The following is a 144,179-nucleotide window of genomic DNA, read 5'->3' on the forward strand; positions in this document are numbered from 1 at the left end:
AGAGAGCTTTATTGAAGTAAATAAGAACAAAAGGTACAACTTACAACAGCGATTATGAGAGAACAACAAAAATAAATATGTATGTCCATAGTAAAATAAAAGCCTGTTATAATTACTATTATCAAACAAAAAAACTAGGAGCAGTAATACAGGATTAGGTACCTTAGTGAAACAGCATTTTACGTTTTATAAATAAAGAGAGAAAAGAAAAAGAGAGGAGAAACGAAAGAAAGAAAAATCAACATCCGTATCAAATATAATCAATAGGAAAATCCGATAACTGGAACCATAAATGTTCAGACAACAACGTGGTAATAGTATAATATCCTGATATGAGCAATATAAAAAGAGTAAATCACAATAATATTAATTAATTTTGATACAGAGCTTTTGCTTTTTGTAAGCATTGTAAATAATAGATGTTTCCATCAACCAACTCTCAATTTAACAACTTTGGAATAATATAAGATTTAGTGGATCCTGTTTCAAGGATTTGAACCTTTGACTTATTGGTCAGACAGATATTAGTGATGGGGTCTTAAAACGCTGAGCCGTTTGCCAGCTTTACTCTATTTTCCTTCACTGGTTGTTGTATGAGCAACAACATATCTTGCTCTACCCTGCTACAACCCGAAACAACAAATGGGCCAGTTAATGACATTCAGCTTGAAAGGTACACACATATAATTAACTTCATGAAAGTATGAAAATAAACCCTAAAATCCACTTTTCACTAAACAATTCGAGTGATATCAAAGGAGGCGAACAAATATAGCCTTCTGTGCAGGTAAATATGGAACTCTGTTACTGCCTAATGAGGTTTAAAAATTGCATTGGGGAAGTTTAAAATTAGGAATCTGTAATGACGGTATGGGAACGAGGGACATGAGCATGTTTTTAGAAATAAAGGAAGGACAATATTGGGACATTGGAAAGTGAGAAATGTCAAGCTAGGAGATCTGCATACTATAAGAGACAAACTGCCCCACTTTGTGCCTAGTTATGGAAGAACTTCCTCTCCTTGGCAAAGCTGTGACAAGGTTAGCCAAGGAGTGGAGCGGGTGGGGACTTACATTCCCAGCTTCCCGTCGAAGCCTCGAGCTCTCTACTGAGCCGTCAAGTTTTTTCCTTCCTCCAATCACTGGTGCTGACACCACAGTTGCCTCCGGTAAGTGGCTTATTGTATGTTTGGGGGCACGTGTGTATGCATTTATGTATGCATATTTTCACGTGTGTGCTGTCAATAGGTTTATGCAGGTGTGTGCGTGCATGTGAATGGAAGGGTAGGTGTGAGTGCATGTGCATGTAGGTGCTTGTGAAAAGATGCATCTAAGTATGTGTTCATGTCTGCTTGTGAATGGATAGGTGTTGAGTATGTGTGGGAGTCTTTGTGAATGAAATGGTGTGAGTGTATGTAATATCCTGTATATGTATTTATGCTTATCCCCTGTAGCTTTGGCCTCAGCTGCGCAGCCAGTGTGCATGTGTTGCGTGAAATGTTGGAGTGATGGTTATGAATGGAATGTTTCAATGCCTGTGAGGTGAGGTGTGACAGTTGGAGTATGGGCTGAGCAGCAGACAGGCTGCTCCTGGTGGGGCTGCTCTCCATGGATTTACCAACCTGCAACAAATACTAAGGGCCCGATTCACAGAACCAGCGGCGGTTGGTCCATGGGGGCGTTTGGGCGCCGCCCCCCCCGTTTTCTCGCCGTGCGAGAAGGCAAACAAAGGTAGTTATTATTACCAATGATAATACCTACCATTTGTTTCTGCCTTGCCTTCTCGCACGGCGAGAAAGCAGAAGTTCCTGTGTGGGCGGTGTTACTCGAGGGCAGGGGGGAGCGGCTTGCCCACTGTTGGTAATACTGTCTGTTTGGGCAGCCTGAGAGGCTACCCAAACAGACAGTATTAACACAGTAGGCAAGCCGCTCCCCCCTGCCCTCGAGTAACCCCTCCCACTCTCCCTGTCTCTCTGTATTCTGCTGTGCTGCAGCATACAGAGAGAAATGACGTCAGTAGGGCAGCCGGCCGAACCAATCACAGCGCTGGTTGCTGTGGAGGGGAGGGAGGCTGCCTGCTGCCTTCTGATGATGTCGGAATTCTACAGCGACGGCGGGAGTCGGAAGTCTGGATCCTGGATCCTCAGTCAGGAAAGAAAAGCGGGAAGCCATTAACTAAGGTAAGTTTCGGAGTCCCGAGCCAGCATTAATACTGCAGTGTAGTGTCAGCTTCTTCTGCAGACCTGTAGGCGCTCGGACTTTAGGCCTCTGGGCTGCTCCGACGGGGCCCCAGTGCTGCAGAAATGAAGCTGCCGCGGTCTTGTTTGTAGTGAAATGCACCAGGCTCACTGCAAGAACAGGTATGTGTGTAGGTGGGATTTGTGTAGTATGAACCTAGCCAGAAACAGAAGAGCTGCACAGGGTCGACGGAAAGGACACACTCCGTGTCAGCAGAGGTAGCTTGGTTCTGGCAGCGAGAGTGGACTGTGACTGCACTGTGATGTGTGTCCTCAACTCTTTTCTGAATTGGAGCAGCATAAGGGGATGCTGTTCTTTCTGACCCTGGGTACATAGGAAGATGAAGCCCGCTGCCTTGTTTTTTCTTCTTTAAATTCCTGGTCTCCAGTCTGATGGTGTCTGGGCTCTGGGTGTGCCAGGAGCCGCCATTGATAAGCAGGTTTGCTGGTTGTCACGGCTTTTGCTGCTTTGAAGATGGTGCGGCCGGTAAGGGAGTCAGTGGAGTTCCACCAGGATGGGAGAGGTGTGGTCCTACTTCTTCAGGCCCTGGGTGAGATGCAGCGGCAGATAAGAAAGCTGGCCGTCCTCTGCGGGTGACTGATGTGGTGTGTGTTAACAGTGCCCTCCCCTCTGTACTCTCTCCCTGCATTAACTTGCAAATTGTGTGTGTGTGGGGGGGGGGAGAGACAATCAGGCTTGCTCGCGAACAGGTCCCAAACATTTGCGGCACACCACTTTCAAATGTCACCAGCCGCCACTGCACAGAACTAACTTAAGACAAAATCCTAAACTTACTAACATTTTGGTATTCACATAAGGCACTTTCTCATTTTGGTATTCACAGAAGGCACTTTCTCATTTTGGTATTCACAGAAGGCACTTACTCATTTCGGTATTCACAGAAGTTAGGAGTCCTAACTTTAGGACTCCTAAATGCCTTCTGTGAATACCAAAAGTCTTAAAGTAAGGATTTTTCTCAGTTTAGGAGAAGTAAAGTTAGTACTCCTAACTTTAGGATTCTAAATGCCTTCTGTGAATACCAAAAGTCTTAAAGTTAGGATTTTTCTCAGTTTAGGAGTCCTAAAGATAGGAGTCCTAACTGTACGACTCCTAAACTGAGAAAAAGCCTAACTTTAAGCCATTAAGTATTCACAGAAGGCATTTAGGAGCCCTAAAGTTAGGAGTCCTAACTTTACTACTCCTAAACTGAGAAAAATCCTAACTTTAGGACTTTCGGTATTCACAGAAGGCATTTAGGAGTCCTAAAGTTAGGAGTCCTAACTTCTGTGAATACCGAAATGAGTAAGTGCCTTCTGTGAATACCAAAATGAGTAAGTGCCTTCTGTGAATACCAAAATGGTAGTAAGTTTAGGATTTTGTCTTAAGTTAGTTCTGTGAATCTGGCCCTATGTAAATCATCTTAAACTACATCACAGCTACCAGACATTTATTCATTACAGTGTGTGAATGTGCATGTGTGCTTGCAAATTAATGGGTGTGAGTGAGTGTGTGTGCTTGTGTGAAAGTGATTGTGTGAGTGTTTGTCTGCTAGAGGTGGGCCACTCAGCAAATTTGCATGGAAAGCCAAGTCAGAGCCAAGCCAAGGGTCTGTCTTAGATCTTAGAGCCAGTGCACGAGTCGAGCCCCGAAAACATTTGCTATGAAAATCGTACAGCTAACAACGTAAAATATAATAAAGTCTTACAAAAATTCTAAAGTATATTCCTTTAAAATGTAGAAGCTTTGACCTTAATAGGGCACCTTTTAGTATTGCACAGAGAAGTACCTATTGAAAGTGATAGTTTAGTATAACTGCTGAACTGAACTCTGCTATTTGAAAAGTGGTTTCATACATGATAGTGAAGAAAAAAGTTTTGGTGGAATGAAATATTTGCCTAAGATCACACAACAAATAGCAGGGAAGCTGCTATTTATCCAGGTTTTCTGGTTTCACTTTATGTAAGTCAACCAGTAAATGGGTTTCTATTTGACTTTTCTTATGTTAAGGCTTTGTTTTTACCTTTCAGGGCATTTTTCTGCAGTTCTTAAAATACAGCACGAACTCGACGAACCTAGTGATGCATTTTAGATGAGTACCAGTTATATTACACAAGTTGTCGTTCATTTTTTTTATAGCCATGGAGAGATTAAGGGCCAGATGTAGGAAGGCTACTACCAGTCCGTAACGGCCGAAATTAACGAATTTCGGCCGTTACCGACTGGTAATAGGCTTTTCTGATGTAGGGGCCGAAATTAAGGATTCGGTAATTTACCGAATCGGTAATTTAAGGAATCGGTAAAGTACTGATTTCTTAAATACAGATTCGGTAAATTACCGAATTTCTAATATAGGGAGCACGTAAATGAGTGCTTATCCCATGTTAGGATTCGTTATTTACCACCAACTACAAGTTGGTGGTGAATAACGAAAAAAAAACAAAAAGCAATTTTATGCAAATTGCTTCAGTGTCATGTTGCGGACGTACATGCCCTTAGGGCATGTATGTCTGCAACATGTGCACCCATACACAATTGAGGGGTGCAACAGGGTGTCAAAGTGACACCCTGCCACCCTTCAATGTTTTCCCCCTTTTACTGAATCGGAATTTACTGATTCGGTAATTGACATTCATTCCTATGGGCCTCCAGGCCCATAGGAATGAATGGCAATTACTGAATCAGTAAATACCGATTCGGTAAATACCGAATCTTAACGATTCGGTAATTTTTACCGATTTTTTAGCTACATAGCATTTACCGATTCGAAAATACAGAATCAGTAAAATTCTGTATTTTTGAATCGGTAAATTTCAATTACCTACATCTAGCCCTAATTGATTTGCCCGTAATCACAGGATGTTGAGCCCACACAGAAACTCAAACCTGTTTCTCCAGTCGTCTGCTCTGACCGTATTGCCACATTGTGAGTAGAGGAAGGCACATAAAAGCCAGATGAGAGTTCGGCTTGTTATGGACTCGATGTTCCAAAAGTACCTCGAGGTGAGCCTGAGCCATGCTTTAGGTTCAAGATTTCACTGGCTCTGACTACCTCTATTGCCTGCCACACCACTCCTCAAAGTTACCAACCGCCACTTGTAAAATCAAAAGGTGAGGCTAACGCCAGACATAAAAAACACTTGGCTGTCATAGGGCTCTCTATCAAAAGCGATTTTTCAAAGACAGTTTTTACATTTTTGTAAAATGGCACAAGCAAGTTGACGCTTGCCTTTGTCAATACATATACACACTTTAGAAATAATATGGTGACAGCTCCTTGTATCTGATGGGAGGTATTTAGCTAGTGTGCTTCCAGCGGGCTCAGCCCAGAACTGACATCAGGTGAAGGCCAGACAAGCTGTTGTTACCTCCAGCGTACTACCATCCCTTTCCATCAGCTCGCAGATTACCCTTTTTAGGTTTCGCTGGGGGACGGAGCTGTAAGCTCCGCCTCCAGAGAAATCTCTTGATTTCAGTATAGTGACTCTGGAATACGCCCCCCTGTCCCATTGGCTAGCTCCACAAATGGAGGCTAGCCATTGGAACAGAGAGGCGTCCGTCATGGCTGGACCAGATTCGGGGGCGTTCCCGAGAATCTTTGGCTTTTGGCTACGTCATGATACGTCAGCCAAAAGCCGGGAACGCCCCCGAATCTGGTCCGGCCGGGCCGTGCTTGCTGCTGTCCTGCCTTACTCTGTGTCCCTCCTCCCGCCGTCCCCCCTCCCCCCTCCTCGCTGTCCTGTGCACGTTTCCCGTTCCCGCCGGCCGTCCGTGTCCCCTTCCCCTCCCACAGAAGCAAAACAACCCTTGTGTCCCATTGTCTTTGCAGCATTCCCTCCCCTCCCACAGCAGATCCCCGCCTCCCGAGCCGCAGCTGATCCCGCTCTCCCCGCCTCCCTCTCCCCTCACACAGCAGATTCCCGCCTCCCTCTCCCCTCCCACAGCAGATCCCCGCCTCCCTCTCCCCTCCCACAGCAGATCCCCGCCTCCCGAGCCGCAGCCGGTTCTGATGCCGTTGTAACACGGCCTCCGCTCTCCCCCTCCCCTCCAACAGCAGATCCCCGCCTCCCCCTCCCCTCCCACAGCAGATCTGTTTTCTGACCGACATGGGAACTGCGGCCCATCAATAGCACTGCTGCACCACTGAAGGCACTTTACTAATGGGAGGTCGGTGGGGACGTCTTGCCTTGTGGAGAGGACGGGGCCAGCGATGCCTCTCTTGTCCCCATCAGCCAATGGTCACAGGGGGGTGTAGCCGGACCCCGTGCTTGCAGCGCTGGCTGCCTGCTGGACGTGCTTCTTGGCAGCATCTGCCGGCGCGCTGCAGCTTCTGCCACAGCTCTGCAGGAGAGAGCTGTTGAGCAGTCTCTGCTCGGATCCGTCCCCACCAGCTGCCCCTCTGCACCACAGCTTTCCGCGCACGGTTGTTTTGGTCCGGTTGCACGTGCAAGAAGAACAGGGGAGTAAATAAAGCAAACATAACAACAGAAAGAAGTCTCTTCCAAGCACTTGCTCACAATGCTACTTCGTGTTCCAATGAAATCCTATTTCTGTCTCTGGATCTTGGTGATGCGCCTAGAAGCAGCACACAGTCAGCAAGGTAAGAGGAGGGCGCTGCAGGAGCCGTGGGCAGGCTAATTATTTCGCAGCCCTTCCAAAGAACCACTGCCGAAACTTTTTCTTTGATGGTTGATTTTTCCTCCGATGGATTGCATTGGGTGATTGTTATTGATTAATTGACAGGGAGAGTTTGCAGAGAGCTGCCAGATTGCTTTGTGCCTGTTTAGTGGATTGGAGGCTGTAAACGAAAGTTCCTTTATACTGACAGGATGAAGTTCACCATGCCCCCAGCTTAAACTGTTTTATCTCGTACACCACCTCTCATCAGGATCTATTGCACGCATCAGGGGAGTAATGCAAGCCCCTGGGCCAAGGAGGGGCCAACGACCCATGAAGGGTCGCGGCATTGAGGCCAAGGTCAACGAATAGCTGTGAGATATGGGTGACTCGGGGGTGGGCTCATCACCTTGGCGGTGAGAGGGTATTTTTATTGTGCCACTAGCATGTGTTCAAAGCTGAATGCGTGTTGTCTGTTGTTCTAGTAGTGTTTAAGTGCCTATTCCATTTTTCCATGTATGCTCGTCAAATGCAGGTGTACGAGTGACGCCACTAAGCACTACAGCCTGTCTTTTGAAGTGCACGCTTATTCAGTACATTTCACGGCACTCTCCACAAAATAAGACTGGGCTTACTCTGGGTGACCTGTGCTTTCAAGCAGCCTGACCTGCAATTAGAGAGATATACACAGGCACCCCCTTATTTCCTTTATATTTATTTATAAAGGCAACGCCTTAATTCTAAAGAATACATAAAAGTCTGGGCGGCTGGAAAATGTCCCCATCGTGTGCAAAGCTGAACTATGCCGAGAAGTACTTTACGACAAGACGCTCTTAAACGAAACACGCAGAAGCGGGTCTCCTTCCGTGGAAACAAGCACAGCTGGCGACCACTTGAGTGCACAGCCCGGTCAATTAGCGCTGGCAACTAACAATTAGAAAGGCAGGGCTACTCCTTTTAAAAGCTTGTCCTAGCCCCCGTTTGCTTATATACTTCAGATGTGTTTGTTTACCCTGTATATGTACATTCTCAGTGATAGATAACTAAGATACAGACTGTGTTCTTTAGTAAAATCTCTAAAGGGTATTTTCTATTGGTAGGTACCGCGACATCGTGCGTTTTTAACTTTTTAGTGTCCGATCTCCCTTCTGATTGGTTAATCTCTTTACCCTTCAGAAAGACAACCTGGACTGCATTGCATTCGTGTACTCGTCCTCACGAACATCCATGTTGTGTGCTCCTGACAACATTCCGCGCGCGCGGATTGGCTTTCATGTTCATTTAGGAAGCATTCCAGCGCGCAAGCGTTCCGGCATTCAGCATAGTTGTCAATCCATAAAACGTGTCATGGGTCTGCAACAGGGCCTCTCCTCTTGATACTCTTCTGCAGGAGTAAATGCACAAGCCAGTTTTCATTGTAGTGCAAAATGATAAGTGAAATAGTTGCAATACAAATCGCATTTGCGAGAGATTAAGCTATTGCCATTGTAAATGACAATGCCATTTATTTATCTGTTTTCAAAACTAACACATAAATAAAAAGTTTGTCATTCATAATGCCAATAGCTCAAACTTTTCCAAAGGCGAAACCGTTGCATTGTAAATGCTTGTTCAGAGTTCTGGCTCCATGCTGGCCAGCATCCTTAGAGTGGCCACTTAAGCTGAAGCCGTGCCACACAGCTATTCAAACGGCCATACTTTGTATATCATTGCGCTGGAGTGTTGCATTTCTCAAGTGTATTGATTATACTAAGTCCAGCGACGCTTTCTTATTGGCAAGTTACCTGACGGCTCCTCAGGTTTGCAGAGAGAAAACAAGGCGGGACTGCAAACTATCATCAGAAGCGGGAGCGCTAGGGGTGTTCATCTCTCGCAAAAGATCATTTTAGAGCCTCAGAACAAAGCTGTGTAGGCTGATGACAAAGGTTAGCACAAAGATTGGCTCACTAGTCTCACAGGCAGGCAAAACAAACTCACTTTTAGTTAGCAAGGCCGGGGAATGGGTCAGTCGTGTGTGCTTGCAGTCCAGTGAATTGGTAGCAGTAGCAAAGATCTTCACATGAAGTATAACACCTGAAAATGATGGCTCTTTTAATGGTTTCGACTTTTACCCCTTTCACGAGAGCAGCCCAACTTGTTTTTTTATTTTCTAAGCAAAATGGACTTGTGTCTGAAGAAACAAAAGACAGGAATGCTGACTATGTTATGTGGGACCATCAATGCCCTGTTCAAAAAATTCTCACAGCCCCTCGCACTCCTCTCACAGCATGAGGACATCCCACTGGCTGGCTTTAAACAGAGGAGTACAGGAAAGAAGAGATAAACACGAAGTTGTTCCTTAGCAGCTGCCAACAATGGATGACTTATGAACTCCTTTCAAGAGATCTGAAGAAATAAAAACCTTTTTAGGGGTTCACTGATACACCTGGTCCTTAAACCAACAAAGAAAAAATTGGCACGGAAGCTGCGATATCAAAAAAGAAGTATTTATTAACCTCACATGAGGGAGACTGCGTCATACAGTACCCTCAGGCAGCTGTATGAGACAGTCTAAGGAGTACAGAGAACAGGGGCCTTTTATGACCAGTTTATTGCTGAGTTAGCATGAAGACCCCAAAAGAAGCAGTACAAGTGTGCAAACAAATACATATAGGGATACATAAGAATTGCTCAGTCAACAGAGTGGGAGGATAGACTAAACTGCTTACGTCAGACAGTTATACACTAGGAGAAGGTGCATTCTGGCAGCTACAGGTCTTTCTGAGTATGTGCAAGGCTCTGGAGGAGGGAGAAAGCACATGGCGAGCACATCGCTAACTAAAATGGCTGCCAAGAACAAAATGGCTTTAACTCATGCTAACAGCGATTCCTGCAAACTTTAACAGATGTTAGAACATAAATAGTGTTTCCAGGAACACTGGACTGAAAAATAATTAAAAAAAAGGTTTAAGAGAGTGAGGGGTGAGCCTTTTGACCACTTTGGGGCAGATTTACAAGCCCCTTGCGCCACTTTTACATCACTTTTAACATTGGAAAAGTGACGCGAAAGTGGTGCAAGGGGTCTGTAAATCTGTCCTTTTGTGTCTAGCTATGGAGTCTGCTGCACTAATGGTAAGAGACAACCTGTGAATTCCTTTAATTTCCTTTGGTTACCAGCCTGCCCATCTCTCCGGGCCTTTGCAGCACAACTGCCCAACCTCTGCTCCCGTGATACCTCTATTGTCCAGGTCGGGTTCCTCCATTCCCTCCACAGGCACAGAATCTGCCCTTTCCAGTACCACTAGCCTTCTGTTGCCAGAAAACGCCAATCTCCCACTGTGAGCCTGTGATGCTGTGTCGTAATCATGAAAAGAGGACAAGAAGACAAACAAGTTACATCCCGGGAGGGGTGAGGGATGGGGACGGGAGCACCAGATACATGGGGGAGTGGGTGGGACTGAAATGCCTCATGCACTCCATGGAAACCTGGCAGCACAGCATTGTAATTAAGATTTGAATGAAAAAGGCATCCAAAAAGGATACGGTCATCAAACAAGTTTGCTTTTCAAGTAAGCAATGTAACATACAGAGCTGCTGACTTTTTTGGGAACTGGGTTTGAGGGTCGTCAGCTTTGGCTCTCCTCGTGCCTACAAAACACAAACAAATCTTAACACATAAAATTAAACATTAGCGAATTGAAACCAAATATGTCATGGAAACAAAATTACAAATACCAATCCCACTACAGCAATGGTTGAACTCCCTTCATGAACTTGTACAGGATCAGGAGAACAAATGGCAAAGGAACAATTCAGCTAAAAAAAGAGTGCACGGACCAAACCATAAATAAACAAAAGAGTAGGGGGACATGTAATCGGGACAGTCGCATGAAAGTGAAAAACAAACTCAAAGGTGTGACAACTAGCAACATTTCACCAATGAAAAGAAAGGAACTTAGAAAGGCAAATGAAGGATTGAATGAAAAGCGATGGGCGTCATGAAAGCCCAGAGAGTAAATATAGCATATCTCGAGAGACAGCGCATGCACTGACTGGGCTCAACCTAAAACAAGGGAAAAAGAGAGTTGACAGAGAGATAGAGAGCCAGGTTACGGGAAAGTGTAGAGAGAGAAAGGGATTAAGGGATCCAAAGGAGCAGTACTGACAAATAAGAGAAACGTTATTCTGAGTCATTCAGTTGTAAAACTCGATTATTAAAAGACACCTTAACTAATGTTCACTTTATAACTATTAACAATATAAAAAGCAGTTGGTTTGCTATTTTAGAGGTTACAAATTCCTTAGAGCGGTGGATGCAAAGGCAAATGAAAGAGCTTTCTTTATGCATGTGCAGTGAGATTAGTTTTTTTGCAAATTATCTGAAGCTGGTCAAAAAAATCCCAGTCATACTTTGGTATTTCCTAAATTCCAGACAAACTGGTTCGGGCAGACGCCCATCCACTGGGTCTGATTACCAGTGAGATGGATTTAGGTTCAGGGTGTGGTGGAATTACCGTTTCCAACCAGCATCCCTCCACTAAATGCCGGTATTTCAAGTTATTTATCCCTGAATAACATGCAGACTGGAATACCAGGTCCAATTTGGCATGTTTTCCCCTCCTTCTAGGTCTAATACCTGCCTCAAATCTGCAACTGTTTACCACCTGCTTGGAGTAGTTGGTAAATTGTTGCAGGGGTTGCAGAGAGACTTATCATCATCATCTTTATTTGATCTAAAATATTAGACCATAAAAGCACAATACAAATGTACAGTATGAGTATGAAGATGAAATACTCTCAGATATGTTACATATCATATGAACTCATATATCTAAATAAACAGTGTGTAAAATACACATAAAATGTCCTTTGTACATAAAAGTATTCCTTACCATAATTACTTAAAACTCATCTACAAGTAATATTAAATTGTTTTGATTTAAAAGTTCTAGATGCAAGGTCTTAGAGCAACATACAAGATGGTAAGTACCTCAAAACTGGGCCCGCCATATCATCCTGATGTGCCCCCGATCCATGACCTGTACAATACAGTAAATTAATAGCCAACATATCACAGAGTTGTTAAAACAGACTTCCTAGGACAGAGAACACTCCAAAGAAAAGATGATATTCTTACACAGATATTAATTGTTGATAGTGACTATAGAAATAAATATACTGAGCGACATTGATGGAAGTCTAGATGCTTTAGATAGCTTAATATGTAGCGCAGAGAGACTCACAGGGAGAGAGTAAACAAGATGATGGGCAATGCTTAATTGAAGGAGCGTTACAAGTGTAAGATGCTGAGAATGTGGCCTGCTGTACGCGTTTGTGTCAGTGGCGTCACTAGGGTTGGTGTCACACAGTGCGGGTAAAGGTGTCACCCCCTCACTTGTTATAATAAAAAAAAAAATCCTGCGCTGCCGCGCTTTTGCGAAGCAGGCTTCAAGCATCCTCCCTCCCTCCCCTGCACCAACCACAACGCTGCAATGGCAGCTTTGTGATTGGCTAGAGCAGGGATACTACTACCTGCCCATTGGAGACCGGGGGTTGCTGCATGAAGCAACCCTCGGTCTCAGCCCAGAAAACGGAACATGCGCACTATTTGCTGCTGCACTTCCCTGGGCCTGCCTGCAGGCTGTCATCCAACTCTTGACTGCTGCTGCAGCACCACCCACCCGTCCCTTAGCTTCGTCCGGGCTCGCAGCGTCAGTGAGCCGCAGCCCCGTTGCCCCACTGACCACGATCACCTGGGGTGACACCAATCACCTGGTGCGGGATTGGTGTCACCCCAGGTGATGGTGTCACCCGGTGCGGTCCGCACCCCCTGCACCCCCCTAGTGATGCCACTGGTTTGTGTGCCAAACATGGCTTGGATGATTGGCTCTGTAATTCTCAATGCGTTACTTCAGACCTTATCATAGGATATTCGTTTTTCAAACTTTGATGTACACAAACTAATTTCTAAAAATGTGCACACAGAAAAATTGGTTGTCCCTTGGGGCTTTGTTTACACAGTTTGGCTGATGTTAGCAAAGCTGCCCTGAGAAAGCCATTGCTAAGGCACAATATGTTGGCTGCGCTTGTGCTTTTTGAAGACGAACATGAATAAAAGACAAGTACAAACAAGAAGGACCAGCTATTATTATCCTTGTTGTTTCTTGTACAAACTTTCTTTGTGTATACTTTGTTTTGTTGTCTTTCGCTCGTGTTGTTATTGTCTTTAATGTCTTTAATGTATGACTAATGAGCAGCTGGTCATTGAAGGTGGGAAACGTGTACGTTGCATATATAACTTCAGGTGGTGCAGCACTAGTTTCCCTAGCTGCCAAAATTGGTTCAAATTCCAATCTAAATCCCGGTTCATAACCGCACCCATTTACTACCTGCTTGGAGAAGTTGGTAAATGGTTGCAGGGGCTGCAGAGAGACTCACAGGGTGAGAGTAACTGAGATGAAGGGCAACGCTCCATTGAAGGAGGTTTGTCTGCACCACCTGTCCTACTTGCGGGAGGACTCCCTGTATGCCTTGCACCTTTGTGCATGGCCTCGGGCTTTTCCTACTCATGGAATGGGGATGGGTACAATGGGGTGAATGGGCAAAGTGACCTGGTATTGCCAATGTCCAGTCTTAGTGATCCAAAAGACAGGTGGGGGTCAAGCTGTGCTCCTGCATACTTCCATCAAATGCCCTCAGGTTTCACCAGGACCAGATTTACACCAGATGAAACCGGATCTGGGCCCAGTTTTACCATAATTTTGTGTTTGGGTTGCGTCACTTTTATGGTGCAGTCCCAATGCAAAATCATTTTGGGCAGTCATCAAGGCACATAAAGCCACTTTGCGTGCCTTTGCATGGTTTAGTGCATACAAAGTAATGCAGAATAGCACATAGCATTGCCTTGTGTTCCTTTGAGTCGGGTAGGAGTTTCGTGGGTGAAGCATGGGGATTCTCTTGCATCAAATCATGTTTTTTTTTCCAAACAGAGATTTATAAAGACTTGTAAATCTGGGTTTGCTTCCAAAATGGTGCTCCTACCAGACAGGGGCAAAACATAGAGAAATATCTTTTTTTCTCCTTCTTTTTCTTCTTCCTATGTGTAATGCAATCTGCAGCATACAGAGAAAGAGGAATATGCCTCTAAGGACTGTTTTTGTGCAGGAAGGTGCTCCTTCTTGCACAAAAGCAATCTTTCCAGTAAGGATGTTGCAAGGGTACCTGCGATGGCGCTAGGAAGCACACAATGCCCTAATGCAAGTAGAAAGCAGAAATGCTCCATATCTTTGTAAATATCGAACATTTCCGCTCTCTCCCTTTCACGCAATACAGGCACAGCAAGTTCGCTTTCTGCTCCACATGAAATAATATTAAATGTGCCCCTAGGTGTCTCCAGGACCAAAAATGACACATCTGGAGTCTGTAAACCCTGTAATTTGACATCTGGAAACACCAGACAACTCAAAGTCTGACAGAACAATATGGCCCTCCTCCCCCATGGAGATTCCGTTTAGTCATACTCTTAACTGGTCCCTAAGTGTCACTGATATCGTCCTACTGAAGACCATCTTGATCCCTAGGAAGGCTTGAAACGACTACTTATGTAATTGTGGACTGTACAAAAGGAATGGCAATTGCATAGAAGTATGAGGATCGATTTCTCTTCTGCATCCGACTATCTGCCTATAATGCAGTTAAACCTTTATATTTCCTGTTTTGTGCGCTTCTCACTTACTTTTTAAGTTATCCACATGTTTATGCACATGAGAACAATTTTTACACAAATTCCTGTTGCACCCTGCTGTTATCTGGCTCTTACTTTGACCTGAAGAATGTGTTAAATTCTAGCTGTGTACCCACATAAAAACTGCCCTTTCATTTGTTCTTCCAGTCTCTGTTTTAATGAACTTGTAAACTGTGTAATAGCAAATTAGTGCCTGTTTAAAGTTAGGAGCTCTGATTGTTATATGTGAACATTTGTCAGGCCACCTTTAAGTAATGAAATTTTACTGCTAAACGGCTCCAAAGGAACCTCTCTGATTGTTCCTTATTAGATGAAAATGTTCCTATGAGCATCATCCACTGTACTTCACATGGAAGGAGAAATACGCTGAGACAAATCATACAAAATAAAGCAATATTGATCTTACAGATGGCAGGAGAAGGCAGAAAACAATAGCAGATGGAACAAGATGATCATATGGCTATTTAGAGTATCTTAAAGTATGTTTTATAGGAAGATGACTATTGGTATAGTGCGGATGCCGATCAGATGAGTTTTATAATTCTCTCTGAACTGGCAGGTAGAGCGGTGTAGAACAGTCACATTGCTTACTGGTAATCCTCATTACTCAGAGTCTTTCCCCAGTCTTCGTTGACCCCCCTCCCTTGGCTTTGCCTCCCTGCCAGCTTGGCTTCTCAGGGTCTAGTGTGGGTAGGCTGGAGGTTATAGTCTGGGGGGAGTTTTTTTAAAAGAGAGGAGGCAGTGGCATAACGAAACTTGAGGGGCCCCCTGCAAAGTATTTGGAAGGGACGCCCGACCCAACGGGTCCACTCAGGAGCTCTTGGTTGTTGACATTGCACAGGGCTAGCGAGGGCCCCCTGGTGCTCGGGGGCCCTACTGCACCGCAGGGGCTGCAGTGGCTTTTGTAACACCACTGGGAGGAGGGGCAGCAAGTGACTTGCCTACATCCAGGTGAAGGCATTTCTCCTTCCTTGCACCTACTCCAAAAGGGTGCAGTTTTCTGATGCTAAACCCTGTCTACTTTATTTAGTAATTTGGGGTTTGCTAAGTAATGCAAAGCAGAGCTATGCGCTGCTTTGCGTTACTTTCATGCTATTTTCAGTGCTAAAGAAAAGATTGTACATTGATTTACATCACTGTTGTGACACAAACACAGCATAAAATCTTAGCAAATCCCCCCCTTAGAGTCTGGTCCACAAAATAATAGATGTAATTTTGGGTCTGCTGCCCCATTTAAAGGATTGGCCCCACCAGTAAAAACACTTCATCCAGTGCTTCATCTCTACAGGATCACTGGATCACAGTGGTGATCTCAACACCCTATTTAGGATAAGGCATCCAGTACTCATGTTCCCTCCCTGGAACCACCACGAGAGACATGGCAGTCCCGGGTACAGAACTGGCACAATGCCCTCAACACAAATGGAGAAAATTCCTCATGTGTTGGGACCATTGTTATTTTGTTCTACAAAAACAACCCCTTCTTTTGGAGTACGCTGCCAAAGAACAAAGTATTTTGCTGAGCCGCCCCGTCAAAAATGAGGCCTCCTCCGCAAAGGAACAATGCCATGAAGGATTACCAGTCTAACAGCAGAGGCACTGAAAGAACAGGGATCTCCTTCGGGAAGTGAGGATTGTCTAAATTTGGCAGCCACACCTTCGCCAAAAGAGCAGAGGCCAGATCCTCTGATGAATTGGCGACTATCGGCAAGACTCTAAAGGAGGCTGCCTTTCTCTACTGCCAGAAAACAGTTGTCATCAACATCAAAAGCCTTGCTGCAGAGTCTAGCTGCTTCTGGAGAAATGACATTCTAGGACAGTCTTCATTTTAGGAAGCATCACCTCTGATAGCTCTAAACAAGAATGGCTGATCATGCCCCATTCATAGACAGACAGTCAGTGCCTGTAAGACTCTGATAAAAATATTCTGATAGTAATTGGATTTATAAAGCACTTACTACCACAGACAAGGTGTTGAAATGCTTTACGGAGAGTAGCACACCCAAGGTTAGTAGTTATTCTAGTGGGTATTGTTGGTTATTGTGATTAATCATGTGCTTTTAAGAAAAATTGGATGCAGTCACTCCAGTTACTTTTTGTTAGTAGGGGCTATGTTGTTTCAGGTGAATGGTTGGTGAGAAAGATAGGCTGGTGGAGATTAGGTCATGTTAGATTATAGGGATAGGGTTTTTAAAGAGGAGAGGTTGTGATCAATGAAATGAGGTCTCATATATTTGCAGAATTTTCAATAAGAAGGATTGAAGCAGGCAAGCATGAGACTGAAAGAAGTCTATTTTCAGAAATAGAAGTTATACAGAGAATGGAAGGTAAGAAGAAGGTCACTCTGTAGAAAGGAGACGAATCAAGCGGGAATCGCAATTAAGGAATACTTTCCCATTCATTCTTATGGGCCAGGAGGCCCATAGGAATGAATGGGAAGTTATTCTCAATTTGCGATTCGCAATTTGCTAATCGCACATTGAGAATAATTTCAAGGGTGCAGAGGTGTCCAAAGGACACCCTGTTGCACCCCTGAAATATGCATGGGTGCACATGTGGCGCATGTATGTGCATCACATGGCACTTTGGCAAAAAAGTGCATTTTTCAAGGAATTCGCAACTTCACAAAATTTCGGCTTTTGCAAATGCAAATTTGCTTGATACATATGGCTCTAAGTCATAAGAATGAAGATAGCAAGGTTCCAACAGATGACCAAGAAAACAGGTTCCAACAGCACTGCATTCTGTTTCCTGTTTCTCCTTTGAAGCAGCAGTGTGTGTTCCAGATATGATGAAGAAGAGACTATGAAAGCAGCAGCGTCACAAGCGTGGTAGGTTGCACAACAACAAAGTCAGATTGTGGAGGTTTACCACAGTCGGTTCAGCAAGCCAGGCATTGTGTTGCTCTGCATATCATGGAGACGACATTCTCAGTGTTGCAAGGAATGAGGTCTGCAAAGAAGACGAGCCACTGCAGGCCATGCGGACGATGATGAGGTACGTTCCAGGTAGTTCCAGCAGCACGCAGAATGGCGACGCCTGCATAGAACATGCAGAACTTACGTTAGACAGGCAAGGGCGCACTCCTGGAGGTAAGATTATTTTCAAATGACTCCACAGGTAATCAGTGTGAAAGAATGAATAGCTTTCAGTACATCTTGAAAGTAAAGGCTGCACTTTGCCAATATTACCGTACTGATAATGGCATAGACCAAACTGTTTAAACGTTCGCAAATGGCCTGTTTGAAACAGAAATAAAATAAAAGTTTCAGGAACACTACATTGTGCTTGCAGAAGAATCTAAACCAGGCAAAACTCACCAGTTTTAACAAATCCGCAATGTCCATCTCACAACCGCCTCAGCTCCGGACCACCACCTCCTCCCAGGCCTTCAAAACGGACCTCAAAGTTCTCCTCCTCCAAAGACACCTCCAAAGGTAATTCACACCCTCTCTATTATCCAAAGGAAGACCTCCCATTACTGAAAACTCTATTCTCCATGACTATGGAAGTGCCTTCCAAGTGTGTTCTTGTGGTTGGATTGTTTGCCATTTATTGCAGTATTATCCTTACACCTGTGTTTGGTACTCTTTTGTAACATGCACACGCCACTTTTCTCTTGTAACACTCTGTTTGCTACCTCTCACATTTTGCTTGCTTTTGATACTTGCACAAGTGCCACCATTGCCTACGTAACGTTTGTTCTTGTGCCTGAGTGTCTAGCATACATTGCAGTATATTACCTCTAATGGTACTTTGTTTTCTCTTGTAACCTGCACACTTGTCACTTTTTCCTCCAGTAATGCACTGTTTGCTACCTCATGTATTTTGTTTGCTCACAATTGTCACTTTTACCTCACGTAACTTAACGTCTGCTTTTGTAATTTGTTCACTTGTAATTTTCTGTTCCTATTGTGAAGCGCTCTGACGCCTTCAGGTAAAGTCTGCGCTATATAAAAACGCATAAATAAAATAAAATAAAATAAAGAAGACATTGTGAAAAAGTGCTGTCTTTCTGCATGGTTGCTCCCACTTTTTGCTGAACTGCTGTTGTGCTTTAACTGAGTGTGCCCTGGGCTTCTGCCAATAAGGTGCAGAGGGCCTATGTTCTTTCCCTAAAACTGCATTGAAAACAAAACCCAATTGGCATCTCTGACCACAGGAAAGCCCCTGGTAAATGGTACCACAGGTACCCAGGGCACTGTGACAAGGGAAGACCTCTAAGGGCTGCAGAACTTCTTGTGCGACCCTTAGATGCCCTGTACCATTACACTCACACACTACCTTTGCAGGCTGCGTGTTTTGGTGCAGAACAAAGTGAAGATTTGACATGGCACACATCCCTTTGTGCCATGCCTACAAACCACGGCCCTGGCATAGATCAGTCACCCCTCTAGCTGGGTGCACTATACCAGTGGTGAGGGTACGGGTAAATGAGACCTGTACCCCTACAGGGTCTAAGTCCATTCTTAGACATTGTAAGTGCTGTGCTGCCAGTAAGAGTATTTGGTGCTGGGGGCTCTGTCATTATGAACTCCACAGCCCCAGAATGGCTACACTGAAAACTGAGAAGTTTGGTATCAAACTTCACAGCACATTAAACCCTCACTGATGCCAGTAAGAAGAAGGACCAAAAAGCCATGCCAAAGCTAACAAGAGGAGGATGCCCACTGACTTGGCCCCATCCCTACCAGCCTGTCCCCACCTCGAACCTGCTCCATCAAAATCCCAGTGTTTCCTGTAGTCAGCAATCTTGAGAAACCTAGAGGACCGTCCTGCCTTCCATCCCAAAGACTCTGTCTCTCGTGAACACCAGATTTGTTCAGCAACAGATTCCAGCTCCGCAAGGATCCGTGAGTCTGCACCACTCTGCACCTGACACCCATGGGCAAAGTTCAAGTGGTCCAACACCAAGAGGAGGTCTCCCCGGTGATCCTGACCCAAGATCCGGTGACCCTGATCTGCCTCAAGTCTCCAGTTGACGCCTGCCTCAACCCGGAAGGTCCCCCATCCGAAATCAAGAGCTGGTAAGAACATCCGACCCTAAAAGGCACCCTTGCACCATATGCCTAACCAACCCCCAGCATCCCAACTCACCTCTCCAAGTGGTGGTCGCACTAAGAAGACCTTCATCCCTGAGCCTGCTATGTGTTTGCAAACCGGAGACTCCCCATTGAAAGCTAAAGGCCGCCCCAGTGCAGCTGAGGGTGCATCTTTTGTGCTGGGCTAAGCCCCCATGTGCCCTGAGCTTAAGTCCAGGAGCTTTGCTCCCACAACCCATTGGCCTGCTCGTCAGCAACCACCAACTGGAGGCCTCCTATCCCCCATTGGATTACATTGGGCCTCAGCACTTTGCACCCAGCCGTCCTAGTGCCGCTGAGGGGGTAACAACAAGAGTGCAACCTTGACCCTGGGGGACCACTGAGTCTAACCCCAGAATACCAACTCCCACAACAAAGTACTTACCTGTTAATCAATAGCACTATTTTCCTCCATAATATAACATTGACTGTTTTTCTATGAAAAGTTTTTAAGTGTGGAGTTGGAAAATCTAAGAAATCCTTTCAAAATTGTACTAAATAACAAAACGCTTTTACTCACCTGTTTACAGGAAATGTATCCAGGTATACAATACTTTGTAAGAAAAGTAATCTGCAAAGTCATCTACTGGTCATTTTACTAAAAAGCCTATACAAATGATATGTACTGTATTTCCAAAGCATTGAACTTTCAGTAACAATACTGTAATCAAAGTGCATGTACAATTGTAATCCAATCTGTGTTACAACTGTATTACTACTGTAAAGTATGTATTGCTTAACTGTGCCAGGCTTTCTTGGTTCTAGAAAATAAAATAACAAAACAAATATTTTTATACAAAAACAATTGGTCTGAAGTTCAGTCTTTGAGTGTGTGAATTTATTTGCTAACTGAGTGTGTACAACAAATTCTTAACACTGACCTCTGATAAAACCTTACTGCTCGACCACACTACCACAAATTGAGAGTGAGATGCTATCTACTTTACCTCTGCCCACCTTTTGGGTTCTACTGGACTCTGTACACACTATACCTCCCTTTGGTATAGTATATACAGAGCCAGCTTCCTACAGACATCAATGCCTGTTCTCCTCAAATGGATTCCCTTCATCAGCAGGAGTGTCAGTTTCATTACACATGTCTAGCACATAAATTAAAGTAGATTAAACACTGACAATGCCATCTGCTGGTCTGCTTGTTAGCAAAATTGATGGAAAGAAGGATAAACACCCAAAAAAGCAGAACGTCAGCTGTTAGAGACACCAGTGGGGCATTGGGGCATTTCATTTCCTTTAGGTTGCAATTATTAAAAGTATACGGTATAGTTTCACTTAGTTTCTTGTAAAGGTACAGTTTCAATCTCCTGTCCTCTCCCGTTCAAGCAGTATCCTTTCAACCACGTATGGTTCTTTTTCCACTCGTCAACATTCTGGTAAATGAATATGCAGGGTAGCCAGTAGTATAGGTGAAACAGGATAATGTTTATTCTCAAAGTAGGAGTTTCAGGTTACAGGTAAAGATGGTAAGCAGGTATAAGGAAAGCCCCAACGGGAGCAGCATCCTTGCTGCTCAGCCCACGCACTTTAACTGACATTCACTCCACCAGGCACACATCAGCATTCTATTACCCCCCACTCACACTGGCTGTGCAGCAGGTGGACATAAAAATATGGAGAGAATGCATGGCATAGACATGAAGATGCCACACTGTCCCAAGCCTGCCACTGCAGTGCCCGTGCGTGCACATTTACTGCCACTTTAACATGGCATTTAAATCTACATGCCAAGCCTTAAACTCCTCTTTTATTACATTTGAGTCACTACTAAGGTAGGCTTTAAGTATCCCTAATGGAAGGGTACTATTTAAGTAAAAGGTGGGACATGTACTTTTATACTTTACATGTCCTGGTAGTGACAAACAGCCTATTCTATTTCATGTTTCACTACTGTGAGGCATACTCCTCTCATAGGTTACCATTGGGAATTCCCTGGTACCTTTTAACCCCTTCGATGCTCATGACGGAACCGTTCCGTCATGAGGCACAGTGGAGCTGTGCTCATGACGGAACCGTTCCGTCATAACCACACCCATTATCATTGACCCTCAGCACAGGAGGGGAATATGTCAAGCAGTGATGGGGTTAAAGAGGTAATTCCTGATCAGAGAGGAATAGCTTTTTGATGTTTCATATGTTTGGAATGGTATTGATAAATCTTACTTACTGGTGAGGTTGAATTTATCTTTACTATTTTAGAAATGCCACTTTTAGAAAGTGAACAGTTCCCTGCACTTACTGCTCTATGTGCCTGACAGCCTGTCTCCAATACACGTCTGGGTTGGGCCGGATGACAGCTTCATTTGTACATTTCCCTCTAGATAGCCACAGCAGGGGTCACTCAAAGGCATTTGCATTCATCTGCATTCTGATGGGTCTTTCTGGGCTGGGAGGGGCTCGCCCTTTCCTTTGAAAGGTAGTGCCCTGCCTACACACACGGTACTGATAATCACCCACCAATAGCCTGGTAGACAGGACTGAGTTGAAAGGGATCCTTGTGCACTTTTGAGAACTCCTTTGAATTCACAAACTACATCAAATGCATTTTTGGATATAACTACTGGGTCTCTGGCCCCCTAAAAACAGACACTTTTGCTGGCACTACATCTGCACATTGCCAGAAGGACTGCCTTGCTGGCAGGAGGGACTTTCACTTGGTTAACTGCTTTGCTGTGTTGGCCTTCTGCTTGTTGAGCTGCAGGAGGGACTTCCACTGTGCTACCGTCCTTGTTGTGCTGACCTGCTTCCTGCTACCTCTGCATTGTGACTTTGAAAGTTCTCCAAGGGCTTGTTGGCTTGCCCCTATTCCCTGAGGTTTTTGTGCTATCACGGAACATCATTTTTTTTATTCTGCAGCAAAAGGCGCTCTCCCAGCCTTGGCGCATACCCATTGCTCTGCTCTACATCAGGAAGGACATTGCCACAAAGAAACGAGCACCATTCTTCACCCGCACACAGTGCTCTCTTTGTGCTGCATGTATCCATTTTAGTGCCACACACTGAGTAAAAGCACTGCCTTGGGCCTGAGCTGACACTGCAGAGTCAGGAGAAGCCTGTTCAGGTCAGCCCCCGCATTGCTATAACATCCAAGTGTCCCTGGAAAATACGCTTCCGATGAGGCCACACAACGCACCACAGAGGAGACCAGCATGAGTTTGCCAAGTCTGCCGCAACTGCCTGAGAGCAGCCATACCTGGCCCGACACTGCACCACTTTTCCCACAAGAGGGACCTTAGTGTTGTGAGGACTGCTCCTTCCTGCACTGAGAGGTACTGTGTCCACCCAGTGCTTCACTGCCGCAAAATAACTTGTGCACCCTGGTCCCAAGAAACCTGTGGCTAATTTGTGGTTTGGGGGCATCTGAGAGCCTCTATGGCACAAGACACATACCTGTTGATCCCTTGATGAGATCCATGTTCTTTCTCCGGTGTAGCGTGGCCACAACGAGCATTGATCACAAGTGCTTTGCCAGCCCTCTCAATGGAATACTAATGGAGCAAGGACTTGTAGAAAAGAGACTTGCTCGAAAGCAATCCACTCCTTTAACTTGCTAACAAGTTATTAAAATTATTTTGTGTAAAACTAATGCGCACCACACAAACATGCGGGTTAGTGAAGCTTGCTTATGTGTTTATTAACATGAATAACATGAATGAAGGACTAAAATAGCTTTAAACAGGAAATCTTTATTGTGCATGTGTCAACTGCATCTACGCAGTATGACGAGCTATCGCTTGGAGGGAAATTCTTGCGCATGAGCAGAAGACACCAAAATGGAGTCTTGAAGACTCGCATGCATGGCATCTGCTTGTTTGAAATAAATTGAGTGTTTTTTACTAACGCTAATGCAGGAAACGTATTAATAAGTAAAGGGGAATAGAGTAGAGATGGGTAGTATACAGTGAAACCATTTATTCGTAAAAGTAATATTTGTCTTTCTGACTTTATCACTAGTGCACATTTGGGCCTCTCATGTTTAATTGAATGAAGCTGAGTCATGTGACGACTGTGCATGCACACTGAAAGCTAACCTGGAATGATGACTTGGATGTTGAACGGAAGCCAAGGTCGCAAAGTATTCTACCCTGGGAACGGATGGTGAAAAGTTCAACAAAGGTGACTTACATTATAAAACGTTGCAAATAAATATGAATGCGTGTGTGAAATAAAAAAAATTATAAAAATTAAGGGGATGGCTTTATAAACAATGGTCGAAATGTAAGCATGGTGTGATGATCTTCCACCCTTTCCTGACTAATTAGATTTCGTATTTTTACGATATTGAAATTTTAGTGGGTGGTACATGAGGAACTATAGGTATAATTAAGATACTTTTAGTTAGTTAGTGAACACAGCTCGGGATGCTGTCTGTGTAGCGGGAGATGCTGCTGCGAGAAATGCTGTGAGATGCTCATGAAGAAGCAGAATACAGAACTTTCTATCCTAATTTTATTGGGTTAGATAAGAAGATCTTGGAAGAATCTCAAGGAGGAAGAGAGTGTCAGAGAGGGGTGCAACACAATCGTCGTTATTTAGAGAGGTCATCTACTCTGTTGTGATTCCTGTCCTGAAGTCTTTGTCTCCTGCCCTATCCCCGGGCACCCTTACCAGCCCTTTGGCCAGGGGGTTGGTCTTCACACCATTCTTGTTAATTATATTTTTACGCTATTTGCAGATGTTCTCTTCTCTCTGTCCTCTCCCTTTCTGAGCATTGATCATTGCATGAGTCCAAAGTATGTGTTTGATGATTAATTAATTGCATTTTCTCTCCTAAGAATGATGGTGACTGCACTGTGTATTTAAGATGGTTTACATGATTTGGAAATTTAGATAAAGGTTTAAAACTTACCCGAGTCTGTGGTTATTTACATTAAACAAAGAACAGTTAGTTTATGTCATTTTTCACCATCAACTAGTTCAACTAATGGTCCATTGACCATAGGAAAGAACTTTTTAATCAGTGAAAGGTTAGTTAGCAGTATTAAATAACTGATCTTGAAAACTGTGGAAAATTATAAACTTTGACTTATCTGTTGTTTTTGGTAGGCCGCTGGATCAATACTACTGTATTTAGCCTAAAAGGAACGTTCATATTACTGCCAGCACAGTGATTTTACATGCATACTTGAAAACACTTTAACTTGAAAACACACTGCTTATTGTTATCATTTTGGTGTTATTTGGATCCTAATACAAACCGCTATTTTTTATCAACTTGTGTGTAGTCGTTTTGTAAAGTATTCATTGCATCACTGTGTGTGTGTGTGTGTTGCACAAATACTTTACATTTTGCCTCATTAGAGAAGACTGTCTGTTCTGCGCCAAGCTACCAGAGTGATAACACAGGGTATCTCAGTGGTGTATCTTGCTCAACCTAACTAGATTGGTGGATTCTGCCTGGCTTGGGTGTATACCGTAGGCAACCAGAAAACCCAATTTCTAACAGGGACTATCCCAGCAAATCTGGGACGTCGATCACCCTAAGAAGGTGGCTCTTTTTCACAGTTTATAATGCCTGGATAATGGGACAGACTATGTTTTATTTCTTCTGGGTGAGCTTATGTAGCACGAGAATCTTGTTTCAATCCCATACAGCCATGCTGGTTGGTAGCATGTTTTCTCCACTTAACCCTTTTTATGTTAACCAGTGGACAATTTAGCAGTCTTGCACAACTAATGCATGCACAAGAATATGAGAAGGACTGCTGAACTGTGAAGCATATCAGGCCTTTCATTGGTACATAGCATTATGGCTTTTGGTAAATGGCATTTAATGTTACTCAGTGTGTGAACCCACAGAATAGACCCCCATCAAATGTGTTGGTCATGTTAAAGTCAGCTTCAGCAAGAGATAACAATGTGGAGTATATTTTATGGTTCTTCCATGTGCCTGATCCCAACATGACTGACAGACATCATGTCATCATGGCTGAAAGACATAGGACCATCGCACTATGACTGTCCAACACTGCATTATATTCGCCAATAATGCACTACCACCTCAGAACATCACAGTGCTGCACACCACCGCCACACTAACACTCCCTACCACTACATTATCACCTCCACCACCACACTACAGTGTACTATCAATGTACTACCACTGCAATACTGTTACCTCACTGCACCACACTGCCAGTCTTCACTACTGCACTACCACATACCCCATCTACACAGCTCACTCTTACCGTTTTTCTAGCTCATAGAACTGGTATATTACCTCAAACCCCTAATAACACTTAAAATGGCACTTCAACCCATCACCATCTGACTACTATTGCACTAGAATCAACCTAGCACCAATCGCCTACCTTAAAGCCCCCATGCCACCACCACCAGTACAGCAGTACCACTACACAGCAGAATTATATAATCTACTCAATGGAATCTCCACACTACTACAATATTGAATCAGCAGCATATTACCACCAACCACTACAATCACACTCTCACCACCACTACCACACTACTTCCTCACAGTTAAGAAATTTCCTCTATTTCAGTACCGCCACCGAGAACCACAGTGCCACCCCATCTCTGTTCTAACTCTCTCTTGTACCACACTGCACATCCCCCCAGAACCGTAAAATAATACCTTGCCACTGCAGTAGCACTTCTCAACACTGCATAGCCATCTATACAGCAGCGGACTAACACCTCCTATTAGTGTGATACCAACCCTACATCTCACTATCTGTTTACAACACTGCACTGCACTGCAGGGCCGGACTGGAAATCACAACCGGCCCTGGTAAAGTGATCGGCCGGCCCCCCCTCCCCACTTGGGGGGGTTGGAGGTGCCCCGAGCTCTTTGCCGGCGCCGGTTTTCGGCCGATTTTGATACAGGGTCGATTTTGCAGCTATGCTGCAAAAACGGCCCTGTACCAAAAACGGCCCCCACGGCCCCAAAACCGTCCCCCATCCGTGCGGCGCACTAGGGGATTGCACGGTGCCCGCTATGGCCAGCCCGGCCTTGCTGCACTGCCACCTCATACTTCAGAAGTAGGCTCCCAATAATCACACTCAGGACTCTACTATCAGTGCTGATCTCCCTCCCTCAGGTCCTGTAGCAAATTCACCTTTTTTTACATTGACATTCCAGGGTATTTTTCCTTTTCCGAGCCCTATTTTTTGCAGGCTTTAGGACTGTGTATTTTACCACTGCTAAGCAGTAGTAGAATTACTGTGATTCCCCTCTAAAACATGTGCTGTACATTGAAACTCCCTAGCTAGTCTATTTAACTTTACTCTAAGGCCTTTATGAATGGTGCCTGAAGTGCACTTATATAATTAACAAAAAGGGGGAGAGAGAGAGTTACCGTCTGGATTCGTTCTCCCTGAGCGTATAGGTATAAACAAAGAGAATCCAACTGTGGAAAGAGGGTTTTTTGTGTTCCTTACATTGGTGGGGAGCACACAGTGTTTGTAAAATACACCTCACACACCAAAAGGACCCTTGGTATCATGCTTCATCATGGGGGTCTTCGCACCCATCTACAGGATGTGGCGTGCTATGACCTACGACTACGCGGGAGCACTTAGTTTTAGTAACTATGTGTGGTGTATGTGAGGGTTTCTCAGAGGAAGTTATGAGCGTGAGTGGTGGGGTTATGAAAGTGAGTGAGAATTAAAAAGGACCTGGCTCGTGGGGTAAACACAAAAAATTTAATGGGCCCCCGGGCTGGTACTATTAAAAATTGTGAGATTTGGAGGTGTTTATGCAGTACTACGTGCAAAACCTCCTGTGTGCGTCAACATGTTTCAGGGTCTGGGCACCTTCTTCAGGACAGGGTGCAAAAATCCCCTACCTTACTCACGTATTTCTATTTCAAAAATCTGTAAATATCTTAGAAAAGTGAAGTGCAGTGCAGGCTATAATGTACCTACAGCTTCTTAATTGATGGTTTCTGCTAATTGCAAAACTTGGTCATTCCATCTGTTATGCCTCATGAGCCTCTTAACGTGGGGACAGTCGTGCCTTGCTGCTACGATCTGCTGGAGGGAATAGCTCCTACTTGTCCCCACGCGGCTCCGCTGAGCACTTATAGCACCTGAAAGCTGAATGTTATATGTAGACTTCCGCAAATATTTACTCCAACCACATATGTTACAAAAACATATTTCTGTGAGCAGCACTACTGTGTTCTGGTTAGGCTGCAGTTTAAATGCTCTGCAGTGAGAAACTGTCTTTACCATGTAGAAAAAACCTACTTTTATATATTCTTAAGTTGCCCTGAAAATCAATGTGCAAGCGCACAGGACAGGATGCTAATATATAAAAACAGAGCACACTACATATTGAAGTCAGTGTGGCCTTGTGCTCTCACAGTTAAATAAAATCCAAATACTAATTCACTATGAATCCATTTTAGACTTTTTAGGCACCTATGGAATTAAAATGTATATTTTTCCCCTCCACTTGGGAAAGGGACAGAAAAAGGCTTTGTAATTATTGTCTGCTTCGTTTTTAAAATCAGGCTTAATTATGAAGTCATAATTTTAATAATTGAAACAGAAAAGTACCTTTCATCACATAAACCCCCCTAGGCGCAGACACTAGACACTAGACATCCATCAGAAAAGTAACTTTCTAATAACATACTTTAGGCTGAGCTACAAGTGGCTAAAAATGTGTTCTCCAGAGGTGGAATACATATCTTTAGCAGGAAGAGGTAACGTCTCTAGGTAGCGTGCAACAGCTTTCCTTTGGGCCCAGAAAAGTCCAATGGGTATTAGCTCTTGTTGTGTCCTGAGGCGGAAAGCGGGACTGTTGTGCTTCATTTTAAAAATTGAAAACTCGCGTTTAGATTGATTTGTGTGCTTTTTAAAATCACTCTCACTCTCACCTGGGCACTGTAGAGCGGCACTTGGCACGGGCAGCAGCCCCCAGCGCTACCACGCTGCCTCGACCCCATCCTACGCCCCCAACGATCTCGGCACCGCGTGGACGGTGGCCACGCCCACTTTAGGCCACGCCCCCTTCAAGCGCCAGCTATAAACGCTGAATACAAGCGACTGGCATTTAGCTCTTGTTGTGTCCTGAGGCGGAAAGCCGGGACTGTTGTGCTTCATTTTAAAAACTGAAAACTCGCGTTTAGATTGATTTGTGTGCTTTTTAAAATCACTCTCACTCTCACCTGGGCACTGTAGAGCGGCACTTGGCACTGGCAGCAGCCCCCAGCGCTACCACGCTGCCTCGACCCCCTCCTACGCCCCCAACGATCTTGGCACCGCGTGGACGGTGGCCTCGCCCACTTTAGGCCACGCCCCCTTCAAGCGCCAGCTATAAACGCTGAATAGAAGCGACTGGCATTTAGCTCTTGTTGTGTCCTGAGGCGGAAAGCCGGGACTGTTGTGCTTCATTTTAAAAATTGAAAACTCGCGTTTAGATTGATTTGTGTGCTTTTTAAAATCACTCTCACTCTCACCTGGGCACTGTAGAGCGGCACTTGGCACGGGCAGCAGCCCCCAGTGCTACCACGCTGCCTCGACCCCCTCCTACGCCCCCAATGATCTCGGCACAGCGTGGACGGTGGCCACGCCCACTTAGGCCACGCCCCCTTCAAGCACCAGCTATAAACGCTGAATACAAGCGACTGGCATTTAGCTCTTGTTGTGTCCTGAGGCGGAAAGCCGGGACTGTTGTGCTTCATTTTAAAAATTGAAAACTCGCGTTTAGATTGATTTGTGTGCTTTTTAAAATCACTCTCACTCTCACCTGGGCACTGTAGAGCGGCACTTGGCATGGGCAGCAGCCCCCAGCGCTACCACGCTGCCTCGACCCCCTCCTACGCCCCCAACGATCTCGGCACCACGTGGACGGTGGCCACGCCCACTTTAGGCCACGCCCCCTGGTCGCCCTCTCCAGCAAACGCCATTAAAATGTGTCTGGCCAGGAAGTGCAGCGGACGAGCGCAGCGGGAGCGCCGTTTGCGCGCCGAAGGCACGCCTAAGGCAAGCCCGTCTGCGCCCGTCCGCGCTCGAACGGGCTCAGGGCCAGAACCTATGCCGGGGTCAACTTCCAATAGGGTGAGTTACTCGCGCCAGGCCCTCCTAAGTCTCAGACCTACCCCCAACACAATGTGTAATTATGTTCATGACTTAGACGGATCTTTCACTAGTTTTGCACTTTGTCACCCAGTCCATCTACAACTTACCGATCCACCTACTTCACACCCGGGCCTAAAACATATGCACTGAATTGCAGGTCACTCCCCATGCATGCTGTGCTCATCAATCACCTGCTTGTGGACCACGACCTAGACATTCTGTTCCTTACGGAAACGTGGCTCACCACTCATTCGGATTCGGATGTGGTTTTAGCCTTACCCCCGGGCTTCCTCATCCAGTCCCAATTACGCCCTTCTGGCAGAGGAGGCGGACTAGCCATCCTGCACCGGGATCATTTCTCCTGCAGAATTAGCGATTCCCACATCTCAGACTCTGAAAGTTGCCATTTTACCATCCAGCTGGCCCCGACAACATCGCTGTCAGGCCTCCTAGTGTATCGCCCCCCCGGCCACTTTGGCCCCTTCGCTAGCGCCCTTCTAGAATCGATATCATCACTGGCCCATTCAACGTCTAACTTCACTGTACTAGGAGACCTTAATATCCATTTCGATGACCCCCTAGACACAAGGGCCGCCGACTTGATCCTAGACCTGGCTGCCTATGGTCTCCAACTGGCCAACTCTGGAGCCACCCATATCAAGGGTCACCTGCTATACCCAGTCTTTACTAATATCCACACCCTCCAGGCCAAAGCGTCCCTCCCCCTCCCTTGGACGGACCATTTTCTGGTCCCTCTCTTTTTGCCAGGAGAATTCAGGAAGCCCCACAAGCCCGTCACCTACATCCGGGACAGGGCATGGTCCAGACTCTCTACAGAGGACTGGGCCAGAGCCTTGGACTCTACGACCCCTACCCCCTCAAAGGACCCTGTCACAGCGGACAGAAATTTCAGGGAGTGGATTTCCAACTCCCTTGACTCTATCCTCCCCATAAAAACTCGCGAAGATAAAAACGGAAAGACAGGATCAGCCCCATGGTTCAGCCCTGAACTCAGAACCCTCCGCAAGGAATGCAAAAAAGCGGAGCGACTGTGGAGAAAGGACTGGCTCCACTCCAGTAAGGACGCCTACCGAATGTCGGTGAGAACCTATAAATCCACCCTGAAACTCACTAAAGCCTCATACTACGATGCAAGAATAAAAAATGCCACCAATTCGGCGAGAGAGTCTTACCTCATCGCCAAAGAGCTTCTGAAAATACCACTACCTCCCTCCTCCAACAGGTCCCCTCCGGGCAAGAGCGATGAACTTGCAACCTACTTCAACTCCAAAATCTCCCACATCTTAGCCTCACTCCCACCACCCAGTCAGCCAAACTACAGGGACAATGATGTGCGCTGTCACCCGCACAGGAAACACCCCTCACCCACAGCTGACTGCGTTTAGGGCGGTTTCTCTGGACGAAGTGGGAAAGACTCTGGCCAAGATGAAAAGCGGCTCCCCCCGTGACCCCGCTCCCATGAGATTCCTGAAAACAGTTGCCCCTGCTATCGTGTCCCCTATTATGGAGCTGATCAACATCTCGCTATCCCAAGGCTCAGTTCCTCCGAGCTGGAAGGGGCAGTGGTTAAAGCTCTTCTTAAAAAACCCCAACTGGACCTCGCCGACCTGGCAAACTACAGGCCGATCTCGCTCCTCCCGGGTATTAGCAAAATGGCCGAAAAACTGGTCAATGTCCAACTGTCCCAGTTCCTCGAATCCAACAACTTACTGTGTCGGTCCCAAACTGGATTCCGTCCTGGCCACGGCACGGACACTGCCCTCCTCGCAGTCATCGAGGAGGCAAGGTGCATTTTGGATTCAGGGGGGTCAGTGGCAGTGATCCTCCTGGACCTTAGTGCAGCCTTTGACACAGTGAACCACTGCGTCTTGCTCCACCGGCTGGCCAGGGCAGGACTCGGGGGCACCGCATTGGCCTGGATAGAGTCTTTTCTGTCTGGCCGCACGTTCCAGGTCTGGGACGGCAACTCCCGCTCAGCATCCCTCCCTCTGTCTAGCAGGGTCCCCCAGGGGTCCTCGCTAAGTCCCACCTTGTTTAACGCCTACATGGCCCCTCTGGAGGACGTAGTTGCCCCATTCGGTATCAAGATTGTGAGCTATGCGGACGACACGCAACTGGTCGTCTCGCTCTCACATCTTGACCACTGCCCAGACAACCTGTTGAACTGCCTCCAGGAAATACACCTCTGGATGTGCGAGTCATCACTTAAGCTCAACGGATCTAAAACCGAAGTCATTCTGATGGGCAAGAAATGGTCAGCAATTCCTCCATCGGTCTGGCCCGATGTTTTTGGTGAGGTGCCCGCCCCGAAGAAGGAAATCAAGACCTTGGGAGTCTGGCTCGAACCTGATCTATCCATGAAGACCCAGACAGCCAAAACAGCAGGAACCTGTTTCGGACTCATGAGATCAATCCGCAAGATCCTTCCGCTGCTCCCTCCTCCATCTAGGAAACTTCTAGTTCAAGGCCTGATCCTTGCACGATTGGACTACAGTAACGCCGTCTATCTAGGAGCCCCCGAAACTACTCTGGCAAAACTTCAACGCACCCAAAATGCGGCTGCTCGGATGCTGATGAGTCTTCCCTCCAGAGCCTCCGCCATACCAGCGCTCAAGGCCCTCCACTGGCTTCCAGTGCGAGAGAGGATAGAGTTTAAGGCAATGTGCACCGCCCATAAACTCCTCAACGGTCTAGGCCCTTCGATCCTGAGAGACATGGTCACCCCGTATAAAGCACTGAGACTCCTGCGCTCGGACAATGAGCGCCTGGCCAATGTCCCAAGATTCAGGAGGGCTCGCACTGGTGGTCGACGCTTCTCGGTAAAAGCGTCCTCAGGCTGGAACGCGCTCCCACGCTGTTTGCGGCTGGAACCCTGCCACCTACGCTTCCGCAAACAGCTAAAAACTCTCCTCTTTCCCAAAAAGGACCTCCTTTTCACTCTTGGTCATCGCAAGTTCTTACAGCGCGGGGATGCCTCCGGGTCACCAGGCGCTCTACAAATCGTTAAATAAAATAAATAAAATAAAATAATTAACTGCTGAGCACTAAGCAGGGATTCGCTATCTGGGAGTCGACAGGAACAGTTGGCAGAATATAGAGTAGCTTTACCACAAAAGCTTTTGACTTGTAAATGTCTTGGAGGTCTTCCTCTATTTAAACCTAGGACCTTCCTAGACAGTAACCCTTCAGCCACAGTAGAAAGAAAAACCAGTTTAGACCCTGTCCGATAGGGGAGTAGCCGAGAAGCCACTGGTGGTGGCAACTGGTTAATTTTACATCAAGGCAAAGAGGAAGTCCTGAAAAAGGAGGTTGGATGACGTAGAAACAATTGTTAGGAGTGGGAAGTAGAATTTTTCCAAACAGTGGCTAGTACACAGAGCAAAACTTGTACCTCCAACGCTAGTTCCTCAGAGCAATCTGACTCCTTCTAGAAGAAGATGACTCACATATGGCCTCAAGGACTCCTGAATCCTGCTGACACCCAGGACCTAGAAATGCTATCCTAGGGTTAAGTGGGTGGCTTCCTGTTTACCTGCTTCAGGAATACAAAAAAAAGATAGACTCCTTACTCCAAGAGGGCCCAATTGATTAAAGAGGACTAGACCCTGCATGAGAACTTACTGGAAAGAGACATTGTGCCCAGAAACCCACTTTGAGGAGATAGAGACTGCCAGACCAGAAGAAAGCTTCCCAGTAGTTGGAGACTAAGTCTAAAGGTACAACTTTGACCAGAACAACCCGATTGGTGTACTCAACCACAGATCCATTGGGGTCAGCCTGAAATTGTCCCTAGGTCCTGGTCCACTGTGTACTCTTGTGTTTTTAGTAGTGCTTTACTGTTTCTAGGCCATAACATATTTAAAAATATTATCTCTGGTCCTCCTTAACCTATTTTGATGATCTTGGTGTTGTTACTTGTGTTTGTTACTTTAGAATTGTTAAGACTGTGTGGAAAATGACCATGAATATGTACATAAGCGGCGTTCATTTGTGTTCACCATACCCCTCTCTGTAAGCAGAACGAGTACCGCGAAGCATTGACTGCATCATCCCGCCAGCGTAGGCCCATGCACGCACGTACGCGACAGCCATTTTAGGCACCATGGCCTCTCTGCCCGTTTGTTAAATCCCCAGCACGCCCCCCGCGCATTGAACACCCCCGCTCTCTCATGCATAGACCATAAAACCCTCTTCCTCTGCGCGACCCTACTCTGGAAATGACACCCCCGCCTGGCCCACACCCCCTGCATTTCCCCTCAGGAACACCCTTCCCCTCTTCTGATGATCCCCCCTCCCGGCCACGCCAGGCCCCTCGACACGGTCCCAAGTCATAAGACCAAGCCTCATGGATGTACCACCCCCTCCCCCCCCTTTAGCCCCGCATAGCAAAACGTGATACATCAACTGAAGTGCCCGATCTTATCGCCTGCCCAACCTTAGATCTGACCGCCCCCCCCTGCCCTCGTGTCCTTTTGGAATGTCCGGCGGCAAGATTACAGTCACTTGTTACATTTAGGAGGGGGAACGACATCCGAGGAAGGGTATGGGAACAGGCCTGAAGCTGGGATTCCAAACATGCCTTTTCGTACTTCAAAGTGTCTTTATTGCAATAAGGAATGTTTGTGCATCATAAGCCTGTGTATAAAAGACGAAGCCTCAGTGAAACTTGTTAGAGCACCTCCTGAAGACACTGTGTGCGTGTCCGAAATGACAGGCTCTCCTCATGAGAAATAAAACTCTGTTCTTGCGTTCCTGCTTCCAGCGCCTGTCTCTTTATTTTGTAATCGTTCAAGATGGGAACTAAGAGGCGTCTTGCGCCAGCAGTCTGGGCATCGGTTGTAATCTGGACTGCTTTCCCTCAATTGGCGTAACAACGCGGGGTCCATCAGCAACATAAGGTCCGGTAAGAGAGGTCCAGACGATGGGGTGAACATCTAAACGATTGGAGTATACCTGCCTTGAGAGGGCCCTCGTCCGGCTGCCGATTGAATGAACTTCACCGATTCCGAACGGACCTCTCTCAAGCGACCTACTGTCCTGACTGGAATCCCACAGGAATGCTGCGGTAAAAACATGGAGTAAGAGAACGATCGGGCGCTGGAAAGGGAAGGCGAAGAACTGTCCACACGGTCCGGTCCGGGTAAGGTTAAGTAGGACGTCTTTTACGTCTGATTGGTAGGATGGCTTTATCCATCTGATTGATTGATTGATTGATTGTTCATATTGGAATCGGTATTTAAATACTGGTATTTTTCATTGATTGGTTCATTTAGCCTTGGTTGCTACTTGAAGTATTGGTTCTCTTTGAGACATTCTCTGTTTGCAAACAGCGACGAATAGGAACGTTCCTCTCTCTTTGCAAATAGGGAAGGATAGGTAATGCAGACTTTTGTCCCCCATTGTAATCCGTCATGCCTATCTTTCTCCCCACTGATTGTTTGTTATCGATTTTCATCGATTATCGCTCTTTTGAGATATTCCCTGTCTACAAATGGAGAAGAATAGGAATATTCTGTCTCCCTTTGCAGATAGCGAAGGATAGGTAATGCAGACTTTTGTCCCCCATTGTAATCCGTCATACCTGTTTTTCCCCCCACTGATTGATTGATTGTCTGGACATTTATTGTTCAAGGAATAGTTCTTTTGAGGTATTCTCTGTCTGCAAATAACGTGGAATAGAAATATTCTGTCTAGTCTTTGCAAGTAGTGAAGGGTAGGTAATGCGGACCTTTGTCCCCCGTTGTAATCTGTCATGCCTATCTACTCCCCACTGATTGGTAAACTAGTTCCACCCGGACCATTTATTAGAGGTAGATCATCTGGCTCAACCGGAGGGCACCCCTAATAAAAAGGACATATGTAAAATACGAAGTAATCACCGTATCCTGTTAACAGAAACTTTAGCATGAAACACACTAGAAAAGGAAGGAAAAAGAAATCAAGCAAAATCAGTAGGCCACTGATGAGTTTTTGACTTCGCTAGAAATAAGAAACGTTAGAAACAGCCCGCAATAAGAAACATGAAAGTGGTGAGAGAAGCCAAGCTTGACATCACGGCAGCCACGAGGTAGCTAGGCTCCGCCGCCCCTCACTGCTCCAAACATGTCTGTCCCACCGCCTGCCACGCCCAATAACGGTAACATGAGATAGATACAAGTCAGCAGATACCTACCCCCATTCCGGAAACTCCCGAAGTGCAACAGGTCCACGGTTACGCCCATCCGGAAGACGAGGCCTCGACACGTGCAGGGGGGGGCCCGGCTGGCCGCCATCGGCCGGAGAAGTCGTGGGATGGTCGGCCCGGAATGTACTGGTCCTCCCATCCTCTTCTGGCGCCTTGCAGGCCACGGGGGGGGATGTCTTGCTTATACCTCCGACCCCCCCCCTCTTATCGCCTGGTCCGGCCATCACGAATTTCCGCGCCGGGAGACGGCGTGGGGTGCGCTGGGAGGGAGAGGCGGCACGGACGAGCCTCTCCCACCTCCCCAGGTGGAGGCCCCCAGCTGCACCCCCAACGCTCCACTCACCCGACAAGGGTTCGTCCACTCTTGCGATGCAGCGGCGCTCCACTCACCCAGCGGGGTCTCGTCCACTGTTGCGGTGCAACGATGCTTCGCCCGAACCAGCCGAGTTCATGAAGTGGGCGGTCGACTCTGCAGGATTGGGCCCGGCGTGAGGGGATGGCCCGGTCGCTTGTCAGCTAGAAAATGAGTCCCACGTCCAGAAGCGTTCCCCTCGACTTTGAAGATTCTATGAGAACCGCGGGGGCCCCCGACCCTCCCCGCGGGCCCCCCGATGGGGAATGACTGCCATGATCACCCACGGAACGACCAAGACGTAGCCACGAGACGTTGGCGCTCCCATGCTGGCGCCAGCCTCAGTTCAAATGACCAAAATCCTGCGGACTACCAATTTGATCAAGTTCCGGTGGGACACCAGTATGACCCGGTAGGAAAGATTGTTGCCTCCCTCCCCCCTTTTGACTGATGGTTCATGTCGCCAGTCCCTTTTGCTACCCTTTAACGAAAACTTTGGGACTGCCGAAAGAGGTTCTGGTCCAACCACGAGTTGGTGGAGACATTTTGACTATACTTGGACCTGCCTGACCTCACCCAAAATGGCGCCGGTACAAATGAAACTCGCAGCTCCTTGTTGTGGTCCGGTTGCTCAGCCTTGATATCATGAGATATGTATGCAGTTTTTGAAGCACATGGCGGGAGGGGATGGGTACTGATTAAACGTTCGGACAATGAATTGATATTAAGTTCTGATGCATCATTGATTACTGTATTATTGAAAGTTCGAATTTTCGACACTTATGGTACTTGCCCACAATGAATTTTCGATACGATTTTATTGCACTTGTCGCACTTTTATTATGAAATCAACGACCGCCGACTCCGTTATGTTTTCCACAAATAAATATCCCCTCATGTACAGTTCCAGTCTGCTCCGAGGCCGGCCCACGTGGTTGTAGGCCCTTATTTGTGCGCCAACATTTTTAAATAAAGATTGTTTGAAAAGCAAACATAGTTATAGCGCTTAGATTAGCAAGTTTCGAATAAATGGCCACTGTCTCCGATATAAGTAAAATACAGGTGAAATGAAACAGCTCGATTAGTTAAAGGTTAAAAAGTATAGTACACAGAGATATTACAAATGTGAATGGTCCAGGTTTGTTGTATGTGTTTTTCATTTTTGTGCAATGTAAAGCAATCGATAAAGATCCCGGTATTTAGCCTTTACTTTATATGCCACATGTATCACGGAAGTCGTATTAGATGCCCTAAGCCACTCCGAAGGAATGCCACCTAGCCCTCTAGTTTCCGTGCCTGACAAACGAAAATGACCCTGTACCACTGTAGACCATCCCTCTTCCTCAAATGAGAGCACGAGCTCACCCCCCCCCCACTTTACACCGACTGCCCTTTGTTTTGACCCTCCCCTACACACGATCCGTAATGCCACACTTGGACGATCTATGCTATACACAGGCCATCAATCATTATCTCTCCCGCACTACCGGTACCTCTGGGCTTAAACGCCGAGATGGTAGGGACTGCATCCCGCGGAGACAGGTCGAGTATGTGGTAAGTAAAAGCATTTTCGGGTTTATGCGCGCTGATGTGTTTTAAAACGCTGCCCCGACCCCTTCTTTTTCCCCTCTTTCTGCAGGTCACATCGGAACGTCGACTAAAGTATGGAGAAGACCTAAGCAGCACGCCATGGTCCCGCGCGGAAGTCAGGCTAGCACTGTGGAAATTATATATTACCTATGGGGACTGCCCCTGAGATCGTGACGAATTTGCGCGATATGAATGCACGCGTGCATGCCCTGATGTGTATAGCTCGACTGAATACACGTTGCACATGTTTGGATTGATAAAAGAAATGTTTTGTGTATGACTTAAGTGATGATCGAACGACCGATGGAATGGGGAAAAAGGGGTCTGAGCATGGTGCCTATACACGATGAACAAACAAAGATATATAGCACTCCCTTACTTAGAAATGACTGTCTCTCTCTCTCTCTCTCTGAACACAGCGACTGGGAGGGTGAAGCAGAAACTTGACGGGTTATTACAGTATGACAAAATATGACTCCAACCGGCACCCCAAATAATGCAACCAAGAATGACGTGCACCAATGAGTAAATTCAAACTTTAACTAAGTAGGGAAAGGTTAAGGAATATTCCGGGGTGAGGTCTACCCAAGTACCCTCCGCCTGAAAGACTAGGAATGTTGTCAATGTTTAAGATTTACCACCTCCTTCTTGCACCCTCATAGGCATAAAACTCAAATCTGCCCCATTGTTCTCCCGACTGATACCCTCTGTTGCCTCAGCCTGGAAACCCAGTCACTAAAAACGATTCGAAGATCCCACCGTGAGTATTAGCCCGACCAGGTTAGTTCCCGACCAATTGACAAAAGTGTAAGTATTTGCAACCGAGGCCACCAGCAAAGGCAGCCAACGAAAAGAAAGAAGAAAAAGGTAAAAAGCTCAGCCCCCAGACGAATTAAGTAGGGTACTAAGGATGCGCAGCATGCAGGAAGAAATCTTTGTGGCCAGAAACTGTTCTATGTTTTGTCTTGGATTTTTGTATGTAATACATGTACTATCTCCCCCGCCTGAATTCGTGTGTACGTAATGTATGGATCTACGTCGTCCCTCAGCCTGTGTTTCTATATAACTTGACCCCTGCTGTTCTGTGTTGTGTGCACACTAAATGGCCTATTATTGTACACGTCTCTCTCTCTCTCTCTCTCTCTCTCTCTCTCTCTCTCTCCATGTCGTACGTGTACCGAATAGTTCGTTTAAAATGCGGATGACTCTCGCTCTCTCTCTGAGGGTCCCCCCTGTTCCCTCTTCCTTTGTGTGGTAATGTTGTGCCCCGCCGGCACAAGCCTAATTGGTTTGTGAACACAAAGGTGTTCGGGAAAAATTGACAGAACCTAAAACGATTGTAAATTGCCATATTACTACCTCTCCTTTCTGCAAAATGAAGGAACTTGAATTGGCAAAGAAGGAAAGGACAGGTAAGACGACTGATGTCCCCTAATCTGGCCTTTTTATAGGGGGGACTATATGTCAGTGGCCTTCTGTTTTTCAGTTCGTTAGAAACACAATCCCCAATGCCCAGATTGCCCCACCCCTCCGCATCCAAGCACGAATGTCCAAAGCGTCCTCGCTTCTCCCGATTGACCCCAGCTCCATATCTGCTGTCCCCAAAGTATAGCTGATGACCCTGATTAACCGTTGCTCTCCGAGAAAAGAATGTTTAGCCTCTGTCCCTCTCTCATGATGTTAGCACTCCCCCCTGTTCGCAAGAGTTAGCCGACTCTGAAGGAAAACGTAAGACTGTCAGGACTCGGGTTAGAAAGACGAGTCTCTACCGAAGGATCCGATTTTAAGTTTGATAGAATACGCAGTTGATAGGAGTCTGACCACTCTCCATATACGTCATGAATGAACGCCAAATAGACTTAGTCTCACATACATACTCCATAGTGATAACTTCTGACCGTGACCGATGAACGTATCCCCAACTACTTAAGGATTGGGGGCGGAATTGAAATGTATAAATGTCTTCTCCTACCAGTTCTCTAAAAGCTTGTTTTGTACCCATTCAAAGATACACAATCACCGGAGGAGAGGGGCCGGACGTGACGCACAGCCTGGCCACAGATCACGAAGTACATGTGACCTCGACCAAAGGTGGAGCCGCAGAGCAACGAGACGCGGGACGAGGCACCACTCACAAACACGGAAAATGAAAGGATGAAGGGCTGCCTTGAAGCCCTCTGTTTGCTGACCCACTCGTGCCAAAAGTCCCCGCCCCTTTGGGCCTGCCTGCTCGTTATCCTTTGCTCCCTTGGTTGGTTTCAAGGATCTGATCCCACTCCGCCCTCTCTTCCCTCGGTTATCCAGCAACACCCCTCTTTTTCCACATGGATTTTGACTCAGAAAAGAAGAACAGCATTTAGGTAGAATAGGGTTTTGCCACGGAAGGAGAAAGAAATGCAGGTGCCCAGCATGAGGCACCCCTAAAAAGATTAGTTAGGAAACAGGACTGTGGTCTAACAGCAGAGGACAGATCGCACCCTGCGACGCGTAAGGTTGGATCCGAGCTGGACCTATAGCTCCACCGCCGGTGCTCAACAGCGCCAACGGAAGAAGACGGACTACTAGAGCCTACCAGTGATGGCTCGCTGCTAAAAAGACACTGTGGCGAAGACCCCCCCCCTTTTTTTTAACATTCTACCCCCCCCCCCCTTGACTAATTGCTTGTATAGAACTGAATTCCTCCCTCAACCACTTTGTATTGCTTTCAAAATGTTTTGTCGGTCACTTTTAACTGTACATTGATACCACCGGAGAGAGAGTCAGAACATGGTTCTATAATATGTCGGAACATTTCCTTGATTGACCCCGACTGAGTAGTACACCGATCTCTAGACTCGTATGTATAACACAACAAATGTAAATTCATATGTACTGCACCTCGTCTATCGCTTCGACTGCACATGGTTATATGCAATCCGCCAGTATTGACAAACGCTATTTCATTGACCACACATGGCTATATGTACACCCCGTCAGTTATGATAATCACGGAAATGAAGTAACTTATGTTAAAAAGCGGCGACTGTGGAAAATGACCATGAATATGTACATAAGCGGCGTTCATTTGTGTTCACCATACCCCTCTCTGTAAGCAGAACGAGTACCGCGAAGCATTGACTGCATCATCCCGCCAGCGTAGGCCCATGCACGCACGTACGCGACAGCCATTTTAGGCACCATGGCCTCTCTGCCCGTTTGTTAAATCCCCAGCACACCCCCCGCGCATTGAACACCCCCGCTCTCTCATGCATAGACCATAAAACCCTCTTCCTCTGCGCGACCCTACTCTGGAAATGACACCCCCGCCTGGCCCATACCCCCTGCTTTTCCCCTCAGGAACACCCTTCCCCTCTTCTGATGATCCCCCCTCCCGGCCAAGCCTGGCCCCTCGACCCGGTCCCAAGTCATAAGACCAAGCCTCATGGATATACAACCCCCCCCCCCCTTTAGCCCCGCATAGCAAAACGTGATACACCAACTGAAGTGCCCGATCTTATCGCCTGCCCAACCTTAGATCTGACCTCCCCCTCCTGCCCTCCTGTCCTGTTGGAATGTCCGGCGGCAAGATTACAATCACTTGTTACATTTAGGAGGGGGAACGACATCCGAGGAAGGGTATGGGAACAGGCCTGAAGCTGGGATTCCAAACATGCCTTTTCGTACTTCAAAGTGTCTTTATTGCAATAAGGAATGTTTGTGCATCATAAACCTGTGTATAAAAGATGAAGCCTCAGTGAAACTTGTTAGAGCACCTCCTGAAGACACTGTGTGCGTGTCCGAAATGACAGGCTCTCCTCATGAGAAATAAAACTCTGTTCTTGCATTCCTGCTCCCAGCGCCCGTCTCTTTATTTTGTAATCGTTCAAGATGGGAACTAAGAGGCGCCTTGCGCCAGCAGTCTGGGCATCGGTTGTAATCTGGACTGCTTTTCCTCAACTGCTTGAAAATAGCAAACATGTCTCTATAGAGTGCCTAAAGCTTCTGCAGTACATACCAGGGGTTGAGCAGAGATTATCACAACTGTATTTTGACCTACCTAGATTAGATTTATTGAGATTGCATGGTGCCTCACTCCCTAATTAACAACTGCATTTCTGTTAGGGCCACACCATCATCACTACAGTACCACTTCAAAGCACCACATTACCTCTTACCGCTGTACCATTAGCCACATCCATCCTCTTGTATTCTTATCACTAAACTACTACCTCTAACATACTAGGACTAACTAGTAATACAATGCTAGCTCTGATCACCGTACTACCTCCAACCACCTCCACAAACCATACCCTTTACAGACCTACCACCTGACAGAACTGTACTACAACCAAATTCACTGCACCACCAACCACCTCCCAAACCAGTTTTTACTTTAAATCTACCACTTCACAGCAAAGTCACTCTGAATCCTCATTTTTTTTTTAACGTCATTTTTATTGCATCACCAATATGAATGTACAGACAGCATATTCAGCAGAAATAATATAACATGTACAGACTTAATTTGAGACATTCGGTCTCAGTCCGGAGGGACCACCTCGCTCTCGATGCGGGTAGCCTCATCTCTGTCTTGGTCTCGTACTTCTTACAATGTCCGACCGCTTCATCATGCACATAACCCTGGAATGCTTTTGTGATTTACGCCCCTCCCCCTCCCCAAATTTCGGTACCCCAACATCCCTCCAAACTAGCTTCCTACCCGCCCTCCCCCGTGGTCGCGCTGCGCTTGAGTAACCATATAATAGTGCCCGGTGTGATGCAGGAGGAAGTAATCATTCGCTAAAGTGTGCACTCCTGGGTAGTGTTAGGGTCTTCTCCATCTAGTTCGCTCTCATCATCCCGCCCCTCATCGTCCACATCCCGGAGCGCCTGCACCATCACCTCCCATGCAGTCGCCCTTTCCAGTGCTTTCTCGTCATTCGACCTCCAGGCCATCTGGTATCGTAGGGTACTTTCACACGCGGCCCATCTCAGACACTCCCCATACCATCTTTTATACGTGGGCCCCACTCTGGACTTCCAATTTCGTGTGATCTCCCGCTTGGCCAAGATAAGCCCTAAATCTATAAACTTACTAGACATCTTATTTCTAGGTGTGTGTGGGAACCAATGAAGGATGCCAACTGCTTTAGTAAACTGGATATCCCTGTCCGTCGCGCCGTTAAGGGCCCGCCCAACTTCCTGCCAATAGTCGCCCAAAGAGGGGCAATCCCACAGCATATGACACAGATCCGCCCCCGCTGTATTACATCTGGGGCAAGCAGCGTCGGTCGCCCCAAAATACTGTTGGATTTTCCCGGGCGTGAGGTATGCCCTGTGAATAACATAAAAATGGATTAATTGGAACCTGGCATTCCTCGAGCTCTTCCGTGCCCGCCCCAGCAGTTGGCCCCAGGTCGTGTCTGGTATCTCCATCTGGAGGTCCAGCTCCCACTTGGCCTTCAAGGCTGCCAAAGGTTGCAAGGCCTCCCGCTGCATCCTCGAGTACAGGCACGTGACGGCCTTAAAGGTTCCCGCCGCCATCATGGCGTACTGGCAAGCCATCGAGGTGCCCGGTTCTTGCAGCCCTTCCCCCCAGTGGGCTCGCATGGCACCCGTGATTGCCGCGTGCAGCAGGTAGTCACCCCTCGGTAGGTCAAATCTCTCCTGCAGGTCCCGAAACGGCAGTAACACCCCATCTTCGTAGAGGTCACCCAGCATGTGTATTCCCGCCTCCTCCCACCCTAGCAAGCGTGACCAATCACCTCCATGTGGGAGGGCAGTGACCATTCCCAGCGGTATTTCGGGGGCATACATAAGGCGGACTCCTGCCCGCTTACGGGCCCGGTCCCAGCATAGCCGGAATGTCTGCTCCTCGACCGTCAGGTCTCCCACTCGGAGTCTCTGGTGCAGCGTAATATAGGCCAGAACGTGTCGCGGGGTGCCTTCATCTCTCGCGTCCTCGGGGCCTCTATATACTCTTGCCACCTCCTGAGTAAAAGTCTGCAGCTGCGCGGCTAGGTAATATCCTTCGAAGTCCGGCACTGCCATACCACCCTCATCTTTGGGGCGCAACAGCGTGTCGAGCGCTATGCGCCTCCTACCCGTGCCCCATAGGAACGCTATGATCAGTGACCTCAGGCGTTTGAAAACAGAGCTCGGGACCCATACCGGCAGTGTCCTAAAATAATACAAAAGCCTGGGCAGGGCTATCATTTTAAGCAGGGAGATTCTACCAGCCAGGGAGAGCGGCAGAGTCGCCCAGAAGTCCATGGATCCACGCAGGGCGTTAATACAGCGAGTGATGTTGCCATCCAGCAGGTCGGACGGGGCGTGGTAAACATAGACCCCTAGATAATGTAGGCAGCGCGGCTCCCACCGGAGTTCTTGAGCAGTGAGTGGGCACGGTTCCCCCGGCCTCAGGGGAAACAAACAGGATTTAGGCCAGTTGACCCTCAGGCCCGACAACCTACCGAACTGCTCCAGTAGCCTCCGTGCCCCCTGAAGGTCGGAGCCCGCATCGGCCAAAAACATCAACAAGTCATCTGCGTACAGGGAGATGAAGTGTGGCCTCCCCCTAAAAGACAAGCCCGCGTAGTGGCGGCCCAGTCTGGCTACCGCAGCGAAGGGTTCCATTGCCAATGCAAACAGTAGCGGGGACAGGGAACAACCCTGTCTAGTGCCACGCCTAATCGGATATTGTCTCGAGATCAGTGCGCCCACCCGGATCCTCGCCACCGCCTCAGTGTAGAGGACCTTGGTCCATTGTATATATCCGTCCCCCAACCCGAAGCGACGCATCACCTCATACAGGTATCCCCATTCGAGACTGTCAAATGCCTTCTCAATGTCAATGGACAGGACAAATGGGGAGACGGAGTCTGGCCAGTTCGCACCCATCAGTCTCGTGAGTCTACGGATGTTATAAGTGGTGTTGCGTGTCGGTATGAAACCGCACTGATCACCGTGAACCAGCCCCGTCATGTGCACTAGCAATCTGTTGGCCAGAATTTTACTGAGGATCTTGTAGTCCGTCGTCAACATCGACAACGGGCGATACGAGGACAGCGCCGCACCCTCTCTGCCCGGCTTCAAGAGCGGGATCATAAGGGCCTCGCACATAGAGCCCGGGAGCCGGCCCTTCTCCTGCGCCTCATTGTATACCTCGCGCAGCCGCGGAGCAAGGTGCTCTAGATATTTGCCATAAAATTCGATCGGTAGACCGTCAAGGCCCGGGGTCTTGTTTCTAGCCATCTGTTTTACAGCACAGCCTATTTCTCCGAGGGAGATGGGCCGCCCTAACTCTTCCGCCTCCGAGTCCTCCACTCGCGGCAACTGTAGCCCGTCTAAGAACTCCTCAAGCTCCTCCGTCCCTCCCGTGTCACCACTCAGATAGAGCCCCTCATAGTACGCACGAAACTTGTTCAGGATCCCGGGTTGGGAGTGGCAGGGCTCCTCCCCTGGCTCCTGGATTCTCATGATCGGCCCTCCCCCCCGGATAGGATTAGCAAGCCAGGCCAACATCGCCCCCGCCTTATCACCTTCCGCATGCGCCCTCGTCACGTACGCCTTATGGTCGAAGCTACGCAGCCGCTCTAGCTCTACCGCCAGCCCCTCCCGTGCCCCGCTAAGCCCCTCCTGCAGTTCAGGGTGATTCGGGCGCCTCTTCTCGAGATCCCTCAGCCTTGTCTCAGCCTTATCTAAGTCATCCAACAGAGTCTTCCGTGCCCCTGCCGTATGTCCAATACAGTGTCCCCGCACCACCACCTTGAAAGCATCCCATTCAACCGCCCTCGTGGAGGCCGAGCCACTGTTCTCCTCAAAATACCTCTCAATACGTTCACTCAGGGCCTCCCTGAACAACAAGTCGTCCAGGGTGTCAGGTTGCAGGCGCCATGTTGGCACGCAATTAACAGTCACCATCCATTCCAGAGACATCAACAAGGGGTTGTGGTCCGATATCGTCCTGGCCAAGTATTCCGCCCCTCCCACCGCGGGGAGCACACATTCCGAACAAAGAAACGCATCCAGCCTCACATGCAAATCATGCAGGTGTGAGTGAAAGGAGTAGTCCCTAGTGGTGGGGTGCAACGCCCTCCATGCATCCGTGAGGGCCCAGCTCTCCTGCCATTCTAACCTACGCTTGGCGATCCTGTGTACTGGGGACGCGCGCAGCGGGGGATGGGACCTATCTAGTAGCACATCCTCAACTGAGTTGAAGTCCCCCCCCAGGAGGACCGGCCCTGCCAAATATCCCGCCAATTTGCCCGAGATGTTAGACAAGAAAGCGGGCAGGTCCACATTAGGAGCATACACATTACAGAGAGAAATCATCCTGCCTCTCAGCCTTCCTTCCACCGCCACATACCTGCCCTCAGGGTCTATCGATGACTTCGAGACTTGGAAGGGGACCCCCGCCCGTATCCAAATCAATGCCCCCCTTGCGAATGCTGAAAATGTCGTGTAGAATAACTGCCCCCTCCAGCGCCTTTGCAGAGCCGCCCCTTCCTGCTTATTTAGGTGCGTCTCCTGCAGGAACGCTATATGAACCCCCCTACGCTTAAGGTACGCCTGAACCTTATGTCTGCGCGTCATGGACTGCATACCCCGCACATTCCAGGTCACACATTTCAAAGCCCCAGTACTAGCCATTCCCCCCTACACAACCGGCCCATACAGCAAAGAGCAATGTTCGCATGAGTCCCGCGACCACGGACCCCCCTACCCACCCTCTCCAAACAGGAAGCCGAACCCCCCCAACAACTACAACCCCCCGAGCAACCCCAACCGCTCGCAACTCCCACCCCCCCAGGACAGGCCCCCCCGCAACTGGAAGTACCCCCATCCAAACCAACACTCCCGACCACCCCTCCCACTCTGAATCCTCATGACCATATTTAAATCACATTTTCAGAAATAGCAGCTTTTTTATTTTTTTTCTATTTTTCTGCTTTATGGGTCGTTTTCTATGAAACTGCTTATGAGGCAAGTACATCAACTCACTTTGTTCAATTTAAACCCCCACCAGCTAAAACAAAAACTCATGGGGCCTCATTTATGAAAAGTGACGCATCGCTGCGTGAAAACAGCGATGCGTCACTTTTCACTGCGCACTCCTTGCGACACCAATGATGCGTCATATTTAATGTATGACGCATCATGTCGCAAGGACTTACAGATACGTCAGTATTTCTGACGTATCTGTAAGCGCAAAAGTGACGCATTGCTGGAGTGTGTCACTTTTACGCAACTCCAGCAATGCGTCCTTTCACATGGGGAAAGCCCCATGTGAAAGGGCTTGCGTCAGTCTTACGCCTGCTGTGAGGCAGGCGCAAGATTTTGACATAACAGCATCCTAAAAGTGACGCAGTGAAATCTCATAGATTTCACTGCGTCACTATTACGAGGCTTTTTGCCGCAGGGGTTTAAAAATTGACGCATATACCTAGATGCGTCACTTTTTAAATACGGCGCAACAAGGCGCATATTTTACGCCGCTGGTGCGTCACAAAAAGTGACGCACCGGCGGCGCAAAACTGACGCAAGGCCTCATAAATAAGGGCCATGGTTTTCCTGCTTTATCGTGTACTCCGTCCCTCCTGCAATGTTCCTTCCATCAGCTCAAATGTCTTTTACTACATGAGCTCTCAACATTGAATTTAAGGATAAAACTTCACTCCACTGTATTCTCCAAATTGACACTTTCCTTTATATATTGGACCCACCTCTGCCTGCACATACATTTGCTTCTTTCTGGAATCCACACATGACCACAAAAGTACACTAAGAAACTTGTGCCAGGAACAGGTTTCTAGAGGCAATTAAAAGAAGGGCATAATATATTCCCATCAGGATTCGATTCCCACTGTTCGGATACTTCCCTGTTTGATAACTTTGCGGATAGGGACCGCCTGTGCAAATGCACATCATTTTGTTCTCAATGGGTAAACATTTCCCCCCAAGGAGAAAGCCTTACTTCTACACCATCTCCAAGCCTGGAGGTGATCATTCCCCTCCCAACCTTGGTAAGGTATTTATGTCACATAGCTGGAGCAGAAATCATACAGTTTTTAGAGGGAATGGGAACGAGAGGTGTTTAATACACACAAAGGTATAAGTAAATGAGTATTCACAAACGTCCAAGGCAAATCGTACTGTGAAATATGCATTTTACCTGATATTGAGATGGGTTTACAAAGTGCAGAGAGTTATCGATAAACTTATATTCACAAGTGGATTTACATTCGTGAGTATGATCCAATATTTGTCAAATATGATCAATTCTTCCTTTTGTTTGAAACTGCTGCTTTAAACCTTGTTCTGTCTCTTCTTATTTATTTTGTATCTCTTTCCCTTAGTCTCCCCAGGTACAACGTCTCCACTCGATTATTCAAAACTAGTGTTCTTCTCTTAATCTGGTTTACGTATCATATGCACATCTCCCGTGTACAACTTTGTTGGCTTCTTGAACTTCTTCAATGTACGTTTCACTTCCTGTATCTTGCATTTAAACGTGCTCACTCACTGGCTCCACTTTATTTATGTTCTCTGGTTCTCTAAGCGCACTCTCGAACTCTTCGCTGTGCCACTTTATTTCATTTTATGTGTTCCAAAATCTCCATTTTGACTTCCTTTCATTGGTTTGTTCTAGTAACACGTAAACTGTGGAATGAACTGCCTGTTCACATCAGGAGCACTTCAACCGTGTGTCCAGGTTCCAACATTGCTGAAAGCTGATCTATTTCAAGTTTCTAACCAACATTGACTTCCAGGTTTTGTTCTGTCATGGGTTTCTCTTTGCTTTGCACAGCGCTTTAGGTAAAAGCACCGTAGAAAATAAATTCAAATACCTATCATTTATATTTTATATTACTTCATGTTTCATTGTCTAAAGGAGGAGACATTTGTGCTGAGCTGCACAACTCGCATCCTGAGCACATCAGTGCTTCAGTTGTGAAATGTGTCAACACATCTAAAATAAGACCTATTAGGGCAGGTTGGAAAAATAAAATGCACAAACTGCAATGATTGTATTATGTTACTCAGAAAATGCTAACTTGGCTTACATTCAACTAAAATCCAAGGGGAATTTTTGTAGAAAACAATTGAATTAAGAGAAAGCAGAAAGATAGAGAAAGATGAAGCCTGGATTCATCAATTCATAGAAAGAGACGTCAGAAAATCCCAGGGGAGAGAGAAAAGAGGCGGGCGGTGAGAATAAATAAAACATTTACATTGACTGAGTGTACAGCACACACTACAAACTAAACGCGCTGTGGCTCTCAATATTGTGTTTGGTTATTATTATATAATCCTGATTTAATGAATTTCCCAGAGATTAAAGGAACAGCCAGACTGCCTAGCTTTGCACCTGCAAAAAAGTGGGTTTTCATCTCACTTCCTTTGAGCAGGAGATCCCTCCGACTGATTAATTAAGGTTTAGACAGCGAGAGCAAGGAATGAATCATACATAGGTAAAATTGATGTATTGGGAGGGGTAAGGCAGAGGAAGATAAAACTTGTGTTGTTTTTGTGGGTTTCAGGTAATGTACAGCGCCCACTAAAAGTAGCTGAAATTCCCAAAAGCCCCTAGCACCAAGAAAAGAGTGAACGAGGGGGAAAAAGCAGGACATGTACATCAAGAGCAAAGGAGATGCTGGAGAAAAGGAAGAGGCAGCAGCCTGGTAACTTTGTCCCCAGCAATAGCAGGGGTACCGATAACTCTATAAATTTGATGTTAATGGGGATTACATGTAAGACCCTTAGGGCACTCCGACAATTGAGGAATTACCAAGGAAAGTATGCAAATTTGGTCCCAATTCGCCAGGTATTTCACCCGCAGAATCGACTTGCTTTAAACTAGAGAAATCTCTGGGTAATGGAAGCGAGCTTCACTGTCACTGCAGCTCTCTTAATTGGGCTGCGGCCAGTGACTCTCATTACCAGGCCCATTGGATGTGGGGGGTAGTGCGCGTACATATTTGGTTGGTGGAGCGATTTGTCTGGTTAATTGCGATAACGAACGAGACTCCTCCATGCTAACTAGTTATATGACCCTCATCCACATACGCATAGGGTCAAACGTTGACGGCATTGCTTAATGATACATGTCCTCCATCAACTATCCTAAAAAAGTTTAGAAAACGAAGTGAAAGGATTATGTGAGCCTTTAAACTATGAGGAACAGACATTTATGTTTTTCCATTGATATTTTTATGTCCTCATGTGTGCTATGTTGTTAACTATTGTTTGTCTATATTGTAAATATTCCTTTTTTTCACCATACAGCACAATATCACTAAGTCATGTTGTTTGATTTATTATATGTTTTGAATGCTCTTTGGGCAGGTTATAAGAACAACATGTGAAAAAAGTAAAATAAGCAGCTGCGGTCCACGTAGGTCACAGCGGTGAGGCGGTGGGTCTGCGTGGGGGGGGGGGGGGGGGATTTCGAAGGGATGATGCAGAGGGAGAATGAAATAAATAATTAATTTTTCCTCTGCATCATCCCTCGAAATCCCCCCCCCCCCACCCAATGCGGGCCCACCGCTGTTATAAACCAAATCAAAACAAGGTTTTTTGTCTTGCTGTTGTGTTCTTCACAATAAGGCTCTGTACATGTAGTTTTCATTTGATGACAGGGGATGTATGAAAGTAACACCCCTTCTTGTGTTGGATGAAGGGATCAACATCATACACATTTCTTTTGTTAAAGAATTGTGCTACCCGACAGAACATGTTGTATCTTATAACTTTATACCCAGATTCTTAGGTACACAGGGCAACCCCATCATATTTAATAGTCATTTTGATTAGATAGGCACTCATAATCAAGGTCAAAGTTTGACCGAAGTGGAAAGAATGGTAAGTTAAAAAGAGAAAGGTTGAGAAAGAAAAGAGTTAAAAAGAGCTTTACGTGCATCACTGAGATGGGCTGGCGAGGAAGACAAAGGAAGAAAGAAGTGAATGGAAAAGAAAGAACAAGAGGAAAAGAGGAATATTCAAGAAAGGGAGCAAGAATGAAAATTCAGTTATCCAGCAGAGAGCTTCCTCTGCAGTGACCCTTGAAAGGTCCTTGAAATAAGAAGAAACTGGAAAGGTTGACGAAGGCATTTTAAAATAGTGACCGAGGTATCCGGTGTTCTCAAACCAATTCAATATCAACTCCCTCGCCTTAACAGGGCTTTGTCAGAAGTACCTTAAAATACTCGCAGCTGATCTCAGACCGGTATTTTTTAAAAGAATCTGCTTCCCTACCCAGGCTTTGAGTTGAATTTACAATGTTCAAGACTATCCTCGTTTTATAAAACAGCGGCAGGGTGGAAGGGACTTCTAAGCCCTCACTGTAGCCATTATTAAATGGTTTGTTCTGAATGGTTTGTGAGAAGACAGTAATTTAGTTAGGATCTGTGAGATTACCTCTATTTTAGAGTTTTAAACACATAATTGAGAATTCACTTGCAGAAATACTCTTTGCTATGGATTCTGCATATGTATTTTTAAACGTTACTTACATCTTTTTGCTATTGGGAAGCAAGCACATTATGTCCCTGCTGTTGGGTGATGTTAGTGCAGTTGTAATGCTTTGATAGTGCCACACAGATGTGATGCTAACACATCTGTTAAACAAGTGAATGCAACAAATGTGCACTAATTTAGCTATCACACATAAACAGGGCTTCATTTGAATCGGTGGTAGCAGGTGGTCCGCTAGATCTCATTTTTGGGGACCAGCATTTATTTTTCCACAAAAGACTTGAGAGAAAATACAAAAGGGACAAAGAAAATGAAGAAATTAAAAACAGAAAAAACACTAATAAAGCGAGAAAGAGGGTAAAAGAGAACCTGCTAAAGTAAGATAGAGTCAGCAAGTGTCTGGTGGTGGATATATGAGGCACCAGGTGGAATGAAGACTATGCAGTCTTGGTATTCGGCACCTCAACCTTTGATGTCACTGGCCAACGGGTTCTCTGTTCCCCAACCCTTATTTTCAGAAATTAAGCATTGCAAATATGTTACCTTGTGGGTCCTCTAAATGTGGGTATTTGTGGCTAAAAGAGGTCCACTTTTTTGCCATACATCTGTTGACCTTTTGTTAACATCTGAAACCCGGATCTTTACAAGTCCTGTCCCTTGTGGCGTGTGCCTTTTGGTAGAGACAGGAAGTGTTCCATGAATCAGCGCACTCTCTGATTGGACGTGTGATCATACAAGAAGTGCAAATTGCAGAATGCTATCATTGGGCAGGAAGCATCTTTTCAATGGTGTCAGGTCTGGGGCTGGTGAGCAGTTAATGGCAGTGTCACTGGTGCTCTTTATTCTCAGTGCATCGGGGCTCTGAATACTGTGGCTTGTAATTACTGGCCACAACTCCATTATGTTCCTTAACTCTTCCATGGTAGATGTGGTTGAGCAGACATGGCTTACCAATAGATGGGTGGCTTGATATTTGGGCTGAGATACAATATTCTACACTATATATTCAAGTTGATAAATATGAATCTTAAGAAAGAAACATGAAGAAATAATATATATCTCTAGTATAGACGTAGAACAGGTAAACACGATGATAAAGGTAGAAATCTGAGTACCAGCACTTGAATAAGAACATACGACTCCGAATGCTCCTTAAAATTACCCTATGGAGTTAACTTCCTAATCATTGTATGTTTATAGAGATGCATGTCTGACCACTTCTCAAACTGATGAGTCTATGTAACTACTACTGAACGTTGAATGTTGATGGCAAAGTGCATAAGAGGTTAAGTGGTATTTATTTGGCACAAAAAAGATAGGTAGAAAACATGAGATTCAGTAGTCTATACTACCTCAATCTCCAAAAATGTTAATTGTGTCATTGTATAGAGCACAGGTAACAGCAGCAGCACTGCAAGCATTCATAGCACACATTGATCTGGCACAGAACAGACAAAATCAGTGCAAGATTGTTTAACACTCTCAGGGAAGGTACAGCAAGTAGCAACACAGGATAACCACAGGCACAGAGCAGGTGAAGCATGGGTTGCAGAAAGCTAAGAAAAGGAGTCTGCACACCTGTAATGGACTGTTGATCTCAAAAGTGCCCAACCCCTTTGTCTTTTTCTACTGGCCTGAGTTGTCTCTCAGCCTCTACTCGGTCACCCTCAGGCAGCACCTGAGAGGACCTTCTACATGCTATCTCAGAATATTTACTGTTTCTCTTGACTGGTCACCACATTACTCCAGCAAGTCCTTAAAGTCTCCTATGTGGTCTTCATAGGCCTTCAGACAACACTTTAAGACCCTCAGCAATCCTAAAAGATTCAAATCTACCTTCGATTCAACCATAAAACAGGTCCTCTCCCATCCTCAGAGATGCAGTGCATGAGACACCAGCATCCAGTCTGCTCAGGGAACAACAATAGACATCAGTAATCCTCATTTGCCATTCAGGTTCTTCACTGGATCTTAGGCACCCAAAAAGGACGTTTAGATTCAATCTACTAGTGCCCAACCTACCAGTGCCCATCTTCTGCCTGTACTCAGAACCTGTCAACCCTTATATAGTAGGGAGACACCTTTTTATAGATACCCTGACCTGCCTTTTATTGACAATATGTCAGATAATGCTGACCCCCAAAGTCCAAGGTTCCCTTACCAACTCCAAGGCACAATTGCCTAACCCATTAACGACCTTAGCTAGCTCTTCCATTTTCTAAAACAGTTTTCATCCTTCTTAGCCGCATTTGAGCCTACGAGGCTACTTAGCCCTAACAGCAATCCACTAATAGCCTTAAGAGATCTCCAGCCACTAATCGGTTTACCACTGAACCCTTTAGATATCCCAAGAGTCCCATTTCTGACGATCACAGCCCATGTGACTCCCTGCCAGTTTTCCTTCCCCTGCTCAGGTCACATAGTCCCCAGACAGCATTAATTTGCCCGTAGCTCTTAGGGTACTACCTTTCCTTCAAGCGAAATCTGTACTTTAGGTGTTACACGGAATCTGTGATACCTTTTTGCTACAACCTTTATCAGATACAGTACATGCATAAACAGCACACATTTTATGCGTGTTTTCTTTTTTCATACAACTTGTTACAACAACAATTTTAATGTTGTCTTATGCGCAGCACTTTGCGTAACCTAAAGGTCACTAGTTCAAATCCTTTTAAGATAGCTCAGTGGATTTATGTGTTTGCTGCAGTGATACTTTAGTAACCTGCAGGACACACCTTCGCATCCCGAGAAAAAGGACGAAGAGTTATGCACCTGCTTCAGACCTCTGCATGCGGTGCTAGGCAAGGTCTGAAATTTGATTTGAGTGCTATTTAGATGATAATTTACACCATGCATATCTCCGAAAATTATATTTTATATTATTCAAGGGAAGTGCTTCGTTTCACGCCATAAGGAGGTCAGGATGAGAAATATGTGCTATATCTCCAGCTCTCCCATTATCATAATTTGCCCACTTTTCTTTGAATTGATTTTTGGACCCACCAGTGTAAAACCCTTTCAGATCATGGCGATCTTCTGTGCAATATGTAGAAGGGCAAAGTAGAGAGCATCTTCGCTTCCTCCAATGAAATGCTGAGTCTGGCACTTGAGAGAGCATCCAGCTGTTTGTGACTTCTGAAACCTACCATGGTGTGAGAAGTTGGCCTAGTATATGCTTCCACTACTTCAGGGCGTAGGTCCACGTTCCCTAGTGAGGAAACGGCGGTGTGGGGTTGGTATCCGGGCTGCATTGGCCTCCTTGGTAAGGGCCGGTTTGCGCTGAATCTGTTGTGTGGGCAGTATGGAGAGCTGGTATGATAAGAAGGTTCTTATCATACCAGCGGACAGCTCTCCATACCGCTGGCAATTTTTGTAAATAAAGGAGTATTCAAGACTTTAGCATCACAAGACTCATTGATTATTTGATTATTTGACTACTACCGGGCCCAATACCGAGTGGTGCACCGCTCCAAAAAAATTGACTTCTTCATTTGTCTGCATATCAGTTGGCACTCAACAATGGCAAGTGCTGGAGCAGCCTTGTGCACACTCAAATCAGATTGACTGTTTGCTGTAAACAACAAGGGAACACCACAGAATAGTGCGGTCATTGTGTCCGCCATTGTCTGGAACTATAATCTATATGCTGTCCACTATTTAAAGTGGGCACCTTGCACCAGTCCAAAGAACCCTTATGGTGATTTAAAAGGTCAAAGATAACCTATTAAAGCTATCCAAGTGGTGGCTGCGGAGTGCAGCCTTCAGGCTAAGTCTTGAAGGAATGATAAGCAGCTTGTTTTACCAGAATGCAACCTTATGGTATTGGTTAAATAAAAGGAGAACCACACAGTAGTTATAACATTTTGTATTTATTAATATAACACTATCTGGTACAACACAGTATCTCCTACGATGAGAAGATCAGAAAGCACACAATGCTTAAGCACAGAAATGACAGTTAATAACACTAATACACAGTGGGCCCCGGGTGGGGACCAAACCATACACTAAAAAAGTAGTATAAGAATCATGACTCGAGTCAAGACAGTGTTGAGAGGGCGTAGAATGGCTGAGACCCCATGGAAACACCCAAGGTGAGTAAGGAGAGACCCCACGTTGGACGGGTGCAGTGTGGGAACACGATCGCGTGCTCAGTACAATTGTATGGGAAAGTGGCGGTTGATGTCTTAAGAGTTTAAGGACCCTTCCCAGTGGACTTCGAAGAAACCCCATGGAAGATAGGTTGTTGGAGAGCCACCCCACCGGTGGATACCGAGGTACCCAAGTTGCCTATCCGAGGGCATCCGGGTGCATAGGTCTGAAGTGGTGTCGGAAACCGTTGTCGAACCCAATGGAGAACTTCGAATAAGAGTCGCTGCTGGAAGGAAAAAAAACTGTCCGTTGGAATCCAAAGGTGAATTCTTGTCAAAGAGTACCTGAAAGCAATGGGGACAGAGTCCGGGTCACTCAGGAGTGACCAGGGGATCAGGAGACAAATGCCCACCGATGTCCGGTGCTTCAGGTGCATTGATGGAGTTCTTGACTCTGCAGCTACAAGGACCAGGAGATGTCGATGATAACCAGGAGCCGGATACGAGCTGTCCCACAAAGGATGTCGAGTACTGAGGGGTTGGTGTCCGGCAGGAGCACCAACAAGCCTTGGCAACGGCAACCCATACAGAAGGTCAAGGTTGCATACAGTTTAGACCAGCAAGGTCCAGGAGACTCACCACAGCAAGGGGAGTCAGGGCAGGCCTGGAGCAAACAAGGGAGGCCAGGAAAAGCAAAGCAATTTCACTAAACAACAGCCCACGGAGCACTCAGTATGAGGAGGCCAAAGCTCTTGGTAGGAAATGGTGCCAGAGGTTGGGGCTACTTGGAGCCCAATGCACTTGTTGGGGAAACACCAACAAGCATATGCACTTGCAAATGTACACAGTGCACATGAGTTCAAGGTATTGCAGCTCCCACGAGGTATTCTGGTCTCAAAACTTTGTGAGAGGACAGCTCGGACCTCGAGGGATGTGTAAACCTTCCTCCTGTGTTGCTGAAGCCTTCGGAGTCCATAGGAGCTCAGGGTCAGCAGACCGGACAGCAGTGTTGCAGCACATGCAAATGCAGGGGAGTGACTCCTTTACTCCAAGGGAGACATCTATGGTTGTCCTTGATGCTCCACAGGTCCTGCATGGATCCTGTATGGTGCACGGGCACAGGCGATGCTTCAGACTGAGATGGAGGCGAAGTCAGGACCAAACGAACAGAAACAGAGTGTCCAGATGGTCGAATTTCATTGGTTTCTGGTTCAGAATCTTGTCCAAGTCGAATCTAAAGTCCTACAGCCAGGTAAGACCTTTTGTACCCACAGGAGATGGTTGGACAGATTTAGGAGACCCTCCCAGGGGAGGGTCTGGACAGTGGGAAGTTTAATCCCATGTCCTTTGTCCAGTTTCTTACCAGAGTGTGAGCCTACGGCTCCCAGGACTGATTTGAACTGGACTATGCACAGGGACACCAAATGTGCCCCTCATGAAGACTTTCAGTCACTTTGCATGCGCACCCACCCAGCCCTAATACACTAAATCCTGTCTGGGAGGATACCTATTGTCCTGCCTTCCCCTGCTCGAGCTTGGATCAGCAGCAGGAGGGCAGAAATATGCCTCTGGTCGCCAGCAACCATTTTGTGCTGTCCGGACTTGAAGGCTGGTACAGGGAACACCATGGATGCCACGAAGCTCGCTTTTGAGGGGTGGAATCATACCTCTCATACCGGTTACCGGTGTGGGGGTATGATTCCAACATGTTTGACACCAAACACGATAGGGTTAGTTTCAGCTGTTTTAGAGTTGGTCATCACATGGTTGCATAATGCCACTTTATATGTCGTAAATGGCTGTCTCACTGACAACCCAGGAGAATGGACCCCATAGGTAGCAGGGGTGTTCTGCTCATGCAGTCGCACCCGCTCACTTAGAACCAAGCACCCTGCCCTCAGGATTGTAAAGGCCCGCTAGAGAGGTGACTTTTAGGTTTTAAGTACAGTGACCCATAAATATAGTAAACTTACATCTTAAGTAAGTGGTGCATGCACCACAGTATACAGGCTGCTTTGGCAGGTCTGTAGTTCCCTTTTGCATTTCCTCTCATGAGTGGCATAATACATGCTTCAGCCCATGGTAGGCCTCTGGGGTACCTGTGCCCTGGGTACATGGGTACCCTATATTATTGACTGACAAGGGTTCCCCAGTATCCAATCTGGAGTGTACCTAAGTACATATCATAATAGTTTAAGGAGTAAGCAGATAGACTGGGGTCCTGATTAGCAGGATCCCAGTCAGACTAGTCAAAAACAGTATCACATTTAGCAAAAAGTGTAGGTAACCATGCTCTCCACACCACTGGAGTCAAGCTATCCTGGCTGAAGATGGCTGATAGAGAAAGCGGTCCTAGGATGCTTGATTCCGGTCCAGGAAAGACATGGCTTGGCAGTTCGGGCTGGACTGTTCCAATGAGGCACAGGGTCAAGGCTGATTTGCATATGGCCATGTCTGAACTGGGGTGGTGTGGAGTGCAAAAAAACGATGGATTTAGGCCCAGATCTCTGTACTGGGGTGAATGTATGACATTGTTCTGCATTCTGTCCATCAACTGTTGTTTTGCATTTTGTCACCCCGAGTGGGATGGGTATGCTCAGACTTGAGTCCCATGCTCTCCACACCACTGGAGTCAAGCTATCCTGGCTGAAGACGGCTGATAGCCAGAAACCGGTCCTAGGATGCTTGATTCCGGTCCAGGAAAGACATGGCTTGGCAGTTCGGGCTGGACTGTTCCCATGAGGCACAGGGTCAAAGCTGATTTGCATATGTCCATGTCTGAACTGGGGTGCTGTGGAGTGCAAAAAAACGATGGATTTAGGCCCAGATCTCTGTACTGGGTTGAATGTATGACATTGTTCTGCATTCTGTCCATCAACTGTTGTTTTGCATTTTGTCACCCCGAGTGGGATGGGTATGCTCAGACGTGAGTCCCATGCTCTCCACACCACTGGAGTCAAGCTATCCTGGCTGAAGACGGCTGATAGCCAGAAACCGGTCCTAGGATGCTTGATTCCGGTCCAGGAAAGACATGGCTTGGCAGTTCGGGCTGAACTGTTCCCATGAGGCATAGGGTCAAGGCTGATTTGCATATGGCCATGTCTGAACTGGGGTGGTGTGGAGTGCAAAAAAACGATGGATTTAGGCCCAGATCTCTGAACTGGGATGAATGTGTGACATTGTTCTTCATTCTGTCCATCAACTGTTGTTTTGCAGGTAACCATAAGAAGCAGATCCTACTTTCCTACACACGGGCTTGGGTTTTTAGCATGGACATCAATCAGTGGTTGCCAGGGGTCGCAACTGCACCTCTAAGCCACCCGTTGCGACTCCTGCAACCTTGCTTGCAACCTCTGGCCTGGGCAAGCGCACTGGTGGCATAAAGTCAGCCATAGTGTGAGCAGCACTTGATTGCACATGATGGCCTGCAATCTGAGCCTGGGTGGGGAAAATAATTCCTCTCACTCATTGCTATGGTGACCTGGGCCAGGCAGGATTGGGCCACCCAGCGCAGTCCTCGATTTGACACATTGAATGTATCTGCTGCCACCTGGGCCAGAAAGCTGAGCGAATGAGCACGAAGCACACGCAGCAAGGCTGGGCATGATTGGGCAGTGACTAACTGCATGTGCTGCAGCTTGCAGCACATGTGTGTAAGTCCATGTGTGCACCTGCTGCACCCTACCATAGCTGAGGACGTGGTGTCTGGTGCGGTATGTGTACCACCGTGTTTAGGACTGCCGACCGGGTCCCAGGGCCATCAATCTAGTAGTACGAAAGCACTACCAATGATGATGGTCCTGGCAAAAATTATTGGCCAGCCCCCGCGCAGCAGTAAAAGCCACATTAATGTAGCGCACCCTTGGAGTCGAGTCGGACTAGTGCGTGCTGCGTGGGTGCTGGATGACAAGACTCTGACTGACTATAATCAGTGCAAGTTCAGGACCGGGGCGTGAGTAACTTCCTTCATTTAATTGTCATTCTCTGATTGGTTAGTGAGACTTCTGTGTGCTGTGGGCCCCTAGCAAACCTGTAACAGAAGCACTGAGTCAAGTAGGATAAGATTATCTGTTTCTGGAGTTGACACAAGATTTTCAAATGTCCTGCAAAAATTCAGAAATGATTGCAAAAAAAGTAAAACACACATTTTCAGATTCAAACCATCTAGCTGTCTAGCCATCGTTTAGGTAATGTGAATAACACATTAATTGCCATTGTTTTAAGTAGAAAACGGCATCCATGTTCCCACAGCCATGCGCACGTCCGTCAGTGAGTGCTGGCGGACTAGCCAACAAGACATTGTCTGTTTTGAACACCAACAAGGCTGGAAAAGCCGTACCGGGCATCGGGCAATGAACAGGCGTTTCCCCAGGAGGCTGGAAGGATGGGTGGCTGGTGTTGTAGCAGTGCAGAAGTTTTAAAATCACTGCAAAGTTCCTTGTATATTTAGCAGCTTTAGGGCAACAATATAAGTTTCAAGTTAACTCTGGTGATTTATTAATGTTCCTGCTGGAGAGTTTTGCCTGGTGGCAGTTTTCACTTAACTGAATCAGCGCAGAGAGTTTATATGCCTGGTGCAAAGAAAAAGTGACGTGCATCCTCTGAGTCGGGACTCTTGCCTGCTGCGTGGCGTGGGTGCGGGGTGTCTCTAGTTTCTAGAGTGAGTGATTGACTTAAACACAAGTTTGGGAACAGATCCCCAGTCCCGATCGGGCTGTGAAGGGCTTGCTACACTTTAAATGTCACTCTCTGACTGAGTTGGACGGTCGGACCTTGGGCAGGCTGCGGGGCAGGTAGCGTAAGAGTGAGACTGACTGAGTCATCACATCGACTTGACTAGAACCTCGACTCTCCAACTCCCCTTATGGTGGTGCCAGTCATTGTGACACCTGTCAGCTGCAGACCCTGAGCAAGCCTCTAATAGAAACAATAAGTAAAGTAAGACAAGATTATCGGTTTTTGGAATTGACACAAGTTTTCAAATGCCCTGTTGCAAAACTTCAGAAATGATTACTAAAGAGAACCCATTTCAGGATCAACCCTTCCAGCGGTCCACTCGTTGTTTAGGTAATGTGAATAACACATTAATTGCCATTGTTTTTGTTAAACACTGCACTTGTGTAGCCACAGCATGCACACGCTGGTCAGTGCCAGTGGACTCACCAACAACACATTGCCTGTTTTGAACACCACCAAGCCCGGAATTGCTGTTCCAGGCTTTGGGTGACAGGCAGGCATTTCCCTGGAAGGCTTGAAGTGTGTGGGGCAGGTTTTGTTATGAGCAGCCGGTTTTGTATCAGTGTATATTCAGCAGTTTTTGGGCAACACTAAAAGTATTAAGTTAACTCTGGTGATTTATTAATGTACCTGTTGGATAGAGATGTGAGTTTGTTTATTGGCAGTTTTTACTTATGGTAGGTAGCGCAGATGGTTAGTATGCCTGCTGCAAAGAATGTGTACCATGCATATCAAAAAACTATATTTAGTTGGGATAACTCAGTGGGTTACTGCTTTTGTCAAAAAGATTCTGTTGTTACTGCTCAGGTCATAAGTTACATTCATAATCTAGCACGGTGAGCTATGACTTGCCATCAAAGAGCGGTATACAAGCTGAATGGTATAGGTTAGAAAGTTATGTTTTTTTCTCAGTCTATCTATCCTGATGTTACTGAGAAAGGTTTGTTTGGGTAATGTTAGACCAGGCACTATTGGCGTGGGTTTCCTCTGCATTTCTTTGCATTTGCCTCCTATGTTTTTGCTGTGTGTTTGACTTTGTATTGCTGGTCTAGAAGTACAAGTGCTCCCTTTGTAAATTGTTGTTATGGATTGGTGTTTCCATAATTAGCTTATTTGATTCACTAGTCAGTGCACTGTGTGGGCCCAGGGCCTGTAAAACAAATACTGCTAGTGGGCCTGCAGCACTGGTTGTGCCTACCACAAACGCAGCCTTTAAATGTAATTCAGGCCTGCCATTGCAGTGCCTGTGTGCAGTTTAGTTCTGCTATGTCGATTTGGCAAGTGCACCCACTTGCCAGGAATTACCCTTCCCTTTTCTTGTATGTCAAACACCCCTATGGTAGGACCAATGTATCCCTGTGGGCAGGGGGCTGTGTATGTGAGAGGTAGGACGGGCCCTGGTGTGGGTGGCATGTCCTTATAGTGAACTACTGCCAATTTCATTTTTCACTATTGCAAGGCTACCTGTTTTCATAGGACAGAATGGGGAGTTTGCTTATCACACCTTATAAGCATAACTACCCCTGGGAACAAGGTAGAAAAATAAAGTTTAGTAATCCTGAACTCAGAATGTTAAACTGCATATTTTAGTGAGGTTGATGTTTACATTCTGAGTTTGAAAATACAACGTTTAGAAAGTAGGTATCTGTTCCCCTTCTAGGAGGTGTATTGACTGTCTGGCTTTGGAGTGACAGGGGCTGGGGGTGTGCACTGGCTCCAGCAAATCGAGATGAGTCAGGGCTGAGCTGAATAGACCTGGGCTGCATTTAGAGTATGGGGAGGAGATTTCCTTTCACCTGAATGGGCCTGGTCTACCTTCCAAAAAGCTGTCTCCACCTCCTGCCAGGAAGCTGCACCAGATAGGACAGAACTGGTTTTGACTGAGCACAGGGCTTCTCTGCCACCAGAGAACAAAGGATTTAGTAGTATAAATATTGGGGCCCAGACCCCAGTGTTTAAGATCACTTTTGTGAATCAAGAGGAACCTTTGCCAAGGAGAAGGTCCGGAGAAGCTGAGTAGGAACACTGCCCTGTGCTGTTTGCTGTCTGGGGTTGGCATGTAGCGGCTACTTGTTGCAAAGGAAAGGAGAAAGGACTTTGCTGTTTGCTGTGTCCTCTGCTTGAGGGAGATCTCCAAGGGCTTGAATTGAGCTTGCCTCCTGTTCTAAAGTCTCAGGGATATAAATACGTCACCCCCAGTCCACTCTGAACTCCTCTCCTGGGAGCTCTAACCTGCTGAGAGGTACCTGCCAGTGTTCTGGGCCTCTGGAGGTTGTTTTGGAACTGGAAACTGCAAGAACTGTAAAAATGTAAGCATTGTTTGTTTCAGACGCATTACAGTGATGCGAGAAATAATTTCTGATGCACCACCGCAGCCGAAAACTCAATGCAGCGCCTGCTTGCATCTGAAGTGTGGGCAGTGCGATGAATCCTGTGCACCGATCTCCTACGACTGAAATCACCGCACCGATTCTGACGCAGGCCGGGTGGGAGAAGAACCGACGCATCGCACCAGATCGTCAAGTATCACATCAAAGCGGCAAGTCTGTCGCATCGTTGGCGGCCGCCCTAAGAAACCGACGCATCACATCCCCACTCAGTAAGAAACCGATTCATCACCTCATCTCGAAGTAAGAAACCGACGCATCAACTCCCCTGCGCAGCAGTAAGGAACCAACACATCACCTCCCCCAGAGAAAGCAACTGACGCATCACCTTCCCTGAGTGTAAGGAACCAACACATCACCTTCCCTACATCCCTTTTTGCATGCATTTTTCGATGCATCCAAGGCACTTTGTGTAAAAGTGTTGCTTCTCACATTTTCTTGGAATGGAACTACCTTTTGATAGCCATATTTTTGATTGCTGTATTGTGGATTTTTGTTGTTTTGGTTTAGATAAAGATTACTTATTTTTCTTAAACAGGTGTGGTGTCCATCTAAAGTATATTCACTCTATTGCTGTTTATGTTTCCAAATGCTTTACACACTGCCTCTGAGATAAGCTTGTCTGCTCGTGCCAAGCTACCAAGCAGGTGAGCAGGGGTTATTTTAGAAGTGTATCCCCCTTACCCTGACTAGACGCAAGAGTCCCTATTTGGACAAAGGTACCTACCTCTGGCAACTTGATGTGCCCATTTCTAACATTGGTGGTCAGCGGTGAGGATCTGGACTTGCATTTGTGTCTTACATTACATACAGGCATTGGTGTACACTATTAATAGAGCGCAGACCATCACGCAACCACATACAATTGGTGCAACTTTTTCTTTGGGACTATTTTTTTCTTTGCAACTGAGAACTGCCAATCTTCATCAAGACAAGGTCAGTGTCACTTGCTGTGGATATTGAGTTTGAGGAGGGTAGGGTGAAAGCCTATACTGTGCCCCAGCTAAAAGCTATCTACAAAAAAATGTTTAATCTCTGTAATAGGCCTCTCCAGAAAGGAGGAATTCCAACAGGCGCTGAGGGCCGTGTTGGAGTCAAGGGATGCCAGAGGGCATGACGATCAACCTGTGGAGGAGGTGGAGGATTTAGATGAACAACAGAATAGGCTATTGGGTCTGCCTGGGGGAAGTTACCTTCCCTGGGGACCAGCAGTGTCGCTTCAAAGAGGCTGTCTCCAGCAGAAGAGCTGGAGGTCAGGGAGAAAAATAGGATGCATGAGTTGGAGTTCTCAAAGCTCAAGCTGAGGAAGGAGAATAAGGAGTTGGCATTCCAGAGGGAGACATTAGCCCTGGAGGAAAAAAATATGCTATTAGAACATGAAAGAGGTTTGAGGGAGCTGAATCTGAAGGCAAAAAGTATAGAGTCCAATCTCAATGGTGGCAGTGCATCATCAGTGCCTGGAGAAGGGAGGGTGTACTGCCCCAAAGAGGTTATTAAAGATTTTATGAAGCATGAGGACATTAGTCAGTGGTTTAAAGCATACGAGATAGCACGGAGGTCCCACAGAATCCCTGATAAGACTGGGGAGCGGGGTTGTGGAGCCGCTTTGTTTCCCCCTTACCATGACTAGAAGCAAGGATCCCTATTTGGACAAAGTTACCTACCTCTGCCAACTAGAGACGCCCATTTCTAACAGGTAGAAATCATTTTTATTATTAAAGTCAATCCTGACCATTGTGCTATGTTCTGAATGCTGAATTTGTGATTCTCCACACCAAGCACTCTTAAAAAGTGCCAACAAGTAGGGTTGACATGTGAATCCTACCCCTTGTAGTCTCCTTTGCCTTATGTAACATTTTCCAAGCACTTATTGGGCCTTATGTCATGTGAAAGGGTGCTGAGCGGGGTGGTGTAAATCAAAGTGGACGCTCACGAGGGGGTAAGCAAATTGCTGCTTTGGAACAAGGATGGGTAAATACACCAGGTAGGATCGGGCACCTCCACAGTCTTTGACAGAGCTAGTAGAGACCATGAACCTCCCTTGACTAACAAGGGCACTTTTATTTTTCCTGGTAGCTGTTTTGTAATCCTTGGAAGAGAACACTATCTAAGCTAAAAAAGATGTTCCATATTTTGTGGAGCACAGGAACACAATTAAGACAGCACAATTAAAGGCCACATGCTTTTTGTTATCTCGTTACAAGGATACAGTCTATGATAAGGGGTCTATTAGGATGGCGGTCGGAAACCCCCCCGGCTGCCATGTTAGTGGAATCCAAACGTCCGCCGGTACCGCGGCAATGCCGGCAGTCCCATTAGGATCAACTGCGAAAAATTTCAGACCGCTGCGGAACGTTGCCATGAAAAACTGCCGGTAGCGGGCGGAGCAGATAAAAATACGACCGTGGCGGTCGGATTCGCGGCGGAAACACACAAAACCGCTGCAAGGCCAGCGGAGTGACCGCCCGTAAAATTAGCATTCCATTGAGGTGACAGCAGGATGATCCACTGCTTCCGACCACTGGGAACGCTAACAGTGATGAATGGTAGAGCCGGCGGAATGGCTGTCGCACAGCCACTGCCACGGAAGCTCTGTGACAAATATGGCGGTTCACATAGAAAACACACAACAAGGCCACCAAGTGCACACATCAAACTAGCTATGCCCCCAAAAACATACCCCAATGACACATCCCCATGGCAATTTCAAAAATACAAATCCCAGGAAAACCCACACATTACACCTGACAGCAATACTCCATTTTTACACACCCACATAGCTGAGTATAAAACCAGCCCCTTCCCGGACCAGAAGCCTTTGCACTACTCCAGCACTGAAGGAAACAAAACCTGCAGTACATTGGATAGGCAAAACACCACAAATCTCACCAGCACAACACACACATGCACCATCTACATCACCCCCACCACCCTCACAACTACACCTTGAACCGTTTGCACATCACACACCATGGCACAAAAGAAAAAGCACAAATTTGCTGACAGTGAGTTGTCAGTCATGGTAGATGATAGGGGTAGAACCACAAATGTTTGGTACCCTGGTCCAACAGACACCATTAGCCACAAGAGCCATCTGTGGGAAATGATAGTCAGCAAGGTCAATGCAGTAGGAACCACCCCGTGCACTAAGAAGGAGATTGCGAGGAGGTGGCATGACCTCAAGAGCAAGGTGAGAGAGAGGAACAACAAGAACCGTCAGCTGTCTCAGATGACTGGCGGTGGCCCTCCCATTCCACCAAAAACATTCACTGCATAGGGGGAGAAGGTGCTTGCCATACTGCATCCAGAGAGTCTCACAGGAATACCCGGGAGAGTGCAGGCTAGTAAGTACTAAAAAATGTATACCATTACACTGTCATGTACTGTCCTGAAAAACATACAAAACTACACCTCCTAGGCCAAATCCCATTCACCTACACCACAATACCCAACACAGGTCTCACAGATATAACATTCACCCCATCTGATCCCCCCCAAAGGTAGCCAGGTACATTCCCATGGTTGTATGTGTACAGGCAGCCAGCACTACAACTCCCATCAGGCACCCCTGTCCCATCCCTGAGCAGGATGGAGCACTCCCACACCCAGCCAGAAGCATGTGACAGCCATTGTAGTACACCAACCAAACTTACAGGTAGGTAGCCATCTTCACAGGGAGGGCTGTTTGGGGATGGGAGGCCTGCCCCACACCTCCCACCAGGCACCCCTGTCCCCATCCAGAGCAGGATGGAGCACTCCCCACCCACCCAGAAGCATGTGGCAGCCATTGTAGTACACCAACCAAACTTATAGGTTGGTAGCCATCTTCCCAGGGAGGGCTGTTTGGGGTTGGGAAGCCGGCACCACAGCTCCCTATGTCGCACAGTTCAGCAAAGTGGAGCACCCACCCCAAGCAGGAGCATGTGACAGCCATTGTATTACATCAAACAAACTTACAGGTAGGTAGCCATCTCACAGGGAATGCTGTGTGGGGGTGGTAGGCCTGCAGTACAACTCCCACCAGGTACCCCTGTCCCATCCCAGAGCAGGATGGAACACTCCACCACACCCAGAGAGATGTGTCAGAAAGTCCACACCAATGTGACAATAGAAAAGGTAAGTAGACAGTTCATGCACCCACCATTCCTCTAGAAAAGCATGGAGCCATATGATAACACCATCCCTCACATCCCACCAAAATTGACACAGAAACAATATCAAATTACAGTTTGCAGACAGCTAAGCGTATGTAACTGTCACAGAAACAAAAGTGTGACTCACCAAATCCCATGTAGAAGAAAATCAGAGCACACACATGCACAGCACTGAATGCCATCTGTAAGTTCCATGGGGGCAGAGTCTGAAGGACCATATGAAAACAAAGCAAGAATTTGTCTGTAGAACAAATAAATCAAAGCACAGGACATAACAAAGGTATGCCTGAGATAACTATGGCTGGTTCATGCGCAGATGTAACCCCTGCTAGGCAGAGTAATCAGCAAACATGCTTCACATCAAGTCACTGTGCCGCTAGTTGTTAGATGACAACATGTCCTCGTAATCACAAAATTGTAAGTTGGGCATCGTATCCATTGACATGTCACACCTTGGAAAACTAATGTATGTACCTCCATAAATTCTCATGATGCACAGTACTGTGCAGACATACAATGTGAGAACTAGGAAACTGTGTGTTGAACAACCTGTAAATAAGATACATCGAAAACCAAGCTTGAGGGGTGCACATCAATGTCCATTTCCCCACTGTCCCACAGGTGACCAAGAACTACGCATGGGCGAATTTTGCGAATCTGGCGTTTGCGAATTTGCGTATTTGTGAACTCGCAATCCGCAAAATCCGCGAATTCTCACGAATTTGCAGATTTTTATTTTTTTGTGTTCGCAAGGGTTTCTGCCAGTTCACGAGGGTTTTGTACCAGTTCGCAATTGCAAACTTAGTTGTCGGCTCGCAACGGTCGCAACTTTGTTGTTTTTACGTCTGGTTCATCATCACAGGTTCAATCACAGCACCCTCTGTTTCACCACTGCCACCCTCTGATTCACCCATGCCACCCTCTGGTACATCACTGCCACCCTCTGATTCATCACTGTAGATTATGGGGGGGGGAAAGCAAGCACACCTGCCCTGCTTCAACTGACATGAATTAATTTGGGGTTGATTAATGTGTCACTGAATTTAAACTACCTGTCTGGCACCTGCTTCCTTATCTGTAATTTGCTTTCTGTTGCAGTGCAACTTTTTTTTCCCAGGACCTTTGTGGTCTACTTGTAGCTATTAAATGAGCCTGCTGTGAGGGTCAGAGCAGGGTCATAGAATAGTTGCAAGAAGGCAACTGAACTCTGGAGGAAGCACTACAGGGAATGGTTACTAATGATGAGTTTGAACTTTTGCACCTGCTGACTGAGTGCTTTCAGTTTTGCAAAACTCGTTTTTCTGCAGAACAGCAACTGTAATGCCCCAAACAAACATAGGCAACTGAACTCTGGAGGGGCCACTCAGGAAGCACTACAGGGAATGGTTACTAATGATGAGTGAACTTTTGCACCTGCTGAGTGCTTTCAGTTTTGCAAAACTTGTTTTTCTGCAGAACAGCAACTGTAATGCCCCAAACAAACTTACATGTGAAAGTTGATTTCTAATCCAAAAGTGATCCAAAGAAAGTCAAAAAGGCCTCAAATCCAAAAATGTGCAGGCAAATGTCAACCTGAGGAGTTATTCTGATAAAAATCATCCTTTTCAGAAGGTTTATGCTGCTTGCTAGTGGAGTTCTTGTGCAGAATTGCAAATTTTGTAATTTCGCGAGTGCGAGATTGTTGCTGCCCGCCGCATCTACATGTTCGCAATTGCGAACTCTCGCGATGCGTCGCCAAACTCCCGCGGGATCCCGCAGCAAGATCCAAAATATCGCAGCACTCGCAAAATATCGAGAAAAACAACTCGGCAAACGCTGAATGACGGTAAGTGAACGCCTCACGCCGCAATATTGTATCACCAAGTAAAAAAATCCGATTCGTGCAAATTCGCGGATTTTCGGTAAATTCGTGAGAGTTCGCGGATTGCGAATTTACCGAACATCCACAAAATCCGCGAGCGGAACGGATTTTTCGCCCATGCTTACCAAGAACTGACTGCAGAGGATGACAACAACAACCTGCAGAGCCAGTCTCCACCCCCGGAACATGGACTCTCTGATGATGACTCCCTGGATTTCGAGGATGCGGAGAAAGAAGCCTTCCCATTGGGCATGCCAGGACGCAATAGGTCCCAGGACCCCACTGTCCCCCGCCCCAACATCAGCAACAACCCTGCTGGAATGACCTGTGCGGCCTCCACCGCGGCAACAGGCCAGTGAAAGCAGGGCAGGTGGGAGGGCAAGGGGGAGTCAAAGCCAACAGGACACTGGGACCGAAGCCCTGGACAACATCACCAGAGGCTAGTGGCGGTTCTGAGCGATAGGCCTGCAGCACAAACAACATCTCCACCTCCCTCTGGTGGCCTTCAGGATGACAGTTCCACATCCTCCCCTGCGACCACAGAGAGGGGGGACTCCTCAGACCTCTCTGGCTACGCAGCAGAGGACCCCCTGCCAAACGACCAAGGGGCCGTCCAAAGAAATCCAAGGGAGGATCCTGCGGCAAAGCACCTGCCAAATGCCAGTCAAGGAGCCAGCCATGATAGCACCCCTCCTCACCTTGCCATTGACTTTGTTGACTGCCCTTCCCCCACACTGCCATGTTAATGGCCTCCGTCTGTTGGACTGGGTCACCACAGCAATATGGTGACTACTCAATCATCTCATCTTCCACCACTGACACTCATTGCCTCACTATGCACCTTTTTGTAAATATTCACTCTTCCGTCACATGTACCCATTGTCAATAAACACTTCTTACACACCTATGTTGTTGTATCTGCTCTGTGTTTATCACAGGATGTGCAATTTTCACCATGATTACAATGTACCAGGAGCACAGATTGTTTGTAGGCATGGAGAGGCTGAAGGGACCTAGGAAAACACAAAAGAAAAATATTCACTGGTCAAGCGGTGGCATCACAGCCATAACACAATACTTGTCATCAAGGTACTACAATCTGCACACATTACAATGAGCAACAGTACCAATATAGATATCCTGGATCTGTGCTAAACTACCCTGTCCCAAAAACATTAGCATCCAGGACAGAGTCAACAACAAGCAGCAGCCACAAAGCTCACTTACACCTTTTCTCCCAATGACATCAACCGACAATGGCCCTGTTGTGTGTTTACACTCAAATTCAAGGGAAGTAGCGGTTGATGAGCTGTTGACGCAGGTTGACACCTTCTTCCTTTCCACTATCCTTGTCACTGGACATGGGTTGGTTGCAGGCGGGGGCCTTGGCTGCTCATCAGCATCCAGGAGCAGGGGCATCTCCTTGCGCAAGGCCAGGTTGTGGAGCATGCAGCATGCAACAACAATCTGACACACCTTTTTGGGCGAGTACATCAGTGCACCTTCGGTCTTGTCCAAGCAGCAAAATCGTGACTTCAGAAGACCAAAAGTACGCTCCACCACACGACGTGTCCTCCCATCGGCATCATTGTAGCGGACTTCACTTGGGGTCCTGGGATTCGGCAGTAGACTCAGCAACCAAGGACTGTTAGGATATGATGAGTCACGTAGGTGTGAGATACACAGAACAATTTTGTAACATAACTGTGACAGAGGACATCATGTCACACACACAGCACGCTACTTGATTCTGCATACTCACCCACAATCCATGCACGCTCCGGAAGCAGATTAACCATCAGCTGTGGCACAATGCTGTTATGCAAGGTGTGCGAGTCATGGGCCGAGCCAGGAAACTTGGCACAGACGTGCGAGATGATCATATCCGCCTGGCACACCACTTGCACATTGATGGAATGGAAATCTTTCCTGTTCCTGTAGATGTGCTCACGTGCATGTGGTGGAACCAGGCCAACATGTGTGCATTCAATGGCACCAACAACATTAGGGATGTGCCTAAGGGCATAAAAATCACCCTTCACAGCCACCAATTAATGCCTCCGGGGGAAATCGAGGTATCTGTCCTTGTAGGTCATCATAGAGGACAGGACATCACGTAGCACTATGCTGAACTTAGGTTGCGACATCCCACCTGCCCTGGACACCGTGTACTGGAATGAACCGGTAGCAAATAAATGCAGGGCCGCCATCACCTTACACCTTGGTGTCAAAGCAGTTGGATACATTCTGCGAGGCTGCAGGTGGGGTTCCAACAGAACACATAGGTCTTGTAGGATGGGTCGATCCAGACGGAATTCCGTATGACGCCCTCACCCTCCATGTCCGCCAGTACTGTGAAGGGACGATGCACATTTGGTCGCCTCCTAGGTGAGATGAAAGGGGACACATGTCATTGCAATGCACCATGTGATGTGTCCAACATCTTACGTTTTGACTGACACAACGCCAACAATGACTGGCAGCAAACCGCTGCTTACAGCACAACTTGCATGCAGGGACACCAGCAGCTACACTAGTCGTACACTTGTACACTGTTCACACAGTGAGTCCCTCCAAAACAACAACAGACTGTGTGAATGCCCAAAGGTATATTGCCACATCTTGCATAACCAGCACTGACAGCAGTTCATACAGCATATGTGTGAAACAGCAACACTACTGTCTCCTACACAGCTGCTGTACCTGCCACACCTTCTTGTGTAAGTAGAACAGGGCAAACATCAACAACACAATGATCACAGTCTCTGCATTAAGATCAAGTATGTGCATGAGCCAAGCAAAGTAGTCAATGAAATATGCACATTGTGTAGTGGGACATTCATAAGTGTGAGTTGCTCAGTTGCTCAGCCATATTATTATTATTATTATTATTAATACAGTTTTATATAGTGCATAGTTACCCTGGGGCATCCCAGCGCTTTTCAGGACTGAAAGAGTAAAGGAGAGCCATCAGGGTCAGCAGTTAACAAAAAGGTGTGTTTTCAAATGTTTCCGAAAACGAAGGAGACAGGATTCAGAACGCAAACCTAAGGGAAGTGAGTTCCAGAGCACGGCGATGTTCACAGAAAATCTTCTTCCCCCTGTGTGAGCTTTTTTTACTTTCAGGGTTTTGAGCAAATGTTTTTGATCCGAACGCAGGGTTCTGCCGGCCTTATAAGGTGTAACTAAACTTTGCAGAACGGGAGTGCCTGTACCTCGCAGAATTTTGTGCGCGGGACAAAGGGATTTAAATTTCACCCTTTCGCGCACCGGCAACCAGTGCAGAGCCCTCAGTGCCGGTTTGGCCGACCGTGACATGGGGATGTCTTTTAGTACTCGTGCTGCTGCATTTTGAATTTGTTGTAATTTATTCAAAGTTGCCTCCGGGGCATGTGTACCCATTGGAGAGTCCTTCACAACACTGTTCTGTGTACATGCCCAGCAAGATCACAAGTGGCATGGGAGGCAGTACATACCAATGTTTGTAATAATACACACCAACATGGCAGGTGTAGTCAGCAGTGGGCTACATGTTACATTGGCAGTGTGTGCCATGAATCATGTGTACACTCTTTAGAACTGGCCATTGCAATTGACACAGCATGATGTGTCCATAGGGGCTGTCAATGTGCTCCACCACCCAAATAAGGGTCACTGGCTCCAATGTATAGCAGCCATATCGCGGTAGGGACCGCCTGGCCCCTGCGATGTGTCACTGCCAATGCCAAAGCCACACTTGCGATAGTAAAACACATATGTTCATAGTCAAATGGCGGTTGGCATGCTCCGCCACCCAAATCACGGTAACTATCTACAATGGATATCAGCCATATCGCGGTAGCGACCGCCTGGCCCCTGCGGTGTGTTACTGCCAATGCCCAAGCACTTGCAGGCAATAGGAGCAACAATCGCGGTAGCCTAATGCAATTTTGAAAAAAGCTGTAGGCATGCTCTGCCACCGCGGGGCCGGTTATTGGATGCAATTGAAAGATGCACAACCGTGGTAGCGACCGCTTGGCCCCTGCGATGTGTCACTACCAATGCCCAAGCCCTTACAGCCAATGGAACCGCAATTGCGGTAGCCTAATGCAATTTTGAAAATAGCGGTGGGCGTTTTCCGCTACCGTGGGGCCGGTCATTGAATGCAATTGAAAGATGCACGACCACAGTAGCGACCGCCTGGCCCTTGCGGTGTGTCACTGCTGATGCCCAAGCCCTTACAGCCAATGGGAACCGCAATCACGGTAGCCTAATGCAATTTTGAAAATCGGGGTAGGAGTTTCTCCGCCAAAGCGGAGCCGGTCATTGGATGCATTTGAAAAAAGCAGACCTAGAACACCAATTGCAGCAGCTTAGAACCACTGAAACTACTGCAGGGGGCTATATTTGTGTGGGAGAGAGCCTCACATTTCCACTGCTTCTAGACACTGCTGCCTAACACTCCTCACCATCAACTGCTGCTGCTCCTGGATCCAGACACTGCTGCCTGACACTCCTCACCATCAACTGCTGCTGCTCCTGTCTGCAGACACTGCTGCCTGACACTCCTCACCACCAACTGCTGCTGCTCCAGACACTGCTGCCTGACAACCCTCACCACCAACTGCTGCTGCTCCTGTCTCCAGACACTGCTGCCTGACACCCCTCACCACTAACTGCTGCTGCTCCTATCTCCTGGACCCAGTGATGGCAAGGACTGAGAAGATCAGGGCGCGTCCCTTCACCACCGAGAAGCTGGAGGTCCTGGTGGACGAGGTGCTCACACAGTGTGGGAGGCTATATGGTGCTCCAGATGTCATGGTAAGTGTTTCATAGTGGAAGTGAGAGTGCAGGGAGTGCACATATGAAGTTGATCTGCTGCAGTATGTGCCTGAGAGTGTGGGGTTGTGTCATACACTGCCTAGCATGCTGACTCCATGGGAAAGAGGTGTGTAGCCTATTTTACATGTTTCCCTGGCTGCACATTAGAATGGGAGGGACATGCATTGTTTTCTCAACCATACAGTGACACAGCAAGTTGGGTAAGCACGAGTCAGGACAGAAATTGCCTGTGTGAATGGATGTGTGGGGCCATGATGTTCTTCACAGGCTCATCTGTGACTTTACCAAGGGTTTATGTCCAGAGGGTACTGATGAAAGTGTGTTTGACTCAAAATTGCCATCATGTATAGGTCAGCACTATGCATAGGACTTAAATGCCAGAGGGTGACACTCTTCGTGGTAATTCACCTATGACTTAGCAGATTGTTATACTTTTGTACAGAGTCCCATCCATTTTCATCAGCATGTGTACTGACTTGCATGTGTAGGCACTGTTTATTTTGTCCCTGCATGTTACATTTCTGATGCCCCACGTTGGACCTCAATGTGAGCCCACATTACCTGCACAGGAACTGCCCAATCTGACAAGGACACATCACTGAATGTACAGAGTGAAACATATGGGTTGCATGCTAGTCTATCCACCAAAGAGCTATCTCAGCCCTGTATATTGCACACGACAGACCTTGTGAAAAGGGTGTGATATTGTAAAATCATGTCACTAAATGTGACCTCCATGACACAGTGAGCCATTCACATTGCAAGGACATTGAGGGCTGTGCTGTGTTGGACACAGTGAGTCTGCCCCAAAACATAATTTTCAATGTAATGTATGTCTTGCTCACCCAAAAACTGGATAGCAGATGTGGGTACCCTACACATAATTGTAATCACAAAGGTCCACCTCCGAAAAGGTTATTGTGCATCCTGTTGGTGTTGGAATACACCTGATGTGTTAAAATACCCCTCACACACCAAAAGGGCCCTTGGTGTCATGCTTCATCATCGGGGTCTTCCCGCTCGGCTGCCGAACGGGGCAGTGCTGCTACAAGCGACTACGCCGGAGCACCTTTTAAGTGAAGGTGCTATGTGAGTGAGTGGGAGTGAGTGTCAGTAGGGTCAGGGGTGATATAGTGATGTTAAAAAATACCTGGCCTAGTGTAAAGAAAATATTATTTATTAGGCACTGGCTGGTATTATTAAAAAAGGTGATGTCGGAAAGGTTAAGCTAATTAGTGGGCTAACTTTCCTGTGCGGGTCACTGCCCCGTTCGGCAGCCGAGCGGGAAGACCCCGATGATGAAGCATGACACCAAGGGCCCTTTTGGTGTGTGAGGGGTATTTTAACACATCAGGTGTATTCCAACACCAACAGGATGCACAATAACCTTTTCGGAGGTGGACCTTTGTGATTACAATTACCTTGACAAGAGGAGGACGTGCCCACCTCGGTGCCTACCAGCACCACCTCTTCCATCCCCCCTTTTGATTTCCTCTGACTCTCTACCCTACACATAGCCTTCTGTGCTGGCATCCTGCATGTGCATGAGATGAGCAGGCACGGTGTCCACCATCATTTTTTATGATTCTCCCATGTTAATGTACTTTGTGAGATGCTGCATTGGCTTTGCTAGACATATCTGTGAAGAAGTGCTGAGTTAGTGTCATTCTCCTGTACCAAGAGTTAGTGGTCCATAACCCTGTGTCACTGATTTTTCCCACTCTTGTCTTCCATGCCTGCAGCTCAAAGTCCACCAGCATAAGGCCTTGTGGGGGCCATTGCACAGAAGGTGCGGGGTCTGGGTGTCTCCAACCGACAGCGCACACACTGTCACAAGAGGTGGGATGACATCTGCCGGCTGAGCAAAAACGTGGCAGAGATGATGTTGAGGCTGCTCCCTCGGACTGGAATGTTGGCACACAAGAGCATGACACCACTAATGGTCCGCATCTTAGCTGTGACACATCCTGAGCTGGATGCACGTTTGAAGGAGCTTCAGCAGCAAGCTGGGGGTGAGTATTCTGGGAAGGGTAACTTTGGTTGTGAGTGGCTGCATGTGTTCCAAGCCTGGGCTAGTGCTGAGCTCTGAGATGTTGCTAGTGTGATGCAATGGCTTGTAAGTGGCCTCTGTGTTGGGTGTAGCTGTCCTGCATTTTCCCTACCTGTACTTTCTCATGTCTTGAAGTATTGGCCCTTGACATTGTCTTCTGAGTTGTGGCCTTCTGGTATCGTCTGCATTGGGGAAGTCAGGGACATCACATGTAAGTGAAAGGCAGTGTGCCTCATCTGAGTGTGCTTACATCAATGTGTGCATTGCCTGACGTCAGAATTGTGAGGACTACACATCTGACACCAATGTGCAACTGTAGTTGTGCCCCAAAGTACGACATGGTGTATGGCATGGGCTCATGGCCATTGTGGACTGATATGTTGGGGTCTGTATCTGTGTTGTCCCCTTCTGCTGCCTCCAGATGTGATTGTGGAAACATGTTGGGAGGTACATCTTTTCCCCTCTCTGGGCCCTAGGCATGCTCAGAGGGATCTGTATGTCTGGTCACATGGAGCCACGGGCAGGATATTTGGCTGTGTGATCATTACATGGGTCACTTATGCCAAGTTTGCATGATGGCAGCCAAAATTCGAGTTTTGAATTGAGGTTGCACAATGTTACTGCATAGGGTGGTGTGCAACATGGAGGTATCATCATCTTGTTTAGTGCTTTGCTTGCATATGACGTTTGTATTAATGCCACTGAACTGACCCTACATCTCTGTCTCTTGCAGCATCTACCGTGGGCACAGAAGGACAGGGGACGGACACCAGTGGTGAAGCATCTAGCATGACTGCTACACACGAGCACACTGACACTGATATGACCAGCGCCACAGAGGGGGACAGGAGACTGCTTGAGAAATCACAGCCAGAGTCTCCAACCTCAACGTCATTTGATGCCAGTGATGACACATCTATGTTGGCGGGCACAGGGAGTGGGAACTCTGCCTCCTCTTTCACCACACAGCATCCAGTGCCCACCCACCCAGCTACTTCCACTAGTGCTGCCCCTACTCGCATCAGTAAGAAGGTAAGAATGTCCTTCACCCCAGGAACCACTGCCTCTGCCCCTGTCCCCCTTGCTGCCATCAGTGTTGAATCTGTGGACCTTTGGCACCAGCTGTGTGTGGGCCAGGGACTCTCCTCAATGCCTTCCTAGACCACGAGAAAAAGTTGGCACAAGTAGTTGCCTTCATGGAGGGCATTTAGTCAGACGTGGGTGGGCTACACCGGACTGTCCAGTCTTTGTCCTCCACAGTGACGGCAGCCATTCAGCTGTCAAAGTCTCAGACCCTAGCTCCAGTCCCTTTGGCCACCCCCCTACCAGTGGCTACATCTGACGATAGTGACCACACACCACAGACCTCAGGCTGTGTGATACAAAAGGGGGTGGTGATAGACGGAGCATCTGAACCAATCAAACACTCACACCCAGTCAAAAGATCTGGGTTTGATCCATCACCGTTCTTTAGCCCACTTTGTCACCCCAGTGCAGACATGGCTATATGCAAATCAGTCTGACCCTGTGCCTCATGGGAACAGTCCAGCCTGAACTGCCAAGCCATGCCTTCCCTGGACCAGAAACAAGCTTCCGAGGACCGGTTTCTGGCATTCCAGCTCTCTTCAGCCTGCTTGAATCCAGTGGCAAAGTGAGCAAGGGACTCACGTCTGAGCATACCCTGTCACACTTATGGCGGCCAAAAGTGGTACAAAAGGGGGTGGTGATGGACGGAGCATCTGAACCAATCAAACACTCACACCCAGTCAAAAGATCTGTTTTTTTAATTTTTTTTTTTTATTCCTCATAGATCAATGATGGGTATTCTAGGTAGGGTATCTCCTCCTCTCCATATTGCGATGTATCGGCCTCAAGGATTCCATCTAAAGGATGCAATCCAAAATAGGTGAGGAAAGAGAAAAACCCCTCTAGGTTTAACTGTTTGCTAGATCCGCTCCATACCCTGTAAGCTGGAAGACCCTTGGATGGGTAGGAGACCAAGCTCCAACAGTTCCCAGGTGAAATCATAGGAATGCTCTCATCTGTTCCGCCAGGCCTCTAGGGCAGCCCAGATCTTAACAAGGCTAGAACTATCACACGCTGTATCAGATTCACTAACATATATGATGTACTTAAGACTGTCAGCAAAGATAGGAGCACTCTCTGCCTTCCAACCCTTACAGATTTCCCGTCTGGCTAGAATCATTATTTAAAAATATAAATTTGGTACTCATATCATTAAGCTGGTACTCTTCCCCTAGGCCAAAGAGAATAATTTTGGCGGTAATAGTAAAATGCACACCAAGTACTTCTGTTATAAATTCTTCAATTTTGGACCAAAAGAGCAACAATCTTGGGCACTCCACAAACATATGTAGATCATCCGCTGCAGAAGCCTTGCAGCGTGGACAACAATGTTCAAAGTTCGTAATCTTTACCAATTTTTTAGGGGATATATACACTCTATATAGGGTGAACAGATGATTTCGTTTTAGGGGGGCTGATTTCACCACTGTGTTTAGCAGTTTAAAGGAATCTCCCCATAGAGTAAATATGTTATCACATTGCAAGACTTCTCCCCACAACTTATTTAATTCTAGTTCTGTTACTTCGTCTTTCTCATTGAGTGCCTCATACCAGAAAGATATTTATTTTTTCCAGCTATTTTTTTTTTTTACCAGTTCGAACTTAGGGTTAGTTGTTAAGTCCCAAGGTGTGGTAATCCACCAGCTAGATAACTGGTAAAATTTGAACCTTGTGAGAGTTCCGTTTGTCAGCCTACTGAGTGTTTCCCATCCCAATAACTTTGAACCGTCAGAAAGATCCTGCCACTGCATGTTCCCAGCTGTTTTAAGAGGAAGAGATAATTGGTCTCTGAGGCATTCTGGAGTGCCCGGGGAATCCCATATTGGCGCCAGAGGAGTATAGGAGGAGATACCTAGTTGTTTTCTAATAAAAACCCAATTTCTCAGGGCTGTGCCCAAAACCTTCAGTCTAACCTTCTTGTAGAATTTTGGGTCTCCAAATTTAAACAAGAAAGATTCTTGGCCTAGCGGGATACCTTGTAATAATACCTGAAATAATCGACCCAAGCAAGATGTATCAGCTTTGTCTGACATTACCCTAAAGTTTTTAAAATGGAACGAATGGCAGTAGTGGAGAATATCCGGCATTGCAAGTCCACCTGTTCTCATTTCTCTTCTTAATTTTTTCAAGGAGATTCTGGGCGATTTAGAGTTCCATATAAAATATCCTATTCTTCCCTGTAATTTGGCAATGTCCAATGTCCTTAGGATTAAATGACAAGGGTATTGAGTTAAAAAGAAAAGTAACCTTTGGCAAGATAACCATTTTTATTAGGTTTACCCTTCTAAAGATATTCAATGGCAGTCCCGACCACCGCTGCAAGAGTTCATTAATATCCTTGTAGACTCTATCCAGATTTACTTTGGATGTCTCAGCGATGTTCTGAACCAGGTGTATTCCTAGATACCTCATCCGGGACTTCGTTTCGGGGAGTGGGTCCTCCTGATTCCACTGCATGACCTCTGTTTTTTCTTTATTAATTATATATCCAGAGGCCTCTCCGAAGACTTCTGCCTGATGGAATAATCGGCGGATTGATACCTCTGGATTGGAGGTATACATTAAGAGATCGTCCGCATACAGAGCGAATTTTAGGTCAAGGTCATTCATATGAAAAGGCTTAATTAAAACATCCGATCTTAACTGGATTACTAAGGGCTCTATATATAAGTTGAACAAAAGGGGAGAAAGGGGACATCCCTGTCTAGTACCACGTGTTATTTGGACCTAGTCTGTAAGTGAGTTGTTAACAAGGAACCTGGCCTTTGGATGGAGATATAATGATTTCACAGATGTTATAAAATTAGTTGGAATTCCAAATGTTATTAGAGCTTCCCACAGATACAGCCAACTAACCTGGTCAAAGGCCTTAGCGGCATCTATTGCCACAATAGTTAGTGGAATCTTTTCCTCTGTGGCAAAATCGATAGCCGCAATGGCCTGGAAGGTCAGCTCATTCAGCTGTCTGCCAGGCATGAAGCCACTCTGATCTTCGTGTACCACTGACTTGATTACTTTGGCCAATCTCGCTGCCAAGACACCAGCGAAGATTTTATAGTCTGTGTTTAGCAGCGAGATTGACCTATAGGACTCAACACTCCTGGGGTCCTTATTAGGCTTCAAAACTAATGTAACCGTAGCCTCTAACCATGTTGGAGGGATAGGATCTCCAGCTTGGTGTATTTTATTAAATAAAGATGTGAGGATGGGAACTAGAATAGGAGATCCTATTTGATATACTTCTACTGGGAGCCCGTCTGGGCCGGCAGCCTTTCCCTTGGCCATCCTTTTCAACTGATCATGTATCTCTCCCTCTTTAATTATAGAGCCAAGAAAATGGCTATCTGCCTCAGTTATATGTGGAAGGCATAGCCCCTCTAACCAATTCACTGCAGCTTCATTAGATGTTACATAGTTACCCATATATAAGTTCTCTATGTAAGTTTTAACTTCTCCCAATATTTTGTCATTGTCAAACGATATCTCCCCAGTACTCTGTATCTTTAAACTACTTATCTGGTTCCTAACTCGATCGGATCTGTCTTTCCACGCCAAGATACGTCCACACTTCTCCCCGTAGGAAAAGTTCTGTAGTCTACTTGCGTCCCCTCTTTCGTTTATAGTTTTATCCAAATTAGCCTGATATTTAGCTTTTAGGCTCTCTAATTCTTTCTGAATGAAAATTAAGTTAGTCTGCTGTTCTAGGGAGGCTTTCTGTAATTCTTGCTCTTTTTGTTTCATTTTGAATAAAGATTCATCCTCTGCCTTCTTCATAATTTTGTTTCTGCGTATCATTATAGTTGTAAGAGTCCCCCTTAAATAAGACTTAAAAGCATCCCAAATTATTTGATCGGATGCTGAAGTTCTGTTAAACTGAAAATACTCCGCCATATCCTTCAATAAATCATTTTTTAGTCCTTCCTGTAATAGTAGGGATCTATCCAAGGTCCACCGTCTGGCTTGAATACCTTGTGGAAGTTTAACTGTTATTTCTACAATAGAATGATCAGATAGTATGGCGGGAATATAGGAGGCAGACACGGTCTTGGGGAATAAGTCTTGGTCAATAGGGAAGAAGTCAATGCGTGAATGGTGCCTGTATCTATGGCTATAGAATGAATAGTCTCTCTTGTTCTGATTCTTTATCCTCCAGACATCTAATAAGTTAAATTCTCTCATCATGTTTTTAAGTTCTCTTTTAGATTTAGGTAATGGGGGTGAGGCAACCCTAGAAGTGTGGTCCAACTTGGAATCAAATACTAGATTGAAGCCCCCACCTAGAATAATGGGAACTTTTAATTCAAGAAAGCTATTTTTTAAGCTTATCAAAGCTTCTGGAGAGTCCTGATTTGGTCCGTAATATATTGCACACGTTACCTTAGTGTTTTTTATGACTAAAGATGCAGTCAGCCATCTACCAGTGTGATCAGTTTGATGCTTCTCAACTCTTATTCCACTATTGGTTCTAATAATTATTGCCACTCCTCTAGAATTTCCACTCTGTTCAGAGCAGGGGAGATTCTGTATCCACTTTTGATTTTTGAAGGCTGCCTTACATTCCTGCTGTTCAAGATGTGTTCCTTCTAAAAGAAAGATATGACCCCCAGACTTATTCAAGAATTCACAGATTCTATTAAGTTTCCTTGTCTCTCTTAGTCCGTTGACATTCCAACGTATTATTTTTATTTTATTCTCCATATTTCAGCTATTGTTATTTTTACCACAAGGGAAAAGATGTCCAGTTATAAATTTAGCTCTAATTTCTACTCTGTTTGTGAATTGAGTTCTGCCCATTTCATCTTGTCTTGATTTATGAGGAATTTTTTACTCTTTAACACCCCAACCCCCCCAACCACCCTCCTCCCCCCTTGAGGAACCCCCCTTTATTACCTTTGGCGATTATATCGCCATTTGGAGGCCCTATCCTCGATCTGGATTCTGATTCTGGGTCCAATTGTGTGATATACCTGCCACTATATTACACCTGAACCTACTTTTATTTTATTTGTAAGCGTTATGTGCTCCCCTTTTTTTTCATGTATGCCCTATATACCCCCTTTTTTTCACATTTATTTGCAGATGTGTAGATTTTCATCATCATTTTTTTTCATGTTATCTACACAACTACACATGTATTCTAAGCCTCCTATATTCTTTCAATCAAGGTTTTGTGATATCTGTTTCACTCATACTGTTAATTATCTCTGGGCTTCTTTCACGCTAATAAGAAAGCTATCGACTTCATGGGGGAACGTAAAATTATATGTTTTGTTGTTCTATACCACTCGCAATGCGGCTGGGAACTTCATCATAACTTGTGCACCCAGTCCTCTCAATTCCTGCATCCGAGCCCCACACTCCCACTGCCTCTGCGCTGTCACACTGCCAACATCCGATCGGATTAAATACTGAGAGGAATCAAATTGAAGTGTAGAATCAATAAGAGCCCTCCCTAGTATCAGTTCCTTTACTGAGTATGAAAGAAAATTTACCAGAATTTTTCTGGGGGCATTCCTATCCGGGTGACGTCTAAAGGGATCTCTATGTGCCCGCTGTATTTCATGCTCAAGGTTGATGTCTAGTCCCAAACTGGGAGGAGGGCGTGTTCACCGCTTCAGGAGGAGGAAGATGGCGGCGGGATGACGCCGGTCGTGAAAGCTGTGTCTTCTATTGGAGTATACCTGGATTCTATTGAAGTACCGGCATTCTTTTAGGAGCTGGACGACTATTATAATCCGGTGAGCATGGGAGGCTCCTTTTCTTTTTCCTCTTTGCTTTAATTATAATTACTTTACTCCTTTCTTCCCCATCGAATCCCTGCCGAGCCGAGCTGAAACCAACTGAGGGGAGAAGAGCACTAGGACCCGGCAGTCTGATGGGCGTAGACGCTGAGTGCGGCGTTGGATGCAGAGAGGTCGAACACCGGGGGGAGTGTGGAGCGATCGGCATAGTGAGTCAATCGATTGTCTAGCGTAGGATCCAGGGCGCAGCTGCGAGAGTCTACCCTCGGTGACGAGGGACTTCGGCGGTGAGCGGGTATTGTCCCTGGGCTGGAAAAGCGGGCGGAGAGCTATCAGGCATTCGAAGGGTGGTCTTTGTGTGCAGGGGACTCGAAGAGAGGCAGAGTCTTACGTGTGGAGGCTATTGCAAGCTATCATTACCGTCACGGGCTACCACCAGCATACTTACAGGTCTCAGGGAGATGGACACAGATATTTGTACAATTACCAAGACTATTCAGACCCCCTTAGTAGCCCTGAAAGAACTTCTACCACAAGAATGGAGCCAAAGGGAGAGTAATAGTAATGTTGACATTGAAACAGCATCACGTCCAGTTATAAGAAGTAGATATCTCCTTTGCTCCCTTCCAGAGAGGGAATATTCACACTCTGTATCTAACCAAGCTCATGGTTTGCCTCCAGTCCCCTTAACTCCAAGACAAAAACAAGCATTTGCAATGCAATAGGTCTCGCATTAGGAAAGTTTGAGCTATTGGTATTGTAAATGACAAATTTTGTATTTATGTGTTGGTTTTGAAAATAGCTAAATTAATAGCTTTGTCATTTACAATGCCAATAGCTTTAACTTTCGCAAATGTGACACCTATAGCATTTGTAATGCAATATGTGTTGTATTTACGTGACTTAGATGTATTGCTATTACAAATAACAATGGCTTTTTTTTATTTCTTTTTTAATAATTAATACTTAAATAAAAGTTATTGTAATTTATAATGGTAATAGCTTAAACTTTTGTAAATAACTTTTGTGAAGATTATGTTCAGTGTATTTTATTGTGACGAAAATCCAAGAACAGAAGTGAAATATTAACATCTTTTTGTGAAATTTGTAATAAAGCTTGAAACATTGAGAGAACATATTTGAACCAGTTGTTGTTGAATGGTTGCACAGATTGATGCTGTGGTGGCGCTGAGTGATGTTGTGGTGGCGACGAGTGATGCTGTGGCGTTCATTAATTGCTTGCAAACTAACGAGGATCAGCTGAAAACAGAAGCGCTATTTAAGCAAAGACACAACTTTTTTCCCCCATGTAGAGTTATTATATTGGGGGCTGCTTACCTTACAGGCATCCTGGGGGAGTTCACAGGTCCTTCCTTTTGCTCCTCCCCTTGTCCATGGCCAAGCAGCAGCCTCAAAGTGAAGAAGGCGGGTGTTGAGCAGGAGCACTGGCTGCAACCGGAGTTGAGGTAGCGCCTCTGTGTGCTGCAGCCTGCAGAGGCAGAGGCTGTGAGGGCTGCCCAATTATTGAAAAAGACCCCCAAAAAAACGCAAACACTATAAAGATGACACTGCGTCCAGTGAAGAAAAAAATAAGCTCTCACGTCATAGTTCGGCCGAAAGTCTTATCAGACACACTTTAAGTTCCTCACACGTGTCCCTACACTAGTCACTTTCGTCAGAGGGACCCCCGCTATTGTGTCTGGATTATTCATCCCACACAATACTAAACCCGTGAAGAAAATAAATAAACGCATCTGTGCTTTGAATGATTAGCTGAAAAAAAAGCTCCAGAGAAATGGCGATGCCATAGCATCTCGAGACACGCGTGGAAAGAACCTAGCCTATGTGCATTTGTCATCATTAAGTGCTTTTATGAGGCTATTCGGGTTAGAAATGGGAAATACATTGAGTGTTCCCTCGTCAATAAGGAGTTAGACTCTGGTTAATGTGAATAGGGAAGCTTTGTAAATAGACTGCTTACTCCTACATATTAGCAACATGTGAAGGAGATTAGGGGGCGTTTTCTTCCTGAAAAGCACATGTGGAGAGCATCATTAGTGTATTCATTATGAAAACATCAGCTGGGAAGAGCCGGAGGGTAGGAGCCTCTCCTGCTTTGGGTAGAAGTCTGCCATGCTTCTCGCCCTCTTGGAGCTGCATTTGACACCCCTGGGTCGAGTGCAACACAGGAGCTCCCAGCAGGGGGGGCAGGGAAGAGCCGGAGGGTAGGAGCCTCTCCTGCTTTAGGTAGAAGTCTGCCATGCTTCTCGCCCTCTTGGAGCTGCGCTGGACACCCCTGGGTCGAGTGCAACACAGGAGCTCCCAGCAGGGAGGGGCAGGAAAGTGCCGGAGAGTAGGAGCCTCTCCTGCTTTGGGTAGAAGTCTGTCATGCTTCTCGCCCTCTTGGAGCTGCGTTGGACACCCCTGGGTCGAGTGCAACACAGGAGCTCTCAGCAGGGGGGGGGGGCAGGGAAGTGCCGGAGGGTAGGAGCTTCCCCTGCTTTGGGTAGAAGTCTGCCATGCTTCTCGCCCTCTTGGAGCTGCGTTGGACACCCCTGGGTCGAGTGCAACACAGGCTCTCCCAGCAGGGATGGGGGGCAGGTAAGAGCCAGAGGGTAGGAGCCTCTCCTGCTTTGGGTAGAAGTCTGCCATGCTTCTCGCCCTCTTGGAGCTGCGTTGGACACCCCTGGGTCGAGTGCAACACAGGAGCTCTCAGCAGGGGGGGGGGGGGGGCAGGGAAGTGCCGGAGGATAGGAGCCTCTCCTGCTTTGGGTAGAAGTCTGCCATGCTTCTCGCCCTCTTGGAGCTGTGTTGGACACCCCTGGGTCGAGTGCAACACAGAAGCTCTCAGCGGGGGGGGCAGGGAAGTGCCGGAGGGTAGGAGCCTCTCCTGCTTTGGGTAGGTCTGCCATGCTTCTCGCCCTCTTGGAGCTGTGTTGGACACCCCTGGGTCGAGTGCAACACAGGAGCTCTCAGCAGGGGGTGGGGGGGCAGGGAAGTGCCGGAGGGCAGGAGCCACTCCTGCTTTCGGTAGAAGTCTGCCCGCCCCAGGCGCTCTGCCCTGGCCCTGCTGGCTGCACCCTCGGGTGGAGGGGTGGAAGGAACCCCACAGTTGGCTGCGAATAGAAAGAAACCATCTTATCACCGATGTTGCCATCCTGGGGTGGGCGCTCATTCCTGGGACAAGCTTGGGCACGCGTCTCTCATGGCCTCGGGTCAAAGAGCTGAGGCTGGGAGAAGCTTCCACGGTGAGTTTTCAAGAATGACCCTTGATGTGAACCGAGGCGAGCTGGGGCCTCTTATGTCGCCCTCACTCATCAAAACAGAAGCACTTCAACAAAAGCTCCAGAATAGGCCGATACAACGCAGCAGAAAGGCTACAGTTTCAGACTATGAAGTTGGGAAGCCTGGTTCGAGTCTTGGCATCCTGTGGTTCTGAATGACTCACTTCTATCCCGTGCCTAAAAATGAATGTGCCCGGCTTGGGTAATGTGCCTCCATGTCTTCCGCTTCTGTTAGCGCTATATAGAACAGCCGAAGTAACAAGCAGCCTGCGTTGCCCGGCTCCTTGCGCATGCGCCTTCATGTTTACATCAGAAAACAAGCTAATGACAAATATAGGCGGAGAGTGGGCAGTGCTTCTATTTCATACTCCAATATAGCATGGCTCGCAGAGCAGCACATGCACTGCTCAGGCTCGACCTAATAAATGGATGGATGAATGATTGGAGAGGAACGTGCACAAAGTCATTAACGCCCCAGGCCCCCTTTACACTTGATGAAGTCATAAGCAATTCAAAGCCCACCAGGGTTTTAGAGTTATAGCAGTAAAGCATTAAGACACAGACATGGGTGAAAAACGGGAGATGTAAAATTACTTCAGTGGAAAGTTACAACAACAAAAAAAAGACGCAGGCGGACTTTGTCAATAAAACATGAAATAGCCACGGAAGACTGTGTGAGCCATGAAGCTCTATGTATAGGTACACAAAATTCCTCCACAAAGCTCATACAATTGCACCATGGCCCATGGAATTGTAACAGCCACTGTGAGTCAGAAAGTGTCCCTTCAGCTAGGAGTTTTCCCCATAAGCCATGAAATTGCCCCCACTTACACATATAACGAGGGGAAAACTATAGGGGGAGAAACGGAGATTGGAGTTAAGAGGAACAAAATAGAGCAAAAACTACAATAAGGCCAGGAAGAGGTGATAAATGTGAGCAAAAGAGGCAAAATAAAATGAACGAATTACCAGACAGACCGTAAGCAACACACACAGACCACATGACTCTATTCCTTTCCTCGGACACAAGAAATGAATGCACACATGAACACAACAACTCGGTGAAAAAAAGCTCAAATATCGAACATCTACACAGAGATTAAAATTAACCCTGTTTACCCCAAGAACACCTTGAAACAGCACACAGAACCGACCCCCCCCACACACACACACACACACTGCAGGCATATACATCTCCTAATACACCAAACACGAATGAATGGATGCGAACACACCATAACATTCACTCACAGAAATCATCAAATGCGAAAATACACATTCATGCAGCCACCGTTAAAGGCACATATACGCTAATCAAACCCACATTTTCAAATGTGCACACACATGCCACTTAATGCACACAAACGCCATCAAATGCACAAACGCAAATTATGTTACACAAACACGCACACACATACATCAAGTCCACACACTTGTTTGTTATTTTGTCATTGGGATAGAAGCAAAGACGGACCCACAGAGCTGACACACTCATGAAACACTTGCATTTTCACAGTACGTGTCCTTTAGCGAGGACACACAAAACAGCAGCAGAGACAATACGTCCCAACAAAGACCTTAAAAACCGGAAGCTGACAACTTTCCAAGCAGCAGTCGGTATTGTGCACCGCGGGCGCAGCATCTTGGCTGGTAAGTTTCCTCTGGTCTTCTATTCCCATGTATTCTAAGTCTGACCTACTCCGTCTTCGTCCTTCGTCAGGGCCTTGCCCTGCTCACTCTCTCCATCCTTTGTGTGGCCCCTTTAGATGCCCTGACTGCGCCTATGCGCTCCCTACCCCCACCCCGATCGCTACCCACTGCCCTACTCCTCGTTTGTCACCTAAACCTACAACTTTCAAGATATACCATCTCAATGTTCGCTCTTTGGTAAAACACCATCTTGAGGTTCACGATCTCCTTGATGAAGCCCCTGACATTCTTTTTATGTCGGAAACCTGGCTTCATAATGATGCCTCTGCTGCTATCAACTTGGCTCTTCCCCCTGAGTATACCATCTATACTCTTAACCGTGACTCCAGAGGGGGCGGCATTGCTGCCGCTATTAAAACTAGGTATCCCTGTACATGGAAACCTATGGATATTGTGGGTTGCGAAAGTGCCTACTTCTCTGTCTCCGTTAACTCGCATTTTTCTTTTTCAGGCTTACTTATCTACCGACCCCCGGGCCCTGATGCGGCTTTCAGGGCTGCTCTCCCTGAGGCTGTTAGTTCTCTGGCCCTAACGACGGCCAATTTTAACATACTTGGGGATCTTAATCTCCACTTTGATTCCCCTTGTCCTTCGGCGGCCAGTAGCACTTGTGCTGATCTGGAGGCTCTCCAACTTTCACAATTAGTTCTTTATGATACACACATTGGTGGTCATACCCTTGACCCTTTTTTTACTTCCCTTACATCGGTCAAAGTCCTGCCTCCTAGACCTATGGCTTGGACTGACCACCACCTAATTGAATGCCATCTCTCACTTGAAGACCCTCCTATAGCTGCCCCCAGTCCTACTATTTCCAGGCGCCCTTGGAAAAAGTTGAAGCTCGATGATTTCCATCTGCTTTTAGCTGAAGCTCCCCTGGCTCCTTTCACAGATGTGGAGTCCGGCTATAATCTATTCTGCCGCTGGCTCACTAATGCGCTGGACAAGCTTATTCCTTATGCCTTGACTAAACAACAGCGCAGCCATCCCAGTCCTTGGTATGATGATGCTCTTCGACTTTTAAAAAAATCTTGTAAACAAGCCGAACGAGCCTGGCGCAAGTCTTACGACCCGGCTAGGAAAGCTTTGTACCTCGCCACTATCAAGACCTATCATCGAGCCATCTGCAGGGCCAGGGCCGCCTACTTCTCACGTGAATTCAGTGCTAGTTCCAACCCTAGCAAACTTATTTTTAAAGCACTGAAAGATCTTACTGCTTGTAGAGCCTCTAACACTGAGATTTGCTCTGCCTCCCACTGTGAGGATTTGGCCGCTTTTTTTATCAATAAAGTGGAAGGAATTTATCGAGCTTTTCCCAGTTCTACAGGCCCCCGGCAGGTCATCACAGCCACTCCTAAAACTACTCTCTCGCTATCTTATCTTCCGGAGCTTTCTACGGAGGAGTTCGACAAACTCGTGATTAGGGTGAAATCGGGTTCCCCGAAAGATCCCTTGCGGCCCTCTCAATTTAGAGAATCCTCCGCCTGCCTTCCTCCGCTCTGTAAACTCATCAATCTATCATTGTCTTCGGGCTCTGTACCAGCTGCCTGGAAACAGGCGCAGGTAATTCCTATTCTGAAAAAACCTGCTCTGGACCCTAAAAAAGCTGAACACTATCGCCCCATCTCTCTCCTCCCGTGGGCTGCTAAGCTGACTGAGGCCCATGCTAACACTATTCTAGCAAACCATCTCCATTCTGCGAATATTTTGGATCCTTCGCAGAATGGGTTTAGGCCCGGCCATAGCACCGAGACGGCGCTCCTGTATATGGCCGAACATCTCCGCATGTTAGAGGATTCAGGTCATACGGCGGCACTTGTGCTCCTCGACCTAAGTGCCGCCTTTGACACTGTCTCCCATGACATTCTACTCCAACGTCTGGTTGAGGCAGGGGTGGATAAGCTGGCCCTTGAATGGTTCAGATCTTTTCTATCTGATCGCTCCTTCAGGGTCATCACTCCCCCCTTTGAATCCAAACCTCATGCGGTTGCCCAGGGCGTCCCCCAGGGATCGGCCTTAAGCCCCACTCTTTTTAACCTTTATGTCCAGCCGTTGGCTGATGTCGCCAAACGTGGGAACCTCTCCATCGTGTCCTACGCTGACGACACGCAGCTGGCGGTTGCGATTAGTGGGGCCTCCGATCTCGAGGCGGCAAAGTTCCGTGAGGGACTTATATCTGTGGCCCACTGGATGAATGATAATTTCCTACAATTGAATGCAAAAAAAACCGAGGTGCTCATTGTGGGGAAACAAACTCATCTGTGGGGTGACAGCTGGTGGCCATGCGAGCTCGGTCCTACCCCTACCCCTGTCACTGAAGTCAAAAACCTCGGGGTGTGGTTTGACTCCCAACTAAGTTTTTCCACTCACACTAAAAAGACCGCGGCATCTTGCTTTGGAATCTTGCGTCAGCTTCGGTCCACTTTCAAATACTTTGACGCTTCTACACGCCAACTCATTGTGCAAGCTTTGATCTTGTCTAAATTAGACTATGCCAGCTCTCTTTTTCTTGGAGTCAATCAGGCCGAGCTCTCCCGTCTCCAACGCGTCCAGAACGCTGCCGCCAGGGCTCTGGTTGGTTTGCCTAAATTCTGTTCAGCTAGGAGAACCATTTTTAATCTCCATTGGCTCCCGGTGGCACAGAGAATAAAGTTTAAATCTCTGATTTTGACATTCAAAATCCTTAAGCTTTCTTCTCCTCAGATCCTGCAGCAACTCATTCTTCCTTATGCTCCAGCTCGTCCTCTGCGGTCTTCTGTTCTCCACCTTGCTACTGTTCCCCGTTTCAAGAGATCCAGGATTGGCGGCCGCTCTTTCCGAGTCCTTGCCGCCAAACTGTGGAACTCCCTGCCCGTCCACATCCGTGCCATCGATGAGCTCCTTGCTTTTAGGAAGGCGGTTAAGACCTTTCTTTTCCCCATAGCCCCCTAGTTCTGTTGACGCTGTGTTGTGTTTTCCATCTCTTGTCCGGTTTCTGTTCTGCACTAGCGCCAGGACGCCCCTTTGCTGGGGCAGCTGTGCGCTCAATAAATCAGGATAACATAACATAACATAACATAACATAACATCCGCAGAGCAGACACACAATAATAAGCAGTATACATTGATAATTTAACAATGTGTGTGACTGAGTGCAAAAATACAACCGAAGCAGCATCATGCATTCCCCATGCACTAACTAGTCATGTCTTCTGCTCCGACCCAGCCCTTCCCTCCCTCCCCTTCCGAGCCCCGCTGCCCCCTCCATCCCTGCCCTGCCTATGCTCCTCTGCTGTCCCGTCCCGATCGCCTGCTAAAGAAACAAGTACAAAAATTGTTTAATAAGAGCACTCGGAGCGAACATATGGCTCTGTGTGACTTCACAGCGCGAGGCAAAACAAACATCCACCAAATTTACAAACCAGAAGTTAATGGGTCACGTCAGAAAACCGGGTATCATGCACGTTTGTTCACAAGGCGCATGCGCGTAGTCACAGGCAGACGCTCGCTCCGTCCATTCTGTGATAGGAGAGGCTGGTCTGGTCCCAGAGTGCACGGAAGTGAGGGAGATAAGTAGATCACGAACAAGGAGCAGAATGTAATACATTCGGGTACCGGAGGCGGCTGGAGCGTTTCCGAGTCAGCAGAGGCGGCTGCTACAGGCAAGGGGTGCGCTGGGGACGCGGCGTCCGCTTCCACTCGGTTTCGGCTCATGGCTGTTGGGTGCCGTTTAAATTATGCTACCCAGGCCAGGTGACGCGGCTGAGGTACGGGGAGTCACGACAAAAGAGCCAGGTGAGTGGAGGGTGGCTGCGTGCATGTGTGTGTGCGCGTGTGTGTGTGTGTGTATATATATATATATATGCAGTGTGTGTCTGTGTGCGCATGCGTGAGTGAGGCTGTGAATCTGAGGCATGGAATGTGCACGGCGCCACGCGCGCCCTCGAGTGAAAATCGGAGAAGCAGAGGCTAGTGCATGTACGCTATCTCACATTCCCCTGAACACGCCAACAAAAGGTCTTTCGCTACGCTCGACCTAAAAAAGAGAAAGGAGAGAGAAGAATAAAATAGAAGAGGTAAAAAAACAAAGAAAAACCCCAACGGTGTTAAAACCTACTCCCTCTTTAAAATCATACTTCAAAATAATGGAGAAAACTGTATCTAGTCTAGATGCAGCAGTCAAACAGGCGATACCACAGACTGACCCTCAGGTATCCACCAATGCCATGACTATTACTATAGCCACTACGCCCAGCTCTGGTCCTAGTCCAAGCACCACACTGTTGCTGCAAAATAAGTACGCTCCTCTGTTTGTAGAACCAGAAAAAGATCTGGGGGACTGTCTCCTCAGCACTGATAACCAGGCTGTTAGCAGGGAGAACCCTAGCTCACAGATCTCTTGTGAACCTCTGTCAGCCCTTCCACTACAAGCACGCAGTATTCTTGGCAAGCCCTCATCTGAGGTAACAGACCCTTTTGAGGGGAGTAGCCGAAGAATGGAACAGCAATTGCAACAGAAAGCTGAAGACATGGAGGGTTTATTTAGATCCCTTCGTGAAGACCTTCTGGCGAAACTACTACCCAAATTTGAAATCTCCGAAGGGAATCAGAAAGAAATTACTGAGAAGTGTACTAACCTAGAGAGCAAACTAGGAGATATCGCTACAAGAACAGAAGTTCTAGAAGGAGAGGTAGCAGTTCTTACGAGAGTCTCACAAGCACATTCAAAAACAATAGCTAGTTTAAAAGCTCAGAATCAGTCTTTGCAGCACGACTTGGAACGTCTGGAGATACACGCAAGACGCAATAACCTGAAATTTCTGAAAATTCCCGAAGGAGCTGAAAATGGAGACGTAAAATCCCTGATCTGTAGGTTGTTGAGAGAAGGAGTCCTGAAAAGATCTGGGTTTGATCCATCACTGTTCTTTAGCCCACTCTGCCACCCCAGTTCAGACATGGCTATATGCAAATCAGTCTGACCCTGTGCCTCATTGGAACAGTCCAGCCCGAACTGCCAAGCCATGCCTTCCCTGGACTGGAAACCAGCTTCCGAGGGCCGGTTTCTGGCATCCTGGTTTCTGGCATTACAGCCGTCTTCAGCCCGTCTTGCTTGAATCCAGTGGCACAGGGTCGCTGGCCTGCTGTTCATTACTGTGTTTGTCCATTCCCTGTGCAGGTTGTCATGCACACATATGCCTACTTTGCACTTTGTACTGGCCACTGGCCTTGCTGTTCATTACTGTGTTTGCCCATTCCCTGTGCAGCTTCTCATATACCTACTCTGCACTTTGGACTGGCCACTGGCCTTGCTGTTCATTACTGTGTTTGTGTGTGAACAAACACCATAGGCAGTCAATAGCAGTGGCAAAACAAGTAATATCAAATGACAGTAAGAACTTTAGGTAAGAGAAAGAAATTTAAAAATATTCAGAACTTTAATGTAGACAGTTAAAAATCATATAAGTACATAACATAATCATAACCATACAATATGAACATAGGGCTTAAAAACATACATTTCATTGCTCTTTAAACATACATATGAAAATCAATATCATTAAATTTATAAAAATCACACTGTGGCGAGTGCAACTCGAAGCGCGTTTCGCCTTCTTCAGGAGCCACACAAAAGTGATGATATCTGAAGCACACATTAAAAATTATCAAGACAATTTATTACACCTCTTGTTTCATCATGTAAAAAGTACATAAAAAAATCAAAAACAATTCCACGGTAATTCATAAACCTAAGTAGTCACTGTCAAAAGAAAATATAATATCATGTTGCCACAACAATTTGATATAATAATAGAAAAGATTGTGTCGTACTCAAAAATTAAGGGAGGTGGGAAAGAATTTTTTTTATATGTTTTCATTTCAAGAGTAGACAAACCTATTTACAAAACACTTAGAAACCTATTTCTCCAGATCATAAATTTAAAGGAAACTGATAAAAGATTTTTTATTTAAAAGAATACAACATACAGCAAACATACATTCATGATGGTAATAGGAACTATTCCCTTTATATGTATACATTCATTCAATTTATACATTTTTATATGCATATATACTCACTATTCACTATGGCCCAAACTGTATACACTGGGGAAGCGATCAGTCTCTTGAGTAATCAAGGGATACAAAGGTCACCAAACCGATTATGTTCCTAAAGTGTACAAATTGTCAAACAATCAAATGAAGTGCAGTTTCTGGGCTAATTGAGCAAGAGACAATTAAAAAGCAGGTGGACATTACTGTGTTTGCCCATTCCCTGTGCAGGATCTCATGTACATACTTTGCACTTTGGACTGGCCACTGGTTTTGCTGTTGTCTACTTTTGATGCCTATTTGTGTAATATGTGAATAAAGGCAGTTACTCCTGTTGTCTGCTTTGTCAGTGTCCTTGCTAAATAAAGGGTGTGTGGGTATGCTTTAATGTGACACATGCTCTGTATGCCACTTTAACATTGACAATGGCTGATTTCACTTTTTCAGGGTTTTGTTGAGGTGACAGGCATTCAGTTCTTCTTGACTATGAGGCTTGGGGTGCAATGATGTTTGTTTGTGATGAACTACTGTTATCATAATCAATCTATGGCGATGTTAGCTAAATTGTACACATGTCATGTTTGGCTGCACTGCCAGCACAGAGTGGGATTCTATCCACAGGATTGCAGGCAGGCTGGCCAGGGTCGATCATGTCTGTGTGATCTTTCTTGATGAGTGAACAATAGTGTTGGTGTATGCTCATCTTGTGATGGCCAGTCATCCTTAGTCATTTGGATATATTTCAATGTGTACACTTGGGTGGTCATGAAGTGTGCAGTGCGAAGGGGGTGACTTTGTCAGTAGTGGTTTTTTTATAAATATAATTCTAATGGCATTTAGTAACAATTCCAAGTCAACATTGCACACTCTTTATGTTGCGACTTTGTCAGTAGAGTTGATGTGTGTGTGCCCCTGCGTTGGCAACTGCACACATGTGTTAACCTGGATTTGAGTGCCTGTTAGTTGGATTGGTCAGTCCTGTGCCTGTGATTGTGTGCACATGTGGGAGTTGTAGGCTGTGCACTGTGCAGTGTGTTGATGTGTCCTTGCACGTCTGGGAGATACCTACTTGTTGTTGGTGCCAATTGTGAGTATGCAGAGTGTGTGACTGGCAAGTCAGTGTTGTGTTTTGTTGATCAGCCATGTGTCTTGATACTGTTTGTGCTCACTGTGCAGACCTGCTCAGCCACACTGACATTGTGGGTGTGTTTTCTCATACATTACTGTCACTTGAGCCATTCTGTCTGGCATGTGGGATGTGGAGTTGTACCATCCTATATCTGTGCTTATGATACCTACCCATTGTGAGTGAGCACTCCATCTAGTTGTGTACGGTGCGCTCCTGCCATGTCCACTACTGACGTGCACACCACTTCACTCTCATGTCAGCTATCCCCTTGGGTTGCCTGTGTGTGTCCCTCCCCACCACTTCATTTGTTACACTATACTTTGTGGTGCTGATCTGTGCACAAGACCAATGTGCCACTCAGGACAGTTCCCTACTTGGTTATGTGTGATTTTCTAGTACTGGTTTACAGTAATGGTTGCTCATGTGCAGTGCAACTGTTTGGGCAGCACAGACCTCTGGTGATGTTGTTTGCATCTTGGTGTCCCCGACTTGTGCATCTGTGGGTGATGGGTTATCTGTGTGTGTTTGCTGAGGTACTGCTACCCTTCCTGAGTGTGATGTTGTCTGTGTGCTGTGGTGATTTGTGTTGTGGGACTTCATGTTGTGGAACTCAGATATGTGTGCTACTGTTTTGGTTGGTGTGCACACACTGCTTGTTGTGCATGCAGTGCTGTGAGTGTATGTTGCTTTGTAATTGCCTGGTGCGCATCCCCTGATGTACAGCTGTGTTTGCAATTTGAAGGATTGACATGTTCATCTGTTGTGTGTTTGCTGTGGATGTGTGCTGTGTTTGGCCTGTGTTGTCTCTTTCAGCTGACAGATGCTCTGTGTGAGATGTTCTATTTGCATGTCATTGTGTGTGCGTTGTTTGTGCATTGTGATACATTCAGATGTGTGTTGCAAGTGTAGTGTGCATTACTTGTGTGTCTGTCACATGCACTTAGGAGTATTCTTGTTCCTGAGCTTGTTTTGAGTGCACCTTGGTGGTTTGTCCTCTCATATTTGACCTGTCACTTGTCAGGGTTGTACATGTGCATGCATGTGCATGCATGTGGTACACTTTTACACCATGTTGACTTGATGGGTGGTGTGGTATGTTTGTCTGTGTTTTCTTATTGGACCATTGCTCCCAGTTTGTGTCCATGATTGTTTTGAGACTATGCACTTCTTGTCTGTGTTGGGGTATGGTGTCTGTGCATTGGTCCTGAGTGATTGTGTTCTGCACTCCCATTCTGTCTGTGCTCCCATTGCTTTTCTACTGTTTGTCCTGACATGTTTGGGCTTGTTGTACTTCTGAGTCTGTTGTTTGTGAAGTTTTTGTTTTTGACTATTGTATTAGTTCAGGCATCCCTGAGTGTGTATGTGATGTTTGTGGATGCACCCCAGGGAGTGTGAGTGTGATTGTTTGTCAGTGTACTCACTAGACATTATTTGCACCATTCTGTGTGTTTGACCCTAGTGTAGAGTTATGCCGGTGTGAGGTGGGTGGAGGAGGGCTATGTGTGAAGGGTCCAAGTTGTATTTGACAGTCATGGAGTATGTCAATGAGCCCTGTGTGCTGTGCTGATGACATACACATGTCAAGTAAGTGGGTACAGTTGGTGGCTGATCACTATTTGTCTTCAGATACTTCCTATCATCCCAGTGCCTATGCATGGCTTGCATTGCTGTCTCCCTGAGTTGTTGCACAGAGATCACTGTGGTTTGATTTCACTCACTGTGCCAGCCATGTGTTATTTGTTGGCTTAAGGGTGTTGTGATCTGTTCCTTCTCTTGCATGTGATGTACAGATGCATTGTGGCTAGCTCTTTATGTTCCCATCACTGTCCACCTCACTTTTGTCTTGCCCATTTCTTTGCCTCCATTGGTGCTGTCATCTGGTTTGTGTATGTGGCTGTGTGTCTTCAGTGTGGGGTGTGTCTGGGTGGCTTGACAGGCATTGTGTACAGCTAGGGTATTGTTCATATTCAGTGTGAGTGTTTGTTTTGTGATTGCCATAAGTGGAGTGTGGGTATGGGGCTGAGGGTTGCCATGGCCCTGTGCTTCTGTGCTGTGTTCCTCTCCAGCCCCACCTGCTGCTACTGGCTACCTGGTTGTTTGCTGTGTGTGTGGTGCAGGGTCTCAGTTCACCTGGCTGGTTAATTGTGCAGGGGGAGTACAGGAGTGGCACACAACATGTCCCTTGATGGGTGTGGGAGGAGTAGTGTGTGAAGGGTGTAATTGTGGCCCTGTCTGTCTTTGTGGACTGCCATGCCTGGCGCCGGCCCTGCCTACTGCATTGTGCGCATGTTTTCCCGCGTCTTCACCGCTGCGGTGACATGACCAGGAGATTGCTGTGATTTTGTGGTTAACGGGTGACCTGGATGCGGAGGAATGATTTTGTGATGATTGTACGTAAACTTGTGGATGTGTTACTGTTCCCACGAGAGTGTCTGGTGTGGACAGGAACCGTATATCAGGCCAGAAATTGTGTGTTGTGGTTGTGTGTGGAATTGTATCATTGCGTACATGCGGCCTTGTCCGCAACGGTGCATTACTTGCTGGTAGTGTAGCAGGTACAGCACCGGGAAGACGTGTAGAGCTGGATCCATTGCGATTGCGGTCCGGACCAGGTGGAGTGGACCGGGAGTCTCGTTCGGCGCTCCGCTGTCGAGCTTCCGCCGTCTCCGGTTGGGTGGTTTCTCCACAGTGGAGTGACGGGCTGTTTGGGGCATCCTGATTTGTACAGAGGTCAGGACGTCATTCTGGATTTTAGCTGGTCTCTATTGGCTCCAACTACCTCGGTGGCGGGCGCATTTTTATGGCAGTTCAAGTCGCACCGCAGCGGACGGGAAATGGGCATATTTACCCATTGTAATATGGCGGGCGTGAGGACCACTGCTGGTGTGCGGAAAATTACATTTTCCGCCAGCACCGCAGTGGTGCCTCTGCCCATCATTCTAATGGGCCCCTAAGTTCTCAGGTACTGGAACTTGGATTCAGCTTCTAATCAGGGGCTGTCATTGAATTAAAAACTCAGCAATCTGCTGTCAGAGGCAGAGATGGATTTTAGGGCTTTACATGCACTGGTACACCAGGACCAATTCAAGGATGCTGATTCAAGACCTGAGTCACACATAGCAGGCTCTTCCCAAGTCCTTCTGGGGTGTAAGGAATTTCACATATAGAAGTCATGCATACACTGCACATTAATGTAGGAATAAAGGTGGCGAAAAGGGTGGCCGAGGGATCTGTAAACCTAATCCCCATGGCAACAGAAAAAAAGGCTGTACCTGAACTGCTTCCAGTTGATACTGCTGCCAACCAGGTGGTCCCCCATGAGTGTCCATGGATGCTTCTTGCTGAGAAGATGAAAGCAGGAGCGCACTTTGACATCCTCTTTACCAGGCTGATTCTGTCTTCCCTGCCTCCTTTTTTCACATCTTTGCTTTCTCTGCTCCACTCTCTTTAATCTATCCGGCATGAATATCTTCTTCGCTTTTCTGCCTTCTCTCCTTTACCCATTTACAGATTTCAAACACCATTTTTTGTCCCTCTGTCTTCTGCGTTCTCTTTACAGCTCTTTACATATAATTTACTCACCATTCCCAACACTCAGTCTTTTTCTGTCGTCTATCCTCCTTCCTCATTTCTATGTAATTTATTTCGCCCATGTATTGCCTTTTCTCTCTTTTTGGCATCTTGTTGAATATTCTATTGCTTTCTCTGCGACTTAACCTTATTTTCAAAATGCTCTCACTCCTGTCCTCTAACAACATTACTTAATTTGACATTTTCTTAAAAGTTCCTGCTTTCTTATTTTCTTTTTCTCCTTCCCATACACATTAACTCACCTTCTTCACTTTACTTCACTTTCTCTTTCCTGATCAACCAATCAATCAACTCAATATTCCATGTATTTATTTTTACGAAGGGCCTTCGTATGACTATGGCGGTCCATAGGACCACCGTAGTCGTGGTAGCAGTCCGATGACCGCCCGCAGTATTACAATGCGGCGGTTGGACTGCACGAGACCACCACCACTGCTGGGATCAGGAATCCCTGGGCTGGCTGTCTTTCCCTGGGCCGAATATGCTGGTAGTGCTGCAGCTGGCACCGCTGAGCATATTGTGAGTTGCCTCACCACCGCCCTTTTCATGGCGGTGCAACCACCATGAAAAGGGTGGTAGAGAGGCAACAAAGGGGGCCCTGCAGGGCGCCCTGTTGACTCTGTACATGGGGTTGCATGCAGGCCGGAACCTGCTGTGCCCACCTGTATGTCTGCACCCCTAGTTCCAGCATGGAAAGAAATGCACAATATGGTTAATTTCTTTCCGTACTGAAACGTGCATCGGCGATCCCACAACGCTGCCTTTCTAAGGTTCAGAGATGAGCCTCGGAAAGGCACCGCTGTGGGACTGCCAGAGCACCACCCGCCAGACCAGGATGCAAGTCCTAATCAAGCGGATGGTGTGACTACAGGTTTGGTGGTTTCGTAATAAGGCCCTTAGACTTCCGATCATATCAAATCTTTCATTAACACAATTGCAAATTCACAAAAATATTCCTTTTTACACTTATATGAAATATTCAACTTATATATAAATCAAAAATATTACTTCTCGCCCTAATATCTCAATCCTAATTCGAATGACATTTGCCGTTACTTTCATTTCCCGCGACAATTCCATTTGTCTACTGCTTGTCCCATTTTTAGGTCGAGCCAACAGCATCGCTTTAGCAATACTTGTTTGACGAGATTATAGTAAGGCTTTCAAAAGTCTACCCAAACTGCGGATTAGGCACAGTTCATGTGAGCCAGGCACGTGCACATCGCCAGCCACATCACACACCATTTGTCTGAGCCTCGACATCAGACTTCAAAGGATTCCGCTCCCCCGCCCCACCCCATCAGACTTCAAAGGAAGCCGCTCCCCCGCCCGCCCCCCTTCGCCACACAATGCCGAGAGCTTGTTCCATTTGTGTTCATGCCGTCCACAACAGCTCCTACCACAGCACACTGTTTCATGTTTATGGGCTCCATTGCCTTTCTCTTGCTGCAGCCTCCAAAGTCCTTGAATTCTCACTACACCCGCTGCTGCAGGTTATGCAGGGGTGCCGCACAACATGATTTAGCAGAGGGCTCTCTTTCTTCATATCCCCTTCTTCCCCCATGCCGATCTCTTCCTCTCCCTGTTATTCCCATGTTTTCAATCATTGATTGTCTTTGCCTGCGACTTTTTTATTTTTATTTTGTGCAGTTTTATATAGCACGAATTATAGCGCTTTCCATGAGCACCCGTTACGTTGCACAAAGACACATTAATTTTTGGTAGGCAGCACGGGGAGATTAAGTAAATTGCCCAGAATCAGACTATGTTGATCCAACGCCGATGTTCGGGTCTGGTTTCCCAAAGTCGGCAGCTCTGGCCATTACACCATCATTAAAAATGGCCTTCGCCCTCCCCCTCCCCCAGCACAGAGCGCGCATCGCTTGTTTACCTTCTCTCCAACCACCCAATCTGTGTTGTGTAACTTTATACCCCGCCTCCTTTGTGTTGCTTGTTTATTTGTAAGTTTTGCAGTTTGATATAGCACGAAATATAGCATGAGCATCCGTTCATAAATTGTTCGCGGACACGGTGCTGAAACAAAGCCGCGTCACCACAGCACTGGCCATCTTACCACACTGCTGCCCACTGTCTCACATACCTTGCAATCCGAAGATGGCTCCAAAGCATGCAGGATCAGAATGACCTAGGCGCCGGAGCCTCCATGCTGCCATCAATGCAAGGACACCGCTTCGAAAAACCTTATCAGGCCACGGGGAAGGAGAGAGCCGGAAGCGCTGGCCTTCTGTCCCCTTGTCACACAAGCCGCTCTTTCTCTCTTCTCTAAATTCCTTTGGGTGGGGCTTTGAGGTACACGACTCGTGTGCTTTTATTTTTTTATTTTGAGCAGTTTTATATAGCACGAATTATGGCGCTTTACATGAGCACCCGTTACGTTGCACAAGGACACATTAATTTTTGGTAGGCAGCACCGGGTGAGTAAGTGAATTGCTCAGAATCACACTATGTTGATCCAACGCAATTGCTCGAGCCAGGTTTCCCAAAGTCGGCAGCTCTGACCATTATGCCGTCATTTTGGTTCCCAGCCACTTTTAACCCTTTCACTCTCACTCTCATTCTTATACTCCCAAATGTTATGTGTAAGAGGTGTCAATTAGGTAGGGAGGAGCTTCAGCACAAAGGGGCCCTGCACATCAGCTGCAGTATGCCTATTCAGCTACAGACACAAATACAGCCACTGCTCCCGATACATGAACGAAAACAATACTAGGGACCAAACCTGGGAGTATCGCCGTGGTGGTTCTTTGCTCTATTAAGCTGTTTCTGAGTGCTCAAGTATTTTTAAATTAGTGGACAGAGGTACCACGAGAGTCTGATGTGCCTAGGATCTAACTCCTACTTGCTCCCAGGGCTTCACATTTACCGGCATATTGCATTTTGGTGACTATATCAGACTGGGCACTCCCTCCCTCCCCCAGGTACTATTCAGTCCAATTTTTATATATGCTCTCCCTCGCACCTTTTACATTAATTCTAAATACTTCCAATCTTGCCGAAAAGGGAGCAAAGGAATAATTTCAAAAAGTGTTTTCCCAAGTTCACAGAATTTGGCCAAATACATGATATCTCCTCTCTCTCTCTCTACACCCCCCTCTCTCTACACCCCTCTCTCTCTCTACACCTTCTATCTATCTATCACACTCACTCTATCTCCCTCACTCTATCTATCTCCCTCACTCTATCTATCGCCCTCACTCTATCTATCTATCACCCTCACTCTATCTATCGCACTCACTCTATCTATCTATTGCCCTCATTCTTTATATCTATCGCCCTCAATCTATCTATCTATCGCCCTCACTCTATCTATCTATCGCCCTCACCCTATCGATCTATCTATCTATCGCCCTCATTTTATCTATCTATCGCCCTCATTCTATCTATCTCTCGCCTTCATTCTATCTATCTATCTATCTATCTATCTATCTATCTATCTATCTATCTATCTATCTATCTATCTATCTATCTATCTATCTATCTATCGATCTATCTATCTATATATCTATATATCTATATATCTATCAATCTATCTATCTCTTTATCTATCGCCCTCACTCTATCATCCTCACTCTATCTATCTGTCTATCTATCACCCTCACTCTATTGCCATCACTCTATCTATCTATCTATCTATCTATCTATCTATCTATCTATCTATCTATCTATCTATCTATCTATCTATCATCCTCACTCTATCTATCTATCACACTCACTCTATCTATTTATCGCATCACCACAGCATCACTCAGCACCACCACAGCATCACTCAGGGGCACCACAACATCACTATACGCTACCACAGCATCACTGAATGCCACAGCATCACTCGTTGCCACCACAACTTCACTCAGCGCCACCACAGCATCAATCTGTGCAACCGTTCAACAAAAATTGGTTCAAATATGTTCTCTCAATGTTTCAAGCTTTATTACAAATGTCACAAAAAGATGTTACTATTTCACTTCTGTTCTTGGATTTTCATCACAATAAAATACACTGAACATAATCTTCAGAAAAGTTATTTACAAAAGTTTAAGCTATTGCCATTATAAATTAAAATTACTTTTATTTAAGTATTAATTATTAAAAAAATAAAGCCATTTTTATTTGTGATATCAATACATCTAAGTCACGTAAATACAACACATATTGCATTACAAATGCTATAGGTGTCACATTTGCGAAAGTTAAAACTATTGGTATTGTAAATGACAAAGCTATTAATTTAGCTGTTTTCAAAACCAACACATAAATACAAAATTTGTCATTTACAATACCAATAGCTCAAACTTTCCTAATGCGAGACCTATTGCATTGCAAATGCTTGTTTCTCTTCTCTTTCACAATTTACTTCCTCTCGCCCACGGTTCCTTCCAATTCGTTCTCGCTTTTAACTCCTATGTGTCAGACTTCTTCCATTTCACCTCTTTCTCTCTTCCAAACACTTTCCGTTTAAGTTTCGTCTGTCTTTCTCTTTCCATCATTATCTTTTTTTCACACACCATCTCACTTCTCCCACCAGCACTACCTCGCGCTCAGTTTCTCTCTCCCTGCTTGGTTTCTTATACTTCACTGACAAGCCTGATCTAATGAGCAATGACAGATACACAAAGTGCTCTAATTACAGTATGTCTTCCTTTTAAAACTACTTGATAGATTTGCTGGGATCAGTCTAATTACAGATACCATGTGTAACCAGGTGATGACTTTGATGTGCACATGGTCGCAACAGCTCCACCTCTGTCTTATGATGTATTTGTCAGTGAGGTAATATTACTGATAGCAGAGCCAGTCAAGAATGCTAATGTTTGTCCGTCATCGACTTATGGAGTCGGAGCTGAAGGTAAGGGCGGATGGAGAGGCTAAGGAACAATAATTAACATAATGTTCACACTCGACTGTCGATAATGAATGCGCTGAACCTGTCTGTCATACCTTTCAAATATATGAAAGGATGCATCACTGCCTCTGGAAGAGAGCGGCTTGGAAGAAACGCTAGTGTGCAGAGAGGGAAAGGCATGCGGTTATACGGGTGTGGGGTATGATGAGTGCAAAGGGGTAGGGTGCAAAGTTCAGGAAGAAGCAAGGACGAAGAAAGAGCATATTTAAGTTTTTGTACATGGTTTCTTGTTTTCTTCTAGTTAATTTAAAACCCCAAGTGAAACACTGAAAATGGGGAGGTAGAGTCCAACCGGTGAAAGGAGGTTCCTAGTTCAATAATCTTCAATTACTGCTTCCTGATGCGAGTATTTTAGTTCAATGCATGAAGACACGGACAGATGAAGACATTGAAGGAACCAGAGGGGAGTTAGAAGCCACGATGAAGCAGGAAGCTACAGGCCTTCTGTACCTATGCCGTGAACAGCACGTGGGGTGAAACCAGATGAGCAGAATCAGGGAAGTCTTAAAGTCATGGTGGGAGGTGGATATGTTTGCATAGAAAGGATGGCCCCACTGTCAGTTCATCTGAATCCAGACTAATTCATCAGATTCTCTTCCCCTCTGGGTGGACAAAATCTTCATTTCAAGTCAGCTGGGGTGTTAGTATTCTTGAACAACCCTTCCCTTGAGCTTCTGTCCATCATTGACTTTCTTGAAATGTTCATGATAACTAAGAAACAATGTACAGAGGAACACTCTGCACCATTATTACGGGACTTCCTATGAACTCTTTTCTGACTACCCTGATTGTCATCATCTGAAGAGAGGGAATGGCCCTGCTAAAGGATCCTTTCCAGAGCCCTTCAACCTCTTGATCCTTTCGTGCTTGTAAAAAAGTCACATTAAAGACAAAATAGGAATTTTATGGGATATCACCCTAAGTAACATTTACCTAGCAGCCGTGTCCTTTCGCGGGCCTTCGTTTTACTTTGTTAAATGGCATTGCACTCAATAAATAATGACAATTGCATTTTACTGAGTTCTGCTCTTCTTCCTAACATTCATAAGCTCTCCGCGGTTTATATTGCACCAGGACATTGCTTCTTTTTATTTCTAAATGTGGTCCCTTCCTTAGGGTAGAGGCATGAATAGCTCCCCCATTCTGCCGAGATGTCCCTGAGTTGTATACTCAGAATATAACTTTGGTGGTCAAAGCTGCTGTGCACTCTAGAACGTATAGGGACTGTAATGTAGAGTGAAGGGAGGAGACCCAGGTCAGCGACAAGAAAAGGCAGGTCTCAATATCCTTGTCACAATCCTAACAAAAAACATGAGCATTTGACAAGTGAGAGACAATACTCAATTGCCTACAATCACCACAACCTATTGAGGAGAATAACAATATGCACCTTCTCATTGACCAAAGAAAGTGCCAGAGTCCTCAGTCTACTTGAAAGGCGTCCTACACCTGTGACAAAGCCCAAGGAGTACCACAAGGACAACGCTTCTGGAAGAAGTCCCTTCAAACAGATGTGTTCAGCCCTTCACAATGAAGGGAATTATAATGTATTTGTCAATAGGCTCAACAAAGTTACTGTACTTTAGAGGATGGATGCTAATTGCACCACAAGATGACAACCTTTTGAGTCCCACACCGGTCAATCTAAAATAAGCATTGCCCATCATCCAGAATGGTGGTGGGTCTGGTGGCTGACGGGGAATGCACAGCCAGTCTCAGTGTAGTCAAGATATCTCCGCAAACTGGTGTTTGGCAAAAGCAAGGATTCTACCTCTCTAGGAGCAGCCTCTGTTTGATGGATTGAGGTCCTTGGGAAAGAAGTCTGTCTTACTCAAAGGTGGGCTGAAGGCAACCCCCATGAAAAGGAAGGAGGCAATGTGCACTAACACAGCAGATTGCACAACCACTCAGCTGTTTAATACTTTTTTCACCATTTGACCAACTGAGGACAGAGAAATACATTGCAAAAATGATGAGTGTTAAGACAAGGAGTCCTGAGAATGTGATGTCTTCCAGGTTTGAATCCAGAAGTGTCTCCTCGCTGCCAAGGTGGATTCCCAACGCAATATGAATCACTCTAATGCACTGCACACAACACCTAGACCTGGTGGCCCATGATATCTGGCAACGAAGTGCAATCAGACACATTCTGCACAGCTGCAGTATTACCTGATAAACAGGTAGTCATGGCAGGACTAGTATGCGGCCTATCTTCCTATTTCAAAGTAAAATGGCAAGTATGAGTGTTTTGAGGAGGCTTCCTCCGTCAAGGTGCGTTGTGGACTCTCCTTTGAGAATGAGCAGATAAAAGAAGGACAACATAAAATACCCTGTCAGAAAATGCGACATGCTACTCCTACAGCTGATAAATTCACCGGGTCTCCTAAGCCCTGCACTTCTCCTTAGAAACAAGCATATTGCAATGTGAAGACAATTGACGAGTGAAGAATAGAGGGATAAAAGTAGTTTGTGGCAGTATAAATAGTATTTCCATATAGCTCATGATTTGCAATGACAAAATAAATACAACACTCCACCGTGCCAATCATTCAGCTGTAAACGTGGTTTGTGGAAATACTGATGATAATTAATTCTGTTTTCACAATTTTTAAAGAAACTTGATGCACAGGGATTTTAACTTTCTTGGAAAGTGTTATTTTGTAATAAATATTTTAGTAAGATTTATAAGACTTGTAAACAAACACGTGTTTACATCAACACTGGCAAATGCTAATACAACATCTGAAAAATGCAGACATACTGTTGACAGTAGGGTGTGAAGCAGAGCATAATGTAGTTGCTCTTTTCTGAGGAATAAATCTTGGTGCTTCATATATCACTAACATGGCAATTCAGTGTTGCTTCACCAAAACACTATAGGTATGCAAAAAGAAGGCTAGGTTCTGTATAGCGGTATGCTGCATTGGACCACACATTGGGGCGTATATACAAGTGAATGGCGAAGCATGGCGCTAAGCAAACATTGCTAACCCCACACTCTGCCATTCTGATAAAGTAGTGTGGCGCAGTATTCACAAGTTGGCAGTGCACCCCTGCATTTCCCGTAGCGCTGGCGCTAAATCTAGCTGCCTAGCGCCAACGCAGGCACTCTTGCACAATAGTGCAAGGGTGCCTGCGTTGAGGGTAATGTTTATGTGCAGGAAGGGACCCTTCCTGCACATAAACAATCCAGAATGGTGAATTGTAACTTCTATATGTGCTGCATTGTGCAGCACATAGAAGTGGCAAATCGTCATTTTTTAAATGTTTGTTTATGTGCAGGAAGGGACACCTTCCTGCACCTGAACAATCATTCATGGCGATTTGCTGTTTCTTTGTGTACTGCACAATGCAGCACACCTAGAAACAGCAAACACAAGGAGAAATTAAGCATTTCTCCTCTTTCCCCATTTTAAGATCATGTTTTCCATGGTCTTAATGTTAGAGCTGCCTCCTGTTTATGCCACCCTTGCAAATATGGGGCAGCATCAAAATCAATGGGTGTTGCAGAGAAACGCTCACCGCAACACCCATAACACACCCCTTTCATGCTAAGTGTAGCGTGTAAGGGGGCCTTATTTAAAAAGGCAGTGTTAAGGCACATTAAGTGGCTTAGCACCACCTTGTGAATAAGGCGAAGGGTTCATCGCCACAGGATCGTCATATAAAGTGGCGATAGGGGCTTGGTAATATGCCCCCTTGAGAGTGTCTACAGTGGTGTGCTCTGCATTCTAATGTTCTAAATATGGTTATATTTCTAAGACAGGGTAGGTGAACATGCTTGCCCAATGAGACTGCACTTGCTACATGGTGGGTGTGCTTTACCATTTGCATGCAGGTGTGAAAACATAATCTTGAATTCGTATTGCTTTAACATTAGTGTTAGCTTCGACCTGTATATCACAACGTGCACTGATACATTTTTTAATCAAGAATGGAAGTTGTTTCCTTGTAAATTTGAAGTGCTCTTTAGTCTCAGAATACTTATTAAGGTTCATGACTCTAGTAGGCCTACAAGCAATTTTATTCAGCAAGGTGCATTTGAGTATTTCCTGTATTTCATAGAAAAGCGTAGCCTCTCTTTTGATATTGGCACGCAAAAGGATGATTTTAAGAAATGAATGAAGTCAGAAGTGCATGCATGGTATTTCAGTTCCAAGAGGTCGCGGCTTGTATGTCGGGGAGTGATGGGTGGGGCCCACCATTGAGGTGAGAAGGAAGGTGGAGCATATGAGCAGCTCAACTAAATGATGGCTGCTCTGTTCCATATTAAAAGACACACAAGATTTTATGTGTCCTGGACAATTAAGTCAGTGTGACCTATTTTTTAAGTTCTTTTCATTTTGGCTGTCATTGGGCGCTGACTCTGTGTCTCACAGGGCATAGTGACATAATCACAAAAGCACATGTAAGATCATAGAGAGCAGGCGGCTAGCAGTGTCAAGGTGGGAGCGGATGGAATTTGCAGGCTGCATATGGGTATTGCAACCTCCCTTTATTATGAATTTCTCACTCATTGAATTTGCCTGGGGCTCGGGAGGATTCGCTGCTGCTTGAGGCTTTTATGGTACACTTAAATCACTGGGCTGGCTAATGCGCAGTTGGTGAGTGTTTTCTGTTCCGCGGATGTGGCTGCTCTTTTGTTTTTTAAACCCTTGGCGTGAGGACCACGGGGAACATTAACATTTGCATCAAGCTGTCTGTGCCGCAAACTGCCCGTCTATATTACGGTAATGCAGCAGTTTCACCCGAGGTTGTGTGCTCCATTCAATATTCAGTTAGAAGTAAGAGAGCCTGCCTCACAACAGAAAGAGTGACTAACTGGCAGTGATGTGCACACAGTTTTGTTTGAAGGAAGAAGAAGAGGCCCTAAAGACATTCAACTAATGGTGGTCGATCTAGCAAATTAATGGAGAGCCGAGCCCTAGCTGAGCCCTGAAGTGTGTTAACTCATTTTCTTTTACTTGTAGAACTGCTCAAATAGAAACAGACTTAGAAACACTAAATTCAGAAAGCGTGCACATTTCAACAAACACAGGACTGGTATGGTGTGTTAATGCTTAAAACATTTAGGGCCAGATGTAGGACCCCTAATACCGGTCGAAAACGGCCGATTTTGGCCGTTTCCGACCGGTATTAGAGTTTTCAGATGTAGGGCATGCATTTACAGAATCGGTATTTTACCGATTCTGTATTTACCGATTCGGTAAAATTACCGAATCGGTAAATACAGACTCGGTAAAATACAGATGCTGTAAATGCAGCTGTAGCTGGCACATGTCAGAGGGCCACAGGGCTTTAGGAATCGGCATTTTACCACCCAATCCAATTGGGTGGTAAAATACCGATTCCAGGTGTGCATGCACATCTGTGCATGCACACCTGTGCCATGTGACACACAGACATGCCCATAGGGCATGTTTGTGTGCCACATGGCACACAAGCCTGTAATTGGGGTGCCAGAGGGTGTCAAAGTGACACCCCCTGCACCCTTGCAAGAATAGGTAATTACCGAATCGGTAAATACCGATTCGGTATTCCACATTGATTCCTATGGGCTTCAAGGCCCATAGGAATCAATGGGGGGTACCGATTCGGTATTTGCCGAATCGGTAAATACCGAATCTTACAGATTTACTGGCAGATGCATCAAAGTAATGTTTTGCGAGTCCTTAATAGCGAATTTTAAGGAATCGCTATTAAAGACTCGCAAAACGGGATGCATGTAGGAATCGCAATGTTATTAGCGATTCCTTAAGATTCCTTATTAGCGATTCGGTAATAGCTAATCGCTAATAAGGAATGGCTTCCCCATTCATTCCTATGGGCCTAAAGGCCCATAGGAATGAATGGGGAAGCCATTCCTTATTAGCGATTAGCTATTACCGAATCGCTAATGTTCCGCTATTTCAAGGGTGCCAGGGTGTCCAAAGGACACCCTGTTGCACCCCTGAAATGGACCTGTGCACAAATGTTACACACACACATGCCCTAAGGGCATGTGTGCGCGCAACATGTAACTTTGAAAAATGCGCAAAAGTGCATTTTTCAAAGTTTTAGCAAATTACCACGAAGTTCAACTTCATGGTAATTTGCTCCCCCTATTAGTGAAATCGCTATTTTTTTGGGTTTCATGCATTGCATTTAAGGAATCTCATTTTGGGATTCCTTAAATGCAAGAGCAATTTAAGGAATCTCTATTTAGAGATTCCTTAAATTGCGATTTCTGCATTTGGGATGATGCATCCCAAATTTAAAAATACCGGGAGCAAACGGGCAGATTCTGAGAATCTGCCCGTTTGCTCCCGGTATTTTCTTTGATGCATCTGCCTGTTGGAATTTACTGAATCAGAATTACCTACATTTCCCCCCCTCTAATTTACCACTTCTTTACCGAATCGGTATGATTCGGTATTTTAGAAGTGGTAAATTAGATTTACCTCCATCGGGCCCTTCGGGGGGTATTCTTAAGAACATGTAATAATTATCGCAAAATTAGCAACTTTGCACATCCCAGTCTTTCGTGACAAAATAACACAGTGTTGACGTTGTATTTCCAACCCGGCAGCACCATGAGATAGTTTTCTGATAACGCAGCAAATGTCCACGTTAAAATCAATGCAACGCCAGAAAAATGTGAAACATAAACACGAAAAAAGTTGAGATGCCCCAAATCGCGATACAAAAATCAGCGACAACCAGTGACAGGCCTGCAATTCCCACCCGTCATGCATGAAAATGCACTATAAAAGAAGCAAATAAAACACACCAAAAACAAAATAAACTACGTAGCACCATGGATGCACCCGGACAGAGTGCAGAGGACAACTCGAACCCCACAAGCCCCACGGAGGACCAGCCAGGAATCCCGTGGTCGGGGAAGGACAAGGAGAAGAGGAAGAGGAAGACGGGGTTCAGTCCGCAGGAAAACTGGATCATCGTCACGGAGGTGATAGAACACTACCAACAACTGTTCGTCACCTCCACTGTGTCATTGGCAACACAAACGGAAATATGGCAGTCCATCGCGAACAATGTGAATGCAGTCTGAGTGTTGAGGAGGTTAATGGAGGTGGTCAAGAGGCACTGGCATGATTTGTAAAACCAAACCAAGTAGAAACTTGCTGCCAACAGGAAGGCAGCAACGGCGGGAGTCAAGCGCCACAGGAGGAGCTGGATGAGCTGTAGGAAATGGTGGCCACAGTCATCAGTGTGGAGGCGGTGCAAGGAGTTGGGAGTCCAGACACATCTTGATATAACCTTACCCAACAGCAACAGGGTGAGTAGCGACCTGGGACTGGGGGGACGGTGGGAGATGGGCACAATGGCACACATGCACAATTATGTGTAGCACTTTGCACACCCACAATGATTGTGGAACATGTCCCTGATACCCTTGGCACACTGCAGCACACATAGAAACACCAAGTAGGCCCCACAAAGGTGCCCCCCTCTCTATCACAAATCCCACAACCTACCCATGCATATGTGGTGAATCCAGCAAAGCAGCGGCTCTGTGAGCCACACTGACAATGCAAGTGACTCTGCATGACAGATAGCATGGCTGCAGTCAAAATACATGACATGGTGCACGACAGGACACTGAGGTGGCCCAGTGTGGATCACAACCCCAAAGTAGCAGGTCACATTCTAACACATCCACATGCACATTCAACCCCTGACGTCAACAATACATCTGCAGACAAACAATGCACAAGAGTACAAAAACCGTCCAACAGCACAAATGACCTAAGTCGCCAACATCTCACCACTGTTAAAGCACACAAGTCAAAGGCACACCGCCTCAAAGGGATACGGGGCCGCTAAATCAGAGCTGCAGGGGTGACTCTCCCACAATACAGCAGACACACAGAGCAATCACAGCACATCAACATCGATGACAATGTGGCACACAGCGCAACAACCTCACATCCGTCATGTAGTCAAAATGTCCACTGTCTTCCATCAAATAGCCAGCTCCTCCAAAACAGACACAATGTACATTATTATGCTGTCTGTTTGTAACCATGTACAATGCATCAACATACATGGAACACACTGTTAACCTGCATCTCCCCTGTACATTGCAGAGGGACAATCAAAACCTCCTGCAGACCAGACCAGACATCTCTACAGTGATGATGAAGAGTACCCCCTGGCCATCTGCTCCGACACCCTACAACGGCTCATGGACAGCCGTCGCTCCCTACCTCCAGGAGCAGGGCAGTCCAGCTGCATCGAGGTGAGCCCACCTCCTGCACAGACCACACAGCAGGAAGAACCCACCGCCACGGCTGGCTCCCACCACGTCATGGAAATGTTAGACTGCCAGAACGAGCTGGCTGAACAGATGCGGGTGGGTTTTGACCTCATGGCGGCCAAACTGAATGCCATAGGCATGTGACTAAGTCCCATCAGAGACCACTTACAGTCCCTAACGGACACCCACAGTTCGTTCCATGCTCTACAACAATCCTTGGCTGAACTCTCTGGAGCCATTACTCAGATACAAGAACTATCTAGTCAGACAGGCTCCAGCGATGACAGCACAGAGTTGGCACAGCTGCAGAGGACAATGGAGAACATGGAGCGGATGCAGGCTGGAAGGATGGCTGCCATGGCTTTCTGGTCAGAGCCTGCCTTGTACCTGTTGCGCCGTCCTCGTGACGGCGCAACAGGTACAAGGCAGGCTCTGACCAGAAAGGCTTACAGCTTCACTTGGCTGCTAAATCTCAGCGTATACATGAGAAGGGAATCCCCCTCTCACACTTAGAGAAACAATTTAGTGAGTGTAACACATAGTCTGGATTACACTCCTCAATCATTTTTTAACTTGCACTAACACTATTTTTTAATAGGTCCTGAGGAAATCCAGATTAATTCTAAGGCACTGGCTGAAATATGTCGACCAACTGATGGATGTAGGGGGTAGTAATGCGCCACCCTAACATCCCAAAGCCATATTTTAACCGCTGACGGCGGCCCAGTTATTAAAATCAAATTTACCCTCGGGTACTGGTACCCTCGCCAAGCCGTTTTAACTGACATTTCACTAAACACCCCACACTGCACTCTCAGTAACATACCAGCTCCGCTGTAATCAGGCGTCGTAGCACACCCGGGACACATTAGGTGTTACTGGGTGGGCCCGATGAGGAAGCATGCCACCAACTAGGTTGGGGGTGAGGGCTTCATGAACTCACCAACAAGGTGCCCATGACAAAACTAATCAGAGTCTTGACACTAATGGTCATATTGAGCTAGTCTTCTTTGATAATACATATTATTCCGCGGGGACACGGACTAGCTTTCTAGTCCTGTCTCTCTCTCTTAATAGGCGCATACTGGCCAAACATAGCCTGAGCACAGCCATGGCTGTGAATATCATATTCAGAATTGGTTCAGTCATTTCCTGATTACTCACCCAGAGAATAATCACTTGGGGAGTAAGATCCACCCCGTATCCCAACATATTTCTGAGCCGATTACCAATCTCATTTTGAAGAGAAGCAAGACTAGGACATGTAGCAAACATATGCACACTATCAGCTACTAGAGCTCCACAACGAGAGCAGTGCACACCTGAGACCCCCCATCAAAAAATGTGTGTTGTGTAATATATAAATTGGGCCAAGTTTTAAAACATTGTACTTGCAAATTAGCCGAAATAAATGCTGTCGGACTTAACAAGAGGGAGTCCTCATATTCCCTTGTCCCTGCTTGCAGAAGATCCTGCCAGCGATTTGGGGGTTTTGATAAATCGTCTCCCATTTCTTTATTAAGTAGTTTATATATTGTAGACAATTTTTGCTGAGCCCCCAATACAGTGTCTAATAGAGGAACTATACTACATCTAACTGCTTTCTTAGTCAGGAAATCCCTTGGCCTTAAATATTTAATAAAAAGGTGATAATTCCCTATCCCAAATTTCTCTTTAATTGTATCAAGCAGAAAAATCTCCTTGTCTTTTACTATATCTCCCAAGTGTCTCACTCCTCTTTTAGCCCAGCATCTCACATATCCGTCGTGAAAAATGGCTGGAAGTAAATCATTGTTAGCCAAGGGGGTATATCTGTGAGCCTTTCCAATATTCACATTCTTTCGGACTGTGGTCTAGACTCTGAAAGCTCCCAGCAATATCCTAAATTTAACCCTTTTAAAATACGCAAAATCAATATGTCGCATAAGACAGCCTCTATCCTATATATTAACTCATATATAGAAATGTTTGATGCTTCACTCAACTCGCTGTTATCTCTTCCCAACAGATCGGCCATCTGATGTATAGCTGCAGCCCAATAATACAATTGAAAGTTTGGAACTGATCCAACCCCTGCAGAGTCATGTATTTTAAGGCTCTCCGAGGACATTGTCCAGCCCACAAAAATCTAGAGATCAACTGTTTTAACGCTAAACACCATGATTTATTTATTTCCACTGGAAATATAGGATTTTTGGCAGAAATAACATTTTAATAATGCTGCTCCTACCTAACAGTGTGAGATGTAGATTATCCATCCTAGTAAAATCTGTCTTAAATTTCTGCATCAATGGCTCCGGATTAATGTTAACAATTTTGTCAAAATTAGCACTAATCTCGCCCCCTAGATATCTAGCATTCTGAATTACTCTAACATCTTCCAGGTCTATTTTATCGTTCTTGACAATTTGTGTTTTACTTTTGTTAAGGTGGTACCCTGAAATATTGCCAAAATGATTTCCTCCCTTTCTATCTCAACAAGGGTATCACGCGGGTTAGGTGTAACTATTGCCAGGTCGTCCGCATAGGCTAAGATCTTAGTATCTCCTCCTTTAGTATGTATAGCCTGGATATTTTCGTTCTCTTCTATTTTCCTGATTAAGGATTCGATGTAAAGGACAAACAATAGAGGAGAGCAGGGACAGCCCTGTTGCGTGCCTTGTGTAATCTTGATTATATCAGATGTAGAGCCCATCATAGTGATTCTGGCAGTAGGCTTCCGATACATAATCTTAATAGCGCCAATAAGCCTCTTGCCCAGGCCCTTTTGCTCCATAATTGCCCATAAGAAAGGCCAGGAGACCCTATCACTCCTGTCTGGCTTCCACTTGCAGCGGGGCTTCCTTCTGGGTGGCAACCAGCCCAGACTTCTTCCAGGCTCTGTAGAAGGTCAAGAATAGCCCTCCTTCTTGGCCCAAGAACACGGGGTAGGCTCCCACCCTAATTTGGGATCTGCGGCGTCCACTGCCGCACGCTGAGGAAGCGAGCCCACGTCTCGAGGTCCTGCAGTGCTTTTCCAGCCCGCCATGCCCCACTCGGGGGCAGAACAAAGAAGCACTCCATGGCCATAAGAGTCCACACCTGGGGCTCAGGAGAATAACTCCATAGCACCCCAAACCTAGGTTTTGGGAAAAAAGCGGTCCTCAGACCCTGTATAGCATTCAACACGCAATACATAGTCTCACGCCCAGAGCAGCCTACAGGAGCAGTCCAGGGCACTCCTTTCATGCTGTTCCCCTGAGAACAATGGGACACTCTAGTTTAGAACACAGGCAGCAGGCCAGCACACATGGTCCCAGGTCATAGGGGCAGTCCCTTCAGCCAGCAGCTCTCATGGCAAAGTCCCATTGGCGGTTACCTGCCAGCCCAGGTTCTTCCCAGGCTTCAGTTCCACAAGTTCAACTAGTGCAGTTTAACAGACATGGGTACACAGCCCCAGTACTTACAGCACAGAAAGTCTTTGTTCTGCCCTGGCGCAGGGCCCCGAGCCCAGTTTAAACAATGTATAGGGGCACTCTAAAAATATAATTACTCTAAAAAAAAAAAATTAAAAAAAAATATAATTACAGATATAACCTACGTTTTCCTCGTTTTTGAAGGTGCCGATAGTGAGGCAAGATGGCGGCCGTGTAGGACGGCCGGGGAGCAGTGAGGCCGAGGAGATGCGGATTTGATGCGGCTCGAGAGCTTGAATCAAGGCGCTACCGGCTACACACCTACGAACCCACACCAACGAGGATGGTGAAAGATGTCAGATTAATATTCGTTAAAAAACGGCAGAGTAATTAAACAGAGTGAACGATTGCCGTATGTTCCTTACCTGCCGCCGGCCGCTCAAGCGGCTCCTGTTGGAACTGACGCAGGCATTAAGGTTGCTCACGTCGGGAGACGTACCTAGAGCAGGCCTGCTAGCGGAGCTAGTGGAGCGGAGTTCACGGAGCGGGCGGAGCTCGCGGCTTAGGAAGCAGCAGTTGTATCAGCAGGCAAGTTTGCGGCAAAAGACGTGGCAAAAGTCGCGGAGCATCCTGGAGACTTTGGAGGCTGTGGAGGCAGAAAAGAGAAGGGGGAGCAGTCAACTGGACACTAAGGAGCAATTTGGTGATAAAGAACGGAGGAGGGAGATTATGGCCCCTAAAGCGAGTGCAAGCGCCAAAGCAGCTGCAAGAAGGAAGGCTGCAGCGGAGTTGGCAGAGATAACAGCGGGGAAGGAACATGAAGGTAATAAAAATAAAAAACAAACATCCCCCGCGAGGAGAATAGTGCAGCAACAAGCAGCAGCCAAGGGCAATCAAGGTACTACCCCTATTTCAGACATTTTTAAAAAAAATATTAAAGAAAAGGATCCTAATAGTGAGGCCTCTGCTGAGGTGTCGGAGGGGGTCGGTTGCTCTAAAGACTATGGTGGGGCCACAGAAAATATAGTGGACACCCCAGCTCAGTTAAGTGCTTCAACAAACTTAAAAGAGAATGCTGGCCTTCTGGGGGAAGTTGAGGAGAATACTCCTGTGATTGTGACTCTGGACACAGATATAGCCCCCCCAGTGTTGGAAGATGAGACAGGCGATGATACAGGCGATAAGAAGGAAGCACCTAGCGAGGCTTTCTTCTCAGTTTCGGAGGGGGGGGGGATGGTCTGAGGAAGACGACAGTCTGGAGCAAGAAGCCAGTGGCTCGGTTACCCATAGTGGCCCGGAGAAGGAGGATTTCAGCCCCCCAGCAACAGCGGTGAAATCCAATACAGGAGCAAAAATACAGGGACGAAAATGGGATCATCCGACTACTAATCCCCTACTAGAGAGCCCGGGAGGGGAAGCGGCACAGATGTCACTTCTGGAGGTGATACACCAGGAGATAATCGCGCACAGGGAAGAGGCTCGCCAAGAAAGTCGCAAATCACAGGCGGCGGTGAGAAAAATGCAAGGGGTAGTAAGGAAACTGACTAAGGTGTGTGTGAATCTGGGAGAACGTGTCACTAATTTGGAGGAGAGAGTGGTATCGACTGAAGCAGAGACAGCGGCTGCCTCTAGCAGGGTAGATCTACAGTGCGAACAGATGATAGATGTGCAATGGAAGCTGGAGGCGTTGGAGAATAGGTCTCAACAGAATAACCTACGCGTACTGGGAATCCCGGAAGGATCAGAGGGTTCAGACATGAGAGCTTTTGTGGTCAAACTATTCGAGCATGCTTTAACAGAGTTGAAGGGATGGGCCTGGGCAAGGGAGATCCAAAGGGCGCATCGCACTCCCTTCAAAATTCATAAAAATGCCAAGAAGGGGGATAAGCCCGGAGCAATTCTCATATTTCTGGGTAACTATAATCTGAGGCAGGCAATATCAGAAAGGGCAAGACCGGACCTGAAAAAGAACGTGGATGGTGTTCGCCCGGATTTCTGCCATGTTACTGTGGAGAGGCGCTGGAGACTAAGACAGATGATAAAACCATTTCAAGACAAGGGTATGCAGGCATACCTGATTAACCCAGCGCAGCTAAAAATAATCAACGGTGGGAGAACCTTGTACTTCTCCTCCGAGGTGAAAGCTAAGGAGTATTTGGTCACACAAGGGGTTTAGTAATACTAGGTAGAGCAGATTAAAGATGACTTTTTGATAGACGGGAAAAAAGGGCACAAAAAAAAAGTGGGTGGAATGGTTATCAGGAATGATGTGTGGGGTGTGGTGTGTAGGGTGGTGGGGACATGGGTGCCACAGGTACTAGGCTAGGTTATGTTTATTTTTTTTCATCTCTCTTGTAAGTTCTTTTATAAGTTATCAGAAATCTCCTCGGTCTCAACTGCGAACCATCACGTGCAGAGACCAGCAGGTCTGAGCGCCTCTGAAAAGAGGGGGTGGGAGGGGGGGGGGGGGTTGGAGGGGTCAGAGGGGGTGAAGGGAGGGAAGGGAGGGAGGGGGAGGGGGGAGGAGAGGGAGGGGGGGGAGAAAAGAAAAAAGATTTGAGATGGTAATGGGCAGGAAGTCGGCATTTAGCAGAATATTGGATGAGAACAGACAGATCGGAAGTATCAGTAATATTAACGATGTCACACATTAAGATATGTACCATCAATGTAGGGGGGTTAAATGACTGGAAGAAACGGCAGAGATTGAATTACTTCGCTAAGTTTAATAATATAGATATATTGTGCATACAGGAGACCCATTTGCCTTGGGCTAAAAGGAATCTACTGAATATGAATGGTTATATAATGCTAGGTTGCTCATCGCAATCCTCAATGATAAGGGGGGTTGCCATCATGGGAAAATGCAATGTGGGGGGGTGAGACGCACCAAGTCCGATGGGTCTGGCAGATGGGTTCTAGCAGAACTGAATCTAGACATTACATTGTGTGTGGTCTATGGATCAAACGAGGATGATCCTGTAGTATTTGACGATTTGGAAGAGGAGCTGGGAGATTGGGGCACTCCCATTGTTTTCTGTGGAGATATGAATATTTCGGGCGATTGGAGGCAGGGAGTTAAGTATACGGGACGTAAACCCAAGGTATTTCGGGCATTAGGCTCCTTACTGCAGTCGCATGGGTTAGCGGATGTCTGGAGGGAAAAAGAGCCCGGTGATCCAGGTTTTACTTATTTCTCGCACCCTTGTCAGAAATACTCTAAGCTGGATTACTTCTTTGTCTCAGTAGGGGAGCTATGTAATGTTAATATCGCCAAGCTTCCTAGAACAGTCTCTGACCATAATCCTCCGATATTACTATATAAAGTGCACAATATTTCGAGGAAAGCAACAAGGTGGACATTCGAAAGGAAATTGTTAAATGATGATAGGTTTGTAAAACACCTTAAACAATGGGCGAAAGAGTTTTTTGATGCCAACAGATATAGCTCATCCCGTAATGGGGTGTGGGAAGCCTTCAAGGCCTCCTTAAGGGGGGAGACGATAAGCTGTTCCGCCAGGCTAAGGAAGGAGGATAGAAATATAGTAGAGAAGCTCATATCAGAGTTGGCGGTGACAGAGAAACAGCATATAGAGGAAATAGGGTTAGGCAAGGATGGTAGGGAAACTGCGAGAACTATGGCTGCGATCAAGGGAGACATCCTGAAGGTGGTTACACAGAAAGAAACCAGAGAATATCAGGCGTCAAGAGCAAGGCGCTACGAGACAGGGGAACAAGCTGGAAGAGCGCTAGCACTGCGGATTAGACAAGAAAACAATAAAAATAACATCCCCAGAATTGAAGATAATGGGATAGAATATTCAGACCCGAAAGAGATAATGGGAGTGTTCCAGAAATTTTATCAAAAATTATATGACCAGGAGGCGGGGGGTCAGCCTCTTGTCAGGGGCTCGGGCCTGCATGCCCGGTCCTAGACGATAAAAATAGGGAGGAGCTGGAAAAAGATATAACCCTGGAGGAGATAAGGAATGCAATACAGGATCTAGCAGCAGGGAAAGCGGCAGGCCCAGATGGGATCTAGCAGCAGGGAAAGCGGCAGGCCCAGATGGGCGCTGGAAGTTTATAAGATCTTAGGGGAGGAAATTGTTCCATTACTGCTAGATATATTTAATGGCATAATCTGCTCCGGGGAGATTCCTGACTCCTGGAAAGAGACCAACATAGTGGTATTCCACAAAAAGGGGAAACCAGAGAAGAGCCCGGGCTCCTATCGGCCAATATCGCTGATAAATGCTGACACCAAATTATATTCTAAGGTGTGGGCAAAGAGATTGGGGGGATCATTGGCCAGCTGGTCTCCCCGTGGCAGCACGGATTCGTTCCAGGTAGAGGTACCACGGATCACACCTCGCGTGCGATCTCACTATTTGATGCTATGGCCGTCACGGGGGGAGAAATGGCCATGATCCTCCTCGATGCGGAAAAAGCCTTCGACCGTGTTCTGGTTAGAAGAGGCTTTGGAGAAAAGTGTATGAAAGCAATCAAGGCAATGTACTCAGATCCGGTAGCTAGAATTACAGCTATGGGTTTGCATTCAGAGGAGGTGGTAATTAGAAGAGGTACCCGTCAGGGATGCCCTTGCTCCCCAATACTTTTTTCACTTTATATAGATCCCCTGATTAGGGAAATCTTAGCCTCAGATAAAATTTCCCCCGTAATAGTAAATGGTCACACTACCAAATTATTGGCATATGCAGACGATCTGGCAATTGTTACCACTAATCCGCAGACAACAATGGTGGAATTGAGTCAACTGGCCAACGCATATGGAACCCGTTCTGGGTATAAGTTGAATGAAGAAAAAACATTAATAATCAGTACAAACAATATTTACAAAGCCGATCAGAGGTATGTGGAGTCTGCAGTATATCTTGGGGTGAGGATTAATGCGAATGTTGATAAAATTATACAGGAGAATTATGTACCCTTGATTGCGGCAATCGACAAAGAACTAAGAAGAATAGATGTATTACATTTATCCCTGATTGGTAGAGTGAATGTATTGAAAATGTCAATGTTCCCGAAACTACTGTATTTATTCCGTGCCATTCCTCTATTAGTTGATGAGGGTCTGTTGAAGAAAATGGAATCTGTTTTCTCCCAATTTGTGTGGCAATATGGAAAAATACGTAGATCCCTGGCCCGATTATCTGCACCTCTGGAGGGAGGGGGACTGTCTGCACCAAATTTGAGGCTGTATCGCTGGGTTTGTTTAATGATGCAGATGAATGTCCTATTTAAATATGAAGAAACAGGCTTGTTGACTGGTATGTACAGAACCCCCACCATATATGAGCTGTTAGTAGGTGAAAGAGCATTGGGGCTCATTACACGAGAAATCAACTGTAGATATTACAAAAGGAGTAGAAGTAAAGTGATGCTTAGTGCCTGGGGTACTTGGAAAGTCGATAATGAGATTCTTGAAGATACCGAAAATCAATAGCACATTAGATCTGTGGAGGTCAAACCCATTTGTTCATCTAGGTCAGAATAGCAATAGCAGGTTATGGAAGGAGCTGGGTGTTAGATGCTTGGGGGATGTCATGGTTGAGGAGGAATTAATGGGGTTTGATATACTTCAGCAAAAGTATGGTATACCAGCTAGCCAATGGCTATTATATAGACAATTGGAACAAACAGTTAAGTCAATCAGACCCAGGATCTTAATTCAGGAGACTAATCCAATTGTGGACTATGTAAGGAAAGGTGGCAAGAAGATTAAAATCGGGTATAGTTATCTCTTGCAGGGTCTGGGAGATGACATTGAAAAAATCGTCTTGGGCTCAAAGAATTGGGGATCCAGATGTAGACATCGATTATGCGTTAGTATTGAATAAGAAAATATTAAGAGCGTCAAATCTGAAGGCTCAGCACTATAAGACTATTTTTAATTTGTACTATACGCCTGCCAAGCTGTTCATGTGGGGTAAGAGAGAAAACAACAGGTGTCCTAGGTGTGATCAAGGTCCTGCAGATCTATCCCATATGTTTTACCATTGTCAGAGTCTTACTCCAGTTCTCAAAGAAATTGAACGGTTTTTAATGGGGCTGCTAGAGCAACAGATTACTCTATCCCCAACAACTGTTTTGATTGGCAGGGATGGTAACTTAAAAATAGAGCAAGATGCCGAAGCATTTATTTCTCTGTCCATGGCAGTTTTTCGGATCTTAATATCGGCTGGATGGAAAGACTCTGTGGCTCCCACTTTTCAGATGTGGATAACGAGGCTCCTGGGAACTCATAATATAGAGGAATGTCTGTATGATTTTAAAGGAAAGAGGTTGAGGGAATTTGGTAAAAAGATATGGGCTCCCCTTAGAAAATGGAGAGAAGTTAGATAAATAAGATTGAGTAGATTTATTGGTGTTATGTAATCTAACTCCCTATATACAGCATTGTGTGACCTTTGTGTCTTTTTAAATCTGGTTTTTTATTATTGCAAATGTAAGATGTATGTATCAATTTCAATGTCTGATCTTATCCTGTTGTTTTATGTACTTTGATACCCGGAACCATCTCAATAAAAAAAAAAAACTAAAAATATAATTACAGTGCACAACTCTCCCCATTCAAACTGTAAGCCCTTGCTCCAGACACACCACAGGGGGTCAGAGCCATCATTATGGAAGGCAGGCACAGCCCTATTCAGGTGCAGGTTCTACTCCTCCCACCATTCCAAATGCAGACCAGACCTATTCAGCCTATGGCTGAGACAGCCAGGCAGGGCAGGATACACTTGAACCCCCCAGGGACTGCCTGGAGGGAATGCACACCCCCTCCCCCCGTCAGTCAGAACCAAACGGTCACTACACATCAGGCAGGCACAAAGACACACAGCACATAGAAATGCCTATTTCTAAAAGTGGCATTTCTAAAATAGTAATAATAAATCAGCTAACACCTATAAGCAGCCTTTATCACCGCTATTCCAAACATACCAAACTTGATCACGCTACCCCTCTCATGTCAGAAATTACCACTGAAGTAGATATCAGTGAATCCCCAATACGTTCCTATGAGAGGGCAGCCTCATAGCAGTGAGAAACCAAATAGGCTGTTTGTCACTACCAGGACATGCCACACAGTTAAGGCACATGTCCCTGGTCAGAGATCCGCTCTATTCACAGCAGCTCCACTGTTCATTCCCTCGCCGCTGACTCAGTGATATCCTCCCCTGCCTGGGGTTCGAGACAGCTGCAGTCCACTCCTCACTGTGCCCGGCCCTGCCTGCCAGCTCGTTCCAGCCTGGCCAGTGCATCCTACTCTGCTGCCTGCCCTTAAAACTGCAATCTATGCCACTTGTTCATTATTGTTATTGAACACACTTTTCTGTTAGCGGTTTGCCTATCTGCCCCATGGTGTCTTAATTGTTTGCCACCTGCTTGACTCTTTGCCCCGTGCCACTTGTGTATTTTTGTGATTTTTCTGTGCCCCGTTCCTTCTGTTCTGAGTTGCCCTGCTCTCTTCCCCGCCATTGCTGCCCCTACGGCCCCTCCCTCCTGCCCACACCCGTTCCTGCTTCCCAGCTGTTCGTCCCTCCTCTCTACCCTACTCAATGGCAGACGTTACGCGACTGTGTAGCGGGTGCACTCAGCAGGCACACCGATGGTGCCCCGAAGGCATGCCAAAGGCAAGCCCGTCCAAGCCCGTCAGCAACCCAACTGCAACGAGTTCCAGGGATGCTGGATCACAGACTATCCAACTCTATGACTCAGCAGCCCTCCTCGTGCTCAACCCCGGAAGAAGAAACAACTGCCAACAGTCCACCCCAAGCAAAACCCACTGTCAGTTCTCCTGCCGCCACTGCCGCCAGACTTTCACCACCGCCCCCACCGACAACATGGCCAACACCCTGAGATGCATCCTCCTCAATGTGCACTCCGTACACAAACACGTCGTAGAGATCTGGAACCTCCTGGACAGCCTCTCACCAGACATCACCTTCTTGACAGAACCCTGGACCAGCGCCTCCTCTGCCCTGGACATCGCCATAGCCATCCCAGATGGATACAAGATCCAGAGAAAGAACCGGCCCAACCACCCCGGAAGTGGGCTCACCATTGCACACAAAAACTTCTCCGCCTCTCCACCTCGAGCAACACCTTCCCCACTGCTGAACACCTGCACTTCCTGATTCAAACCAGCCCCAACTCCACACTCCGCGGCACCCTCGCCTACAGACCACCCGGGCCCTGGGCCCTCTACGCCGACACCATCACCTACCTCATTTTACCCCACTCCATCGAGATTTGAACTTCCAACTTCCAACTGGATAACCCCAGCGAACCCAACTCAACCACCCCCCTAAACAACCTCACCAACATCGGATTGAAACAACTCGTCACCACGCTGACCCACAAGGCAGGACATACCCTCGACCCCATCTTCGCAGGAGGAAACAGCCTCCACTTCAGCAACACAATGCAACCCCCATGGACTAACCACCACTGCGTACACTTCATCGTCGACAAACCAAAGGCACCCACACCTGCGCCACGCCCACCACGTAGGAACTGGAGCAAAGTCACCGACGAACAACTCAAATCCACCCTCACCCAAGACAGCCACACCGCGGCATCCAGCGCTAACATCAGAGCTAGGGAACTCCACATGTGGATCTCCAACTGCAAAAGACAAGCTCGCCCACCACGCAACCCCAACAAACAGCTTTCAAGGACAGCTGCCTGGTTCACTACCCACCTCCAAGAAGCGAGACGCACCTGCGGATGCCTGGAGAAGAATTGGAGAAACAGCAAGACACCTGAAAATCACACCACCTACAAGGATGCCATGACGGACTACCACCAAGAAATCAAAACCACAAAAAGGGCTTTCATCCATAACAAAATTCTTGTCAACTCCAGAAACTCCAAGGAACTCTTCAGTGTCATCCAGGAATTCACCAACCACCGCAGCGCAGCCACTGACATCACTCCGTCCCAAGACCTCTGCATCAAGCTTGGATCCTATTCTACTTGAAGATCAAAAACCTCTACTACCTAAGGAGCTCCCGACTATGAACAATGACATCCAGGCTTTACGCCTGAAACTTGATTCTATGGATCATGTAGATATTTATAATGTATATGCGAGAGGTACCAGAGGGAGGAAGTCGAAGTAATAGCGGTGCTTGATGACCTCCTTGATAAATACTCAACAGATCCCAATGCCATCACTGCTGCTGATTTCAACACCACTTTTGAGCCCCTTGACAGCGGGGAAAGTAACAACCTAGAGGAAGAAGATGCGCAATGGGCCATACCGAAGTTGGACCTTGCACCAATCAAAAAATGGTCAGATGTGGCCATACAGATTAATTCTATTTGCTTAGGAAAGGCTTTCGCGCTACAAATGGTAGGACTCCATTGGATAGAACAGGGGCAAACACCTTTAGCAATAGAATAGTGTCCAGTCGTATTGATTACATACTGATTACCTTGAATTTATGGCACTCACTTGGATATATTGAAGTCAAAGATCGGCTGGAAAGCGACACAACCCCTTGTGTGCAACCTTGGGTCTGGGCGTTAGCAGACACCCACACAGAATAGCTGTGATCTCTACCCTTGCGATGTAGTTCCTACTAAAGATATGAGCCTCTGAAAGTGGGCAAGCTTAGTAATAAGCTGGAATCATTAGCCAACATTGTTAAGGAATTGGATAAGGCTGTGGCAGAGCTAGAATCCGCCATAGTAATGAATGCAGCTTTAGAGCTTACCACCGAGATCCATAATGATTTTTTTATCCAATTGTGCACACATTTTATGAAGAGCTGCAATCCAAATAAAGACATAAAGAAGAAAGCCAATTCTTGGTTCAATCAGGAGCTTAGAAATGCTAGAGAATTACTTGGAGAGGCAATAAAGAAGGGGGAAGCCCGCTACAGTCTGAGTAGCTAGGAAGGCTTACAAGAGTACCCAGAAAAAGGCCCAAAAATCATGGGATGAGGCAAGATTGGAGGACCTTAGGTGTTAAAATCTAGTTTGCGACATCAACATTATCGGCACCATCTTGTCCCTTTTCAGGCTCATATGTGCGCGTAAGTAGCAGCTATTTTGAATGCCATGGCCTCTCTGCCCACTGCCGATAGCCAACGCGTCTCTCTCTCTCTCTCCCTCTGGCCTCGCAAGCATCCCCCGCACGCTGACAACCCCTGCTCTCACATGCTTGAGCCATAAACCTCCCCCTTCAGTGCGACCTTGCCTCTGAGCCACATCCCGTACCCAGTTGACATCTCCCACCATCCCTTTCATGATCTCGTATCCTTTGATGAACACCCTTTTCCTCTGTGCCCGATTGTCCGGCTCGATCCCAGGCCACCACCTGGCCCTGCGGATGCAGTTTATTGTCCCCTACAGTAGGAAGCTGCCCCCTTCAAAGGATCTACAACTGATCAAAGCCCCCACCCCATGAGATCCAATCAGCCACACACATTCCGGGAACCGGCGGAATGTCCAGCTGCGCGATAGTCATCACCTACTGAGATTGGGGTGGGGACTTCTACTGTAAATGTGTGTGGGAACGGGCTTGAAGCGGGGATTCCTAGGATGTCTTTCCGTACTTCAAAGTATTTGCAGGAATGTGCCATGTGTCATAAACTGTAATAAAGACCATAAACCTGTGTATAAGAGGCCAGGCCTCAGAGATACGGTTAGAGCACCTCGAGAAGATACCCTGTTGTCTGAGTTGACGTGTTCTGCTCCGTCGGAATAAACTCCTGTTTCCTGCCTTCCAGTCTCCAGCGCCTGCCTCTTTGTTTTATAATTTTGAATGGTATGAGAGGCGGCTAACGCCGGGCAATACTTTAAGGTTATCGGTCGATATCGGCCCTACCTTTAACAATTGGCGTCCCAAACGTGGGGCCCATCAGCGACACGTGGATCCTGTGGGAGAAATTCTGACGACAGAGTGAACGACTGCAACGATCGGGAGTGCACCTGCCCGATAGACCCTCGTCTGGCAGCTGATCATCCGAACTTCACCGGTTCCGAGCAGACCTCTCTCGAGTGATCTACGGTCCTGACTGGGAACCATCAGGAGTGCCGCGACAATTACGGAGAATAGAGGACGATCGGGCGCTGGAAGCGGAAGACGAGAAACTGTCCATGTGGTCCGGGTAAGGTCGTGTAACGCGATAAATTGCGAAACGATTGTTTGATTGTTTGAAACAAAAATACTTGCATTGCTCATTGATTGTTTTTGAGATATTCTCTGCCTGCAAACGAGGAAGAATAGAAATATTCTCTCTTCCTTTGCAGATAGTGAAGGGTAGGTAACGCGGACTTTTGTCCCCCGTTGTAATCTGTCGTGCCTATTTTTCTCCCCACTGATTGATTGATTGGCCGAACATTGATTGTTCGAAGTTGGTTCTTTGAGATATTCTCTGTTTGCAAATAACGTAGAATAGAAATATTCTGTCTAGTCTTTGCAAGTAGTGAAGGATAGGTAGTGCGGACCTTTGTCCCCCGTTGTAATCTGTCATGCCTATCTTCTCCCCACTGATTGGTAGTTGGTTCAGGCCGGACCGCTTATTAGAGATGAACCATCCAGCTCCACTGGAAGGCACCCCTAATAAAGATATGTTCACCAAGTATGGACTAGTCGCCGTAGCCTATAGTAAGCTATGGCACAAGTATACGAGAAAGGATCAGGAAAGTCAGTGGCCACTGATAGGATCCTTCAATGATGATAAAATAAACGTGCTGGAAACAGCCCTTCGAAACAATAAGACAACGCCCACTATGCTTGATAGTCTCGGCATGTGGCGCAAAGAAGCAGAACAATGGAAAAAGAGAAACTAAGTCAGACTAGAGAAAGAGCTACGAAAAGCAGCTCATCTAGCTGCCAAAAAAGTAGAGGAAGAGATAAAGGAGAGAGAGGAAGCCAAGCAGAAGCAAGAGTCCGAAATATCAGGCCAGTGTCCCATTAGAACACCCTCTACGCTCTACCCTGAGTTTCCCTCGAAACAACGAGCGAACGATGATTTATTGCTAGGTCCACCAATCATCTATATGCCCCCTCCGTATGCCCCTTCCCAACCCATAGTGCAGCACCCGCAACCCCCAAGCACAGGTGAGAATGGTGCCAGGGCCTCGGTCCTCACAGCCTCTGCGCCGGCCGACCCTCTTGTACTCAGCGCAACGCAGGTAGCAACATTAGATAACCCCAAGACCCAAAAGAAAGTTTCCACTAGAATGAATAGGTTGAGCGAGGATGAACGAGCAGGAATCGATAAGATAGTAAGGACACTGGTAGAACGGAAAGAAAGCGAGGAGTATGTAACGGATATGTACAATTCATATGCCGATAGCCACAGACGAAACTTTGTTGTGCGATTTTGTTATCACACCCTCAATGCCTATAAGGACCGATACCAAGACAAAGGTCCTGAGAGCCTAACAACTCTGTATAAGAAAGTTGACATTGGGGATGAAGGCGAGTGTGACGTGACGGACGACTTCATGCGTACGCTTGAAGTTTTCCGCCACCTCACTGAACAGAGGTTAGAAGCAAAGACTGCGACTCTTGTAACGACCGAATCCCGAACAGGGAAAACTGACACTATGATGCCTATAAAGGAGGCTGCCCCCTACTGGGTTCCCCCACGAGGTGAGGGAACGCATGATGACATTGCGCAAAAGTCCAGAGCACACAGTAAGCGTGAACAGACTGGTTCATCTGAGAGTAGCAGAAGTAGGGATAGATCCAGACAAAGCGTATAGTTTCAAAAGGTTTTATTCACCCACAGTGTTCCCAACCTGGGAATCACTGTCAAACACAAGTCCAGCCGACACGTGTTTCATTGCAACATATGGCTGTGACTCTTCAGGGCTGTTGTGAATTGACCGAGGACGTGGTCGGGGAACCGGTGATAATTCCAACCCGGTCCTAATCGGGTGGTCTAAGACTTAAGAGGGCGGCACCACTAGGGTTGCCGGTGCAGGTCTGAATGTATCAGGACTTGTTGTATCTACAAGTTCTGGAGAGCTGTGGCCGTGTTTCGCCAAAGTAGTTGCGTCGACCTCAATCGGCTTCCAAGTGACATTAACCATCAAGATGCGAGAGGGGGGGTAGTTTATAACTGGGTCTACCAACCATGGGATCGACAAGATATCCTGACGTTCTGAAAATCCTTGCCCGATTTACGGAAAAACCCCACTGCCTTTTATACTGAATTAGGTACAGCCTTGGGTTCGACGATTATGACCCTAGCCGACATTGATTTGTTTTTCGGGTTATGTCTGCCAGCTGATGTGTGGAAGCAAATCCGGAAAGTCGACCACCTTGAGCTGTTCGGACATACCTGGTCACAACTCGATGGCATAGACAGACATCGAGAGCCTGGACAGAAACCTTTGAAATCCATTTTGGAACTTCCAGACAAGATCGTCCAGAAATTGAAAACCCTGATCCCAGAAAAGAAGGTGGACTGGTCGATAGTAACGGCCTGCCGCCAGAAACCCCAGGAAGACGTATCAGAATACTTCTCCCAGTTTGAAACTGTGTTTTCCGATTACAGTGGCCAGGACATGACCACCGCAACCGGACATCATCTGTTTGTCCAGAACTATGTTAAAGGTCTGTCACAGGAGGTCTCACAGAAACTACAGACTAGCGAGAGTAGTTAGGCGGCCTCCAAGCCTGCGGCTATCCTTCAGATGGCCCAGTATTATGAGCATCAGAAGAACGAGAATAATAGGGTGACTGAGAAAAAGAAAAAGGACCTGCAGGAAAGGGTGATGATTGCACAGTTACAGGGGGTGACTATAGGAAGAGAGCAGTACAAGGGAAATTACCAGTCGAATGCTCCTAGAAATCCACCCCCTAAAGACAGTACACCCGCACCCTATGCTGGACGTAAAGACATTGACGAGAACCAGTGTGCATTCTGCAAAGGATTTGGCCATTGGAAATCCCAGTGTCCGGTCCTGTTGGAAATGAACAAGAATAGGGACACAAGAGATGTAGCGGGTGGGCCTAGGAATAGAGGACAGGGACGAGGGTCCACGAACGACACTAAAAACGACAGGCCAGGCAGACTGAATACATTTGACTGTCCCCGACAGAATCAGTACCAACAGTCTGACTGCAACGATACCCACGACTTCGCATAGGGCTGCCAAGGGCAAGGGAGGGATCCAGTCGAGCTCTATGTTGACCAGCAAGGTCCTTATGTCACCGCTAAGGTCCTGGGTACGAAGTCTCCATTTCTGGTAGACACTGGAGCAACACGTAGTGTGTTATCTAAACGACTGATTCCAAGGGTACCCTTGTCTGGCTCACATGTAACATCGATAGGTTTCGATGGAACGCCCTCCACTAATCCCTTGTCCATACCGATCTCCTTTGACTTAGAAAATAACACCACTGACATGACGTTTTTACTCTCATCCAACACCCCCGATGCCATTATGGGACTTGACTTACTGAAGCATTTCCGAGCTACTATTAGGTGTTCGCAAGACGAAGTTAGAGTCTTTTTGTACGGTAACCCGACTCTGCTCAGACTTTGTCCCACCCGACTCATGTTTTCCATCACTGATGCTGACTTGTCACTGCTTGACACTCTGCCTCCATATCTGTGGGCCAAGACTGACTCAGACGTAGGACGCATGATGATCGACCCAGTGCACATAACTGTTCGACAAGATGCAATACTCCCAAATCTTCCACAATATCGGATATCGCCAGAGGGCGAGAAGGCATTGGTAAAGATTATCCAGTCCCTGATAGACCCAGGAGTGGTAGAGGAAGTAGTTAGCAATGTTTGCAACAGCCCTATCCTACCCATCGTAAAGAAGCAGGACGAGGGAGATGAGAAAGCGTACCGCTTCATCATCGACCTACGAGAGATCAACAAAGAAGTTGTACTACAGTACCCCGTAGTCTTAGACATCACCACCATTCTGACTCTGATTCCTTCCACTGCCACCACCTTCACTGTCATCGACCTCAAGAACGCTTTCTTCTCCATCCCCATCCACCCAGACAGCCGTTACCTCTTCGGCTTCACCCTAAAAGCCCGCTCGTATAGATTCTGTCGAGCACCCCAAGGCTACACTGAAAGCCCCAGCATCTATAGCCAGGCCCTCAAGAGACAACTAGACGCAGTTCAGTTACCGGATGGAGTGGTCGATGACATCCTTTTGGCGGCCGACACCACTCCACTTGCAGTCACAGCCACCATCCAACTCCTGCACTTCCTCGCGGAAAATGGCCACAAGGTCTCCAAGAAGAAGTTGCAATTCTGCCAACCCCAGGTCACTTACCTAGGCCACCTCTTGTCCAAAGACGGGAGAAAGCTTACACCCGATCGAATTCGGACCATTCTAGAAACCCCTGTCCCTAAGACCCAGAAACAAGTCCGCTCCCTGCTAGGCCTCACCTCCTTCTGTCGACAATATCACATTACTTGTGATATTGCATGAAGAAAACTATGCCAAAATTCGCTGGGTGCCCAGGGCATGGTTACCGGCACATTTTCAGTAGAGAGGAGGGTATGTCAGGGTTGTGTGCTGGCACTGACCTTATTTTCCCTATTCAATAATGGTGTTGTAGATTACATGGAAGCTGAGCCCACTGACGCTCCGGTATTAGCTGGAAATAAAATCCCGATTTTAATGTTCACAGATGACACGTTGATCATATCAAAGACCCCGAATGGATTGCAGAGGGCCTTGAACATTTTTGAAAAGTTCTACACCACTCGAGGTCTGGAGGTCAACTTGTCGAAAACGAAATTTATGTCTTTTAATCCTCACAGAACTTTTAAAAGTTAAATTGTAATGAACAATCGCACATTGGAGCAAGTAAAAGCATTTACTTACTTGGGGGTCATTATCCAAATTGATCTAAAATGGAAACAGCAAATTGACCTGGCAATGCTCAAGCACCAACAACTGTCTGGAGTGTTAACTAGGGAGTTTAATACCTCTTTGACCAAACCAATCAGCCCTGTGCTCCAGATTTACAATATGAAGGTGGTTATTTCCGCATTTTATGGAGCAGAGCTCTGGGGTACGAAAACCTTGCGTGGTACCTAGGTAGTCAGGTGGTTCAGCACCGCACTTAAGAGTATTAAGCTCAATATAAATGTTGCAATACAATAGAATACTGTGAGAAGGCCAAGACTAATTAGCATTTAATTGGTCCCTGGTTGTAATGGCACAAAGGGTAAACAAATAATGAACTGGAATGCTTCCTAGAGTAATTAACATTTGCTGAGATTAATTCAAGCATTGTATACGTTATTCTCTGTCCTCGATGAAAAGTTAGGGCCAGCGAAATCCCACACCAGAAGTCCCCAATGTAACGCATTGATTATCAATTTTCGCAGCACTGTTTACTACTATCAACATGTTTTTCTTTATAAATGAGTGCTTTCACAACATCCTTATTTTCTTCATCCCTTTGCAGCACAGTGTGTCTATTGTAAATAAATGCACACGGTGCTCTTTTTCCAGGATTCTTTGATTTTTGAGGGGTTTTAAAAATACTTTTTGCTTTTACTGTTTAGATGTTGCCTTTTTGCTGTCAAGTATGTTTAAATTGCACTCCACTTGTCCACACCGCCGCACACTACCAAAATTAGCAATGGTAGCGGGCATGATAATACGGGTAAAAGTATTTTTTCAATTTGTCTAAATCTAAAGTTTTCTTCCAGTGCTGGGTTCTTGAAAAAAACCTGAAACCAGTCCTGGGAAGCTTGTTTCCGGTCCAGGGAGGCCTTGGCTTGGCAGTTCGGGCTGGACTGTTCCCATGAGGCACAGGGTCAAGACTGATTTGCATTTGGCTGGGTCTAAACTGGGGTGGCATGGTGAGCAAAAGAATGATGGATTTAACCCAGATCTCTTGACTAGGTGTGAATGTTTTGATTTGTTCTGCATTCCGTACAATAATTGTGTGTCTTTTGCTTCCTCGCCCTAAGTGTGCCGGGTATGCCCAGACGTGGGTCCCGGGCTTACTGTGCCACTGGATTCAAGCTATCCTGGCTGAAGAGGGGTGAAACCAAAGAACGGTCTTAGGATGCTTGTTTCCGGTCCAGGGAGGACCTGGCTTGGCAGTTCGGGCTAGACTGTTCCTATGAGGCACAGGGTCAAGACTGATTTGCATATGGCTGGGTCTAAACTGGGGTGGCATGGTGAGCAAAAGAATGATGGATTTAACCCAGATCTCTTGACTGGGGGTAAAGGTTTTGATTTGTTCTGCATTTGTCCATCAATTGGGTGTCTTTTGCTTCCTCGCCCTAAATGCGCCGGGTATGCCCAGATGTGGGTCCCTGGTTAACTGTGCCACTGGATTCTAGCTATCCTGGCTGATGATGGGTGAAACCCTGAAACCATTCCTAGGATGCTTGTTTCCTTCCAGGGAGGACCTGGCTTGGCAGTTCGGGCTGGACTGTTCCCATGAGGCACAGTGTCAAGACTGATTTGCATTTGGCTGGGTCTAAACTGGGGTGGCATGGTGAGCATAAGAATGAGGGATTTAACCCAGATCTCTTGACTGGGTGTGAATGTTTAGATTTGTTCTGCATTCCGTCAATCAAGTGTGTGCCTTTTGGGTTCGTTGAACAGCCGCATAAGCTGTGCTGGTCCCAGTGGCTTCAGATGACAGCTGAATCTTTCTTGAGATATTTCAATCCATTCTTAACACCTTGACTGCTACAGTAATACCCCCTCTGTGCTGCAGATCCTTGAATCCCATTATTCATGACGAGCTCAACTCGTCATAAGCACACAACCAGTGTACTGCATGACGAGCTGAGCTCGTCATGAGCAGAGAAGGGATGTCCATTGACTGTGAACTCAGTTGCCAATAAGAACCAGGCAACAGGATTTACTGCAAAAAAATTATTTTCCCCCAGCAGATACTTAATGAAATCTGGGCACCAGGAGTAGCTTAGAGCTCGTTATTGCTAAATGTTTTTGGAGGAAGAATTTAGAATAGGCAGCAAGTATAGAAATGTGATGGACTAAAGTTAACAATGTAAAGAGACTCTGGAGTTATCCAGAATTGGATGATAATGTACAGCCTCATCTTTGAGGAGGAAGCTCTAAAATCAGAAGGAGAAACCACGGACAGAACTTCCTCAGATAACAGGGTTAGGATGATTGAAGAAATTTTGCAGGCAGCCTCTTCTCTAGATGCAACACGTCCTCTATAAATCAGACAATTTTCCATTATCACACAACACACAATCAGACACAATATTTGACGAAAGCAAGCCAACACAGTGGTGTGATGGACACGCTTTATATCCTCTTGTCATGTGATGAGCTTTGGAAATCACATGTTTGTGCTAATGTTGTCCTAAAGAGATCTACATTGTCACTTTGATAAACTTGTAGATCCAAGGATAGTTGGGGATCAATATAGTTTATACCGTCTTTGTCAACAAGTGGTTTGAGATTTAAATCCTCATCTGGTGTGCAGCCTCTAAGGCCTAAAGGTTAGTGAGACATTGACATGGCCCTATTGGGAGCCAAGTCTTGTCTCTTTTGATATCCCCTCATGTTCAACACATTCAGCCCTCCTTGAATAGTAAGCAGATGGGCAGGGACATGGACTTCTCTTTGGATGTTTGGCATGTGAACATTCTGGACTAGGTTTGGTCAACAAAGCTCCTAAGGCAGAGCTCTTGGCCTCTGAAACATATTTCAGGACTCTACAAAATGTGATTCTTCAGGAGCCCTGGCCAGAGCTACTGCAAGTCCTGTCATTCTAGGTCAAAAAAAATAGTGAGAGTACTCACAATGATGTCATGTGCCATGAGCACCCTCAAAATGCACAAAAAGCTGCAAGCAATTCTCTTGCTCTGCAATTGATTTTTACATGATGACAATTGTAGATGGCCTGAAGTAGAAGCTGCTGTTCATGACTTGCCCTTTGGTGCCACTGCTCTTGCTCTCCCTGGTCTCAGAGGTCTTGAAAGTAGATACAGGAATAGAAGTTATTACAGGGCTTAAAGAAGCCATTTACTTTCTGTTATCTCAAACCTTCGCTTTTTTCCTGGCCATCCGCAAAAAACATAGAAGGCTGTAAAGGGGTCAATGGTGAGTCAAGAGGATCAAACCTATGATATCATCATGAGTTGTAAAAGGGTGCATGATGTCACTTCCGGGGACATTGGTGAATTGGCCCTCATGGATTGAGTATGTGTATTTCACAACCTTCCTTGTATTTAATCTTGGGTCTCCACTTCTTGTTAGGCACAGCCCTCGCCTTTGCCTCTGGTCGCCATGTTGCTATTTTCAGCCGGCGAGTTTCACATTTGACACTGTTCTGTCGACATTCAGTGAGTCCCTCGCTGACTGTGCTAGTGGAATGAAATACACACTTTTCATGTCTCTGTCTAGAACATTAATACTGACACAGCTTGCTTCTAGGTACCTGCTGGCTAGATAAGTATAAAACATACAATTATAAGGAAAAAGGTCACAGCAGGACTGTAATTTAGAAAATAAGCAATAGCTGCTAAAATTGCAATTTGAAAACAAAGCAAATTATGAAATACCTGTTTCTGAAAACAAGGATTTTATGTCGAGGGTTTGATCTTTTGTCACCGCGATCTGTGAGATTGTAATTTGCTGTTTTGACTTGAAAGTGCTTCTCAGTGGGTGGTGTAATGGGTCTGTATCTCTTCCTGGATGCCTGAGAGTGATCCCTTCCTCTCGGCTCCCACTCTGCCAGTGTGGTCTTGGCAGATGGGGTTTCTTTCACATGGCAGGGCTTTGGCTGCAGTGCCCTAGAGTGGGTCTGAGCCACTTTCCTCCATGTGGCTGACTGAACGAGATTTTAGAGAATCGGATTTTGACTGTGTAAGGGCAGCAACAAATTCAGAGTACATTTAAAAAACAGAGGAAGGACATGTGTGAAGGGGAGTGAGTAAATTAAGCGGATTTCGTGTGGTGAGTGATCATAACAACAAATGAGAGTAGGAAGACGTGAATAAAGATAAAGGGAGTACAGAAGTGAATGTAGCTGCATATTACTCCGTGGTCTCTCTCACTGAAGTGTTGCTCAATGGTTAGAGCGGCAGATCCTGATGCAGTAGTCTGGCCGGGACCAGGGTTCAATTCGGGTCTCGGGCTCAAATTCCTCGGACCTGATAATTCTCGCCTCGGTGCCTATTCTGATCATGGGCCCCACTCTGCACCTCTGGGCAATAGCTTGCTTAATCTCCACAACGCTGAGGATGCCTGACTTCACCTTGGGGGTGCCCAGGAGTGGGCTCCTCACAGGGAAAGGCCAGGAAGGGTTCCTCGGCGGTATTCGTACAAGCGCCGAGATGCCTCCGGGTAGTCGTGCGCTATATAAGTGCGTAATTATCCTTTATTATGAACTGAGGGAAGACAGTCCTGGATATATGTCTGCCCCAAGAACATAACCGTACCGAGTGCCTCCACACGATGCATTTCCAGGCGTGAAGCGGAACAATACAAATTCTCCACATGAACACAAACCCGCTGGTTACAGATTAGCCAAAGTCCTTTTGGGGGGAATTTGCAATGAGGGCGCAGGTTATGATCTCACAGGAGGGAATGTGATTATTTTTGCTGAGATGAGATCGAACCAGATTTATACTTTGATGGATAGGGACATACCACGATTTGCCCACAGTTGCATGGATTCTGGCCTGTGGCGCTGGATGCAGGGGTGTGGCAGGTGCTGTTACACCCCTAGATGCCTGGAGAGATTTCAACAAGAAATTAGGCAACGTTGAGGCTCACTGAGTATGTTTCCCCATCAGCCTTTGCTCTGTTTCTAGTAGGTCACTTAATTAGTATAAATAAACCAGGTAGAAACTCTCTGCACATGCTGCACCATTGATAAACTATACCCCTGGACCTGCTGTTCACCTCTCCTTTCCACTTCCCACGTATTCTTCCCTCGTCTCTCCACTCTTGCACTCTTGATCCTATGCTCACTGTAGATGGTCCTTGTGGACGTCAGTCTGGATGGAGTGAGTTCCCACAAGGCTGTTTTATTTCTTGATTTGCTGCATGTCGTCTGTGGGATGTGTGGCTGCATTGTAGGTGTCATGGACATCAGTATGCATGGCTGGGGCGCGTGGAAGGTCGTTCCATTTACGGAGACCACCAGACCATGCTATATGTTTTGAAATCTTTGTTGGGGTCACTGAGGTTCCGTTTCCCTCTTCTCAGCTTCATGTTGGCTTTGCGGCTGTGTGCAGCTCTGGACCTTGGGTAGGCTGCTTGTGCCTTCTTCCAAGTGTCTGTAGTGTGTCTGATTCTCTGTCAGTTCTTTTCTTCTTGTGGCAGAAGGTCTATCTAGCTTCTGGACTCAAATCTCTGTTGCCTGCTCTGTACTTAGCTGGGGATGCTTTCTTTCTACTGATGTGCAGTGGGGGAATCATTCCATGTTCCTGGACTGTTGTGCACTGACTTGCTTCCTGTTTTGTACCAACTCTGGGTTGCCTGGTTCAATATAGCATCTTACACTTGTTGGTATGTCTTTGTGCAGAGCAATTGGATCTCAATGAAGTCATACTGTTTGGGCATACAGTTACAGAGAAAGGAAGGGAACGAGAATGTAATGGCCAGATACCTTATCACCAATCTATATTACTCCGATCCTCTCTTCCTCTTCCCAGAACTTACGTCCCCACTTTCGTCTGGGATTAGGTATGGACAGTGGTGTAACTCAAAATTGTGAGGCTACTCCTCAGCAAACGTGGAGAGGAGGCCCTTCTCCCATAACACTTAGATATTAATTGGTTTTAGGCTTAATGAAGCCCCCTGAGGGTTTGGAGGGTCCCTTAAGGTGTGTGGGCCCCCACGCTGCAGGGCCTGTTGTTGTCTCATTACACTCATGCTGACAGGAAGTGTTGTCAGTGAGCCTCCTTTTTATTGACCATCAAAGAGGCGTGCCAAGGGCAATTGGCTGTGAAAAAATTCAAAAAGCAAGATGCTTTGTAGAGGATCCCTGTTCAGAGCAGGCGGATCCTTTTCATGGGGTAAGTGCTGGGACCAGGAAGGGAGACTAGGGTAAATGAAGATTATAGGTAAGTGGGAATCTGACCATTATTGAGTATTTACGGGAGGCAGGGTTGCAAAAGGCTGTGCAGTACTTGCGCGGGCCTTCGCCTGCACGTAGGTGCATCTGTGGGGATGCACCTACACGCAGGTGATGTAAGCACACACATTTCTGATGGTGACTGGCCAATTTTGTGAATCTGCTCCTTGAATCCGAAGTTTTTACACTGCAGAGAGAGGGTTGTGGCTGCAGCACACGCCTCTCATCAGCACCGAAGCACCGAAGCATCCTGTTGAGGTTTGCCTCGCAGTGCCTTGGCAAAGTGATTTGTGTTCTAACTAGAAGCGTACGGCATGCACAATAAGATTTCAAATGCTATCGCAGCACGCTTTCAAGACACTGTTCCATTCATAATGCTCGGTTTCAATCAGATTTTCTCATCAAACATGTATAAAGTTGTAGCCATTTTAGGCTGCGCTCCTTACAAGCAAGGCTAATTTCACTAAATGTGTCTTTGCATGAATTACTCCAGAGCCTCCGCCATTTAACAGCTGCTTTAATGCGGGAAACACTTGCCTAATGGGCTTCTCCACAAAGAAAGGTGTCAGGTACTGACTGTCTCCTGACAGCTTGATAAAGAGGCACGGTACAGGAAAAAGCTATAACGTTTTCCCTAAGTGAAGGTTACAAATGCAGAGCGCCTGAGGGACTCCGGCGGCCGCACCAGCAGACACTCTGCAGAAACACTTTCAAGCAAGGAGGAGCCAGGTTCCAGGATTTTTCTAAGTACTTCGACGTTTGAGTGGTAGGTGCGTCAATCACCGAGGGAGGTGAGTACAGCCTGCAAAACATGCAGCACAGTTTCCTTACAAAAGAGGACTGGTCTAGGACAGGGGAGCAGCAACTCTATCTTCCGAGGGATTTGTGGGTAGGAATGTCTCCTGTAAAGCAATGGATTTATTTATTTCTGCCTCGAAATGGTCTCCATCTAGTACAGGGGAGCACCATGCCCAGCGATGCATAAGGCAGTGATGGATGTAATTTGGTGACTTTGTTATCTGCCTCAGATTCCCGTGGTTAGGTTGTTGTTATTTTGGACACCCACCATTCTTCGGAGCTGATTGGACATGTGTTGTCCTATGTTCCGGGTTCAGGATGGCAGTAGCGGGGCTGGGAGGCCGAACTGAGCCAGTCGCTGTTTGCATACAGCAGGAACCCATGCATCGGAGGTCATGACTGCTGAGTTAGTCTCTTGGCTGCTTAGTTAATATCAGTATCCTGAAAGCTAATGGCTCGGAACAGCTGCATAAATGCCCATAGAGTGTGGTAACGCTTTGAGTGTTTATGCACATGTGTCTGCTACAGCGTTTTAATAGACATTGCTAATGTGTGTTTACCCTTGTATGCTATTGGTGAGGAAGCACAGGCAAACTGTCAAAAACCTGGCTTGTGGGTATTTTGAGGGGACGGTCTCCATTTTATATTGTCGCACAAATATCCATAGGTAACTTTTGGCCTTTATATATTATTTGTTCCCCAAGTCCAATGAAAACAATGTTGTCAATTGATTGAAAATAGCATTAGAATTCGGACAATAAAAGTTGGTGGTATTTTCCCTCAATCAATTAATTGTTGAACATGTTTGTGAACAAAATATTATAATTCAGCGCTTGTAAATCCTAATTGTGTGGAACCTTCTGTTCAACATAATGTGTCATTCACTGATAATTGATTGTCTTTTGCTAAAAAAAACTTTTAAACTCATTTATGCCGTTTAGGCCCCAATTCACATTCCAATGGTCTGCCACAAGATTTAACAAAATGTCGTCAGTGCACTGATATATTTTCAATGCGGGTCTAAACATCGCACACCTATTACCGTTGTGTCATCTTTGCAGATTTCAATTAGCATTGCTGACTTGAAAAAGCTGTCCAAAATAAGCAATCAGAGGATAAATCTCCACTCCCCCTCCCAAGCCCTCCATTCAATATTGATCACTTGCACACATTCAGGTGTTTAGTGATTAACAACTCTACTGGTATGGGAAATAAAATCCAGATTTTCCAATGCCACTAACAAAAATGCTCAGTTCACAAGGTTAACTGCTTTTCCTGCATTGTGCCATATAATGGCCAGCGACTCGTGTTCAAAGAAGCAAATCCCATCTACTCAATTAAATAGAGTCTATTTGCAGATAGCTGTTGGTGAAGGATAAAGCCAGTTTGATCATCTACGATCAAATTCCCAACCAACCAGGAGTGGCGGATGACCAAATGTTTCATTAGCATTTGTAATTGGAGGTTAAAGTAGAAGGGATGGTGTGGCTGGTGATAGCCATGAAAGTCTGACCCATGGCAGAGTTTCACTGAATAAATACATAATTCCAATGTAGACTGACAGTACGTGGACAGTCTCAAACATTGACAGGGGTTTAGCCTTCTTGGACCAATATTCACCACTTTTGCATTTGGGTCATTAGAGCCACATGGAAGAGCCTCTTCAATTCATTTTTGGTAAAAGAGCTTACTCCCCTCCATGTAAGAATCAGCTTTTCTCATCTGACATATATGTTGTGGTCCATTGTGTCCCAACTGATATATACCATTTATATTCCAACCCGTACTACATTCCTATAAAATGTACCCTCTGGAACAGATGCAATAGCATTTACAGCTACTTTCTCAATGATCTGCAAACTCATTAGTACTCCCCTACCTTCAAACAATCAGGAAATGCATAGCCACTCCTTCCTAGTTCAATTTAGAGTGTTAGAATTGATGCATATGTATATTTCTAAACTCAATGTATTTCAGTGTAATATATGTGCTTTCCTCAAATACTTTATGGCTGATAATTATAGGAGTGTTTTCTTCCACTTACTTTGTAATGCCAACTAATACAGAGAAGTGTTGGCTGATGACACAGACATTACCAGGAGTGGAATGTTTGGGCATTCTTGAAGGCTAATAAATATTGCATCCATCCTCTTCCAAAACCCACAATCGCTGCTTCTTTATTGAGAAGATCTACAAAATCAGATCCAATCTTGTCACTATGTCCATGTACCCCTCTTTTCTACTCATTGTATTGCCTTACTACCAAATGAACTTCTTTCAAACCTGTCTCACACATACATTCCCCATAAATCCTGAACTCTCTCAAGGCAACCTCCTACAAGACAAAGTCCTTCCGTCTTTCATTATCCAATCACACCAAGGAGAAACCATCACATCCCTTCTCCACATTATTAATTCCTCCCTAAGTCAAGGAATATTCCCAGATGCATTTAGGATGTGTCAGATTCTTCCTCTGCTAAAGAAGCCATTCCCAGATCCAGCTGACCTCCCCAACTTCCACCCTATTGCCCTACTTCCATTCCTTGACAAAATCATCAATAAAGCACTAGCCACACAGCTATTGGAGCACACCAGCAAGAACATTCTCCTTTCTGTAGCCTTCAACACAGCCAGTCACCCAGCTCTGACCAGCATTCTGCAAACACACACCGGATTTTCAGCCACTATCTTGAAATGTTTCACTTCCTACCGGATGTACGGCTTTACGACGCGTACTTTTACACCGCGTGCCGTTACAACGTGTTTTTTTCAACTGGCGGGGGTGCGGACTTAGGAATTTTTTAATTTACTATTCCAACACCAGCCTACGTACAGTAGGGAAGGTGTTGGATAGTAAATAAAAAAATTCCTTGTCCTGCAGCGCCTTCCAGCGCAAGTCGTGGTAACGACTTGCGTTGAAAAGACCGCGTTGTAATGGCATAGCGGTGTAACAGCCGCGTCGTAAAGGCTGTTCCCCTTCCTACCTCACCAAATGGTGTCAGCTTGTACAAATATGTTCCACAAGATCACAGACACTCCCAGTTTGCTCCGGAGTACCTCATCTTAAACCTCTATATGCAGCGCCTTGCATCCATTCTTGCAGCCAACCACCATCAAGATCCATCAATATACAGATGATATACAACTCTACCCAAAGATTTCCTCAACCAACAACATACATAAACTCGAATTCTGCCTTAACCTCGTCCAGTCTTGGATGCTAAGGATCTTCCTGAAGCTAAACCCCACAAATATTGAATTCTTCCTGTTTGTAAATCGCAGCAAACAGATCCAGGATAAAGCTTAGCTCTAAAAATAAACCTATCAGTCTTCACTCCTCAGCTGACTGATCATGCAAATACTCTAGGATTTTATGTCAAGACAGGAGGCTAGCATTATGCATAAAACTTGTATTTCCCACTTATGAGCAGCACCATTAAAAGCTCATGGAATCCTTCAACATCACAATCAAAAAAGAATCTTCGTGTCCATAAATAACATGAGACCACCATCTTCTTCCTCTTTTGTTTGCTGCTTCTGAGCAGATAAGTATTGACTATTTAGTATGTATTAATATAGGTGTATGTGTTGTTTAAATTAATTAACTCTAGGATTCGCCCTCAACAAAGTCCTCTCATTCAAACAACATTTCACGAGGAAGATCAAAACAGCTTTGTTCCAACACTTGAGCTTGAAGAAAGTGAAGCCATTTCTCCTGGAAGATGGCTTCGGAGCAACGGTTCAAGCTGCAGTCATCTTATATCTGGACACAGACAACAGTCTCGCTGATACCATTGTTGCATCATTGAAATGTATACTAGACTCAGCAGTGTAACTCTTTAAGGGCTCGACTATATTTGAGCACATCACTCACACATTATAATACCTACACTTGCACCCCTTTACAGCCTGGATCATCTTCAAGATGAGTTGCATCACGTTTAAAGCTCTCAGCAACAAGACCCTAGCTTACCTAGCAAACAAGCTAGGCACGTCTGGGGGACATTGCCAGACCAGCGGCCTTATTGTCACCAGACTGGAGAGAAAACGTTTCAAGAAAGTAAAAACAGAAGGTAAGCCTTTTCTGTTCATGCTCCCAGAATCTGGAGCAGCATCCATATTGGCATCTGAACAACACAGACCCTTCTATGAATTATTTAAAAATTGAGTAGAAGACATGCCACTTCAAGGAGCCTCACCCAGACCTGACAGTGTACCCTTGACCTACCCCCAAGATTTGTATCTTTCCTGGGGCCATGCCTCTTGTTCATCTCTCTATTGCATTCAAGTTAGGTTTGTGCTCTAGGAATATCGATATATACATGCCACTGCATACAGAGGAGTTTCTCTATACAGGCACTTGCCTTTTATCACTCTTGAAGATCCATGAGATTATTAACCTTCCAAACATTGTTCATCTCACTGATTGTTAATAAGACAACCCTATCACAGAAAATAATTCCTACTGACACAAAAGCTGCATAGGGCACATATTGCATACTTTCATAGGACTTTTGTTATGATTTCCTCTGCCACCATGCAATTTTTTCTCATCTCCCTCCCCATAGGAATCTGTGGTTCTCACCCTCTGTATATGTGAGTGCACCTGTCATTATTTATAAATGAGAATTGAAAATGAAGGTTACTAGGACGGAGAGTAACTCTTCCATCGCTATTTCATTACCATTCTGCCCCACATACAATAACCCTTCCTCTTTCAGCAAATCTGTAGTACTCATATCGTTAATAAAAGTGGACATGCTAAACTTTGCTTTTGTTTCTTCAATCACTTTTCAGACACCTATGTCTTCAAATTTGAACTTCAGAACATGTTCTCAAGATCCTCATTTTTTCAGGTGATCCTGCTTCCTTTGATATTAAGAGTCACCACTCTTTATATTGCCACAGTAGCACTTTATACATTTATCATGGGGTCATCTACACCTACTCTCTTATTTGAGAAAGTCATTAGCCTTTCATCAATCTGCCATAACCTAGATATACGCCAAAAATATTGAATATATTTAATGTTAAAAGTAGGAACTATGAGCATGCTGTATTTTTTTAATTTAAACTTAAGCTCATGATCAAGACTTGTGCTTTAGATTCCACCAAAATCAAAAAGTAAATGTTGTATGTTTAGGAGACTAGACCAACATGTATTATACATAAAATACTTTTTGGAGATTGTCAATGTATTTTGTTGATATGCTGCTATGGTAAATGCAGACAATACTTCTCTGCACAATATTTTTTTTCCACTTCACTGAGTGACTTAATATGATTGTATGCATACACATCTCTGCCTGGTGTACAAATGTCTACTATTTACAAAAACTGCAGGACATAAGTATTCAGAATATAGTTTTCATAACAAAATAAGCACTGGTGACCACAGTTCCCTGTAAGCTGCTCGCCTGGGCGGCCGCACAGGTTACATTCTTTCCCCGTGCAGAAGGCCTGTCTGGAACGTGCATAACAGAGGGTAAATCTGCTGGGTTAAGTGGAGCTCAAGCACACAAATAAAACAAAGCATCAAGGAATCTGGCACCGTCTACAGAAAGCTCCTGCTCCTTGGAAAATACTCACTTTTCAAGCTGTGCTTTCAGCCCCCACAGTAGACGTGTGTTCATGGTTTATCTTATTTTTGTCATTTTAATTAATAATATGTGCCGTCTGTCTCTGACCCTGAAACAAACATTGCTCACAATGATTTTTACAACAAAACAGACTCATTGGGATCGCTTTACATGCCTGTTTAAATCCGGGTGATTTCAGTACAAATCATAGTCTAATTTCCTCTGGAATTAACTTTGTTCTTTATAAAGACTCTTATGTCAATTTAATTTAACGGGTGAGGTGCTAAACACATACTACTTTATTTTCTAAACAAAAAAAACTAAACCCAAGCTTTTTCATTTATGTCAAAATGAAGAGAAAAAAAAGATATCCCAGAATAAGCAGAATAGCACCTCTGAAAAGAAAAAATGATGATGCCAAATCCCAGCTTCCCAGTTTGACCTGTGATCTTAGGCGAATCGCTAATTGCTTTGCTTCCCAGATCCTCATTTTTCATGATCCCCAAACCTGAGGACACCTTTAAGTAATTTTCTGTTGATGATGTATGCTATACAAAAAACGCACATGTATGGTTTAATAAAAAAGTTACATTGCTCCATATATAAAAGCAAGATTTTTTGTATATATGTATGGTGTGAATGACGGACTGGCTTGTCTCCTTGTTGACAACTGAGAACATCATAATTGCATGGAGGACTGTAAGTTCATGTTTGGAAACTAAGGGGCAGATTTACTAAAATTTCACGCAATGCAGCTCAGCAGGCAAAATTGCTGCACTGCTTTGCACGAGAAGAAGAGAGCAGGAGAGCGCCACATTTACATAACTACGGCACTCTCCTCCACTCTCCCTAACGCCGGTGCGGAAATTAGCTGCAGTGCATCATAGACACACCATTGCACCATAGCGCAAGGGTGTCTGTGTGAGTCTAGCATATTTTTTGTACTGGAAGGATAGCTTTCCAGTACTAAATACTACGCTCAGACTAACTTTAAACTGTTTCCACTTCAAAAAAAAGGAATGAGAAATGAAAGCATTTCTCCTTCATAGCCCCTACTTAAATTGGTTGGGCGTTATTTTCTGATGCTAAATTATGTCTTCTTTCTTAAGTACAGAGGGCTTAGCGTCAGAAAGCTTTGGTGGCTGCATGGAAATGCCCATGCACCACCCATG

This window comes from Lissotriton vulgaris, chromosome 1_1 (genome assembly GCF_964263255.1).
Source record: "Lissotriton vulgaris chromosome 1_1, aLisVul1.2, whole genome shotgun sequence".
In the NCBI taxonomy this organism is placed as follows: domain Eukaryota; kingdom Metazoa; phylum Chordata; class Amphibia; order Caudata; family Salamandridae; genus Lissotriton; species Lissotriton vulgaris.